The sequence below is a fragment of the Equus quagga genome, chromosome 4 (genome assembly GCF_021613505.1).
Source record: "Equus quagga isolate Etosha38 chromosome 4, UCLA_HA_Equagga_1.0, whole genome shotgun sequence".
NCBI lineage: Eukaryota > Metazoa > Chordata > Mammalia > Perissodactyla > Equidae > Equus > Equus quagga.
The window spans coordinates 102,140,224-102,284,402 of record NC_060270.1 but is presented as its reverse complement, the minus strand read 5'-3'; the positions used below and the strand labels follow the sequence as shown (position 1 = coordinate 102,284,402).

General features: G+C 36.7%; 2 protein-coding genes across 3 annotated transcripts; both read right to left on the bottom strand.

The window, feature by feature from the left end:
• Positions 1 to 20,254: 20,254 nt before the first annotated feature.
• Positions 20,255 to 28,015, bottom strand: TBR1 (T-box brain transcription factor 1). Its single transcript, XM_046657776.1, has 6 exons — positions 27,324 to 28,015; positions 26,573 to 26,727; positions 26,111 to 26,232; positions 25,363 to 25,521; positions 24,176 to 24,237; positions 20,255 to 21,113 (listed from the first exon to the last, which is right to left on the bottom strand). Exons 1-6 carry the CDS (start codon positions 28,013 to 28,015, stop codon positions 20,255 to 20,257), a joined length of 2,049 nt encoding a protein of 682 aa, XP_046513732.1.
• A 5,165-nt stretch (positions 28,016 to 33,180) lies between these two features.
• PSMD14 (proteasome 26S subunit, non-ATPase 14) lies at positions 33,181 to 126,734 on the bottom strand. 2 transcript variants are annotated; one of them, XM_046658977.1, is made up of 12 exons: positions 126,593 to 126,734; positions 120,001 to 120,128; positions 117,659 to 117,710; positions 76,508 to 76,579; positions 76,168 to 76,287; positions 72,835 to 72,905; positions 71,671 to 71,821; positions 56,680 to 56,787; positions 48,952 to 49,026; positions 45,602 to 45,727; positions 35,968 to 36,030; positions 33,181 to 33,596 (listed from the first exon to the last, which is right to left on the bottom strand). In XM_046658977.1, exons 3-12 carry the CDS (start codon positions 117,704 to 117,706, stop codon positions 33,498 to 33,500), a joined length of 933 nt encoding a protein of 310 aa, XP_046514933.1. In that variant the 5' UTR covers positions 117,707 to 117,710; positions 120,001 to 120,128; positions 126,593 to 126,734; the 3' UTR covers positions 33,181 to 33,497. The 2 variants fall into 2 exon arrangements, with proteins under 2 accessions (XP_046514933.1, XP_046514932.1); XM_046658976.1 differs by lacking the exons at positions 117,659 to 117,710; positions 120,001 to 120,128; positions 126,593 to 126,734 and adding an exon at positions 105,583 to 105,727.
• Between the last annotated feature and the right edge of the window lie 17,445 nt (positions 126,735 to 144,179).

Genomic DNA, 144,179 nt, shown 5'->3' with positions numbered 1-144,179 from the left:
CAACCACTGCTAGGATATTTGAGCAAATCTGAATAGATACAGAAGAAAGCAAGAGGATATGAGGTAACTGAGAAAGGAGAGAAGCAATATATAAAACAGAGACGCAGTTTGAGAAGGGAAGGGCAATCAAAAACCAAGAGTTACAATTTTGCCATTGTCCAACAACGTAAACCTAGGACTTGTTCAGAGGGACACTACTTGAGTGGGAAGAAAGGAAGCAATACTGGAAGAAAAAGCTGGAAAAAAATGCTTAAAGATCTAATTGCAGGGGCTGCCCTGTGGCTGAATGGTTAAGTTCTCGCCCCCCGTGGGTTTGGATCCTGGCATCAGACCTAGCACTGCTCATCAAGCCATGCTGAGGTGGCATCCCACATGCCACAACTAGAAGGACATACAAACTAGAATATACAAAAATAAGAAAAAGATTGGCAACAAATGTTATCTCAGGGCCAATCCTTAAAAAAAAAAAAAGAAATCTAACTGCAGATCATTTAGCCACCACGGACATGGAAATGAGTTTTGCAGAGTCTGTCTTCACAAACAAGCTCAATGAGTTTTTCTATAAGGTATGAACTAAACTATTAAAAATAATTACTAATGCGGAAGTATTCACCCCCTTTTATAGCCTTCTTATTTGAAAGTTTAGACGAAAAAGTAAAAGGCCGTTCATAAAAACACACAAACATTTTTAAAGTATGAGAAAAAAAGTTCTCAATTAGCACATAGATATATTTAATTGAAATTCAGAATAAGCCACATAAGCCAAAAAGAAATACTATCATTACTATTTTTCTTTTTTACATCTTATTTGTTTCCATTTTTGCAGAAATTCCTCCTTATTTTTAAAGAAAAAGACATGTAGATTTACATTTTGAAATTAATATAATATAAAGGATATGAGATAGAGGATGTCTAACTTTAGAACAAAAACTGTTACCAAAAAACCCCAACCTGATTTCTAGGCTTAACTACCTGATGATCAGGCCTACTAGGTGTTCTATATAAGCATTTTAATAGATCTTGTGTTTAAATAAAACACCAAAAACTATTAAAACTTTTCATTTTAGCAATCTCATTCAAAGGTTCTGACCATTATTATCGGCAAAGGAGGGACCAGATGATTCTGCTTCAATTTAACAAGCTCCTGATTAAGTCTACAAATACTGTCTTTTCTCTAAAAATATGCAATTTTATTGGTGAAATATTTTTTCTAATTGAAAATAATAACATTTTTTACCTGATATATTTTATTTCTGCTATACAAAAGTTGTATAACAAACATATCACTGAGACATGGACAATTTTGAACAAAAGCTGAATCCTTTTCAGTTCCTGATCCATAAAACAAGCTTACATAGCTTAAACTATTTTTAATTCTACTTATTAGGAATCATTCTACTTATTAGAAACTATAAAGAACCATGAGAGACCAATAAAGAGGAAATTTTTTGTCAGATTCACAAACAACATACCGTTCTATTATTCCACTTGGAAGAAATAATGAATATTGTATACCTGAAATAAAATCCTAATTCTTTTTGAAAACTGAAAAGCAAATTGTCCATTAGTTTTACTCATATTTACATCCTTAAATAAACTAAAGTTCTAAAAGATCCCTTGAAGATTCACTTTCTTTCTTGCATTCTTAACTCTTATCTGATCCAATTTTTTTCTCTTTTTCTCTTTTTTCTCTGCTGGGAAAGATTCACCCTGAGCTAACATCTGTTGCCAATCTTTCTCTCTTCTTTTTTTTTTCCCCTCCACAAAGCCCCAGTACATAGTTGTACATTCTAGTTGTAAGTCCTTCTGGTTCTAAGTCAGCCACCACCACAGCATGGCTACTGACAGACAAGCGGTGTGGTTCCACACCCAGGAGATAGGCAGGGCCGCCAAAGCCGAGTGTGCCAAACTTTAACCACTAGGCCATGGGACTGGGTCTCCAATTTTTTTCTCCATCCTGCCTTTTGTAGTAGTGGTGCTAAAAGAGAGCTCAGTTACCATCTCATTTATCTTAATACTATTGCTAATAATAGTCATTACTCTGAAACCAGATTGCCTGAGTTCAAATCCTGACTTTACTATTTACCATGTCCTTAGGAAAGATACTTCACCTCTCTATCCTTCATGTGAAAAATGGGAATAATAATAGTACTTATCTCACAGGATTGTTATGAGAATTAGATTAGTTAATACAGACAAAAAACATCTTAGGGGGCCAGCCCTGTGGCTGAGTGGTTAAGTTTGTGCACTCTGCTTTGGCGGCCCAGGATTTCACCAGTTTGAATCCTGGGCACGGACATGGCACCGCTCATCAGGCCACACTGAGGTGGCATCCCACATGCCTCAACTAGAAAGACCCACAACTAAAATATACAACTATGTGCTGAGGGAATTTGGGGAGAAAAAGCAGAAAAAAAAAAAAAGATTGGCAACAGTTGTTAGCTCAGGTGCCAATCTTTAAAAAAAGATCTTAGAACAATGTCATCAAGTAAGGGTTCAATAAGTGTTTGTTAATCTTATCATCACTATAATACTCTTTGTATTTCAAAATAAATCTGCTTTCTTCCAGAGTTGCCATGGTGTCTGAGATATTATTTTTGCTTGTTTTAAAAAATCTGAATATTAGGGGCTGGCCCCATGGCCGAGTGGTTAAGTTTGCACACTCTGCTTCAGCGGCCCAGGGTTTCACCAGTTCAGATCCTGGGTGTGGACACGCACTGCTCATCAAGCCATGCTGAGGCAGTGTCCCACATGCCACAACTAGAAGGACCCATGACTAAAATATACAACTATGAACTGGGGGGCTTTGGGGAGAAAAAGGAAAAACAAATAAATAAATAAAATCTTTAAAAGAAAATCTGAATATTAGTTGATTCTCAAATACTTTCTTAGAATTTCTAATCCATTTTATAACAAACTAAATCCAAGTGCATTGATTTGAGTTAAAGGTTGGAGGCATGATATTAACTGAACAGAGGCACATTTTGGACTATAAAATCAAAGTGCTGAACGGATCCTAAAGGGTCATCTCCATTTCTTCCCTCTCTACCCAGTCTTCACACCTACCATCTCACGCCTACATCAGGTACCTTCATCCTTATAACACTAAATGACTCTACGTTGGACTTTTAGACACTTCACTAAAAGTAGATTCCATTTCTTGCTGATTAAAAATTTGAGGCAATAATGTATTGAAGAGAGCAGGGCTTCAGGCAAGGAAAATCTGGGGTTAAATTCTTGCTCTAACATTTCCTAGTTATACACTCATGGGAAAGATAACAAACTTCCTGTGCCTCAATCTCTTTAGCTGTAAAATGAAGCCAATGCCCATCCTGTAAGACTGTTGTAGGAAGTAGATTATAAGCTTTCTCAAGAATCAGGAATAACGTGGCCCAATATCATAGCTGTATATAAAGTTGTACCCAGACAACATGTCTCAGGATTATGTTATATAATCCTAACAGTGAGATATGCATTCTATGAGGAAACAAATGATATGGACAACTAATTTGAAGAGTTTAACATGCCACTTAGAATAAATCATAAAGTAATTGGCAATATGATTCATTTACAAAAATATCTTTAAGATACACCTGTACTTTGATTTCTAATCTAGTAGACAAAAATGTGGTTTTGAGTTTAATTTTGACCTCAAATTAACGATTTTGTGATGAGGAATGTTATTTGTTAAAGCCAACATTTGCAATTCGCTTATCACACCTCTTCATTATAGATGGGCAGATGGTAATTAGTATGTAGAGGTGGTCCACGAAATTTTACAAAGGTTTTTAGATTATTACCAGCAAAGAAAGAGTGCATTAAAAGAAAACAAAATAGGGAACTATCTATTTGCTTATTTTGTGTTAAGGCCCTGAGATTTATTCCAGTGAGACCAATAAGCAGAGACAATGAAATAAAAAAGGCAGAAGGCCAAAGTGTCATAAATGCTGTTAAAGTATTCGATAAAAGCTATCCACTTGAGGCTTATTGCAACACACTGGAAAAAATGATCTTCCCATATTTAGACACAAGTGATAGCAAGCCAAACACTCTGAAAAAGATGTGATACTGTTATACAACACACAAAACCATATTTATTTTATCATTGCTGCCTATGTGGCCTATAGTCTTAGTAGGAAACCTGATTTGATGTCCATGATATAATATTTGGAAGCTGCTCTGATTATTCTACCTTAATTAGCAGAATGTCTGGTAAAAAGTCAGCAAACAATACAATCCCTCAGTTCAGTACTAAAAGCTAAGTCTTAAATCTCCAAAATATTTGTAAAACAAACAAACTAGGACATGAATGTGGTTTTCCCTCCAGATTCATCTTTCTCAAAAATTTCCAAAATCCTTCCAGTCAATACATAAAATAGGGTACATATTGTCAAGGATAAAGTTGTTAAAAGTGAATATGAAATGTGCTTCTCAAAATATCGTTTACACATTTACCAGATGGTAAAATAAACATGTAAATTGTTATCAAGTATACACTAAGTTTGTATTAAAATTTTACACACTGTAGAAAACGTGTAAAAATTATCACATATTGTATTACTTGTTCACTTAATAGTTTATTAGCATTTCATAAATATTGTCTTTAAGAAAAATGTTATTTAAATGATCAGAGGATTCATATGGTGCCGATCAGAACTAAAGAAGCTATGAACTTTACTAGAAAATGCAGAATAACTAGTTTTCTTTTATCCATTCATTAGTCGGTGAAAATAATATTAAAAACACACACAAACTCCAATTAAATTCATAAGTTAATACAGTTATCTTTGATACCTTTGGGAGAGGTATGGCATTAAGCAAGAAAGCTTACTTAATTGATGACATGTACAATTTTATACTGAGGATTATCTGGAACATTCCAGGTTATATAGAGTCCTCTACTCATCATTGTTAACTGCCACAGTAATTTAAAGTACTTACTAAAGAAAGTTGACAAAAAATCAAAAGAAAATCAAATCTCTTTAAAGTTTCTATCTTTCCAATTCAATCTGGGTTCATACCTTATGAACAAAGTTTCTGAATGTCAATAGAAGCCCTTTATGGCACCTCCAATCTCCTTTTGGATTCAATCATAAGTTTTAATGCACAGCACTTGGATTAGTGACGTTAGTCATCTGCCATATGTCATCATTCTCCTGCTATGTGGCCAGATCTATCGACGGCATGTTAATAAAGAAGTGCTATTATTATAACACAATATTTAAGACAGAATTTCGGGAGTAAATCTACCTTTAGAATGAATCAATAAGCCAATCATCAAAGCTTATTTAACATAAATCCAAAACACATGATTATTATAAAGGAGAATGTTATCATAAAATTAAATAGTTTTTTTTTTTAACTTTTCCACCAGAATACCTATTTTGGTTTAGGAGATCCTAAAAGTCAGGAGCAGAGCTCAAAGGATCTAGCCCAAGTATAAAGTTTCCCACGAGATTCATGTTTTAAAAGAAATGCATAGAGAATCAATGAATCACAACAAGAAAGTTCTGTGAGGCTCACAGAGGTAGCTTAATTTTTTATTATGCTTTCCCAGTTAATGGAAATCAATAAACAATATGAAAAAATGAAGTTCAAAGATGTGTCTGCTTCAGCCAAAAAACCTGGAACCTAAAATCTTGGGCTTTTAGAATGTTATCTATCAGATTCAGGACTTCTTGTCTTCCAAGAGCAAAGCAGAGTATAGAATAATTCTTTGAGTAATTTGGAGTTTTTACCTGGTGTCTCCTAGAAAATAGGGGCACCAAAATCACCTAGGAAAGTGTTGTTCCTGCACTGTGTTCCCAACAACCTAGACGTTGTGGGAGGCATCTCAGAGTCACCGGGGGAACTGAGGGAGAGAGGCCTGGTGACCAGAAATCCATGGGCTTCGCCTCCACATTTCCATGTTTTATATGCCGCATATCAGTGCCTTCTGAAAAAGAGTTCTGTTGCTAAACATTTTTTAAGTATGAAGACTACTGTCCTCCTTGGGAACCTTAGGAGAAGGAGAATGAAAAGTTACAATCTTTTGTTAGTGCTTCTTTCTATTGAATGTGTTATCTTAAATATGAATTAGCCTCTGTTCCCTTCAGTTCATCTACCAGTCAACAGAGTAGTGTAGATTATGTGTTGATTATAAAAACACTATTTGAGACCTGTAAGTTAAAAAAAGTGACTTTTTTTATTATAAGCAAAATGTATAAGAAACAAGTTAAAGTTATTTAAGGCAATGAAATAGTTTGCTTGCAACCTAAAAATAAAAAAGAAAGAGAAGTACGTGTTAACTAAATTCTACTTTATGACACTTTTTGATTTGTTTGTGTGACAATACTATCAGAATACTTGAATAAATAAACTATTTGACATTCCTTTTTCTTATATATTGATGGTTTCGTTGAGCAATGAAGAGAAACTGTATGTCTTGTAATAGGTTGTTGGCTAACATAGTAATAAAATTTGTATAGCACTTACCAATATGCAAGGTGCTATCACACACATTACTTAATAATGAAATACAATAAATGTTCATTTTTATTAATAAAAAAGAAATACTATAAATTCTACATTCTAGCTTCAAATTTTTCAGCTTGTTTTAAAATGAAAAGAACATGCTTTCCTCCCAAATCTTTAAGTAAAATTAACAATCTACAAAGTCATGTAACATTATTCCTATAAGCTTTCTCTTATACTGTCACACCATCCCATACCCCAGGATTACACATCCTCCAAAATTATATGTTCTCTAGTTAGTAGATACCTTCCTATTTTAGATGCCAATTTCTAACCTCATCAATATGATCAAATTTTTAATCATGTCAAGACTGACATAGTTGGCACTGATGAGAGAGTGAGGAAACAAATTCTCATATATTTACGGAGTAACTGTAAATTGATATAGCCTTTAGCCCAGAAATTCCCCTTCTAGGAACTTACCCAACAGATATCTAACACAAGTATACCGAGACAGATGTACAATGGAGTATTTTTTACAATAGCAAAACCTAGAAACAACTACATGTACATCAGTAAGGACTAGTTAAGTTAGGTGTAGTTTATCCATACAATGTTAATAGTAAAGATGTTAAAAAGAATGAGATCAATATATACTGAGTTAGAAAAATGGCCTAAATATATTGTCTAATGAAAAATATAAGTTGTACAGTAGTACACATGGTTTCTTCTAATGGAATTCATAATAAAAATCAGTTAAACTTAACAGATTGAATTATTCCCATTTAACCAGAAGCCCAGTTTGTCTTAACCTAACTCTCAAATTGTTCCATTATATGGCACCCAGCCTTTCTAAACTCACCTTCGTATTACCTCCTCTATACACACTATTTTCCAAGCATCAAAACTATTACCTATTTCCCAATAGGCCTCTGCTTCTCTACCTTCTAAACTGCTCATGACTTCTTTTTTCCTGTCCAGAATGCCTTTCCAACTCCTGGGCTTCTTTCAGTCCAGGCTCAACAAGTATCACATCCATGAAGCCTTCCATGATTCCCTCAGCTAGGTATAATCACACCCTCTCCTATGGTCCCCGAAGATTTTACCTGTGCTTCTCTTCTAGATCTGACTACTTTTCATCTTGTAATACGTTCTTTTCACAAATCACAGAGAAAATCCATATTTAATTCAATGTATAAAGCCCTTGGTGCCTTACATAAGCCTCAATTATACTCAGCAATCAACAAAGGCTTGCTAAATTAAAACAATCAGATCAACATAGAAAGTTCTTGTTATGTCAATCTTAGATAAAGGATCCCCAGTCTTTCTGTGAAGGGGAGCTACTTTTCATTTCTCAAAGTTGTAATTGCTACAGAGAGGTAGGGGAGAGAGGAAATTCACCTAAACTACTCAAAGAAGTCCAATTAATGGGAGATTAATATGGTTGAGGTTAAGTATGAAGATTTGCTGGAAATCTCATAACCCTAAGCAGAGACATGAAATGGGAGTGTACCACTGTCCATCATTACTCGTCTCTCACAGGTAAAAAGAGGAGTGGTCCAGCAACCAGTTTGGAGATCTACCAGGAATTCCGCCTTTCAAACTAATGGCAAAGAAATCTGGAGGTTTGGTTCAGGTATTCCTATCTTAAAGGGTTCACTTGGTAAGTACATATTCACTAGGATTTCTATGAAATGAACTATTACAATGTTGCTTTCAGTTTGCAATAAAAATAAACTAAAACCTTTCATTTAATTGTAGTTTAAGACTGCAAAAAGAGCAAAGATAAATTAAAACCATTAGTCTAAAGATTTCATTTTAAAAATATTTGTATCCTCCTTCTTGCCAAATTGCATTCACTGATAAACAGATTTCATTTTTACCATAAACTTCCCTTTTTTGTTATCTAGTAAAAATAAGGAGTAAAAGTAATCAAAAGATTGGCAGATGGAAGCAAGTGAGAAGCAATGTACACAGATAATTCAGAAATAGGAAGCGTCTGAATTTTTAAAAATTGACTATATTATTTCTAGAAAGTATGTTAATTGGACAAATAAAAGAAGAATAATTTATACAAATAAAACTTAGAGATCTCAAAAAATTCTAATACACTCTTACTTCACTCTCTTAAAAGGCTCAATACAGTATGATTAGGATAATGAACTCGAGTTTCAAAAAACATAAAAAATCTAAAACAAGGAGTAAACTAAAAACTGTGCATTTGTTCTCTATTCCCTTTACCATTTTTCAATCTGGGAACACTTCTAAATTTAGGAGTGAGCTATAATAAGCCATGGTCAGATGACTCCCTCGTTTCTTGAACATTAATAAATACTTAATTCCAGCACAGATAAAATATTGCATTTGGAGAGGTGGGTAGTAAGCAGTGTAAAAAATAAGTAGAATCAATAACTTTAAGTTTTCTTCTTCTTGTTTCTCTTTTATTTTTAAATCCTAGAACTTGCAGATTTCTAAAGATTCAACAAACTGAATTGTTTGTACATAACAAAAACTCTGACTTTTCTAATATTTTAAGCTTAGAAAATCCCAAAATATACTTAACCAGGTTTTTCCTTTTAACCTTTTGAGTTTTAACCATTTTGAGTCCTGAAACTGGTAAATTTTCATATTTCTCAGCAAATAAACAGATCCCAATTTATCCTATTCTCTGTTATGGTATAATGCTTCTACATATAAATATTACATAAAACACAAACACAGATCAATTCATACGATCTTATTATTCCTAGGGATAAAAATAATAAATAATAACCCTCCACGCTTCAGTGAATTCTGAATCCGAACAAAATAAAAATGCAAAGTTTCTATGATATTTCTGTTGCAACATACTGACTACAACAACTTCTCAAATATGTAAATTAATTTGTGACTCAGTTTGCTGGGTGATGTTCACATCATGACTCAAATGGATGCAACCACTTAAAAATGAATGACTTGGAAGGTTGCCATGGTCTATGAAGCAATCTGAGTAAGTAAGCTGCTTGTATCTGGCCTATATTAAGGGGAAGAAATTTTTCCATCTGACACATTTTGGAGGTAATCCCTCTATAACTGAACTGAAATATGATATACAGCTGGCATTGCTCTACTGACTTCCCACCCTAGAATTCTGTATTTGCTCCAGAGATTAGGACTATTCTGGATACTCTGGCATTTACTCTTTTGAGAATGACATCAGATGTCAAACATGCAACACTTCCAGATGACCTTCCAATTTCAGTCTATTCGGTAAAAGGCTACCTTGTGGATGACTGTAGAGTCAGAAACAGAAATAGCAGTAATCACCATGTTATAATCATGATAAGCTGGAGGAGGAGTACAAATGCTTCTTCTCTACAGAAAGGGAGAAGACAGTGTTCTTCAGGTTACTTTTCTCTTATAGTCCAGGGATAAACTGCCTGTTCTAAAACATGACCATACCGTCACAATATTTTTAAAAAAAGAAAATTATTTGAAAATAGCTATTTTTTAATCTATGTACTTATTTTTAAGAAAGTTACCATTACCATAGTACCTAAGCATGAAATTATAATGGACAGATAGTTTGCCATCATGGTTAATAGCTGCTAAGCTGAAAAAACAAAAAACCCTCTACCTTTTCTTTCATTACAAAAAGAAAAAAAAGCAAACAAACTCAACCTAGAGGAGTGGTTCCAAGATTTTGCTGCATATTGGAATCCCCTAGCAATCTCTAAAAAGCACTGATGCCTGGTTCTCACCACCAGACATTCAAATTCTGATTTATTTGGGATGGGGTGCGAATCTGGTCAGCAGAATTTTTATAAGTTCCCTCGGGGATTCTAATGTGAAGCCACTGACCTAAAGGATGTGAGAAGTTGCTGCTATCCTTTTCTCCATCCCCCTGTGCCTCAGTGTCAAGAAAGGTGAAGAGGCAGTTCATGCAAAGAACCACACCAGCAAGTATGGGCCTGCTTATCCCCAAGACTACAAATGACCCGGATTTCAATAAATCAATACTCTTGAAGTAAGTGTGTGTGTATTCACGAGAGAGAGAGAAATGTGAAATATCAAAAAAAAAATTAACGAGGTTACGTTTTAAATAAAATCTAGCAATCTCAAAGAGAGAGAACTTAAAAGATTAAAAAACATGCAGATCATAACAAAAAGAACATTGTAAAGGACAGTCTCTTGGTTTTTATACTCAAAAATCCTTTATGCCATATGTTCCAGTAGGTTATTAAATAAGAAGTGATTTGCCCTATCTTGCTAATACATATATTCTGCCATTCTAGAAAAGAAATACTAAAACGTAGACATATAAGAGGAAATGAGGACATTCTACACTAGTCAAGTGAACAGTATTGCGATGGCTATGTTTTTCAAACTCTGAGTCACTGTCCATCAGAGAATCGTGAAATAAATTTAGTAGGCCATAACCAGAACTTTCTTTCCAATGAAACTGAACATGAAAGAAAAAATATCAGAGTGTATCAAACATGGTAAAGGTAAACACTTGGTGAAACTTTTGTGTGTGTTTTGAGTATAAACTTATTTATTACTGGGAGTCTCAGTTAAAAACTTTGAAAGCCACAGCTCTGGAAGTTTTTCTACCCTCTAGCACAGAACATTTGAACTCAAACTGCATAAAAATTCAGAGGTCCACAAATATCAAATTTCTTTAAAGCTGGAAGATACTTGAGAGATTTGATTATAATTTCATTTTACAAATGAGGATGTTGAAAATCATAGAAATAAAGTGTCTTGTTTGCATCCATTATTTTCCACTATACCTTAGGAGTCAGGATCCTTTGAGACCCATATTTTCTAAACAAAATTAATGCAAGTGTCTCACATACTAAATTGCCATGGCACCAACTAGAAATTTTTAGTCATATTATGTGAACATTTCTTTGACATGATGGCATTTTCACCAACTTCTTACTCAAATGGAAATTATACTGTGTGTAAATTAAGTAATAAATTTAAAGGCTCTTGATTTTAGTGCTTGGAAGTAGAGATTATTTACATAGAAGAAACTCCTAAAAGGGTACTTTTTCAGGCTTCAAAAGGAGATCCTCAAAAAGCACACAATACACACACACGCAAACATATTTGTACTTTGAAAGATTACTATAGAGCAAAAAGAATTTAAAATGAAATTTAAAAATCTGTGTCACTTTAAACTCAGGAACAAAGAGTTTCCTAAACAAGTGGTGATGCAAGCAGAACTGTTTCTCATGAACTATAAGGCCTGAATCTCTTAGGTTTGGTACTTTATTTTTTTTGTAGCTACACAGAAAAAGGGCTGATGGTGATGTCATTAATAGTTATCATAAACACAATTGTATAGCCATAAAAAAAGCCTTTCTTTCTTAATGCTGTTGGCATGTATATTTCATATTGCAATCTCCTTAAGGGGTTAAATTAATATTAACTAAGAAAAATTAAATTTTTAAAAATTCATTTTAATCTTCATCATGTTAAACTTAAGAGCAAGGAGAACATAAGCTGGTATCAGATGGTTCAAGGAAGGACAAGTAGAAAAATTCAGCGTGTCAATTAAAATGTATCGAGCTACAAGAAATAAGAAAGCATCAAGTACATGAAGGCTGTTAGACAAGGGGTGGAAGGTATATACTAAGAAAAGTAGTACCAGGTCTTCTTTCTCCCACCACATTCTTCCATAACACACATCTAGCCAGTTTTCTTACGAGAAGTATATGACGACACACCCTGGAAAAACCAATCCTATAGAAACCTACAAACTGTATAAATAAATAAGCAACCTAGCAGAGAGACCCGTGAAAGGAAAGCTGGAAGAAGGAAGGGAAAGTGAAGGAGTCGCAGAACCTGTGATTGTGAATCACCCAAAGGGCTAATTATGATTTTAAACAGCTAAGAGAATCCAGATTAGTCTGTAATAAGGCCATTACATTTGGTTAAGAGCACACTGGTAAATGTCGTAAGAAAGATTTTAATGTCTGTGCAAATGAGGAAGCTGAATTGAAAAGGATCAAAGAAAGCATTGAAAGATGGGTCCTAAGTACAAAAGAGAGCAGGATAAATGGGGTGCCTCACGCAGCTAAGAATGTTAGGGGTAAAGAAGAAAACAGAAATACTAAGAAGAGACAAAAATATTAAGGTGTCCTTTCACAAATACAAAAAAAAAGATAGAATAAAGAGAATAGTGAGAGATGAAGTGATTATAGAAGCATATAGGAAAAAAGCACAAAATAAAAAACCCAATGGGGGAGAGGTTAAATAAAAAGACATGTGGCTGATGTTTGTCCTGAAACCTTTACAATTGCTTTTAGGGAAAGCATAAAAATTCTGACCTGAAATAAACAAACTGATGAATCAGGCATAGATTTTATAAAGATTCAGGTTCAGGGTGGTAGCGTGAGAAAAAAGAGTAAGTTAGAAAAAAGTTGCTGGCAAGAGAGTCAACAAGGGCAAAATGAGTGTCAGGGAGACAGCAGAGTTGGAGGAGGAAAGAACAAATTTGTTGAGGAGGAAGTCAGTATGTTTCTTTGACTTTCTCCACAGGAACAAAGCAGAATGCGAGCATAAATTGAGTGAATCCCAAAGGTGAGTGAGCTCCAAGGATTATTTAGAACGCAGTCAATTTAAAAAATATATAGCAAATTAGGACAGAGGTAGAAAAAAAAGGATTTTATTTGAACAAAATATATAGCATTCAATGGTAAATAAACTGTGGAAGGATAAGTCCTCCTTATAGTTTCTGTTTTTCAAAGGAAGGTGCTGAGTAGCAAACCTTGCTATTATTTGGTAAAATTATATCCAAAATTATACATTTTTAATTAAAAAACACATCAGGTTATAAAAGTACTAACCACCTTTGAAACGTTTTTGATTAGAAATAACGGTTTGGCCTTTAGTGAATTTCCAATTGAGTGAGCCTTTCAAAACAATAGAAATCTATATGATAACTGAAAAGTTCTCACAAAACATCATTGTTGATTGCAGATGGCCTTAACTGAATCTATATAACATGTATGTATATTTTATTCACTGAAGTTCAAGGAAGATTTAACTATGAAGAAAGTTATAATTCCACAAAGTAGCCTATCATTTGACTATACTACAAAGGGGGAGAGATGATTTTGCTAATTCATGTTTTAGATACAAAGAAAATATCTCCTAATGCAGAGGGAGAAAAAACACATCCTGGAGTCTAAAAAGAATAACCTTTTGTTGATAGAAGATGGCAAATGTTTGAGTGTTCACGGGTGCGCATATCACTATTCAAAGAAGATATTTAAAACACATACAATTCAAAACACGCATATCTGAAACGTAGTGCCTTCTATCAACTTTCAAAGGCAGCTTTACTTGTGCCCACAAATGGCAGCCCAGCAGGCAGTGACATCAGACCCAGAAACGCTGTGGCCTGTATAGTACGCAGTGAAGTGCAGTGCTCTACTTGTTTGCAATGGTTTTATTTTTCGACTAGTTTTTATCACACTTGGCATGAACAAGGGAACATGTGCTTTGCTAAATTTGAACTTTTAAGATGAAACTGAATTAACTGAGAACCAAAAAATTGCTTCTGAATTATCCTAAGATTGAAAAATGCCTTCCCTTTCATACTAGGAATGACAAAATAAAAGACAAATACATCTTGAAAGTTGAAATGTGAGCTAGGAAGATCTTGTGGTTTGAGAACAACATTGTTGACTTTTTTCTTTTCTTCGGAAACTGAAATAAGATTTTAATGAAAAGGCTTTTTTCCATACAGTACACTTTTGCTAACATGAAGAGATCTACTAAACCGAAACCTAAATAAACCTAACAGAAGCACTAATCCTAATATAAGCAAGATTTGTTTTGTTATATTTTTCAACCAGAAAGTTCAATTAATCTGTCATTTCTTAAAACTTAAAACTTACTATAACCATATACATAAATAAAACATATATGTAACATATATACTAAGCAAGTATATATGCCCCAAAACTTATATTTAATCTTAAATTCTTTTTTCCTACTAGTGTTAGAACAAAATAACTATATTGGCTAAAATGACCAGAAGAATATCCCTAGAGATGCTCTTCCCTTCTAAATTCCCTCTTTCTCCTCATAAAAGGTATGCCAACATACCCAAGAATAAATGTTTTGTACATAAAATGAGTGCCCTGTCATGCAGATATTTTTAAAGAGTTGAAACCCAAGATAATTTTAATACAAAATTCAAGTTATAAATCACAAGCTATGTTTATAAGGAATCTAATGATAAGTAACAGGTCAAACAACCTGAAAGAATCAGCTTGTGGTACAAGCTTCATTGCATTAATAATGTCACAGTTAGTATGTTTATTAAATTAAATATTACCAGCAAGGGTCTTCTAAATGCCATGTTCCTAATACTAGATTACATATTTATTTCAGAGTTAGCATAGTAAGAGGGGGAGCTACCACTAGAAGGTCTATTAAAGCCATGTGGGTTTTTTTCATGGCTTTAATGGAACTATTCAAATCAAATTTTTCACGCCATGCCTTGAACACCGCTGCAAACCATACTGTGGGTGTAAAATACATGCAAGGCGGATATAATCAGCTCAGATGAGACCAGCGACTTGTACACCATCAAGTTTACTTTATTGTGAAAGCAGTGGGGTTTTCTTTCAAGTGAATATATTTTTAAATATGTTGCAACCTAACTTACAGCTGAGGACAGGAACCAGGAAGACACACAAATCTCAAGGCAACTCAATGACACCGAGTATAATGCAGGACCTAAACTCTCGCCTAGTTTGCCTCTGTCTGCCCTGAGAAATTCTTATCTTCTTGTTCTGGCAAAAGAAAATCTGACTGTCCAAAAGTAAATCTTGCACTCCAACCGTAGCTTCAACAAATTATATAGATTCAACTCGCCTAAAAAGTCTTAGGTACCTTTGAAAAGACCGATTTTACTGATATTTGGCTAAAAATTTACTCTTTCAAATATTAGAATTAGCCACGCAATTGCCCACATACCAGAGTAAATTATTTTAAAAAATGAATGTTTACCGCTGGTCTTTCAAGTTGTTGACTTCTTCATAATTCAGTTTATCTAAAAATAATTGTTGCTGTTTCCTTTAGAGATCTACTTTGGTCTATTTGCACTCAGGATCCTAAGATCTACGTTTTTTTCCCATCCCCGTGGCTAAACTGCCTACGTGATAAAATAAATAATATACACACAAAGAAGTGCTGCACCTGAGGACAGGCCGGACATTTTACAAAATCCCTTAACACAAACACGTTGCCCAAATATCGCTATCACGCGTTTTAAATTATCCGGAAATATAATTGGCCTCTGTTCAACAAGGCTTTTGTTTCTAGCCTGCACCCTAAACAGAAAGTAGAACATCCTTGAAAGCTTCAATGCTAAAAGGATAAATACTTCACATCACAAAGCGGGGGGTGGAGGGGTCACGAAGAATTTTAGCATTAGGATTTGCAAGAAAACGACCCTGCAGGAGGTCAGAGGGTTCAAAAGTTCTCTACAGATCCTGAATTACTACGTTTTAAGAGCTCGGGTGTTGTCAGTCAGTCCTAAACCGACGGAAACAACCTGATTTGGGAAGCAAACCGTTCAGGAAGTTTCTGCTAGGCCTGAAACGCTTTTACGTTCTAAATCCTAGTCGGCTGCCCGGCCTGGCTCCCGAGGACGGCGGCGCCCCCCCACCCCCGGGCCCCCGGCCCCAGCCAAGGGCGCAGGCCCCGCTCGACCAGCCTCCGAGGGGCTGAGAAAACCGCCTGGATTCCCTGCCTGGACCCCTAACCTGGACTCCGGGCCTGGCCCCGCGGCCGGGCCAGCCAGGGCGCAGCCGCCCGGCCCACGGCGAAACTAGAGAGGCTCGGCCCAGGCTCGGCGCCGGCGCCAGGCCTCCGGGACGGCCCACTCCCGGCCGAGCTCCTGCAGATGCCCGTCGCCGCCGGCCCGGGCTCGAGGGCGCCCGGACAGCCCTAGGCCCGGGCCGAGCTGCGGCCTCGCCTGCGGAGCAGGACGGACCCGCGGCCGCAGCGCGCTCCGTTCCCGCCTCTCGTCTGCCCCGACCGGCGGCCGCCTCGGAGGTGAAGGACTGGGGGCGCAGCAGCTCTCGGCGCGAGCAACGCCTCCGGCTGCCGCGCTCAACCCCACGCGGGTGGTTGGAAGTGAGTTAAGATGGCGCGGACTCTGAGGAGCTGAAAGGCATGAGCCAGAATAAAGTGTTAGCCGCACGCTCGCCTTCTTTTTCCTTTCTTTCTCTTTTTGAAAACACACTTTTGAAAACTGAGGAGATGTGCCGTTGACGGGGAGGACTCGTCCTCCACTCCTCCTCACCCTGACTCCTGCCCTCACGGAGATAAAAAGGCAACTCGAAACTTAACCCGGGCCGCGAACTTTGGTTCCCACAGTCCCTCCCAAATGCAAACTGATTTCCTTGGAACAGCAGCAGCTTCTCAGGCACACGGACAGTGTCATTTTCCCTGATCCCCAAGACTTTTGGGAAAGGAGGAGATATGCTCATGCTGGAAAGGGACAGGAAAGCACGCTGCCTCCGAGAGGAGCGCGGAGCTGCAGATTTACCTCTCGCTGACTCAGTCCACACAGCAGATGGTGGCAGAGCTGCAAGGGAAACGACCTCCCAATTTTTTTAAGTACTTCCTAATAGCAGCTAAGTGCATCTTTCAGTACAAGGCACTACGTTCCTGTGAAATCTATCCTCGGCTGCTAAGAGCTGCGTTTCCGCACGTGACAGCGACTCCTTGGCTGGCGGGGACTCGGGCCCGAGGGCGCAGGGCTCCAGCGGCCCGGCCCCGGGGTGGAGAGCCGAGCGCAGCCCCGCAGCCCGCGCCCTCGGTCCTCGGCGTCCCGCGCCCTCCGGGGCGCACGTGCGCCGCCGCCTCCAGGCGCAGGGCGGCGAGGGCCAGGGGCGCAGTCCCCGTGGGTGATTACAAGAATACAATGCTCGACCTCCCTCGCTCCACAGTCACCGTGTTTGTACTTCTAGTCCTCTTGTTTAGTTCTTAGGTGTGGGAAGGGAGAAAGAAACACAAAGGAAAATCAGCCATCGCTTTTCTACGTGGCAGACAAAACTCCGCGGAACGCCGTCTAGTGGTGAAATTGTCCAGGGAAGGCAAATCGGTTTTGTCCCCCCACGAATTTTCATTTTAATTGGAACTTTGAAGCCTTTTTGCATCTGTCAAATTGCAAAGGGGACACAGGACAATCTCTAGATGGTGGTAAACTTAGTCCGGTAACCTGAGACTGGCCAAGACTAAGCAAGAAGGTTGGACTATTTTCCACCTCTTTCCTGGATCTCCTTTCTCTGGCGACAAAAGTACAAAAATCGCGTCTCCACGAGGTAAAGGCAGAGCTCTGCGCACTCCCTGACTAAGACGCAGCAACCCCTCGGCTGGAATGCCCACATTTCTGCATTTGTTTTCAAGGGATGGGGATCTGGCTTGGGCAGGACTGGCACAGGGATTCCACTGTAGTAGAGATGGAGTGGTACCCCATAGATACCTCCAAACAAAGTTTTAAGTTCAGTGGTTAAAAACCGACCTTTCACGAGTTGGCTCTCTGCGTCCTTGGCGCACTCCAACCCCACCCAATCTCGCCTCCCCGCCCCAAACCGTTCACTCAAGAAATGTAGGCCATTCTGTGTTTGCATTTACAGATTCGCCACGTGCCTCCAAGGCCTCTTCGACATCTGCCTAAATCTGCGGTCAACAGCCTAATTTGACATGCGTTTAAATTACATCCTACTCTTGCCCAAAGCCTCCTGCCTTAGTTTGTGAAATTTAAAGAAATCAAGTCCTTATTAAAGACCCTGCTTTTCCTGCTCGCATTATTTACAACTTCAGAGAGATCAGATAGATATGATGAGGAAGTGCATACATTTTCCTGGAAAAAAAAATGAGTGCAATAAAGTGAAACTTGACTCATAGGGAACTAAGTAACTGTAAATAAGAAGGAAAAAGTAATTACCGGTAGTGCTACAAAACAAATTTAAGAGGAAAATGGAGGTAGTTCCCATTACACAGACTGCCCCATACTGGAGTTGTAACCATAAGGGTCACATATGGAGAATAACTGTAAGGGTTATTCCTTAACCCTTAAGTAATCGCCTATAATAATTAAATTATTCTCAAACTGTAAACTGCTTTCAAACACCATAGCGTTTTACCAGATTTATTTTACTTGTTATACACAGACGATACAAACGAGCAAAAAACAAAACGTTTCTCAATGGAGTGTGTACTTGTATAAATTATTCAGTTCACAGACAAACGAAACAAATATAAAAATCACAACATTAGATTTACAGAAGAGCCAAAATATACACACGTTTAGACCCTGAATTCCTATTAGGAAAAATCCCCCCATGGACTGGAATCTAGACTGAATATTGTGTTTGATGCATATTTCACATTAATTTTAAAATACAAAAAAAAAAGTATAGGTTTGCTACACAACATTAGAAATCCTATTAATCTATTTCCAGGGGGATTAATGCTCCTTATCAAATATAACAAGACGTAGAGGGGGGAAAAATCAGTCTTACTTGCATTAATGCTAGTGTTTTCCCAAGGAAGTCAAATTTCAGCTGTTTCTAGGTGGCGGGGGGGAAATCATTTTCAGAACTAAAATGCAGTAAAATATACAACTCACACAATTCATCTTCACTAGACTACACTATAGTTACCAACAATTCAGTCATCTATATCATTAGTAGAATATTCATTACAAAGATTTACAGCATATAAAGGTAGAGGAGGGGACTGAAAAGATATTCAGAAACAGTTTTTCAGCATATTTGGCACCTGCACAGACCAGTAATGGATTTGGCACTTTGGGGAAAAACAAATAAGGCAAAATAATATTGCTGATGTCGAACTATTCTATTTAGAAGGAAAGGGGGAAAAACATACAACTCCAGTTAACTTTGCTTTGCAGGCTTCATGCCACTTAATCGACTTGCCTATGAACAGACACCTATCCTTTACAGGTGTTTGTTTGGTCGGCTTCTCCTTAGCTATTTGTGTGCATTAGGGAAAAGAGTAACTATTTCATGCAACGGATTGAAAAGTGAGAAACCCATCATTATCAAGTATTTCATGTTTCCAGAGCCTCTTAGACTATTGTTAATTATCTCACAAGAAAACTTTTTAAAGGGGAGGGAGAGTGGAGAAAAAGGAAAAGAAATGAACGAAAAGGTTCAGCATGAACTGGTTTTGTGCCTTGACGATGAGAATAAAAACTAGCCATTCGTTACAGTAAATTAACACTATATACAATCATTTCACAGGCTTTGTTCCACTAAAATTATTAACATCCCTACCATCCATCCATCCATCCATCCATCCACTCGGGGATAAGAAAGGACGCGCTGGGTGGGTCCAGGTTCTAGAGTCAACATCCTATGGTTAAGCGGGAGGCCGAGACTGGTCGGGTCGGAATCGCTGCAGCCTGACTGGACGGCCCAGGTCTCCTGAAGGTGAAGAGTTGCATTACAAGAAAGAGAAGGAGGGGGTGAGAAAAAGACGAGGGGGAGGAGGTTTGTGAAGAGTGGAACTTCACAGAGGAGAAGAAGTCGGAAAACCCAAAGGTTTACAGCAAAGTCGAAGGTCGGTGCGCTAATTGCAGAAACTGCTGTGCAAAAAAAGGTTAAAATCACACTCGGAGACCTGCACTTATTCGCTGCAGACGGTGGTCGAGGGTCAAAGGAAACGGGGGTGCGCGAGGTGGGGTGTGAGGAGGAGGAGGAGCTGGGGAGGCGCTAGGAGGGGCCGGCCGGGGGTCCGGGCCGCGGCGGGCAGGGCCGGCCTAGCTGTGCGAGTAGAAGCCGTAGTAGCCGCCTATGTCCTTGGCGCAGTTCTTCTCGCAGTCCCGCTGGGCCAGCACCTCGCTCTTGAGCGGAGACGAGCTCTCGGACACGGGCGTGTCGGCGGGCGAGATCCGCCTCCGCTTGGCCTGCTCGTAAATCCCCGAGTCGCTCGAGTCGATGGACTTGATGGAGGAGGGGGTCTCGATCCAGCTGGAGTCGGACAGGTCCTTGGGCTTGGCGTCCTCGGCGGCGCCGGGCGGCAGCGGCGAGCGCTCGGCGGCCAGGCCCTCGGCCTCCTCGCCCAGGTAGGGGTTGGCGCCAGCCATGCGCGCAGCGGCCGCGGCGCTGTTGGGCCAGCAGGGCAGCACCGAGCCCGACTTGGCGCCGCAGTACTGCGGGGGGCTGCGCGCGCCCCAGCCCGACGGGTCGGCGTAGTAGCCGAGCGGGCGGCCCGTGCAGCCGGCGGCCTGCAGCGGCAGCGCCTTCACGCCCGCCGCCGCGTACGAGAGCAGCGTGGCCGCGTTGCCCGCGAAGTCCGTGGCCGTGTCGTAGGCCGAGGCGGCGAAGTCCAGCCGGTTGTTGGCCGGCGTCACAAACCAGCGCTGCGGCGACGGCGCGCCCGGGTCCTCGGCCTGCTGCGGCGACAGCAGCCCGTTGGTGTGCGGCACGCTGCGGTCCGTGGCCGGCCCGGGGCCCGCGCCCGCGCCCGGGTGGAAACGGGCCTTGGCGTAGTTGCTCACGAACTGGTCCTGGAGGAACGAGCCGGCCATGGCGTAGCGGGCCCCGGGCACGATCTGCGAGCGCGGGGAGTCGTTGGGCGAGGGGGTCAGGCGGTCCATGTCGCAGCCGGTGTAGATCCTGCGAGGGAAGGAGAGAGAGAGAGAGAGAACCGAGGGGTGGCGCAGAGGTCCCTTGGCGGGGGGCGCGGGAGGCAGAAGGGAAGGCCACCGCTTTTCGCCCACCCCCGCACACTCTTCATCTGTAACTTGCCGTCCAGGGTGGAGACAGACAAAAGGTCACAGACCTGCATCCTCCCCAGAATCAATCGTGAAATTATAAAGGAGCCCATTTGTCTGTTCAGGGACCTAAGCAAGATCCAGATCAAGAGAAAAGCTTCCCTCTTCTCTTGCTCTCTCTCGCCAGGTGTACACAAGGGACTGAGGAACAGGGCAAGCGATTCTCATCCCGCTTGCTTCTCCAATATACGTATGCACGTTAAGGCATATTGACCCGGGGACTAAGGTGTTCTTTGTCCACTGGGCCTTTCCTCTGCGGTGAGAATTTCTGAGCGAAATTTCTACACAAGGTACCACTCCTCCACCCTTTTAAGACCGCTTTCTTCCAGGTGACATACACGCGGGCCGTCCAGGTAGTAATCCTCAAAGAGCGGCCTTCACCAGTCTTCTGTGGCCCGAGGAAGCCTCCACAGTACTTACTGTCTATTGTTTCCCCCCGTGAGAGCCTTTAACCCCCACCTCTACCGACACAAACAAGAACTACTACTTGGAGACAAAGTCATCAATCAATAGCATTCTTTTACAAAGAAAAAATGTTATTTACTTTGACCTTCTCTCCCCTGATTTTGATCCTTTACTGGTAAAAAAAAAAAACACAAAACTTTGGGGCAAACTCTTTCAGTACAGTTATCAACCTCCTCCAAGCAATTTCCCACTAATAGCAGCTAACCCTATACAGCTTGACTCTGTGCCAGGCCCTGTTGTCTAGGCTCTGTACAGACAGTAATATGGTTAACCATCACAATAGTCCTCTGAGTTAGGTACCATTATTTTCCCACTTTACAGATGACAAAACTGAGGCAAGGGAAGTTAAATAACTTGCCCAATCACTGACAGTAATTATGTTACTGAGAATTACCTTAGATAAAATAATCAAAGATTAACTTTAGGCCCTGGGCCTAGAAAATCCCATTCGAATTGAGAGGGAAGCAGAGAATGGATCTAGATTGGTAGAAGTGTTTTCTCATACACATACACACATGCCTCCCTTTTTGTTATATGCATAAATGTTTTAATCTTTAATCCACAGATTGTTTTGAAAGAGAGCCTCAGTCTTGTCAGGCCTGAATCCTTTGGGGAGGAGAGTCCCCGGTGAGTGGCCAAGCCACCTTCTAGTCCCCCTGAACTCTGATTGCTCTCACTATTTCTCCAAAAGTGAGCCATGCCCAAATAACCAACATAAAAAGGGAAAGGGAGAGTGTCATAAACCGCTCTGCTCTTCCCTGGCCCCTGAAATTCTAAGGTATCCATTTGTATACGTAAATAAGGTTTTTAAGAAAAATATATAGTGATTTAAGAATCAAAGGGAAGTGGCTTTTCCAACAGAAGTCAGCCAGAGCAGGGGCAGCTGAGGGTCACGCTGTGGCTGCTCAGGTCCATTCTGCTTACTGCACAAAATTTCCCTCCTGAAATTGAATTCCAGTTTCCAATAAGAGAAGTAGAGGGAGGCAGGGAGGGAACATAACCAACAAGGTGCAAATATCTTCTCTGTTTACCACCACAATATTTTAAAAAGAAAAAAGCAGTCTGCAAAAGATACAGTTTAGATGCCCATCCAGGTCCCAGCCCACTTGGGATTACTGAATTAATTTGTGCAAAATAAAATGCTTTGGAACAGATGTTCACAACAGAATTAAAAGCTCAGAATCTACAAGACCCCCTGGTACACAGACCAATATCTTTGGTCTCCTGGGCCACACACTTTCCGCTGTGCCGAGTCCACCTTTTTAGATTGTAAGGACTAGAGTAGCCAAGTTTTTATTCTGGGGAATCATATTGAAGAGGCTGGCTTTTTTTGAACGACTTTTGAGGGATGCACATGATGGTTACACGCAGGAATGTCAATGACTCTCTTTTCAATTTGTTATGAAAATTATCAGGAGGGAGGTTCTTATCTACCTGGAGATGGAATGGAGGCAGCCACTTGTCTCTCTGCAAATTCAAACTACAGTATTTCTCGTCAAAGACAGCTTCAACTTTGTAGCTCTATTCCAGGCATTTAATGCAAGCTGTGAAATTAAAATTTATCTACCATTCCTGTTTTATGGTCAGAAAAAAGTAGAGGGATCCCCACAATCCAGATTTAGACTGTGCTATATAACACTGTCTGAACTCTTAGGCACTATGCTTGGACTCCGAGCAAGAATGCTAGAAAAAGCCCAGAAAACATTCAGTTTACACCTACTGTTGCCCCCAGCGCACAGCATTTGGATAGACCAGAAATGGAGAAAGGTAAGAAGGTAAGGGAGGCCTGGAGAAAAGGGAACCGACACATTTAATTCAAACACAAAAGATAAGAGGAAATATTTTTCTTTTGAATATTATAAATAATACACAGCAACAGCAGCTGGGTCCTTCCCAAAGCCTGAAATGACTCTAACTGTGCCTCTGCTCATGAACTTGCCTGTGGTGGGTGCACATTTTTATTCAGTCCATAGTAAACTTGCACAGGAAAAGCTATTACACAAAACTTGGAAATGGGTAAATAAAAGTCACATATGCCAAGGAGACTGTAACAACTGCCAGAGCCACATGCACTTTCAGGCAGAATCGGGCGGTTTCAGACACAGACAATCTGAGCTGAGCATCTGCAGCGCCACATACAACTCCCGCACCCGGGAACCGGGGCAGCTTCCCCAGCCAGCCAGCCCCAGAGGCCCGCCAACAACTCCGAAAGTCATAAAGCTAAAAATAGGTGAAGGAAAGCTTTGACCAAAACCACAGAAGTACCAAGCCGGAAGGTCACCAGAGAGAAGGGGAGCCAACAAAAAGGAAAGGGAAAACCTTAAAAACAACCCTGTCTTCACACATTCTAGCTTCCAAAAGCATTGTACGTAACAATCCACCTTTGACCTACAGGCCAATTCCACAACTTTCTGAGAAGGAAGATGCAAAATGACTTACGTGTCGTAATTATCCCGAAATCCTTTAGCGAAGGGGTTGTGGTCTATTTTCAGTTGTGTAATCTGGGAAAGAGAAAAGAAGATGAATATGATCTCGCCTTCTATACAGGAGGATTGGGTGTTTGATAATATGTCATCTGCCACTTCTTACAGGGGCTTAAGGCCTGCAATTTCAATAAATAGCAAGCTTTCCCCAACTGAAAAATTTGATGGAATGGGAAAGAAAAAAGAGAAGATATCATGAAAGTTTGAGGAACATGTTTAAATTAATGATGCGTAAAACTAAAGGATTGCCTTCCATCGGCTCTCCCATGTCTTCTAAATTGGTTCAAATGCACATTTTTAAAACGTTACACACAATGCACTTAGACAAAAATCTTTGAGGGGCACTTGAATTCATCATGAAATTATGCCTATTTTAAATGTTTCATCATATTTTTAAAAGTTGGTCACTTCTGATTCACAACCTGAAGAACTCACAAGTTGATCTCAACATCAGTTTTGATTTAAAATAAATGCATGTTTTTCATTTCTGATATTTTCATTTAAGTTTAAAAAAAAAAAAACCACCATCAATCCTAGTAGTCAAATCAACAGCAGTAAAATAAGTTTTTGCAAACTTGCAAATACTGAAGAGGTTCAAGTGCTAGGAAACTCATTCCACAGCCCCCAGTAATTTGATTTATTGTAGTTTTAACATATATGGATGTGTGTATCCTTTTCATCACCCAAAAAGTGGTGTATGTTTATTTCAGCCATCAGTTCTGAGACTTTTAAAAAAAAAATTTGTTTAGATAAAGCCAAATCTTGCCAAGAATAAAATGCAGCAGGAAATCTGCTTGTTTTCTAAAGGGAAGAAGGACTTTAAAAAAAAAAAAAAAAGCAGATCTAAATCTGTTCTGGTTTGAGAACGAAATTAAAATTTCCAAGACAAGAGGCCCTAGAAATCCTGGACACCTCAAAGGTGGCCCGGGTGACCCGCGACGGAGACGAATAGGAGGCGTTTTCCCACCGGCTAGGTATTTAGGGGAGGTGCCCAGTAGGCCCCTAGCCCTATGCCAAAACGGCTCAGCAGAGTCAGCTGTTTTGGACGTTAGTGCCCGAGCCAGGACGGCCTGGGGGGATCCCGGCGGGTGTGGGGGGAAGCCGGGGCCGCCCGCCGCGCGCCCAGCCCCCGGGCCTCCTTACATCGGTGTTCTGGTAGGCGGTGACGGCGATGAACTGAGTCTCGGGGAAAGTGAATGTCTGCACGCGGCCTGGCTGGCTGGTGTCCTCCGTGCCGTCCTCGTTCACTTCCACCACATGCAGGCGGGGCTGGTACTTGTGCAAGGACTGTAAAACCACCATCTGTCCGGCGGAGAGAAAGGGGAGCGCCGGGCGGCGCGTTAACGCGGTCGGTGTGCGCGGGGCTGCGCTCCGCGGACGGCGCGGAGCCGGCAGGAGCCCGCCGCCCCGGCTCCCTGACCGCAGGACGCGCCTGGCTGGTGACCGGCTCGCTGGGCCATACCAGCCCTCGCTCCTCTGGGAGCAGGACTCGCGGAGCCCCGGAGGAAAACCGAACCCGACCGCCCGATCCACGGGGCCCTTCTCCTAGTCCTCCTTTAAGGAGGAACAAAGATTTTCACGGCGTACAGATCCTGTGGTGTTCTTCTCGAAATCAACCAAGTATTTGTACATGGGAAGGTCAGAAACTCGGGAATTGGGCGGGGGGCGAGGAGAACAACTTTATAGGTTATTTAGTATAATTTTGGAGAGTGGAAATAAAATTTTTTTAAAGTCCTTTTAATGAAGCAAAGAAGGATGTATGTAGTTTCTCATGCTGATTTAAACTGATGAACTGGATGTTAGGGAGGGACGAGTGTGTGTGTGTGTGTGTGGGTGGGTGGGTGGGTGGGTGAGAGAGAGAGAGAGAGGGATGAGCGCTTGAGCCACTGACCTGCCCATTGTTGTTTGAAGCTCCTTTGTTGTTTGTAAGTTTTAATTTTCCAAAAGAGATTTCTTGGCGCATCCAGTGAGCCCCCGTGTTGGGGGAATCCGGATGCATATAGACTCGATTTCCTAGAGAAAGAAATCAGTTGTTTACATCTGCCCCGGGCACTGCCCAGTCCCAACTCCTCACAACGTAGGACACACACACACCCCTTATTCCACCGTGAGGCCCATTAGCTGGGGCTTTTTTAGGCCGCGCTTTCTTCTTATTAACTGGGGATGATTAAAATAGCTTTTGCATAATCCTCCCCCTTCTCGCCGCTCAGTCTGTCCCCCTATCCCCCTCGTTTCCTTTTAGAAGTCATTGGCCGATCGCTTTAAAAGTCGCTCGAGCCAGTCCACAAAGGCTTTAATTAATCATTCTCACCTAAATAAGTGTCAGGAAAACGTGTTAATTGGAAGGACTTGCCTTGCACATTGGTGTCCGCTTTGCCGCAAGGAACCCATTTGCCTCCTTGAAACCTCCAGTGATTGGGATCCGCCAAAATCACATCCACAAAAATATTGTAATGAGCCGTGGGATCGAGACCAGAAATGTTAAAACTTAAAAAAGGAAACATGCGCCTATTTAAATTAAGGGGGGGTGGGAAACAAGGGGGAAAAAACATAAATGTTAAAGATTAAATGCAAGAAGCGCGGCGCCAGATAGCAAAGCAAAACTTGTTCTCGCAACGTCGATGAGCGAGTGTTCGCTGGGTTAGAAAAGGGGTGGGGGGGGGGGTAGGAAAATAAGTGGGGCTGAAGTCGGGGAGATCGGTGGGTGAACTGGAGTGGGGAGTCGGCAGGTATCACTGCCCAGGTGGAGAGCGAGGTTGGCGACCCGCATCTCCACTGTCCGTGCATCCGGGCGTGGATGCGTCCCTCCCATCTGCCGGCCACCGGCCGGGGCTCTCGCTCTCTTGCGTTTCTCCGGTCACTGACTGGCTCTCTGACCACCTTTCTAGAGCGGGATTCCCGCACCCCACCCTGCCCCAACATCGCCGCGGTGGTTATACCTTCCACTTTCCCCTTTTCCAAAACCTGCCAACTCTAGGGCGCACCAGAGCGCCTTCCACTCTGCTCCCGGCCCCAAATAGTCGCTGCCACGGCGGTCACAACCCGGGTGCACTTGCTCCCCCGGGCTGCGCCTGGAGCGGCGGCAGCCAAGATTGTAGCATTACCTTCCCTGTTTGGTGATGATCATCTCCGTTTGATGCCGGTGAAATTTCAGCCAAAGAGGCCTGTTGCACAGGTATACCTGCGCTTTCCCGGGCACCAGCCCGGGTTGTGTGGAGGAGAATTGGTAGAACGGGGCTCCTTGGTAGGAGTGGCCGTACTGCTGTGGGTAGGGGTAGCCGGCCGCGGGGTAGCCCTGCGGTGAGGAGTTGGACAGGAGGCTGTTGTAGGCTCCGTTGGTGATGACCGGGTGGTGGGCCATGTAGCGACTGGGGCTGCCGATGGAGAAGGCGGGGTGCGCCGGTCCGTGCTGGCCGGGGTACGGGAACATGGCACTGGGAGCAGTGGCCGCAGACTGTGGCTGGCTGGACTGAGAGAGGAGGTAGCGATCTGCAGCAGAGCCATCGAAACTGTGACGAAGCTCAGAGACCCCGTCCAAGACAGGAGAGAGTTTACTTCTCTGGACGTCCCCTGGTGAGTCCTTGGAGTCAGGAAAATTGTCTGTATCTGACTGATTCGTCATCCCCCTGGTAATTTTTTTCAAAGGTGAACTTCTCTCCAGGTTGTCAGTGGTCGAGATAATGGGATGATCGTGCAAGACAAGCTCAGATCCGCCTGAATGTGGGTAGCTGCTGCTCACATTGAGAAATTTCTTGGAGAGCATGATAGAAGGAGAAAGGCAGTGCTCCAGCTGCATAGCTCTAGAACCTGAACACTCGCCCTCCTGTCCCTGGTTTTTAAAGTCCTATTTATCATAAACTAGAAATCCACAGACCCCCTCACTAGACAGAAAGCACTTCAACCAGCAAATGCTTCTCAAAGGTTTGATTTACTTTTTTTTTCCCTGGGAGAAGAGATTGGCCAATTGACACTATGCAGCAATCAGAAAAGGCTCACTTTTGATCTTGCTGCTTGTGCAGCCGATGAAACGGCTCCTGCCATTGGTTAACTGCTGACAGTAATTTAATTAGATAGACATTAATTAGGATAATCACCTGGCTCCCGGTCGCGACGATCATGGCAAATTGAAGGGGATGATTTTATTGTTGGTTGGGGGTGGGGGGGTGGGGAATGTGTGTTGGTTTTACGTGAGCATTGTTATGTCACCTTTAAGCTTTGTGACCACTGCTTTTGGAAGATTCAAAGATGTGCAATTTACTAAACATTTTCCTACCTTCCCCCCCACCGCCCTCCTTTCGAGCTGAGGGGCGGAGGAGGGAATTCGACGATGCTAGGAGACTTTTCGGATCTGAATGAGCCAAATATTCAGTTGAATGTAACGATTTCAAGTGCAAAGTATACAAAGCGCGAGCCGGTGGCCTCTTCTCGCCCTGTAAAAGTTCCAGAGTCTGTCTTTTCCAGTTAATACAGAAGCACACAACACCTGAGCCAGTTCTTTGTGAGCAGGTCCTGCGTGTCCTCGGCGGACCCCCCCCCCCCCCCCACCACCACCATGCACACCTTTTAAACTGCATACATAAATAAATAAATCACTGCTGTTGAGAGCCACAGCGATGAAAGTGAGCGGGAGGGGGGAGAAGTGGGGGCGAAAAGCAGCAACTCACCCACCCATCCACCCACCTCGGGAAGGTTCGGTTTCTTGGTCGAGCACAGAAACAGTGACAATCTATGATCTCCTTTTTAAGTTTTGAAATAATCATAAGCTGTCGGGCTGAAGTGCCTTAATGTATTTGCAATGATGTTTACGAGGTCTTTACTAAATATTTTATCAGCGAGCTTGGTTGCAGATTATCTGAAGAGCATCTAACTGGGGGCAGGCGCCATGCATCCCTCGCGTCCCGCTGCACTTCCTTCTCTCTGAGGTACTGGCTTGGCGACAGGTTCAAAAGCCTCGCCAGGAAAAGAGAGGGCCGAGTCCTCGTGCAAATGGGTTCGCTAGAAGCACTGATCTGGGGAGACAGAGTGGAAGTGGTGTCAACGCAGTGATTGTTACTGAAGACTCGTGTGTGTGTGTGTGTGTGTGTGTGTGTGTTTAATGTTTATATAACCTGGAGGGGAGAAAAAGAATCCATGCCAGTAATTTTAAAATGAGGAAGAATCTGAGGAGAAATAGAGAAAAGAACCAATTTAAAAGGATGTTAGCACAAATAAATAGCACGAGGCCAAAGCGACCCCGAGGTGTAGGCAGAAATCTCCCGTTCCCAGTACTGGCTCTACAGAGGTGCCCAGCCTTCCTGGACCCGAGGGCCAACAGCAGCAGGGCTTTTATCGGCCAAAGCTGCTCCCCGCGGCCGGCACCGGCCAATCTGCCCTCCGGCGGCTTTCCCCAGACGCCGAGCGGCGCGCGATGCAAGAGGAGCGCAGCCCGGAGCTCAGCTCGCCCGGCGACCCGGCTCACAGGCGGGCCGGCTCCGCGCGGGGCACTGCTGGGGCTGGCGACTGGAGGCCACCCCGCAGCCCCGCGCCCGGCGCCCCGACCCACACCAGAGGCCCGGCTCTGGCTCATTGTCTAGGGTCCCCGAGCGACCGGAGCGTAGGCTCCCCAGTACCCTGGCGATGACGGGAGGGGGCCGCCGCCCGGGAGACTGCGGGAGCGCGGGGCGAGCCGCGTCTGGCGCAGGCCCCAGGGGCACACACCCTTCCCGTGCCGGGCCGGCCTGGGCACTTGCGCCCGGGGGAGCCTGTGCTTTGGAGAGGGCGCGTCTGCTCTCCCAGGGCCCCGGCCGCTCGGAGGGAGAGCGACGCTGGGGACATTAGGAGGGTCCCGGCATGGGCAGAGAGGGGTTAACCAGCCTCGACCTCCGCAGAGGCGGGCGCAGCTTTAGGCGCGGCCGCGGCGCGCTGAGCTGCCCGCGCAGAGCCCCGACTGCACCCCGGGGCGGCCTGGGCGCCTTGGCTGCAGAGGGCACCAGCTGTGTCCTCCAGCAGGGCGCCGCGAGCGAGGCCCGGCGCGAGCGGCGCTGGGCTGGACAGGTTGATGACCAGATGTCCCAGACTCAAGCCGAGACAGTTTTCTGGGAGAAAAATAACAGCCAGATCCATTTTTCTTTTCGGAAGCAAATCTCAGCTCCTGGCCAGGAAGCTTCACAAACAAGCAGGGCCTTAGCTGTTGAGGCATTAGGGTACCGGAAAGGGACAGCAGCTATGACACTATTTGACACTTGGGTTTTCTGCCCCTTACCTTCCACCGCCATTTCTCCTGAGAGGTTTTCACCCTATTTTGGCTACTGGTTTTCTCCTTTCTTCCATCATTAACTTCTTTGTCCCGGAGTGCGTCTCTCTCCACTGCTTCCAAGGTCACCTCCTCCTTCCTCAGTGAGACACAGAGCCTTAAGTGTGTAGCAAAAAGGGGAGACTCCACCTGGGCTTTTTTTGAGGGTTTTTCATCCCTGGCACCCTGAATTGGCTTTTTAAAAAATGAAGAATGTGGGGCTGGCTTGGTGGCACAGTGGTTAAGTTTGCACTTTTGCTTTGGTGGCCCCGGGTTCTCAGGTTCTGATACCGGGTGCAGACCTATGCTCCACTTGTCAAGCCATGCTGTGGCAGGCATCCCACATATAAAGTAGAGGAAGGTGGGCACCAACGTTAGATCAGGGCCATTCTTCCTCAGCAAAAAGAGGATTGGTGGCAGATGTTAGCTCAGGGCTAATCTTCCTCAGGAAAAAAAAATGCTAAAATGAAATGTTAAAGTATAGAAAACTGATAGAGTGCAGTTTCCTCAGAATTAAGGAATTGGATTAGGAGAAAAATGTGCACTCTTAGATTATCAGTACTAAATTCAGTGATTCCTCACATATAGGCTGTGCCTTGAACCTGTATATGCTCAAGAAGGAAACTAAGCCTCGCCTCAGGATCAGCACACCTACTCCTGAGAGCAGGGCTCCTCAAACTTTAAAGTGCATACAAACCATGTCAGGATTCTTGATTCTGTTTCATGTCTGGAGTGGGGCCTGGATGCTGTATATATAATGAGCTCCCCAGAAGATGCAGGTGCCCGTGGTCCAGGCAGATCACACTGAACAGTGACGCTGGAGTTTTCAATGCTCCCATACTAGTTTAAGTGGAAGGTAGGGACACCTGTGTACTAGGAGCAAGCAAGAGTTTTGGTTCTAGTGCTGCTTTAACGCTGCTGGGTAGATGGGTAAAGATGCTCACTTAAGCGCATACACACCCCTCAAGTGGCTTGTTGAGCTTGTGATTAAGTCAGTCGCTTCAATGCCTAACTGGGCCTGGGCCATCAGACTGTTGCTAAAATAGCTGTACATTCTGAGACAAAGGCGTTCACTGAGCCTCGTTAGGACATCCTGATTGACTCCAAATCTAAAGAAAATGTAGGTTTTTGCTAGGACGGATTTTGAAAAAGTTGTGAAATTGGCAACGTCTCCAACGTGAACTAAGTGGGAGAAAATGGTATGTGGCTGTAGGGAGTCCAGGAAGATGAGGTGATCACATGAGAAGAGCAAACTGCAGGCGTTGTGTAAGCCTCCTCAGTCACTGTACTCATTCTGGAGATATTTTCACAGGGGACTAAAGTGGAAAAAAAGAGTATTTTCATATGGAATGTTGAGAACAGGCTTCAAATTATTGAGGCCGTCTTCTGAGGGCATATTGTATGAAAAAATCTTAACTAGCTCTAACGAGTATTATCTGTGAAATAAGTCACAGAACCTTATTTATGTAAAGGGAAAAATCATGTATCCAAAAAAACAGTCTGCACATAAGTTTAAATTAGGCAAAAAGAAACTTCTACTAACTTCCACTTATATTTTAATTGTAAATGGTAAGCTGTCGTAATCCCAACAATTAATACTCATTACATGTCCTACATAAAACATGCTCACTATAGTTAAAAGAAGATACCACAGGACAAGCAAGAAATGCTCAGAATACCTCTTATTCTACCAAAAGAGGGACTGTGAAACATAGTGGGAATTTAAGCCATTTCCACTTTTAGTTTCTGCTAACTTTTCATTGGGCAACCAGTAAGAGATTAGAATTGTTCAAACAGGAGAGTACTTTAGTCTACCACATCATTCATACCACCTCTAGTAGACGTTAAGTCTAAATTCTAAGTCCTCAAGTAAAATCTTCCTTTAATGAAGCCTTAGAAACATTCTTACCATATTTTCACAAAGGACTAAATTAAAAGACAAGAATTAAATCTTTTTTTTGTCTCCATTTGTTTTGCCACACTCTTTGGTGTACCCAGTATGGTGCTGTACCATGAATGAATATTAACAGGTGATAAACTTATGCATATCAGGTTAAAAGCAGGTTGAAGGATGAGGTAATCTATGCAAACTGACACTAGTCAAATTTTTGTCATAAGCATAAAACTGGGTACTTCTAAGTTATTTGGGAAAGATGAGCGAAGACAGTAACAAAATTATTGCTTATGTGCTCATGTTAAACTCATATTATGGCTACTTTTCTCATTTTGCTTTGAAGATATTATATACCCTTCTATGGCCGTCTTAGCTCAAAGTCTAGCAGAGTTTGCAGCAGGCAACTCCTAGACAATCTCAACACTGTTGGTGGAATGTATACTCTTTTTAAAAAATGATAAAGTCTAAATTAAAATTGCCCCCTTTCTTCTTAAATGTACTCCTCTGAAACCCTGAATGTATAATATGTTAACAAGCTATTCAGTATACAATATTAACTTGTGACAAATACTTTCAATAAAATATGTCAACATTTTTCTGGGTTACTCACTAATGAGGTAGCCACTGATTAATGGCAATCATTTTACATTTGTGAAGTTTTGTTATCACATTGATGTTTTATGTGTCATAAGATCTCAGAATGCAAAGGGAAACATATCTTTGTGTGAGATTTCTAGAGCACTGTCAAATGTTATTCTGTCAATTCCACCCAGTAGCAAAAAGACCTCAGGAGACATAGATTGTAAATGTATTTTATTTTGTAAGCAACAATCAAAATATATTTGTGTTACTGATTTCTTCAAATATTAAATGGGATCTTAACAAAATTTGTCCACTTTGATGTATTCTTATACAACTTTGGAATCTGCAAAGACCCTGACTAAAGAAACAGAAGTAATTGTACAACTGAGACTGAAGGTGTTACAGTGCTGCAAATGATGCCAGATGTCTTACATTTAACCAAATACACCTTCAGAGGTCCCTTGATTTTGAGCATTAGGAACAATAGAGGAATATACACTGAAAGTATCACTAATAGCTTTTTGCATTGCTTTATTTAAATACGACAGTATCCAACATAGCTGCTAAACACTGGACAATATTTGAAGTCATAAGTACATCCACATGTTCCTCCAAATGACGTTTGGGGTCCTAAAAGAAAAAAATAAGGAAAGAAAAAGAAAAAAGAACTGTATTACTGGTAAACGAATTACTTAGATTTCTTCAGTAACTGATAAAACTGGTAAAGAAAGCCAAACCTAAATTTATATATATTTTACAATTTAACTTCTAAATCTGTTACAATGAAAAACTGATTTACACAATCAATGCTATGACTCTCTATCAGAGATTATAAAGAGTAACAAGGAATTCTACACAGCCTGCAATCATATGATTAAAAAAAAAAGTGTAAGCATTTATATGTGTGTATAAGCCCGAGTGCGTGTGTGTATTTTCTGCCTTTCACATATATTGAATGTCTAAGGGGATACTTTACTCAAAGCAGACATACAAACAGGTATGAGTTCAGTGTGAATTCTCATCACTTCCTCTATTATTTTAATTTAAATTTAATCCCTGTATAATTTTAATATTTCAGGAATAGTGCTTTAAATGATTCAGGAAATATTCTTGGATCAAAAGTCACTGTTGGTAGCTTAAAAATTTAAATACAATTTGCATCAATTCTAAAATGCTAAGAGTAAATATTTCAGGCAGCTATTTTGAAAAAATGTATCATAGCAAAATAATATATAGGTACAATCTTTTAACTTAGACCTGATCAAATCTGTATTTGAAATATCTGAATTAAAAATGAGGCTTAAAATTGCTTTGTAATAAAGGAAGTTAAATTAAAATGCTCAATTTATATTTATGTTTAAGGTTGAGCTGAATGAAGTATTTTAGTTAAATTTGAAAGCTTTCAAATAAAGGATATATATTGCACACAATAAAAAACTTCCAATAAAGCATTATTTTCTTATGAGTATTGCTAAAATACCCAAGACTCTTAACTTTAAACAAATGTTCATCACTGGAATTATTTCTTGGCTGTTCTTTTCTAAACTAAAATTTCAATACGCTTGATTTCTTTAAACAACCCAGAGATACAACATGCTAACATAATAATTTGAAATTTTCTTTATTTCAGAAATATGCCTTAGGGCATTTTAGGTGAAAGAGACTGAGAAAGACTGGCAGGAGAAAAAGATATTGGTCTGATTCCATTATAGACAGTTTTGCTTTTGCCATGCAGTAGGCCAAACCAGTGAAGTAGTGTATTTTTTAAAAACGATTCTGATTAATATTGAACTTTGCCAATTATATATTTTTCATTCACTTTTATTTTAGTTTAGTCCTTTTATTTGCTGCTAACTGTTAAATGAAATCTACATCAAGAAACTATAGCTTCAGTTACTTATTCAAAAAATAGTTACTGTATTCTATAAAAGTACAAGGCTCCAAGAGATGATCTAATATTATATATTAGACTAAAATAAGTAGTAGGAAAAGAAAACACGGGTAACTATATCACACCGGATGAAGAGAAGAAGATGAACTATATTTCACTTTGTTTTTGTAGAGTTCTTGTTTTTAAATTAAAATATTCAGAATGTAGTGAGATCTGATTTCACCAATTATGATATGTAAGCCAGACCTTTGCCCCTACTGCTCTGTTGGAGTAACTGGTTTTGTAGTGAATTGGTAATACACTTCGCTCAGTTATCTACATTACTTCTTGTGGCAGCTGGGTGATTCTTAGAGATTTCCCATCCAAGAATGGTCCTGGCCCAAACCTACAGAGCTTGTGAGATGTGATGGGATCAGAGCATATGGTAGGATGGCTGAAAGCAAAGACAGCTTAGTGTCTTGCATCTGAAATATCAAGATTCTGCCAACATCAGCAATATGATAACCATGTTCCATGAAATGAAAAAAATGTAATCAACATTCTTTAAAAAACAGTCTAATTAATCTGTAGATTCATTTAATTGGTTGGTATATTCCCCCCAACCCTCAGAAAATAGGAACTAAAATATATATTTCATCTTGGAAAAGTGAAAGAGCAAATACTTAAAACCCTTTCTCTTCACTCAGTATAGTCCAACAAAGCTCTAAGCTCTCTCAGGAACATTACTTACATATTGAAGCCTACATATTGATAAACTGTATCATTATGAAATAAATCTACCATTCTATTAATGATCTTCACTGATAATATTTCAAGTAAAAATAATACTTAAAAAATTAACTCAGGACACAAGTTCGTAATTTCTTTCTAGTAAATTATTTTCACTAAAGATAGTATCTCACAGGCATATTTATGATTTACTTCTCTACAGACGGCAAAGAATTTGACATCAAATAATTCAGTGACCTTTAAAATTATTATCACATTTACACGACAGAAGAAAAATATAGAGTGAACAGACAGAAAAAAAATCATATAGCCCTAAAACAGTTTTAACTCTACAAGAGCATATTATTATTCGACTGCATAACCTATTACAGTACACCTCACCTGCTTGCCAACATTCTTTATTGCCAGCTGTTCAGGTGTCATCTTATCTTCTTCTTCTACAGCCTGTGAATGAAACACAAAGGACAGAGTTTCAAATTCTAAATTTACTTTTCCCACTGCAGAATAATCAGCAAAGACAATAGTGATTATAATTTTCATTCATAGAACCTTTTATTCAAGTAAGTTACTGAAAAAAAGCAATTTTGCTCATCTTCAGAATAACCTTCAGGGTAATGAAATCTATTACCACCATTACTTTGAAAATAGACAAGAAATACGTAAAAGACATTGAAAATATCAAACTAGATCACCAAATGGTAGCATTAACCATTTGGAAACCGTTATGAATTCTTTGAGGGAAGGCTAAACCGAAGGGTAGAAGCACCCGGGGTAGTTCATTATGACATTGTAGTACTAACTAGTCCTATTCCGTCGTCTTTTCCTTTTCTTACTTTCACTCTAGCTCCCTCCCAAGTTCTCATTTGTCTCTTTTTTTCTTGTCAACTGAACCTGTGCATACCCAGTATCTATTTAATATCAGTAACACTTAAGACCAAAGGAGCTGCTGACTTTTGATCCACTTAATAAATCATATAGTTTTCTCTCTTAATCACTTCACATATTTAAACCTCTAAAAGTAATACATGTATTCAGGAAAAAACCCTCACTACTCCACGTGAGTGATCTTTAGTAATCATGAAGAAATAGAGAATAATCTGAAGTTTTCAACATCAAAAAGTTACTCGAATCAAAAGCCAAATCAAATAAAAATTAAAACAACCATAACAATAATATAAGCAAATCACCTTCTACTATTTTCAGAGTTAGCTACAAAATCTTATGTGTAGGATCATAAATTTTCTAGCAGAGTCATTCTGAAATAATTATGAAGATTCAGATTAGCTACCCACTGCCTTCCTCTCCCAATAATGGCACCACCACAAAGCATCTTTATTGAGAATTCGAAGTTTAAGGAACCTCCTTCTCAACAGTTTGGGTACGTTACTGCCTGAAGCTAGCACTCTGCATCAGGTGCACTCCTGGACCATGATTTATCCATAGCATCTGATAAATGGAAAACGAATGAAATTAAGGATCACCAACTCTAAGAAATACCACCCGGGCACTTACCAGAAAGATGGTAAAGGGGGTGAGATGGTGGTGGCAGAAAGCAGGAAACCAAAACCCCAGTGAGGGTTAGATTTGGATACTCTAAACTTAATAATCTTGCAGCTGCCAAATTTCTTCATGTGTGAACAATGAACATGTAGGAAATGCAATCATCAGACATTTCCCATAAACTGGGAAGTTTGGCTGCATTTCACACCTTCTTAATAGTTTTGTAAACAGAGAACTTGAAAATGAGCAAAGATGGCAAGTGTCTAATTTTATAAATGGACAAACTATCTAGAGAATTTTCCCCAGTAGAACCTGCCTAAAGAGAAAAGATGGTGTATAACTATTGTATCTACTGATTCTTAGAGGATACTTATTTACAACACATCACTAGGAAATACATTTATGACTCATAAAACAGAAAGAAAAATAAAAGTTAATAACACTCCAAATCTAGAATCCCCTAGACAGAGAATATGTTCATTTTCAGAGTCATATGTCACTCCTATTATTCTCAGCTAGTTAAAAAAAAAATTCCTAACTGGGAAACTGCTTCTCTCAGTATCTCAATGTTTTACATACAAAAATCCTGGCAACATACAAAAAGTTTGTCTTTCTAAATTACTTTTACAAATCATGACACTATACCTTACCAACATGAAAACATATTAGATGAATGGAACAATTCACATTAAGTTTGTACTCTATACTCATTCAGCGTTAGTTGTTCTATGCACATGCCAATGACAGTACTTCACAGTACTAGAAAGAGGTAAGAGTTGGAATTTGTCTCAAAATACCAATCCATGTACAAAATAGTTATTACAGAATATTTTGGAGTACTGCAAATATCAAAGATGGCAGATAGGCAAAGATGAAAGTCAAAAAGCATTTAAAGCATTGATCTTATTTGAAAGGTTAAATAGAGTCTAAAAAACTCTAACTCAATTTTTTAAATCTTTTACATCATTTAACCACTTTACCAATTAGTTTTTCCATTTCCAATAATTAAAAGAGAGAGTTCACAAACTCTTTGAGAAGTGCAGATGGTAAAAAGTACTCCCAGCCATAGATGCCATCTGGAAAATGAGGAGCAGCTGTAGATTTAGGCATACACTAAGGTTGCAAACCTCAATGACAAAAGAGTAAGCACATCTCTTACATTTTAAGATAGACCAGATCAGATCAGATCAGATCATCAAACCCCTAAATATTTTCTCCACCTACCTAAGATACCTATAACCTCATCTGCCATCTGGGCAAGACTAGTTTGTCTTCATTCATAGTTCTAATCTGGCTAGTCACCAGCAAAAATTAAGAAATGGTAGCAGCAGAAACAAATGAAATTCAGGCACAGGCAGTGTCCTCACTAGGCAAACTTCTGTGTTTATGGCAACTCTGTGATTTGGCATCAAATTTTGCTTTTGCATTCGTGCTCTTCGGTTTACTCAACCAACAAAAAAGCACTGAAAATGTTTGTGGCTATTCACACTAGAAACGTTTTTAACAGTTTATCAACAAAGACCCCCAGATGGCTATCCCATCATGCACGGTCTGCACAGTTCTAAGAAATTCCTGGAATTTGGTCTATATTATCATAATCCCCTCAGATGTACCCCCTATCTTAAAGAGGCTTTTACTAAACCCATTAACCTCATTCACTTTTTTCTGGTAATGGTCAAATTTCTCAAATGGAAAACTCTCTCAAATTCTACCATTTTATTTACCCTTTAAAAAACATGGATTGGATCCTTGGCACTTTATTAACACTATTTTAAGGATCTCCACCAGGTAACTTCCAATGGGCTCAGTTTTCTTGAACTTTCTGAACACCTTTAGAAGTCCTCCAATACCTGTTTTCCTTGGGCTTCTCTTTTTCCCTTTGACATGTTAATTTTGTTCACCCTTTAACATGCTATGCTGCCGTTTAAGCACATGCTTTCTAAAATCACCTATATGGTAAATTTTTTCACCGTTAAACAATCTCTGCATAGCTGCCAGTGAATGTCAGGATAATGTATTTTACTTTCTTCTTGGTTTTTATATCAAGTCAATGTACTGACTATCTAACTGAAAATCATAGTATGGGCTATGAGGGTAGAGAATAAGTTTAAAAAGTGGCTTTTATAAAACATACTTGGGAAAGCAAAATTAACAAACACGAAATAATTAGAGAACTGAGAAAGTAGAAGAGGCGTGAGTATGGAGAACAATAAAAGTGGTTTTTTCTACAACCATCAGTAATTAAACATTAACATACACATGCTTTTACAAATATTAATTTACTGAATCCTTGAAAACCCCAGTGAAGTAGTTAAACTACATTTTACATATGAAGTAATTAGGCACTATGTCCTTGGGGGAACTACAAGTTAATCCCAGCAATACTTCCACTTTAAAAAGATTTTTCTAACTCTCCTTTTGGAATAGCTTATAACACTCCAGTACATTCTATACATGTCCTCTACAGTAGAAATTTCATCGTTTTACATATTCAGTAATCACTGTGAAGTACTCACTATGAGTAAGACAGTTCCTGCTCTTCACTGAGCTCGCATTTGGGCTTTACTTGCCTGTAAATCTCAAATTATAATGCAGTATGAAACATACAAAAAAGGAGTGTGCACAAAGAATGATGGGGTCACTACAACCATATAGCCTATAAGCAATGAAACTGTGATTTAAACACAGTCCTATCTCTCTCCAAAGACCTGGAAGTAACATTCATAGCAATTTGGGAAATCATTACTTTTTAGTGACACATCCTGAATAATAAAGCCAAAGACATGATTTATTAAGTAGCCCTGAACAGCATAAATTCTTCCTAAAAATCTTATAGGGAATTCAATTTTAAAATTTAATTACATGAAATAGAGATATAAAATAAAGACCATATGTGTGCAGGCGTGAGTGTGTTTGCATACAAGTGTGTGTGTGTTTAATAGAAATTGTAGTTCAGTTTGTTGAAAAAAATTTCTACGGCAGAGTCTACTTGTTGCCTATCCACTATACATCTTCCTTTTCTTCTTTTGTAATATAATCCTGATTTTATTAAAGGCAACAATGCTCCTAGGTAAAAGACTACATTATATAGCCTTTCTCAAAGCAAGGTGTGTCCACCTGACTAAGTTCTGCCAATGAGTTATAATCAGAAGTGCTGGATGGGACTTAACAGAAAGGATCCTGTAAGGGAACTGATTTAGCTGGGAAGCATCCCCTTTTTGCCCTTCCTTTTTTTTTTCCTGTTGCCTGGAACTCAGATGAGATGGCTAAAGCTCTACTAATCACCCTGAATCATGAGGAGATCTAAAGGACAGAAGCCAATACAAAGAAAGTGGAGCAAAAGGTAGAAGAAATCTGGGTCTGCAATGACTTTAAAGTTTCAAACTGGCTTTGAATTCCAAGAGACATACATTTCTATCTTGTTTAAGCCACTGTTACTTTTAAGTTAACACAATCTTAGATATAAATAACACTTGCTTAGTGCAAAAACTGAAAATAATTCAGGATTTACATAAAGTATGTAATTCTCTACCTTTCAACCTTAGAGGTAACACTGTTAACAACACAGTATTTTGAAATACATGTGAGATGGAGAGGTATCTTTGAAAAAGGGAGGGAAGGTAACACAGTAGGGACTTTTCACGTTGTTATACAGTTTAATTTTTTACACATAACAGAAGGTTGTAAACATTTCTCTAAGTTGGTACTTGTAGAATCTTATTCTTCATAACAAACCTTAAACGAAAACAGTTTGGGGGCTAGCCCTGTAGCATACTGGTTAAGTTCACGTGCTCTGCTTTGGTGGCCTGGGTCAAGGGTTCGGATCCGGGGCACAGACCTGCACCACTCATCAGCCATGCTGTGGTGGCAACCGCATACAAAATTGAGGAGGACTGACACAGATGTTAGCTTAGGGCGAATCTTCCTCAAGCAAAAAGAGGAAGACTAGCAACAGATCTTACTTAGCTCAGGGTAAATCTACCTCAACAAAATAAATAAGAAAAAAGGTTGGTTTAAAGAGTTACATGCATTTAAAATTGAAAGATAAAATTGAAACATGGCCTCCGAAAATGTTATATCACTTTATTTTCCCACCAGCGGTGCATTTTCCCAAACCATTTTTTTAATTTGAAAAGAAAAAAAAATTTCTACTTATAACTTTTTTCTTTGACTACTTAATAAGGTTGAGCTTTTTTCCTGTTTATACCATTTGTCTTCAGTGTGCTTTATAGCTCTTTTGTCCAATTTATTATTGTTTTCAAAAACTATTTTATAGAAATCCTTTGGATATTATGCATTTTTTGGATACTAGTGCTTTCTGTATTATAGGTACAAATATTTTCTCCCAGTCTGACTCCTAAAAAGCATTCAATAAATGTTAGTTTTAATTTTTACTCCAGATAAAGTTTACTGTCAAGTTACCAAAATTTTAAAACTCCAATGATATTCTTACTAGAATGAAAGTAATCTTTGGAAAGCTCGACGGCAGCTTTACAATATTGAGTTCTCTCATTTGGAAACAAGGGAATTTATTCACAAACTTTTTTAGTATTATTCAACTAAGTCATATACATTTATATTTCTTATGGTAATTGTTCCTAAGTATTTTATAATTTTGGATGCTACTATGAAGTGATTTGCCTATTTTATTTTTTAACTGGTTTTAGCCCATGTAACTGCATGGTTACCACCTACATAATTCTTGATTATAACAGTTTTCTAGTTTAATCTCTTGGATTTCTATGATTGCAAACACATCCTATCATAGTTAAATGGTGATAATCTGGCCTGGTTTTCTCAATATTTATACCTTATTTTGTTTTTCTTATCTTATTGCACTATCGCAAAACAAGATTTTCCTATTTAATATAGCTACCACAATAAACCAAATGTAATCATACAATTACATATTTTATACGTAATCATATACAAGATATACCCAATCTTTCTTTCAGGTTACTAAGTAGACAATATTTCTACCTGAAAAGTAAATTGTAAGATCTCAGAATTTATAGGACTATGTGTTTAAAAACAAGGCAAAACTTTGTTTCCATGCTATTCTTAAAATGCTCTTTTGCAATTCATTTTTCACTTGCACATTCATTTACAAATATCCAATCAAATCTTATCAATATTTTAAAAAATAGATGCATCTTGGAATGAATAAATTAGGAGATCTGTAGTAACAGAGTTGTGGGTGTTGAAGTTCAGTAATTAGAGAAATCAAGGACTAATAATCAAGCAGAATCTTCGTATGGAATTCAAACTTGAAGTCCAAAAGTTGGGACAAAGGAATTTAATTATTTTCTAATCTTCTTTTACTTTAGGAGCTAACTGGCACTAACAGTAATTACCTTAGTTTAAAACATCAACCAATTAAAAAGAATACTATGAAGAACTGGTAGCATGGGCCTTTCTTTTTATATTTTAAGTGTTACTAAAAACTCCATCGCATTTTCTTTCAATCACAGAGGGAATTACATTCCCAAATTTGGACTCCTTCATATCACAGCTTACACATTGTTTTCATTTTATAACCAAATCTTACAAGTTTTTGAGTACTACAGAGATTTTTTAAAACTGTAAAATAGGAAAAACTTCTGTGGATGGGCAGCAGTAACCATAAATAGGTTATTTCCTGGCAGTGGTACCAATATGAATTTACTTAAACTTGTAATGTTACAGAGAAATGAAAGCCATTCCCTACAGTCTGCTGAATAACAACTTAAGTCATAACTTTTTAATTTATAAAAGGTTAACTCTTTTAAGTATGATAAACTAATTCTTTCTCTTTAATCTTCAAGCATGAAAACATTAAATACTAGAAAGAAATATTTTCCCTACAATCTAGAACCAATGGGGATTTCCAGCTGGAATACATATATATTAGGGCATGCTCTTCAAAGCCAAAACTAATTTTGCTGGAATTTAGTTTGTATGTTTTTTTCAAAGCTCAATTCTCTCAAGACTTGTAGCTGCACTTGGTAAATTTTATACACTGTCTCTTGGCAAATATCCATTTTGGTAAGATGTTTTTATAATTTAAAAAGAGAAATATTACTTTTTGGTGTCACAACCAATATTAAGTTTAACTCTCTCCAAAATCTTCAGCTCTAGCCCCTACCGTTAATTTTTAGTCCCACATTTCTAACTGCTTGTTTAAAACAGAATTCTATCTCCTTTCCTAATCCTTCTACTTCTACCTAAACTGAAAATGTTAACGGTACCAACATACTTCTAGTCACCTAGGCAGGAAACCTTGAATTTTTCTTTGATTCCTCCCTCTTCTTTCACTTCATCTATCCAACTGGTGCCATGTTTTATTTGTCTATCGATGCATTCCTTCCCACTGCCACTAGAGTAATCCAGACACTTAGTACCTTTTGTTTCGGTAATAGCAAGCTCTTCCTAAACAGAATCTCCATTTCAAATTTCCTCTTATAGCACATTCTATACTGTTGTCAAATTATGTTTCTAAAGTTAGGTTCTGGGTAGATCATGCCCCTGACCAAAAAATAACTCTATCTTCATATTCCAAACTCTGTTATTTCAATATTTTTAAAAAACCTTATTCCTCACTATTCATCCTCATGTATTATGTACTCTAGCCAGTTTCCTAAACATGTTTTTGACTTTTCTGTCTCCTAGTTTCTGCCCATGATGTTTATTTTGCCTAGAGTAACATTTCTCTGTATGTGCAAATCTTATTCATGCTTTAAGGTCAAGTTCAAATGTCGTTATACTCTAATATAGCATCCTATGTCTCTTGCAGCTGAAAGCAAGGGCCTCTGAACTTCTACAGGACTGCACGTGGACTTCTCCATGGCAGTGTTCTCTAACTTCTAACTTGAATGAGTACATAAATCTCCTAGAAATCTTCTTAAAATGTAGATTCTGATTCAGTAGGTCTGAGAGCCTGCATTTCTAACAAGATTCCAGGTGATACTAATGCAGCTGGTGTGTGGACAATTTGAATACTAAGTTGTCATGGAACTCACCAATTTTGCCTGTACTCTGATTATTTATGAACTTTTCTTACTGTCCCTGTTCTCCTATAAATGAAGGAAGGATCCCTGTTTTCCACTGAAACAGGAGATATTTGATAAATATTTGCAAACATAACATTGTATAAGGTGTATATATGTTTTACAAATTGCAGGTTTTCAACTCATTAATGGGTTGCAAGCTATATATATATGTGTGTATAATATGTATATAATTGAAACAATGAAATTGAGTCAAATGAGAAAGAAAGCAGAATATATCACATGTAATAAGAGTAAATATTGTTTCATAAAACTTGTTGCAATCATATATACACATAAATATACGTTTGCATGCACCGGGTCAAAATGTAAAATCTATTCTTTATGTCGGTTTTGGCCAAAAAACTCAGAAAATACATGCTATGGGTTGAATCACATCCCCCCAAAAAGATATGTTGAAATCCTAACCCTGGTTAGAGATTAGAGTTATGCTGCCACAAGCCAAAGAATGCTGGGACCAACGGAAGCTAGAAAAGGAAAAGAAAGACCCTCCACTAGAGGCTTTAGAAAGAGCAAGGCCCTGCCAATACCTTGATGTCAAACTCCTGGCCTCCAGAATTGTGAGAGACTAAAGTTGCTGTTTTAAGACACCTAGTTTATGGCAATTTGTTATGGCAGCCCTAGGAAACTAACACAACACAGAAGATACAATTTAGTCACAGCTCAAGTTTTTTCTTAATTTCAGAATTGTAAAAGAATATAAATCTATAAACAAAAACAGTACCATGGCCATATATATTTTAGCACACAATAAACATTTTCAGGAGATTCTGCTAAATATAACTTTTTTAACATCTTCATATAAAATGGTCTCTCCTGGTTACTCTTCTTTACATCATCCTTTTTATTTTCTTCATAGCACTAATCATAATGTATTATGTTGTGTTTATTTGTTTACTTTCTGTTTCCCTACCAAAAAATAAGTTCTGTGAGGACAGGTCTTGCTTCTTACCAAACACCCAGTGCCTGACACATAGTAGGTTTTCAACAAACACTTATTAAATGAAAAACAGAAAAGTTCATAAAATAAATGATACATAGCAAGTATTAAATGCTATTGTTGTTGTCTACATCCCCTTGTTCCCCTTCTCTTCTAATAAAAGCTCCTCTGAATAATGAAGAGGTTACAAACGTAACACTATTTTACATGGTCTACAACAGGGGTTGGCAAAGTATATCCCACAGGCAAATCTAGCCAGCTGCCTGTTTTAGTAAACAAAGTTTTACTAGAACACAGCTTCACTCATCTTCACTCATTCCTTTACATACCGTCTGTGGCTGCTTTTACACTACAATGGCAGAGTTGAGTAGTTTCAACAGACTGAATGGCCTGAAAAGCGTAAAATATTTATTCTCTGATCTAAAAAATAGTCATTCTCTTTTCAACTATTTATATTTATACAATGCTTGACATCTAATCATACATATTCCAATGATTATAAGAAATAAATTTTGGAAATAACTTTTACCTTATTGTAATTCTTGGCTAATTCCAACATCTCTTTTACCACTGATTCATTGTGTTTACAGTGTTCACTGTAGTCCTGAAGTGTCAGACCTTCCATCCAACTCTTCTTATGCAAATTTAGCAACATCTAAAAAAGATAAAGTAATTATTTTCCTGTATTAAGGATATTTCCTTCACTTGTCTTGAGAAACAACTTCACAAAAAACTTTTGGAATTAATGAATTTAAATTTAATTTTATTAACTTAAACTCTAATAAGAATTCTCTTAAATTTATATTAATATAACCTAAGGAGTACTCCAACCCCATGGCCTTTGCATTTGCTGTCCTTCTGCCTCCAAGGCTATTTTCCTTATCTTTGCATGGATACCATCCTCACTTCCTTAGAGATAGATGCCTTCCGTCACCACACTACATAGAAAAGCCACTCACACTATCTTAAACATACTTGTTTTATTTTTACAAAATAACCTGTTTTATTTTTATAACGCTATCAACACCTGAAACTTTTGTTTTCTTTGCATTTCTTTCTATTACAGAAATCAACAGGGCAAGGAGTTTGCCCAGTTTATTTCAAGATCACCAGGGTCTAGATTCTAGAACAATATCTAATCATAGCAGACACTCAATAAATATCTGTTGAATGAATGAATTAATGAAACTATCATGCTACACAGAATCTCTAATAGTTCATATAGCCCAGCTTTCAAATGCCAAGATAGGGAGGTAAATGCCCCATTTACTGAATGACTTTGTGTCAATCTTTCTAAGCCTCAGTTTACATATCTATGAATTGAGAGCTTATACTAGAGAATCTATGTTTCTTTCAAATTCTAATATTCCATTTATAATCCAAAAAATTAAAACTTTTTGACTGTCAGAATGAAAAGTCATGAAACTGGGAAGGAAATAACAGATTCATCCAGTTTGCAATCACATTGGCAAATTGGGATCAGACTCTATTAATGATCATGGAACTAAATACCTTAGTTCATTGTTTCTCAAATTGGACTCCTGGTTCTGAGTACGTATTCTTGGAAGTTCCTAAGTTTTCAAGTTTAGAGTATTGTATTAAGACGGTTTTCTTAAAGTCTTAGTCTACAAATGTTCTTCAGTTGAAGACTATCACTGAACAAGAAGAGCTTTTTAAATAAGTGATAAGATTATGCAATATGAAACAAATGGTGGCTACAGAATGACTGTTCTTTCACTCTTAGAACCAATATACTTTAAGTGAGATCCATGAGCCATGAGGATCTGAAGACATACTCGAAAGTATATGAGTTTAGCTTAAAAAAATTACTCTACTTGTTTAGAGGTTTGCAGCTATATGCAGTACAAAGTTTTTCTTATGCTGAGGAATAAGCTGCATGTCAAAATCACCTATGAGACTTTTCAAGACATAAAACTTTCAAATTTCCCCATTCCCCTTTTAGGGCCCATGGGGGCAAAAGTAGCTTGCAAAAAAACTGGAAAAATCCTGCACAAGTACCTCCAATTTCTCTGACTGCTTCCCATCTTCTCTATTCATAGTGTTCTAGAAAATATATCCTTGAGAAATTCTGGTGCAGCTACAACCACCTAGGCCATAAAGCTACCTATAATTAAGTGTTGAGAATTGGATTTTCCTACCACTTCAAAAGCAAAGAAAGAAAGTTTGTGCAGAGCAGCAGGCTATCCCTACCATGCCTGGACAAGGATTCCACTGGGACCCTCAGGTAAGGCTTGGGGTTAAGTATATAGATTGGCGGAAAAAGAATAAAGGCAGTGCTTTTGGTACCAAGAAAGCACCTGAACTGAGCTACTAAGAACATAAATATAACATTAATTAATTTATGTAAGTATTTATATTGTGTGTCTTTTATGCTAAGGATGGTGACCAAGTTCATGGGGTACCAAAAAAGGGAAAAAAATAAGGGAGGGAAAAAATAAGGGAGCTAATTACATCAACATGTAATTAGCTGGATATTTCCAAATAACTGAGTGTCAGATATCAGACTGATAAAATATTTATATATCTGCGTGAATTTTTCAGTTTGTATCTGAGTGGTGCCCTTTTTCGAAGCCTATACCTATTGTATGTAAAATTAAAATAAGTGTTGAAAATGTACTTCAAGCTATCAACTATATCTACCACGGCAGATATAAACTTTGTGACACAAGCAAGCAGCTAGAAGAGAGCTTTACGGCTCTGTGTCTCCCCTCAGGCCAAGGAAGAACTGATGCCCTGCAGCTCATCACCATGCTCAAGCACCTAGAACCTTTGGGTGAATTTATCGGTGGCTTTGACCTTTCAAAAACAGTGGCTTAGTAAACAAAAAAACCCCAGCCTTCTTCTTTCAAAGAAAATCTTATAAAGCATCCTCCCCCCACAATAGATAAATGAGATTAAAAATGGAGGTGATCTGGTTGAAAGAGGGGATAATATGGAAAGCCCCACTTACTCTACCTCCCACTCACCATACGCACTAGAATCCCCTTCTAAGGTATCATTGTGAGGAACTAGCAAGAAAAGTCTTATTTCCTACTGGTTACTTATCATGTTTGGACTTGAGAGTACACACAGGAACCAAAATTTACTGGCTGTCAGTGTTCTTAAAAATTTTTTTTAAGTCCTTCACAGAAAGAAATATAAGAAGCTAATTAGGAATGTGACTAATTATAATAGTAAAGAAAAAAAGCCAGTTCATATTGTAATTTAAAAAAGTAATAGGGAAACTTAAATATTTGGCATTGGTTAAGAGAAAAACTGTACTTGAAATAATCCTAAAACAAGAAAAACAAGAGAGTGCTAATCAACCAAGATGCTAGGTAATCTTAAAAGTAATCAAATTCAAAAACTTCCTGGTATAAAAAAGGATAGGAATCTAGCTCTAAATATCTGAAAACCCTAAACTGCATTTTCCTTTTGACTCACTTTTAGTTCACCCTAGGTAAACATGGTACATTTTTTTAAAGTACTACACAATTACAATCTAATTTATTTCTTTCAAATTCGGAAAGCTATTTATTTAGTAATTTAATTACAAAAGGTCCTTTTACTCGAAAAGATAAGTTAATCAGGAAAATCACAGAATTAGGAGAAAGATTTTTGTAATTTATCATAAAACCAAACTGGAATGTTCGTTTCCTATTTCCTCTCCTGCTTTAGCACCTACCTATAAGGCACAATGTCTTTCAATATGTCACATAAAATATTCCTTTATTTTATGCTGCAATTCATCAGGAATGAAAAAATATTTGAACACATCAATGAAACAGGTCAACAATTCAAATTCAAATATACCAGGTAACAGTTTAAATGGTTTAAAAGACTCTTTCCTAAGACTCTAAGATAAAAATTCAAACTTACCTTCTGTTCCAGTTCATTTTTCCGATAGTTAATAGTAATGGAGTAATAATGTCTGTTTAGTCCATGAATTAATGCCTATATAGATAAATTAGCAAAAGGTCAAATTAATATTTTTCATCTAATAAACTGTTTGAAACTACTGACATATCCTGTAGACAATATCTTTACCGTCTTCTAAAAAAAGCTTTTTATTCTAAATAAAGATTAAAATTTTTTTTCTCAGCTACAAATTTAGAAGTGGGCTTTAGAGGTATGGGTCACACATTCTTCAAAGCATGACACAGAGCAGCAAGCATTCAACAGTTTCAGTACCCTTGCTCAGAGTCAGAGACAGGGTTTGACCTCATCATAATCCAAATTATAAATTATTCATAATTTATAAATAATACATAATTTATTAAGTCTGATTTTTTTTTTTTGAGGAAGATTAGCCCTGAGCCAACATCTGCTGCAATCCTCCTCTTTTTTGCTGGGGAAGACTGGCCCTGAGCTAACATCCATGCCCATCTTCTTCTACTTATATGTGGGACGCCTCCCACAGCATGGCTTGCCAAGCAGTGTGTAGGTCCGCACCCAACATCTGAACTGATGAACCCCAGGCCGCCAAAGCAGAACGTGCAAACTTACAGGCTGCACCACCAGGCCGGCCCCTATTAAGTCTGATTTTATCATATCTAGGGGGTTCTTTGTTATTTCAAACGAAAAGCCTAAAAAGTCACAACAATACACTTATTTCCTCACCCACAACATTCATCTGGGGTTTCTCTTTTTCTTAATTCAGTTCTAACAGATTCAAATAATTGTGTCTGTGCATGTCTCCAAACTAAAAAGTGGAGTTTGTTCTTTACTCAGTTTATTTAGCTTACACTCTTATCCAGTGACAGGCAATCTCTCTAATCAGAATTTTTTCCACTGCACTTGATCTCCAAGACAAAGAGCCAAATCATAATAAAAATTTAAGCTAATGGCATGATTTATTAAGAAAGGATAACCCTGCATGTGCTGGAATCCATTCACAACTGCTCAGGGGCCAGCTCTGTGGCCGAGTGGTTAAGTTCGCGCACTCCACTGCGGGGCCCAGGGTTCGGATTCTGGGCGCGGACATGGCACTGCTCGTCAGGCCATGTTGAGGTGGCGTCCCACATCCCACAACTAGAAGGACCTGCAACTAAGATATACAACTCTGTACGGGGGGTTTGGGGGATATAAAGCAGAAAAAACAACAACAAAAAAGATTGGCAACAGTTGTTAGCCCAGGTGCCAACCCTTAAAAAAAAAAAAGGAAGATTGGCAACAGTTGTTAGCCCAGGTGCCAATCTTTAAAAAAAAAAAAACTGCTCAAATACCTAACTCTAACAACAGAGGTTCAAATGAGGTACAGAACAGTATTCTGGGGGAGCTTCTATCAGCCTAGTAAGACATGAAAGTACCGAAATAACCTTGGACATATCTTCAACAAGTATAAAAACAAAAAGGGCTTTGAGGTTAACTCTCAGGAATCTAAAGATAAAGCTAACCAAAACCACCACCATACTCTCTAATTATTGGATTTTACAGTGCAGGTCTTAGGGTGTTGAGGTAGAAGAAGGGGTGGAAAGGAAACATTTAATGAGCACCTAGCATCTGTTTACATATTAAGTCTTCTAATCTTCACAACAACTCAGTAAGGTAAGCTGGTTCCATCTGTATTTTGACAAATGAAGAAAATAAGACACAAATCTTACTTTGTCCCAGTTTACAGCTAGTAAGAGTCAAAGCTGGGAATTGAACCCAAGTTTTCTGACTCAAAAGCCCATGTTTTTTTCTATCATACAATGCTACATTGTATCTTAGGAAATTCTTGTATTAAGTTTTGTGCTTTAAGGATAAGGATGAAAACAAAGCATAGTCCTAAAGTTTGCTAGCAAAAATCACTCTACCAAGTACTAAAACATTTTAGAAATGTACTGCAACAATCCATTCTTATATTCTTAATATATGCTATGATAAAATGGTTGGTATGCAAAATTAAAGTACTAAGAGTACCTATTAAATTCTTATCCATTTCAATAATCAGCAGCAGCAGTGAATTCAATTTCAGTGCACAGAAGTGCTGTATCGTGTAGATCAAAAAGTGAAATTAATCAGGGTCTCTTTTAATCTATACTCACCTTATGCAAATTAGGAAGAGCATCCTCTGGGTGGAAAAATTAGAAAAAGGTGCCCAGTTCTCCAACCAGACACAGCCTGGCTGGAGAGCGGAGCTTAGGCTAGATTTCAGGTTTCAATTGCCCCTCATCCAAACACCTTTGTGCAATGCCCTAACTATATAATTCTACATAGTGGCCATAAAGCTACTGACAGCTATGGTCAATGAATACAGAAGTCAGCCAATGGGCCCACAGGTCCACATTTTGGAGATTAACGGTACTGCTCAAATATACAGTTTGGTATTTGAAGGCACTACCTATTTGATTTTCAATTACATTATTTAGATAAAAGTAGTAAAACTAATAACGCAAGCAGCATGAAAGATTAGCAAGTATAATGATACAATACATAATAGTTTAAATCAAATTATACCCTCAAGCAGTGTTCTAATTTCACTTACTCAACTGCTGTGTACCCCCAGTGCATTCATCCCAAATCATAAGTAAACTGCCCATGTGCAGTCTCCTGCCACATAAGCCCAAAAAGCACATACTCTTTTAACTCAGTGAATAATAAATTCTCTCAAATTAACCAATCTAGTTGACAGTGAATTACAAATTGTGGGAGTATACACCAAATATAAGATTAGTTTTATCAAGCAGAGACTTCATTCAAATTGCAAATTAAACATAATATGCAATTTGATGCATTAAACTTAACTTTTTAATTTACACTTAAACATATGATGGGTTTTGGAAAATTTAGGCAATTCTTCACTAAAACAAGCTATGTTCCTGATGCTCATTTGTTAACTGGCTATTTGAAACCTGCAACAATTTCTCATAGTAACATTGTCGTAAAGCATGGTTCCATTCTATAGTTTTATATACTGTGAGCTAAATAAGCTTTCCGGGGCTGACCTGGGAAGCTAGCCACGTTTTACAGCATTGTTTCTAGAACAATACATCTTGGATTTACTAACAGCACTTAAATTATTTGCTTCTTGGAAATCCTGACCCTTTTTTTCTTTGGTCAAAGCCTGCCAACCTTTCAAAGAAGGAAGTTCTGCCTACGTTGGTGCTCAGTGTCAATCTAAGATGCTATCTAATCCAAAGAATGGGTTAGAGGAGGAATTTAGACAAGGGGAGTCTGGAGATCCCAGTGATTAACTTCCAGGTTATTTCTATGCTCCTTTAGTTAATCTTTAGAGTAAATCTGTTGGTATGACAAATTCAAAAGAAGTACACAAATAATTATTACAGTGAAATAAATTTCAATCACCATTTGAATGATTTCTATTTTTGTATTCATTCATTCATGTGAACTATTAAACTTAGGTATTAGAAAAGTCTTTCAGAGAATAGGCACCTAATCCCAATGAATGTTCAAGATTGGCTAAACTAGAGCATAAATAATAGTGAGAAGGAAAAGTAATAAACTTAGAACTGCAGTGATGTATGAGTAAAGGTGGTAGTGATGTGGATTAAGGCTGCCCCAGCCAGAGAAGCCCAAGGTGACCTGGCCTACATGCCAAACTATACAACCCAGTGGACTTTTTTTATGGTATGAATTAGGACCGCCCCAGGGAGAGAAGCCCAGGGCATCCTCACCTACATGCCGATCTATATGGCCAGATTCGTATCTAAAGTTGTATGACCGCACAATAACCAGACCCCATCTGCACTGAAATCATTTAATGACTTTTTACATCATCTTTTCTTTTCTCCAGTAAAAATAAGTCACGTACCCATGCGTTATAAAATTAGCCCTAACCCTCAACTTGGGGCAGCAGCAGGAGCTCTGACCACCCGTGGGTCCTGTCCCCACGTACCAGCTCTGCCTGCCCATGGGTCCTGTCCCCATGCCAGCAGGGGCAGCAGCAGCTGCTCTGCCTGCCCATGGGCCCTGTCCCCATGCCAGCGGGGGCAGCAGAAGCGGCGCCAGCAGAAGCTCTGACTGCCCATGGGTCCTGTCCCCATGCTATTCCACACTATTCTCTAAATAAAAGAGCACTACTGCCAGATCTTGAGAGTCTAAGAAATCTTTCTTTTGACTCCTCGGCTCACCGACCCCGCATCTGTAGGAACTACGGAATAAAAATACAGACAGTTTATGAGAGGTGGTCAGCAACCAGGTTGGATGGAACTGTGTAGACCCGTATTTTATGTAGAGGGATTGCTGAGAACAGTTCCTAAAATAAGATCCTCTACTTAAATGGCTTCCTACAGAATGACCATGTCAGATAATTAAAAGCAACTAAAACCCACCCTAATCATACTTCATTGACATTGCCCAGACTACTGAGAAGAGGTTAGAAGTTAAACCTCCATACACTCACTGCTGTGGAAAAGCAAGTAAATTATAAAACACACAGCTTATGACCTAAATAATAACCTATTTATAGGTTCTCAGTAGGTTAAAAAAAGTAAAGCATGTTGGTTTAGATCTAAAGATAAATTTGTTTGCCTTAAATTATTTTACATTGATAAACTGAACATGTGGTGCTAAATAATATCCACTGAATCATATTTTAAAATGAAGCTTTCTTTATATAAATAAAATAACTCTGCAAAGAACCAAAACACACGTTTTGTCATTCCCTCTAGAGGGGAGAACTGGGTTACAGAAGGCAAAACGAGAAGAGAGAATTTTTGCTAAATATTTTTTTGTACCTTTTCAATTTTGAACTGTATACATATAATATCTATGCCAGAATTAATTAATTAATTAAACTTCCAAAGTATAGTATAAAAGAATGAGGAGCCCTGGTTATGAAGACCAGTTCCTACATTAACTCACTGGGTAGCCTGGGCAAATCACCAACTTTCTGGGCTTCAGTTTCCTCACCTACCAAATGAGCAAAATGGTTCCTTCCAGTGCAAGTGTTTTATAACTGTTTAAGAACTACTGAAAACAACGTTTTTCAAATAGCTTAACTCTGTTAGACAATGCAGTTATACTCAGGGCTACACTTAGAGGCTCACAGCCCTAGCACAATGCATCTATGCAGCATCAACATTTACTAAATTTCCATGTGATTGACGACCAATCTTGACATATACCGTGGCTCTTAAGGATCTGAAATGCTGAACAGTTTTTAGTGGAATAGTTTAAGAGTTTTAGTTACTAAAATAAATGCTTGTTAACTCTCAATTCTATACATTTGATGATAATGGTTAAATGTTTTAAGCACAAAATAATAGTCATATATTAATATAAAAGTCTATACGGTATAGGCATTATACTTTTCCTTCTCTACCAGGACTATGAACAGCTTCTCTTCTTTAAAACATGAAAGTTAATATAAACTTTGTTTATTAGCTTTGTCTTGTAATATATACTTCAACATTATTAGCGCTTTAAAAATAACATTTTCCAAAAGCAGTATGTTTCACTGTAGAAAGTTTAAGAAATATGGAGAAGCAAGAACAAGAAAAAAATTCCATAATCCTACTGCCCAAAAGTATTCAATACTAACATGTTGGTGTAAATATATAGGCACAGTTTATAAAACAGATATTTGCAAAGAGGAGAACTTGTATATCCTATTTTATAATTTTTCTTACTTAGCATATTAACTTTCCTCAAATTATTAAATAGTAGTCTACAATATAATCATAATTTTTCCCACTACTTTAAGTATAATAGTAAAAAAATCAGTGTTAGAAAAGCATTAGTGACCACCAGCATGAGTGCTGATGGTTGCTGTCAGGTTTCTATCCCTATCACTTTAAAGTTGGTTTAGAAGCAAGGCCCCTCTTAACGCGGACTAATTTCCCTTCAAAATAAAAGGCATGGCCTTTCTGAAAGGCTTCTGATCCCCAAGTTAAAGATTCTCCCAACATATACTAAAATTCCATTATGGATATTACCATTCATTTCAGGTTCTTCTGGGCTGCTTTCTTTCTAGCTTGTCTTAGAAAACTAAGAAACTGTTTTAAGGTGTGGCTTTGTTCTGTCACTTTTTGGCTTGATCTCATTTGAGCGTTTTAGTATTGAAATTGTCTTAAAACTGTAAAGCACCCAGATAGATGTCATTCTGATGGGCGCTATATAAACTGTGAAATAAATATATTTACAGATTTTAATTGGAAGGGAAAACAAATTAAAATGAAAGGAAAAACAACGATGCTGTAAGCTGTTACATACACAGGTTCTTATAACTTAGGTTTGGAACCTCCTGCATAAGGTCCATCTTAAATTACAGACTACAAGGTAAGAGTGATAAATACAAACTGGTATAGCGTAGAAAGAAAAAGATTTTAATATTGATTATACTCAATTTTTAAGGTTAAAAAGCAGTGTTTAAATTTAAAAGATGAAATCTGCAACAGGTGGCTGTTGACTTATAATTAGTAAAAACTTGTCAGAAATGTACCATGCAGTGATCAAAATGATCCTGGATTGTGAGATGCTACTTAACCTTTTGCAAAAAAATAATGAAGTGGTATGATGCTAAGGGGGTTTATAAGAAGGGTCATTATCACAGGCTAAACAGGTCCAATAATACATCCTCTTGGAACATGCAAGCATGGGCTTGTCTGTACCCAATCAAAAACACTGGTAGCTTATTTCATACTCATTATGCTTTGCAGTTTTCCCTGACTTGTAAAAAAATTTTTTTCAAAGGCAACACACCTCAGTCCTTTGAAACAAAACATTTCACTTTGATGAAGATTTCAGATGACTGACTACTACAAAAGTAAGCCCTAAAAGTATAAAGTTATCAAAGTGTAACCAAGGCTTAACCATAGTTAACTGTCAAAGCCACAACTCCCAAAAGACATTCATACGCCAGAGCACGTTTCAGAAAGGGAGCAGCAATCGTTACTACAATGTCTTCGTCCTATGTGTTCTATTTAGCTAAACATGGTATTTCTGTCCTTTTAATTAATCTTCAGAGAAGCAATTAACAATATAGACACAGGTTATGGTGCATTTAAAAACACATTTAAAATAATTTTTGCAGACAATAAAGATTTGTGTAAAAACAATGAGGCATGTGAATGATACAAAGAAAACATTAATCACTCAGGAGGATATTAAGCGTCTGACTAAATATAATAATGGTGGTTGACACCACTAGAAAGAACAAGATATAAACTCTAATCAAAAGTAACATATAGATGTATTTTGTAAGATTTGTTTTAAAAGTACAGATTAAACAAAAAAAGGTAGAAAATTTTAAGTACTTTTTAGGAATTGTTTCTGGGGACCCCCATTATTTACTGCTATGAGAAATGTCTACTAAGCCATCACTGATACTTAATGAAGTCCACCTGAAACACCTATCAGTCCTTTACTTCAATGTTAACCACACAAAGCTGTAAGGTACTCTCAAGACAAGGGCTCTCCTATGCTTTCATAAAGGGTGTCCTCAAACTATCTTAGGAAAGTTTAAAGACTCCACTAAAAACTGACTCATCTATGAGCAAATCTAACTTTCCAACAATATCTCCATAGTATTCTTTTAAAGCACAAGAAAAATTAATTGCAAACAAATTAAAAAGCTAAGTATTAAATCTTAAAATGGCCCTTTATAACAGGATTTTAAAATGTAAAACAGAGTTTTAACATATTATCAAATACAGGCATTACCTGGATAGATGGCTTGTTTAAGTGACCCAGATTTGAGGTTGTTTGTCTTGGTTCATGTCCTAAGACCATCATATTAGCATTGATCAATCTGAAGGCATCAATAACAACCTGTAAAAAGAAGGTGTCAGGTCAATTCTTTTTTAAAAAGCAAGTGATGATGCCAAGCAACAGTGGACAAGGCATGATCAACTTGCATCTGTTTCTGGCCTATTTCCAGAAAATCATTTAATTATAATATTAATAAAAAGAACCTCCTGCTGACTGTGCCATCAGCACACCACCCTCTATCTTGTAATGTAAGGTGACACCAATTATTCCAATTTTCATGAAGCAGTAAAGAAAAATATTAACTCTGCATCTTTATTATTGAAATACGTCATTACTAAACTTACGCGAAACAGCCTTCATTGGTGTGCATATGTTTGTCACCTAAATTTTACCTAATCAAAATGAATGACAAAGAGAAACTAAAACTGAAAGTGAGCACAAGCTATGGGACCACATCTAGAGCCCAGCCCTGTCACATCAATTATACTACCACAGTACTTGAAATGACAACAAAATTACAACCAGCAAGGCACTTGCTCCACGTATTCTCTTCTAGTCAGATACCTTTTACTTCTTGTGACTATAAAAGACTTTATACCTTGTCTGATGGCCTTAAATGGCCAAGCCACTGTCGAGTGTAGGAGGGACAACACAAGAAAACCAAGGTCATCTGTGCTTTAAGCCAAGAACATGGTATAGAATAATATGGCCCTAAGCTCATAGTAAAGAAATACCAATAGGCATCCTCTTTTTGCTGAGTGTATTCAGTATTTCTGTACAGAAAGACCTCAAATTCTTACATGATACAGTATCATCTGTTAGCTCTTATATATTGAGAGATTTAACAAGAATTACATACATTGTGAAGTTTTATGTAAAGCACAGGGACTTTGAGACAGATGTCTCTTTCAGGGAATTTATATCAATTACCTATAGAATAAACTCAATACATTCATTCCATAAAAAAATCTTAAAGCAGTATAATATAGTATTTCTAGATTTGCCTTTAAAAGTGCTAAACAGCTGAGATTTACCAATGTTTTTAAAGTTATTGTCAACTACACTGTCTCTTATTTGTATAATTATTGTTTGAGGATACTAACAGATTAAAAACTAAAATTTATTTTCAACTTAAGCCAACTGAAATCTAATCAAGTCTGAAAAATCTGTTTGGGGTAAAGTATTACTACATGCTGTATGCTAAAGAGGAAGATTTAAAGAAAGAAAAAGAAACAATCACCCTTTCTAAAAGGCTGCCAAGAAGGCTCAAGAGTACCAAAGAATGCAAACTTAGACCAAAGCATTATGACAAGTGAATCAGTCTAAGGGCTCTGTCCACTTTGGTAAGCCAAAAAAAAAATCAATGTGAATTTTGCTTTTATTTCTAACAGTATGAATTTTCCCAAAAGACTCCTCTTGCTTCAAAATAAAACCAAGTATCCCCAGAACATGCATGATTTAATAGTTTGTGAAAACTCTTTTTTCTTTTTATACAGTAACTGTAATCCAGATTTAACTTTCACATTTATGTATAAATAAATATGGCCTAGGGTTTTTACCTCTGGCTTAAATTTTTTTCTTATATTTTTTCATAAAGTGATGATAAAAATAGGTACTAATATGAGACATGATTTAATCAGATAATATAAATAATTTCAAACTATCATTTAAAAAAATAGAGAAGTAACTTTTCTAACATTTTCTACTAAAAAGCACATAAAATAAAATTAAAATACAGGTGAAAGAGGGGAAAAGTGACCATTCTGTTAGATAGATGTACAACTTAAATAAATATAGAATTAAGAATTGCCACCCTACCTATTAGTGGTAAATATTTAAGAGCAAAGCATCATTTTGGTCCAATTGTTCTAAAAATGCTTTCATTCCATTTTATAATTTCAGTAAAATCACTTGCAGAAAAAATCCACTTCTACAAAACTATGAGAATTCCATTATATACCAGAACAAAATGCCTATATACTTTTTCATACTCAACACTTTCAAACTAAAATGGCAGAAAGCTATTTTACATGCAAAAATCTCTGTAATATTTCTCTGGAATATTATAAGCAGGTGTGAAACATCATAAAAAGGAAATGAAAACACCAGCTAAGTAGATATCATGATCAGTTAGAAACAAATCTGAAATAAAAAATTTTAAATTCTATTAAAAAATTAAGAGAAAAATTCAAGAACTTAATATACTGTTCAACTAATAAATGATGGTCTGTGTAAAATGACATGCTTAGATTGACAATTCCTGAGTAGCAATATGATAGCCAATAGAAAATGAATATTTTAACTACACCAAGATTCAAGGAATTTGCTGCCATCACTATAGCAACTGTCTTAAGGAAACTAACATGTTCAACAACCTGCAGACCAAAATTAGATTTAGTACGCAATAAAAATATAAATATGGCAATATAGTCTACATTTTAATTTCTGAACAATTTTATAATTGCTTTTTTTGTGCTATGAGAATAAGTGGGTTTCTCCTTTAGAGCAACCTATCAAAATAGACTCATTAATGTCCAGTGCACTAATGAGCACTAGGTGAAGGAAGTGTTAATTATGCCACAGTGAGATTCAAGAAAAAGCCCTAGTGAGCACTTGGAGGTGTGTATAAGCTGAAGGCGTTTCTCTATGTTTGTGTATTTACAGCGTGATGCAACAGAACGACAGCAAAGTGGTCACTCCATGGTTAAGAATGGAAATCTCAGATACATACTGAACAAAGAACCCCCACGGATTAATTAAGGTGTTGGGGGGGGGGGGGACAGGGAAAATAATCCATTTTCTGGAGCTATATGAATTTTCTAAACAGTTTGTTTTAAAGTATATATACATTAAATTAGTTCAGTTAATGTCTTATAAATCCAAATAGTAATTCAGCTAAAAACTTTGCCCCAAACTACCTCCTTAATATGTAGTAACAAAAACTTCCAAGCTAAAGTATGAGGAATATTTTCAGCAATATGATGCTAGACTTTTATAATTCCTTTCCATGCTGAAGTCCTACATACACCACATTGAATCTCTATTCACCAGCCTGACCATTTAATTTTTTTCTGGTACAAGTGCCTTGAGACTTTTCAGAGGTCACTGCAACAGTAGACAGCTTATAACAAAACCATTAGCAGTTCAGCTAGCTTAGGGAAACCTCTTACTTTCCTTTTTTGTTTATTATCACTGCATGAATCTGCAGCATATGATAGTTTATAATTTCTCAGGCTTGTTAAATTCATGTTAAAGGTCTGTTTTCTTGTTGAATAAATTTTGTTCATATAATGCTGCCTATTTCATACACTCAGTCTTTAATAGCACCTTTGGTCTATGCGCAACTCACAGATCAAAACAGAGGACTAAAATAGGGGTTGATGATGCTATTTACATGTGTGATTCCTGCTGTCTTCTTGTTAGTAGCTTTAATATAATAGAAGACCTTGTCTGTTTTGTAATTAACACATCTTTACTGGAGAGATATTTGGAAGTGATTGCTGTGAATATACTGGTTAGTAAAATAAACACAATCACACACCACTTTCTGTTATCAGACAAATTTGTGAATTGTACACATTATACTCCAGATCAACAAACTGTGATATAACAGCCAAGTAGAAGACACATATTTATATAACCCTTTATTTTTCTGAAAATATGTATTCACTCTGACCTTGCAAATATAATTAGCTTGTGGGATGTGCAGATTTCAGTACCATGGTTGCTTTACTAATTGCAACTCTTGGAAATAGATACTAAATATTTGGAAGCTGCCAATACAAAATAAAAACTGCATCTTTTTTGTACATCTGTCTTAGCTTATAAAAGCAAAATAGGTTTAAAAACAATACTGTGTTCCATATTTATTCCAAGCACACCCAGGGGTCAAGCACCTATCATTTCATTTTAATAACGAACCTGGTTTAGGACTCAAAACTATAATTATTTTGAAATTCAGTTCAATTGATAATTTGTTGGCTTCTTTCACGAGTATAGTAGTTTATCCAATACACTATTTATTTTTAAATTCATGTTTTCATATCAACTGCTAGGTCACTGAAAGGCTAGACTAAATTTTTAAAGCATCAATCTATAGTTCCCAATTTTTACATTCAGAAGACGCTGGTTTTTTTAAGTAAGCTCTTAAAATTAGTTTAATATAAAGACATTTGAAAGAAAAACACATAAGCACTTCTGGCAGTAGTTACTGTAATTCATAAACTCTCTCTTTTTTAACAGTAGCTGCCTTTGGCATTTCCAATTGCGCTTACATTGAAGTCAATGACTATGGAAAGTGTTTAGATATAAAATGAACTGAAAAAAAAAAGCTTGAAAGAAAAATTTTAAGACTCAAAATCAATCTTAAACATCAAAATAGCAAGGAGAATTACAATTCAGTTATCAGTTAGGTTACATATTTAAAAACATATAAAGCCACCACCATATAAAATAAGTCTCTAAATGACTGTAGAAACACTAAGTGTGGAAAGAAAAGCAACACCCCACATCAAATACCCTTTATCACCTAGAAATGACCTGTTATCAACTGCTTAGGTTGTTTCTAGATTCTTTAAAAATTAAGAGTGCATGTGACCTGGGAAGTACTGCTGGGGTTTGTGACCATTTCGTTACTTCTGCTGCCATGCACTGCCAGACGTCTATAAGAGAAAAACATCTTATGTCTCTTGTAAGCCCACAGCATAAAAAATTCAAAGAAACCTTACTTTTTATGCCATTTCCAATGAAAAGCACTAAGAACTAAAACTGACTCATGCCAAATGCATATCACTGAATTGCTGTGATTTCTTAGTCTCAAGTTTGCAACACGGAAATTATTTATAAAATGTCAATTTTAGCTCTGGAAAAGAAATTCCTATGTGAGTGTACATTTTCTTTCTTCATCCTTGGAGAATTGCTTACTGTAGCTAGAGATCTGTAGCACAACTTCAATATATTGGGAGAAAGGGGGATGGGGTGTAACTAGCATAAACTACTTTTTTTGACAAGTGAAGACATACATCAAAATTCAAAGTTAAGCCACAAGTTTTGAACATATATGCCATAATGAAAACAAATTGATCTTTAGAAACTAGCACAGCAAAGGTAACTAGACATTTTTAGATTCATGAAACTTTGTAAAAAGAATATAGTCGAGTAATAAACTAAAGTTTAGCAGAACTTTACAGTGTGTACATGTAGTCAGTACGGTACAGGTGTTTAAATGCTTGAGATACTCTGGAGTCAGAATCCTGCCGAAGTTAGAATTCTGGCTTTATCACTTGCTAGGTAAGAGATCTAGGATAAGTTTTTTAACCTCTCAGTGTCTCCATTTGCTCATGAATGACACCTCACAGAGTTGGTGGTAAGATTAAATAAAATAATACGTGTGTACCTGTCACTATAGTTCTTAGTGTTATTAACTGTGGTGGTCATGGAGTTGCCCAGCTCAGATCTCCTTCCAACAGAACCTGCTGTGGAGAGCATAGCAGACTCACAACCTCCAGATGCTACACCTTTGGATCCTCTGGGGGTTCACCCCAGGTCCCGCTTCCCTTGGGCTGCTCTCAGTCAATGACTGAACACAGTTGCGGTACTAGAACCTAGCCTTCCAGCCAAGTAAGGGATTCTCCTAAAGGGCAACTTTGTCTCAAGGACTCCCCATCAGCCTAGCTGAAACTTTCTCAGAAATATGCTGCAGCCTGACGCTCCTCCTATCCAATCCTGCTTTCCCTTTCTCCTTCCACAGGGTCAGACCTGTACCGCTGTCTGAAGAGTCTCCCTTTTATCCATCATAGGTGTTTTCCTTAATAAATCTCTTGCACATCTAATCTCACTTTGGCATCTGCTCCTTGGAGCACCCAAACTGACTCAGTACACATAGCAGAGTACTGCTGCTGTAACACAGTGTAAAGTTAGAAAAAAGCTACCCCCAAAATCAAAATTTTAAATGTGGCAACCATAGACACTTGACATACGAAAACATTAATAGGAAATTAGGGAAGGACATTTAAAAACATATATTTCCTTAGAAAAATTCCTAATTAAAATAAAGAAAAAAGCATACAATTATACTGAATATTATTAGCTCTTTAAAGAAAACATGAAAAAAGAAAGAAAAAATGGCAATATTCCTAGAATCTTGATACTACTGCATGATAGTATTTCTAGACTTACTTGTGACAAACTGTGAACTTAACAACTGAACTCCTCAGGGGACTATTATATGAGCTACAAGAGACTACCATCTCTGGGTCACTGGTCTCATACCAACTCAGAGTACCAATTCCATCTGGTGGCTACACAGTCAGCCTACATAAAATGAGCAAGTGTCTTCAGATTTCTTTCTAGTAGACAAACTAAAGCAACATAATTGATATGCTTATTGACAGTTCTACACAAAGTAAAGGAATAAAAGGATCTAGAGACTAAAGGCTAGTGCTCAACCATATTAGCAACACAGTAGGGCAGTGAATAAGGGAAATTAAAACACACATACACTTCTTATGCTTTAACATAAACTTCAAAGCAAAATGCAAATATATCCTTCAAACTGCCATTTCTCAATAGGCAAGGTTATTTTTGTAGGAAAAATACATAACGGTCAATTACTTTGTGATGTATCACTTTCATGTACTTTTATTTGGCTTATTAATTACTGTAGAGAAATTATCTGGTCTAATCCTCTCAACATCCAAGAGGTAGGTATTAATATTCTCAATTTATGGATGACAAAACTGAGGCTCTGAGGACATGAATAAATTAAATGAGATGGCACAACCAGTGATACCACTATGATTTGTACACACACATCATTCCACAGTCAGTACTCTTCATCTCCAAGTTATTTAATGTAACAGTTATCCTAACACAAAACCCAGAAAGACTACTATTAGATTCAGTTATTTGATGGCAAGGTCTGTGTCTTAGTCACCACTCAATCTCCATTCCCCAGCACAGCACCTGGCACACATAAAACGGTGCAGAATAAATAGCTATTGAAATGAAAAGCTCCAAGAAGGCATCTTTAGTTACTTCTTCATATAAAGTTTTACCATTCATGCTTATTTTTCCTTCCAAAAAAAAAAAAAAGACATTCATTATATGTAAAAAATCTAATCACCAGCTTCCCATTTTCTTATCATTGCTTAGCTCTGAATTCATGAAACGCTCTTCCATGGCATGCTGAACTGAAAAACTCAAAGATCACATAGCACTCTTTACTTGTGAATAAAAACTGCACACAGTAAACCTATTTGGAATGTAAAAAGTGGCAGTGGGCATCTATTCATCAGCTTAGTAGGAGTCTAAGAATAACCATTGAAGAGTAAACATGACTTAGAAGAAAATTTACCACCATGATCAATTCTAGCCTCTGCATGAAATTACAATAATAACAACATATTAAACATGCCAAAACTAAGTCCCAGGTCCAGAAACATCCTCACAATTAACATAGGCTAACATCAAGTCATTTGACGATGACTTTAAACAAGTAATATATATGGGCTATGAAAAGGCCTCTTCTACAAAGCCATAGTTTCCATTTGCTGGTACAACACTGGCATTAAGGACAGGGAGTAGACTTTAATTCTTCTCTATGTCTCCAGTGTGTATGCCTGGCACACAGTAGTCATCAATCAGTGTCTGCTGAATGAACAACCAGGGATCATTAGATTGGGGAAATAAAAGCACTCAAGAAGCAAAAGAGTCAATAAATAACATTCTTAAAGATGAGACATTGTTTTAAAGGTTTTCCTGGGTGCCCCGTGGCCGAGTGGTTAAGTTCACATGCTCCACTTTGGCAGCCCAGGGTTTCACCGGTTCAGATCCTGGGCGCAGACCTAGCACTGTTCACCAAGCCATGCGGTGGCAGCGTCCCACAGAGCAGAGCCAGAAGGACCTACAATTAGAACATACAACTATGTACTGGGGGGCTTCAGGGAGAAGAAGGAAAAAAATAAAAAGGAAGATTGGCAACAGATGTTAGCTCAGGTGCCAATGCTTTTTTTTTTTTTTTAAAGGTTTTCCTGCATCTTTACTGAAACAGCTGGATTCAAACTAATTTGAAGCAGATTTATATTATTCAAAATGCACAGCAAGTACTAAACAATAAAGTAGCTCAGAGATTAGATTATTAATATAGAAGCTCTAAATTAAAAGAACTACACTAAGAACTGTGAGTTCTACATAAGATTTAAGCTTCTTAGAATTTTAAACATAAAATTGCTTTAACATTCTTAGCTGACAATTTCTGATTACATCAACTAAATAAATGTTATAAACTATCAAGTTTGTCTATCAGGAATAGTATAGGTACATCAGCACCTATAATATTTTCTTAGATATACTCACAGATTAAACCGGAGAGTGTTATAAAATTTAAAATGGATGATAAGAATGAAACATAGGAAGCAAACAAAATACAGTCACTAAACTCATTACAAGAGTTGGATGGGTATGCTCACAGAGCTACATTAGGAGTGGAAATAGAATTTTTATTATGTTCTATTTTCTATTTTTCTCTTTCAATCTGGAAAACTGGATGAAGAAAATGTAGGTATGTATGTACAATTTGAGACCAGCCCTAACTACTCTTATGGGATAGTGACCCAAAGAAAATCACATGAATAACAGCTATTCTAAATATCTTTCACTACCTTTAGAAGACAACTGATGTGTTAAACTTAAACTCTAGCTCTAATTAGGATCAAATTCATCAAGGCTAATGTCTATGTACAAACTGGCTAATTGACATTGTCAATCTCATGTTTCACTCACTTAATAGATGACTATGACTGCTAACATATACAACTGACTTACAAAACCTCACAAAATTAACTGCAGTTTTTTTATATGCTAAAAGCCAAAACTGGTAACAGCGGACCACTGACACATTCATTCCTTGATTTTATTTTATAAACATTTATAAAGACACTGCCAGACACTATATAAACTCTGAAATTTGAAAACATTTCTCCCCTAAAAGAGGACTGAATCTTGTGGGAGAGACAACACAGAAAGATGACTGACATACAAAAATGGTTTTAAATGCAATACATTAATCACTTCAAAGGCCAAGATTTGAACATAATGCATTTATTCTCCTCTTCATCAGCATGCCCCAGAGAAATACGGAAGAAAACAATAAGTGCTCAATAAAAATTAGCTGAATCAGAAGAGTATTCCTAAATTAGGACGTACAAAATACAAGAAGATAACGTTCTCATGTCTTTTGTAGTTATTACCTTCATCTTCCTAAAGTGAGCAAGTTAGTAATTATAGACTTGTTCTTAATAAAATTTTTAGAAATATTCTAATTCTATTTTTTAAAATATACTAGTTGTTAATCCTTTCAAGTGTCAATTATTTTAATCTTCCGAATGATAAAGTGCCATTTATTGCACACCTCCTACATGGCAAGTGCACACTAACCATTACATATATCACTTCATAATATCATAATACTATGAAATAGTTATTAAATCTCTGTTTTATAGATGAGAAAACTGAAGCTCAAGAAGATTAGGTAACTTGCTCAAGGTCACACTACAAAGATGAGATAAAAATGGGATTCTAATGGAGGCTTGATCCCAAAGCCTGTGCTCTTCAGGGCTCTACGCCCTGCCTTTACAATTTCTTTTTTTAAATAAAAGAAAAAGCTAAAACAAAACTATTATTTGAATAGTTTAAAATCTCCACCATCTTAAAACTCTCTAATACAAAATTTCTTACAAAAGTAAAATACTTCCCCACTTATGCTGAAAAATACAAAACCTTTCTAGATATCTGAAAAAAAAAAAAAGATAAGCTCCTATAACATTCATTCCCTAATTTTTTCCTCTTATATCTGTATTTTCTCTTCAGCATTCCATCATTTTTGTAAAACGCTGATTAAAAATACAACAATAGCAACAAAAACTACTCACTTTACATTCTAATATATCTATGAAAGAAGAATCAATAGAAGCAAGTACCACCTGGAATGGTATTGTTTCTACATCCTTCTTCACAAGGTACAAGCTCCTCTTTTCTGAGTGACGTCCTGCCCGCCCCTCAAAGCGCAGCTTCACCTACTTTGTGCAGTCTATACCAATTTCTCCCTTCTTCTAATTTAATTTGTATTTACTATGTTTGCTATACAAGTATGATTTTATTGCATATTGATATATACAAGGTTCTGAGTAATATTTGTTGAATTATTTCTGTCTCTAGCAACCACTTTAATACACAGTTTCAGAAACAAAGGACTATCAGTATAATTTGTATTGTATCAGTATGCAATGTAGGATTATCACTATATAATTGGCAGAATGTTATCTCACTAGTGATAGTGAATGTATATGACTTATTTTCTCAAAGAGACAGAGAACTTTTTCTTTTTTTTGGAGGAGGTGAGGAAGATTGGCCCTGAGCCAACATCTGTTGCCAGGCTTCCTCTTTTTGCTTGAGGAAGATTGTTGCTGCGCTAACATCTGTGCCAATCTTCTATTTTGTATGTGGGATGCCACCACAGCATGGCTTAATAAGTGGTGTGTAGGTCCATGCCAGGGATTCAAACCCACAAATCCCAGGCCACTGAAGCAGAGCATGAGAACTTAACTGCTATGCCACAGGGCTGGCCCCCAAGAACACTTTTCATTTGTTCTGTATCCCAGAACCACTAGCATATAGGCACATCAGATGTACTAAAGAAATATCTGCTGATGAGTTGATAAACATCCTATTTTTAAAAGTCCACTGAATATTTCTCATCAGATTAAATAAAAATTTTTCAAGAAAACCCAACCAGTGTGAAGATTTATTTGGATTAAACGGTTATTAGTGTGTTTTTTTGTGTTTTCAAAATAGAGAACAGACAAAAAGATGGTTAGGAGTTAGCAGGTGACAAGTGAACTTTTTTTTGGGGGGGGGGGGAAGATTAGCCTGGAGCTAACATCTACTGCCAATCCCTCTTTTTTTCTTTTTTTTTTTTTTTTTGGTGAGGAAGACTGGCCCTGAGCTAACATCCATGCCCATGTTCCTCTACTTTATATGTGAGATGCCTGCCACAGCATGCCTTGATAAGCAGTGCATACGTCCGAACCTGGGATCCGAACCAGCGAACCCTGGCCCACCTAAGCACAACAAGTGTGAATTCAACTACGGCGCCACTGGGTGAACCCTACATTTGAACATTTTACTGACAAGAATCCTGATAAGAAAATGAGTCCTCAAAAGTTGTAATAGTTGTTTGCTAGTTTTATGACTTTGCACAAAGTGATCATTGTTTTTGCCCTAAAGAAGAAGTATAGTTATATTACAAGTTGAATTAACTTGTAAATTTGCTGCTGGATCAAGTCCAGCTGTGGGCTAAATATATAACATAACAAAACATTAAGCAAGAGGCTGCCACTTTGCCACTTGAGAACTGAAGTTTAAAATATCTGAATATGTGTATTTTACAAATAAACTAAAACAGGATCTTAAAAACTATTTTGCTGATAAGTTTAGAGCAGAGCTCACTGGTCATTTCTATGGACTTACTCTACATTTAAATTATGAATGTTGGGGCAGGGCCTGTGGCCGAGTGGTTAAGTTCACGCGCTCTGCTTCAGCAGTCTGTGGTTTCACCAGTTCGGATCCTGAGTGCAGACATGGCACCACTCATCAAGCCACGCTGAGGTGGCATCCCAAATGCCACAACTAGAAGGACCCACAACTAAAAATACATAACTATGTACCGGGGGGCTTTGGGGAGAAAAAGGAAAAATAAAATCTTTAAATTATGAATGTTATTATCACTGATTTTCACCTATATCATTTTTAAACATTTACAGGATTATATAATATACAGAATGATATGGATTCTTTATCATATAGTGTACTTTATTATTTATGTTGGTCTCAATGTTTGGTCCTAGGGATACCACAAAAGTTGAGAGGGATGAGTCTGTCTAAATTGTTTTTTAAAATTAATATAACAAACACTACATGAGAAAAATCAATTAACATGTAATCTCCACTATAAATAGTACAGAGAACTATTGAGAACTTAGAGAACATGTGTAGTTCCTTCCCCTGACTTATGCGAACGGAGTGACACCTATCCATGTAAGTTAAGAAAAGGCCCTATGATGACTTCTGGTACTCATTTTCCATACCTGAGTTACTCTAATTATATCATTCATAATTGTCAAATATGAAAGAGCCAGTAAAACAGCTTGAGCTCTTAAATTTTATAGACCTAGATTTGTGTCCTTGCTCTGCTGCTTAATAATGGTATGATTTGGGACAGAGTAATCTTTCTGGCCCTAATTTTTTTACCCTTTCATTGATAAAATGGAATAATAGTGCCTATCTCCAGAATTACTGAAAAGAATAAATGAGACAAGTTGAAATGGTTATCACCACAATATCTGGCACACAGCAGTAATTCCATAAAGATACAGTCAAGTCACTACAAAAGAAAATCAAACATTACGAATTGAGATTACAAAGAAAGAATCCATGCTTATCTAATCACTCAAAAACAGAGAGATGATATTGGGATTTATTAAAATGGAAATATAAAAATATACAGAAAAGAGGTATTAAGTGAACAGAGACCCAACTTAAATCATTTGCATACAGATTGGCATTTTAACTCTTGATCTGAATATTTTGGCAGCTTTGATAAATTACATACAGGGAAGACGGAGAGTCCTATGTTATTCCTCATTTTTTATAAGTTTATATTCTTAAGTTTAATGATCTAACTAGAAATCTGACCACAGATTTACTACCATTTAATTTGGTTCATAGTTTTGAGAGGTCTTGACACTGAGAGAATCATAGATTATAACCAAACTCAGACACCTTACAGATGAAGTTACATTATTGACAAAGACCTGGATCCTTGTTTCAGGTGATATAACTGTATGAATCTATATGTTAGGTACAACAAGTGATATGACTCATCAATCGTCAATGATAGATATTTATACTAAATTTTTTCAAAAGTATTTTTTCATGATGTATAAAACCAGACAGTGATACATGTGATTTCATAAAGTAATTTTAGATATATAATTTTTTATAGATACTACATTTTACCACATGACAAAGTCATGTGACACAAGTGTATTTTTAATGCTGTGCACTCTTCTAAAACGAATTATGATTAATTAGAAATAAACAATGCAAATTCCAATGTCATATAATACTTAAACTAGGTTTGGAAACTAAAACTGCCACTTAAAATACTATAAACAAGATAACCAAAAATAAAATACATACTCATTTATTTACATTCTATTTTGAGAATGCTTTCTTTCATTGTATTTAAGTTCATATTTTCCTCTTCAAAGCGGCCACTATCACATGAGTCAAGTATCAAAAAAAGTCAGTCACACTAATACTACAAAATAGAACTCTGATTATGTTTAAAATCAAGCTTCGATTATTATTTGTAAATACTGGAGTTAGATAATTCCATTATATTTCTAAAATAATAGTTATTACTTAAATGAGTTACTTACGAGTTACTAAAAAGGTATCTTAATTATCAGAGAATTAAACTTAAGAAGTATTATATTATACTTTTAATTTGTAAAACTAACAACAGTGAAGGATTTTCAACTCTTTTTATCTATATCAATTAAGTAACAATACACTTAGCAAAAGGAAAGTAAATAAATTGAAATATAGGTACATAGCAAGCATCAGAAGTTATCCATTCTGAATTGCCTAGTAGATCAGTTTCTATTATTATTGTTTTTGTAGCTAGTTTCCGCCTCTGAAAAGTTAACTCACATGTAATAGGATGATGATTTAGAGAAGACCTCAATTTTTATTCATCATAATAATATGATGTCAGAAAGAGTACAACTTCAAATTCATGACAGATAAAAACTCCATGTTTTAACAGCCATATTTAGTTAGTAATCTGCAATACTATCAAACTCCAGGTCTGGTAGATAGCAAGCCAATATTTATTTTTAAGTGCTCTAAAAATTACTTGTAAAAGCTGCATAAAAAGGATTCCATAAATGTATTGTGATTTTATTTTAACAATTATTCTACACTACAATGGAAGTACATGCTCAAACAAGACACCTCAGCAGTATTTTAAAGCAGTAACCACCTAGCCAATTTCTGTATGTTCTGTAGTTTTTCTAATCCATTCTCCCTGTGGTTGAGCAAAATCGAATTGCCTCTCACATTTGCAGACAGCTCTGTGAAGGTGATAATAGAGCTGCTCCCTGCTGTCATGAGGCAGGAAATAGGAAAATGGCATATGGGGCTAGAAAGAAAGAAATAAAAAAAAGAAAAAGAGAAAGAAGGAATGAACGAAAAAAAAAAGAACTAAACAAGAACAAAAGATTTCAACAAAGAACAACTATAACCCGATATGCTTTGCAAGTTAATCTCCTTTCAGAATCATTTAGCATATTTAATTATTCATCTGTGTCCTCACTCCAAAAACACAAATGTCTGATACCAAGTCTTTGGGGCAAGTTTTCATTATCTAAAATATTTGGAACATACAACTCCAAAACATGTCCTGCACAATGCCTACAAAGCAGAGCTCTTTAACTAGGTTTTAAAAATGTTGTGTCAATCTCAAATTCACCATTTTAAAATAAAAGAAGATAGAACAATTTCATAAACATATTAATAAAACGTGTATAGCAAGCTTTTAGTAAGGTTTAACATCCCTAAATCTATGAAATAAAAAAATTAAAGATAAACATTTATGATTAGACAATAGGTGCAAGAGTAGAATCAAATCTCTAAATAGTTAAATTGCTAATACCACCAAGACACATTTATCAACTTGTACAGAGTTGTTTGTTTGTTTAAGTAAACAGACAGGGTTTTTTGTGTAATTAAGAATACTGCTTTAAATAAAATAGATTTTCACTTAATATATCTGTAAACAGAATGTGGCAGTAGATGCTAAAAAGACAGAATCTACTCTACCTTTCCTTTTACACTCTGAATGGGATCCACAACCACTGCCACAGCTCTCTCCGACAAGGCTTCAAAGCTCTGCTGAGTGTTGATATCCACACCAGAAAGCCAACAACCAAAGCCGGGGTGACTGTGATACCAACCAACAACCATCTCAGGCCTGAAACAAAGAGGGCATTCAGCCGTTCAGAACAGAACAAATAACACACTTATGATAGGAAAAGAAACAACACATTAACAGGGTATAAATTAAGAAGAGATGAAAAACACACAGGTGTGAAAAAGCACCATTAGAAACACTGAAATCATATACCATATTACCCAGAAAACATGGAAATGAATAAGTGTGACAAAGGAGTGCTATCATTAAGAGATGCACATTAGCAGTGGTGGATAAGGCTTTCAGTTTTTCACCTTGTTACCACACTTTCTCAGAGCCAGTTTTTACCCTTTCAGCATTCAAGTAAATATCTACTCTTTAACTCCTTAGCTCTGGGAGTTGGATTTTCCAGGCAGAGTACATTTTTAACAATGGACACCAGGATCCACTGTTGTGAAAGGATTAAATATCAATTAAACCAGCAGTAGAACTAGGAACTCAGTCAAAAACCAATTTGCACTGTTCTGCTCAGCTGCTGAGCCTTTTGCTAACATTAATTTTGAAGTTTTTTCCACAGTAGAAGAATTTGAGCAAGAGAATGACAACCATTGAGAAATTTAATCTGAAGGGGAAAAACTGAGTAATATTTGGATTCTACTTTCCCTGTCTTTAACACTCTTATGCCTACAAATATAATTAAATATTCAGAATCTTATTCAGTTGCAACTCTCAAATACATGGAACATACAAGCTCTTTCACTTACAAGTGACTAGAGAGTAATTCCATATGCTAAACAGAGGGAAGCTACAGCCCAAGCTTACTATGTGACAGTTGAGAATTTTAACACGAGGCAGTTTTCTGATTGGCAAGTTTCTTTGATTCTAGGGGGAAGAGATACCAGATAGGTGGTGTACGGCACTATACAAAAGTATAGTAATACTTTTATACTAACTCCGTGGCTTTTTTTTCTAGGAATATTTGTAAACTATTCAAATAATATTCAAAACCAAAATTATGAGAAACATTTCTGAAAATATTTCCTATTAACCCTTTATATGATCATTTAAAATACCTTCCTGTCTGCTTCAACATATCCAACATTTTGGCTTGGAACACTGGATCAACTGCCTCCACACTGACACCCTGGTTGACAAAGAAAGAAAAATGATTAGCTTTTATAACTATGAAAAAAACCCTTTGTATTTGCAACATAAATGACCAAAAACCTACCAAAAAACCCATATATATGTTATTTTGGGATACCAAAATAATTTTATAGGTTTTGATACTCATATCTGATACCCACTCATGTCATTCAATTATAAACCATATGTCAATAAATACTAGGCTTCTAAAATTGCCAAGTACTAAACCACTGTTAGCTAATGAGTCAAGACAATTTTCAGGATCCTTTAAGAGTTGGCCTTGGCTATGTATACACCAGAAATACCAAATAGCTGAACCAACTATTTTTTGCTTAGACTTATTTAGGCAAGCATACTTCCTAATGCCATCCTCTGATAACTGATAAGCACTGTGTATCTCTTCCATCTCATTTGAAGTTCTATAACTACACAGCTATTATAATAATCAACAGCCTCAAGTCTTTTCTAAGTAAGGTAAACAAAGTAAACACTTTGAAGAAGGAAAATAATTTATTAGTTTCCCAGAGTTGTTTTTGTTCCTTTTTTGGATGGGTGGCTTAGGAGGTGAAGTAGTTCAGTGCTTCAGTTAGCACTGCTTGGTAGACTTGGTTTTTGGAGGGAAATACACTTTTGAATATTAACTCAAATATAAAAGCATTCACAAAAAATTCCCCCTAGAGACAATCTATAACCCAGTCTTTTATGTGTTGCATTATTTTCCTAGTTCAACCAAGAGAAGATTTTAGAACATGGAAGAATTAAGCGCATTCCTATCATCTCTCTGGTGATAAATAACTGCCATTACATTCCCACAAGGCTCTCTTCTAACATCAGGAATTTAAGTCTAATCTACTTAAACAAACCAGTTAACATAAGCACTTCTTTCCTACCAAAACAAACAGTATTTTGAATTCTAATTGAGAATGCATCCTCAAGAACAGGGGTATGCAATCTGCTGCCTACAGGCTAAGAATGGTTTTTTACATTTTTAAAGGGTTGTTAAAAAAAAAAACCAAGAATATGAGACAGAGACATATGTCTTTACAGAAAAAGTTTGCTAACTCTTGGGCCAGAAGAAAAACTTTCTAATTCTACTACATGGAATGAACATGGGAATCAAAACCTTCTATTTTACATTGTCAAACAAGCATTTAAAAGGAAATAAAGATATTAAAGTTTAAGAACCCTTTATTATAGATGGATATCCACATAAGGACCACATGTAACAGAAATAAGTTAATTTTAATGTTTTATATATTCTGACATGAAAAGATAGATGCAAGTAAGAACAGTCTATGATTTAAATCTAAATCTTTAATTAATATGTAGCATATTTCTCTATGTCCAAACGGCCAAAATACATATCCAGGTGGGCAAAATCGGCAGATCCAAATTAGTTTACCTCAACAAACTGGTCTATTTAAAGAAAAATTTGTGTATTTTTCTATATTTTGCATTATTTACAAATACATTGCATTCTGTAGCAACTACTCAATTTAAAATGCTTACTACACACACACACACACATATTGCATTATTTAAAATTACAATTTGCTTTTCTCTAGTATCTACCTTATCAAAGTATATTTAAAGAGCCTCAAAGAGAACAGCTTTATGACAATTTCTTTAATCCAGATATCTTACAAGGCTTGATAAATGTTGCATATTAGAGAAAACATGTCCATCAGAAAAACATACATATCATATTTTTCTAGGCAAACAGATGAGGCTATGTGTGGGTCTTTTTGGTTTTTTTTTTTTAAAGATTTTATTTTTCCTTTTTCTCCCCAAAGACCCCCAGCACATATTTGTATAATTTTTTTTTAGTTGTGGGTCCTTCTAGTTGTGGCATGTGGGATGCCACCTCAGCATGGCTTGATGAGCAGTGCCATGTCCACGCCCAGGATCCGAACTAGCAAAACCCTGGGCTGCCGAAGGGGAGCATGCGAACTTAACCACTCGGCCACAGGGCCAGCCCCATATGTGTGTTATTTTATGTTTTGCTTTGTTTTGAGGAAGATTAGCCCAGAGCTAACATCTGCCGCCAATCCTCCTCTTTTTGCTTAGGAAGATTGGCCCTGAGCTAACATCTGTACCCATCTTCCTCTATTTTATATGTGGGATGCCCACCACAGCATGGCTTGATAAGCAGTGTGTAGGTCTGTGTCTGGGATCCGAACTAGCAAACCCCTGGCGGCCGAAGTAGAGTGTGCGAACTTAAGTGCTACACCACTGGGCCAGCCCTATGTGTGTTTTTTTTTGGAAGACAGATAGAATGGTTATTATTTTTGTGGCCATCTTCTTTAAATCTAAATGCATACTTATCTACACAAGTTCAATGCATTGAACAAAACAGCAAAACAAAAAAAAACTTCCAGAAAGAATAATGTATTCTAACCAGGTAGAGTAGATGACTTTCAAAATCTGTGTGGAGTATGCTTCTTCTATAAACAAACTATCATGCCTGGGCAAAAAGAACTAAAGTTCACCGTGTTCTTTTTGTTTTTTTAAACTCAACATTTGAATAGGAAAAGCCTACGAGTCATCTATCACTACATATAGAACATTTAAAAATGGTCAAATTTCAAAACAATGAGAACAAAACATGAGGACTAGATAACGTATGTGAATTAAAAGTCTAACTGAGAGAATCTCTGAAGTCTTTCGAACCAGGTGTTCAAACTAATACCCTACTATTTTAGGGTAACTAATTTATAAATCCAGCATACTAACCTAGTTAAAGCTGGAGGTATGAGTAACCGGATTTCATGGTCGCATCACTCAGTTTGTAGATCTATAGGGAATTCATGATGCATTTAAAAGATGAATGATTTGGGGCCAGCCCGGTGGCATAGCGGTTAAGTTCACGCACTCTGCCTTGGTGGCCCAGGGTTCACCTGTTCAGATCCCAAATGCAGAACTATGCACTGTTTATCAAGCCATGCTGTAGCAGGTGTCCCACATATAAAGTAGAGGAAGATGGGCATGGATGTTAGTTCAGACCCAATGTTCCTCAGCAAAAAGAGGAGAATTGGCAGCAGGATGTTAGCTCAGGGCTGATCTTTCTCAAAAAAAAAAAAAAAAAGGAAAGAAAGAAAAAAAAGATGACTTAATTCAATACAGTCTAGAAATTTCCATCATTAATCTTATGATGAATTTTTCCTATCAGGAAGAGACAATATAATATAGTGAAAGTTATTTTGCATAGGAAAAGAAAAAAGAAACATTTACTTGCAGCAGGCAACCATAAAAGTACTCACTGTTCCTGACTGTGGCATAGCAAACACATCAATCACTCTGACGGTGTAATCATCAACAAATTCTCCAAGCATCAGACCCATAACTTCCATTGGAACTCCAGCACGACCATGTTTTAACATCTGTAAAGAGGAAGATATGTGGACACAAAGCTTTGAGATCTTTGGTCTTTCTTTCTTTAATTAATAACCTAATTTTGTTTCAGTGGAAATAAAACACTCTTATGGATGCAGCTAAAACAAAAGCTTGTCTGAGAGCATTAAGGTGACAAATTTTCCAAAGTAAAAGATATAGTGAAAGCAACAGAGCTCTCAAAAGCAAGTAACTCCATTCAATACTTACTTTTAACAGCGCCAGGGAAGAGATATAGACTTGTTCTGCTGTGTCCACTGCAGGAGCATCTGTAGGTGGCCCCTAGAAACAAGTAAATCAATTATTATAAACATACAGAGTTTATGAGTTTAAAATTAAAATTATATGTTATATAAACAATTGTTTTAAAAGAGTTTTGGGAAAATATGTCAAGTATCCGTTTATTCAAGTACAACACAAATCAAAACAAGTTTGCAAATATCAAACTTATAGAAACCATAGTACTCAGGCAAGTGTCCAATGGACATAAATTGAAATCTCAGCAATGCTAATCTATCTCTGCTACAAAATAAATACAATGCACAATTAGCCATGTTTCTTACCACAAAGTTAATATAAAATGTTATATGAGGAACTGAAAGATCAACACAATCAGCCTGCCTTCCAGCTAAAGACAGCATGTAGATTAGGGCTATGGGATCTCTTTGCAGAGAGGTAGGTAACGCGGGGGGAGTGGGGCTGCAGACTTCTAATCCCTGGGTAAAAGAGCTGTGAACAACACACTCTGCACTTCACCTGATGAAGTTGTTCCCTCCTCCTTTACAACAACAGATTTAACACAATTGCCCCAGGTGAGAACAAACTGGTTGAGACTGGTATAGCTAACATAAAAATACTTCCAAATCCTGACCCCTACCTTCAAAACAAATATTACTATTAATCTTACAACAGCCTAGGGAAGATACTACATTTCTCCCAAAGGATTCTTATCTTCTTTATCAAAAGCAACAAAACTTTTTTGACTATAATATTCTGCTGCACAAAGTAATTTACATCAGTCCTTACCCTCAAGATGACTACAATCTTATAAATGTAATTCTGCCCCAATGAGTGCACATAGAAAACTTCTTCCTTTTTAATACTGAGAAGTCCGGGAAATTAAAATGAGATGTGATTTATAATTGCCAGGTCCTGTTTTGCGTAAAGTTTCCCTTCCTTGACAATATTCTATTATAAATTACCAAATGAATATGTTAGCTATCAAAATTGTAAGTCAATATTCTATCTCACTTTTATGGGTTTACTTACTAAAATTAAACAATTGCTTTACTCATTACATTTCACACTTATAGGTCTATGTGTACTTTGTGCTTCTTCTTGTCTATTTATACACTAAATTCTGTGATTTTTTTGTTTTAAAAGCTCGTAATATTTACTGAAAGCATTAAGTATGAAAGGTTCTAAAATAAGTTTTCTCTAAATATCACATACAAAAATTATGTTTCCTTACGTAAAAAATGGTGAGAAAAATTAAATCCCTCAAGTTTTATTTTTAATAATAATGCCAAGTAATAAATTTAAAAACCAACCAAATTCTTCATCTATTAACACCTGATGCAGCTTTACTGCTTGTCTTTCAAATAGATATGAATCTCTTTCAGGATGAAAATTCTAAGGTAAACTAAAGTGCTATCATGCCACAATATTTGAGGTCATCATATAAAACATCATATAAAACAATTTTGTTGATATGATAGTTTTATTCATCTAACTAAGAAAGTTTAAGAAAAAAGGCAAGGACAGCAGTAAGTTAGTTGTGACGAGAGGTTTTGGGGAAGCAATACTTTAAGGTCAGGAAAATGAACACTCTGTTCACAAAAATTATCTCCTGGATCCAGAGCAACTTAAAAAATACATATGGAGAAAGAATTTAAATTCTTAAGTATCTAGACTATAGTTATTAACACAGCCTCTCAACTTGCCAGAAAGTACTTTTTAAGAAAAAAAAGAATAGGAAAGTAAAACATCACACCATCACCAAAATGTATTGCTGACAAAGTCCAGAAATAACTTTTGCCATCAATGAAAGAAGCAGCACTCTGTTTTGTTCAACATTATATATAACCAGTACCTAGTAAAGTGCCTGGCACATGGTAAGAACTCAATAAGTACTTGTTGAAAATAATGAATGAATAAATTGAAGTACTGCAAGCCAATGGAACAGAAATCAAAACCATCCATCAGTTATCCTGTGAGAGAGAGCAAGCCATATGCAAGTAGATACAGAGATCCTTAGCAGCTCTCACTATTTTCTTCTGGTTCGGAAACATACTAACAGAAAATCACGTACGAAGAGAAAACCATGCAGTTGTTTCTCTATTGGGTGAGTGCTGTTTTTTGAGAGAGAAGCCAGTGATATTTCCTGTTGGCCCTTTCACTCCATCACTACTCTGTTTCTTGATCTAAGCAGAGACTAAATTTCCCAGAAAACAACTTGGCAAGAAGTAGAGAAGGGTTTGCAGCGGTGAACTGCACCCTAAATAAAAGAGTAACCCACATAAAACATTGTCTATGGGACAGATGTTAAGCAGTGAATGTCTGAGGTTATTATTTTTGTACATGCTCACGTGTTCAGAAGAGCACACAACCAGGCAATGATAGAGAAGAAAATCTCATTTAAGACCTTGGAAACAGAGCTATGAGAGACATCTAAGAACCCATACAGCTGTAGATCAAGAATGACCTGAGCTGAGCAAAATGTGGGGCTATGGACAATTTATATACATTGTCTTTTGGCAAACACGCCTGGGAACTACCATTCTGATCACTCAAAGAGAGGAAAGTCATCTAAAACTAGGAATCAGAAACAAAATTTTAGAAAACTTTTGGCATCAGTGAAATACAAGAAAGTTTCCTATCTTTAAAATAGTAAGTTAGAGGACAGATCAAGATGAAAAATAATTAAGAATTAAAATCACATTGGAGGAAACAAGGGTAAAAATAACATGACAAGTTTAATTCAGTGATACAGAATACAAACTTCAGAAGATGTCTCAGAATGTAGAGTAAAAAGTTAGAGATGAAAACTATTAGAAATATACTGATATCAGAGGACAGAAAGGAGCTGTAAGCTAAGAAACAGAACTGTTCCTAAGATAAAATAGGAAATGGAAAGAATCAATAAGTAAACACAAAGCTGAAGAAAACTTTCTTGAATTAAAAAAAAAATCAACTTTAGATCACTAAATGTCAGACAATAATCTATGAATAAAGTATTAAATCTTGAAAAATCTTATGTAAATCTTAATTACATAGATAAAGCCGTACAAGTAGGAAAACTAAATAATATGAAGAAAACAATGCAACTGCAGTTGACTTTGGATTTCTGTGCAACGTTAAATGCAACATTAAATAGCAGAAAACAATGAAACAAAGTTTTAGAGTTTTAAGACAGAAATCTTGTGAGTTAAAAATTTTATACTCAATTAAATAAAATGTCTGAAGGCCCCCCCAACATATTACTAAATATACAAGGGCTCAGAAAATATGACTCTATGCATCCTCCTTCAAAGAACTTCTTGAATAAATGATCCAGCTGAGCCCTCACAAATCAAAATTAGAACCTTAAAAATGGAAAAGCCATTATATAAAAAATTCTGTTAAGACCATTGAAAGCATTTAAAAATAGAGATAGAGCTAAATAACAAGGATCCAAAACCACAGATATTATCCAAGTAACTATATAGGGCAGTGAAGAGAAATGAAGTATACAAAATCCTTTATTTTACATACGGGGGGGAGAAAAAAAGATATCTGTTGAAGTGTTGACTTTGACTATCACAGAAATATACGTTAAAGAGTCTTTTTGAACAATTTTAAAATAACCACAATAAACATTACAACTGAATGTACACCTTACCAAATCACTGGAGAAGAAGAAACAAACACAACACTGACAATAAAGAAATAATAGGAACCAAGAAGGGAGTAAAACAAAAATAGCAAACAACACAAGGTAACATCAAAAATATTGATAATGAAAAATAAAAATGAATTAAAGTCCCTTATTAAAAGCCTCTCATAATGGCTTTTAAATTGCAATTCATGTATATGCTGCTTACAACTAACAATTAAAACAAAACAAAAAGATTGGCAAGATTTGTTAGTCAGTGACATATTTCTTTCTGCAAAAGAAGTCACAATGGCCAGTATGTTTCATTCGCCTTGCGTTTCTTCAGTGATGCATTACATTAATAGATTTCCCAGTATTAAATTACCTTTGCACTTCTGGGATAAATTGTTCAAGTTTGATTTACGTTTTTACTTTTATTTAGGGTTCTTGTTTCCCTGCTTGTAAGTGAGACTGGTCTGGCATTTTCGTTTTTCTGTTAAATTTATCAGGTTTTGCTATCTTTATGCTAGATTTATAAAATAAATTGGAAAGTTTTACAATTTCTCATTTTCTATGTTCTAGTAATATTTACATATAAACTAAATTATCCATACCTTAAAAATTTGGAAGAGTTCATTAGTAAAACATTTGGCTCAGAAACTGATTTTGGAGCTAACTGTTCTAACTTTTTCTTTTCTTTCTTTTTTTTTTTTAAAGATTTTATTTTTCCTTTTTCTCCCCAAAGCCCCCCGGTACATAGTTGTATATTTTTAGTTGTGGGTCCTTCTAGTTGTGGCATGTGGGATGCCACCTCAGTATGGTCTGATGAGCAGTGCCATGTCCGCACCCAGGATCCAAACTGGCTGCCGAAGGGGAGTGTGTGAACTTAACCACTTGGCCACAGGGCCGGCCCCTGTTATAACTTTTTCAATGCTATTAATAAATTCAGGTTACCTATATCTTGAGACTAGATGAACTACTATATTGTTCCAGAAAGTTTCATTTCATTTAGATTTCAAAGTTATCACCATAGAATTAAACATATTCTATTTTAATTTTTCATTTTAATTGGTTAATACTGAAACATTTAATTTTTTCTCCATATCACATTATATCACCACCCAGATAGATTAATGATTTACACTTAAAAAAATCAAATCATAACAAAAACTATGCTAAAAATATTGGTAAAGTAAACACTTCCTAATTCATTCTATGAGGCCAGTATTACCCTGATACCAAAGTCAGACAAAGACCCTACTAGATAAGAAAACTAGAGACCAACAGCTCTAATGAATTGGTGCAAAAATCCTCAACAAAATACTAGCAAACAGAACTCAGCATATTAAAAGGATTATACACATGACCAAATGGGATTTATGCCTGCAATGCAAGGATGGTTCAAGATGTGAAAACTGACGAACCAACTTATTACACCACATCAACAGAATGAAAGGAGTTAAAAAGAAAAGAAAAGCATGATCATCTCAACTGATGCAGAAAAAGCATTTGACAAAATTCAACACCCTTTCATGATAAAAACACTCAACAAACTGGCAATATAAGGAAATTATCTCAACATAATGAAAACCATATATGAAAAGTCCACAGTAAATATAACACTCCATGGTGAAAGACTGAAAATGTTTCCTCTAAGATAAGGAACAAGGGCAAGGATGCCTACTTTCACCACTTCTATTCAATATCATACTGAAAGTTCTAGCCAAAGCAATTAGGCAAAAAAGAAAGATATAAAAAGCATCCAAATTGGAAAGGAAGAAGTAACATTATCTCTGTCTGCAGATGATGATCTTACATGCAGAAAACTGAAGATTTCACATACAAAAAAACCTGTTAAGAGTAAATGAACCCAGCAAAATAGCAAGCTACAAAGTCAACACACAAAACTCAGTTGCATTTTTATACACAAACAACAAACAACCTGAAAAGGAAATTACAAAACCAATTTCATTTACATTAGCATCAAAAAGAATAAATTAGGAATTAACCAAGGAGACAAAAGACTTGCACAATGAAAACTACAACATATTGCTGCAAGAAATTAACAAAGACAGAAATAAATGGAAACACATCCCATGTTCATGGATTGGAAGACTTAATACTGTTAAACTGTCAAGACTACCCAAAGCATGCAGATCTAGAGATTCGATGCAATCTCTATCAAAATCCCAATGACAATTTTTGCAGTATTAGAAAATCCAGCCTAAAATTCATATAGAATCTCAAGGGACCCTGAATAACCAAAACAATCTTGAAGAAGAACAGAACTGAAAGATTCACACTTCTTGATTTCAAAACTTACTACAAAGCTACAGCAATCAAAACAGTACGATATTGGCATAAAGACAGACATATAGATCAATGGAAGAGAACAGAGAGTCCAGAAATAAACCCCTGCATATATGGTCAAATGATTTTTAATCAGGATATCAAAACAATTCAATGAGGGAAAAGACAGTCTTTCAACAAATGGTGCTGGGAAAACTGGATATCCACATGCAAAAGAATGAAGCTGGAACCTTACCTAACACCACACAAAAATTAACTCAAAATGGACCAAAGACCTAAATGTAAAACCTAAAACAAGAAAAAAAGGAAACATAGGACAAAAACTTCATAACACTGATTTGGCATGATTTCCTGGATATGACACCAAAGATACAAGTAACAAAAGAAAAAATAGACACACTAGACTTCATGAAAATTTAAAAAAAAAATTGTGCATCAAAAGACACTATCAACAGAGTAAAAAGGCAACCCACAGGGGCTAGCCCTATGGTGTAGAGGTTAAGTTTGGTGCACTCTGCTTCAGCAGCCTGGGTTCAGCTTCCCAGCATGGACTTACACCACTCGCCAGTGGCCATGCTGTGGGAGCAACCCACGTACAAAACAGAGGAAGACTGGCACAGATGTTAGCTCAGGGTGAATCTTCTCCAAGCAAAAAGAGAAGATTGGTGACAAATGTCAGCTCAGAGCGAACCTTCCCTGAAAAGCAAAAAAAAAAAAGGCAACCCATAGAGTGAGAGAAAATACTTGCAAATTATACATCTGACAAGGGATTAATATCCAGAAAATGTAGAAAACTCCTAAAACTCAACAACAACAACAAAAAACCTGATTCAAAAATGGGCAAAGGACGTGAAAAGACTTTTCTCCAAAGAAGATCTATGAATGGCCTTAAGCACATAAAAACATGCTCAACCTCACTAATCATTAGGTAAATGCAAATCACAACTACAATGCACTACTACCTTACACACATTAGGATGGCTACTATCAAAAAAACAGAAAACAACAAGGATGTGGAAAAACTGGAACCCTTGTGCACTGTTGGAGAGAATATAAAGTGTAAAACGACTGTGGAAAACAGTATGGCAAGTTCTCAAAAAATTAAAAATAGAATACCGTAAGATCCAGCAAGTCAACTTCTGCGTTTATACCCAAAAAGAACTGAAAGCTAGATCTTAGAGATATTTGTACACAAAGGTTCACAGCAACATTACTCATGATAGCTAAAATGTGGGAGCAACCCAAGAGTCCACTGATAGATGAACAGATAAGCCAAATGTGGTATATACATACAATGGAATATTATTCAGCTTTAAAAAGGAAGGCAATTCTGCAATACACTCCAACATGGATGAACCTTCAGGACATTATGCTAAATGAAATAGCCAATCACAAAAAGACAAAATATTGTATGATTCTATTTATAGGATGAGCTACTTAGAGCAGTTAAAACCATAGGACAGAAAGTGTAATGGTGGTTGCCAGGCGCTGGAGAGAGAGGAGTATGGAGAGTTATTGTTTAGTGATGAGAATAAAGTTTCACTTAAAAAAAATACACACATACATATGTATGAATGTCTATCTGATCTGGGCGAGGAAACACATTCTAGGTACAAAACCAACTGATCAAATAAAACAATATAAAACTGATAACACAACCTAAAATTTCTGAATACTAAAAAAATTAAAAAGGAAAAACCTCAAAAAATAGTTGCCCCATTTATGATAAAAAGTCAATACACAAATTAACAAAATACTAAAAGCTTAATGGAAACATGGGCAAAGAATATAAAGCTACTAATTACATAAGAAATACATGATGAAATAAGTAAGAAAAATGTTTAACCTCACTAGTTGACCTTCTTTAATTAAGAAATGCCAATTAACACTTTAAGACGTTGTTGTTGTTTTTCTATCAAAGAAGCTTTACAATGCCCAATTTTGGAGAGGGTATAATAAAAGAGACACTCTCAGCACTGCTGGTAGGAAAGTGAATTGGTATAATCTATCAGAAAAACAACTGAACAATGTATATCAAGAGCCTTACAACTGCACAAACTTTTTGACCTACTTTTGCACTCCAAGATATTATTAAGCAAATGAGCAGAGATGTTTGCATGAACCAGAACGTTCATGATAGTTCTTTTATTAATGCAAATAAACCTAGAAACAAAATATCTACTAATTAAAAAACATTGTTGAGGGGCCGGATAGTGCTTAAGTTCAGCGCACTACACTTCGGCAGCCAGGGTCTGCAGTTTGGATCCTGGGCGCGGACCTACACCACTCAGCAGCCATGCTGTGGCAGCAACCCAAATAGAAAGTGAAGAAACGCTGGCAGAGATGTCAGCTCAGGGCTAATTTTCCTCAAGCAAAAAAAAAAAGAGGAAGATTGGCAATAGATGTTAGCTCAGGGATAATCTTCCTCAGCAAAAAAAAAAAAAAAATATATATATATATATATTGTTGAAAGCCCCCTTCTCTGAGATCTCTGATGGCTCAAGTCATCTTAATCAGCAACATTGCCTTAAGCCAAAAGTACCCTAGCCTTCTGTTATACTCAATATTTTTAATTTACAATCTTGAAGGAATCCTCCCCTAATTTAAAAAGAAAGCTAAGAGAAAGAAGTATGTCTGCTAAGTACATTCACATAGAGGCAGATTTTTCTTTCTTGGAGGCTAGATAACAAAGGGAGGTAAATTAAGAACCCACAGGACAACCACATAGGCTTCAATGCTTACCAGCAGAAAATATTTTCAAGCACTTAAGGATGCAGCCTTTTTTTTGCCAGTTCTTGACTGTACGTAAGGGATTCCACTTTAGAAAGTTCTTTATTCTCAAAATCTGAGCTACCCGTATAGGAAAGAGACTTAGAATTATGATATATAGGAAATGTTCAAAGGAACTTGATGAAGCTTGGAAAAGATTCAAGGTACAACAGCTATCTTCAAATATATTTAAAAAGTTGTCACACAAAGTTCAGACTAATAGTTCTCAAAGTGCAGTCCTTGAACCAGACGTGCCAGCATCACCTGGGCATTTGTTAGAACTCACATTCTTACGGACTCAGAAAGTCTCCTGGCAGAACTCAGAAATCTGAGCTTTTTACAAAGCCCTCCAGGTGACTACAATGCTCGCTAAGAGAACCACTGAATTAAAATATATAGTTCGTAAACTATGGGCTAACAGGATGAAGCAATGGGGAGATTAAATTTGAGTTCAATATAAAATATATTGGTCCAAGGTATCTAAAGAAGAACTGAAGTTGAGTTCCCTGTAATTGGAGTTATTCAAACATAAGTGTTCAAATTGGTGAAAATGTTACAGAAGGGTTCAGACATTTGGTGACTGATTAAATCAGGTATTTTTAGGGTCCCTCCTAAATTACTAACAGTACCAATCATCATATTGTCCCCCAAGGGAGACATCTCTAATTCAAAGTCCTCAAAACTCAAACCATGTTTCTCTACAAACTAATCTTCCCAACTTATAACTCTAATTATCTTGAGTCTCAAACTAGAAACCTAGGCAAAATCTTTGTTGACTTTCCTTCGGGTCTTATATTCAATATATCACCAAGTTTTATCAATTCTTTATTATTCTGCAGTGTGACAGATTTTTAAAATATTCATTTTTGGGAAAGGAGTTTCAAGAAAATATCATCCACAGAGTTTACTCCTAGTCAAGTAAGTTTGGAATACGTTGCATATCCACCCTATCCCCCCCAGATTTATGTTGTATGTTAGAATATTAAAGCCTCTAAGAAAAATCCTGGAGTGGAAAAAATCTGTTTATCTTTGTTTAACCTAAAGTTTTCGGAATCATTGCATGGGCCACATGGTCCTCTGAGAGAAAATCTGGAGTTTCTTTTTCAGGCTCTGAAAAAATTGATCATTTTTTCAAATATGAGGTAGAGATCAATCCCAAGCTCCAAATAATATTTAAGTATTTACCATGTGCCTAGCACTTTAGCTGCATGGTTAAAACGAAGGCTTCAAAAGCTCATGATGTAGTTAGAAAGGCAGAAAAAACACACATTGGCATACATCCCCAGGACTAAAATGCAATTACTGACTTCTGGCAACACGCTCTTTCCACTACAGCATACCATCCCATTAACAGATGACCAAATCTACTTTTATTCTGGAAGCTTAGTTCCTTTCCATTGTTTACAACTTTAGAATCCTCTGCCACCTGGAGCCATTTCCTATTAAAGAAAATGGAAATAAGACTTGAGAGGTTCTTCTATCCAAAAGCAGTCAGTATGCCCGCTGAGAACAGGGAACACTTCAGAGCCTCCCTATATTTTCTGAAATCTAGATGGACACAGTGGGCCTATGCAAAGCAAAACGCCACCACTGGATTTACTTATACAGTACTACATACGCTACTATGAAAACAAAAATATGCCTTTTTATTAAAATACATTGTAGGATATTTAAGTCACAAAAAACATTTGGCGTTGTTTTGTTTTTTTTAATCACAGCATACAAATGATAGAAAATAACAGTTCTCAAACATATCACCTTGTTCAAACAATTAAATCATGGTTGTATATATGTAAGCATACAACATTATTTGAGTATTACTTTAATGTATTTTAAAGAACAGAGTAAATGTACGCAACAAAAATAGGACACTAATTCATAACAGAAGTAGAGGTCTCAAGTAAGAATTTTCAAGATAATTCAGGTGCTAGATGGCTATAGTAGGCAAATAAATACAGACATACAGCTCTACTTTAAATGTTAAATAACTCAAGAAAAAAAAATATGAGGCAGTGGATTCAAGGAGAGGAAATCTAGTATTCCAATGTATATATAAAACCATATCTTTACCCATTCATCCATTGATGGGCACTTAGGTTGTTTGCAAGTCTTAGCTATTGTGGATAATGCTGCAATGAACATAGGGATGCATACATCTTTTCAAATTAGTGTTTTTTCGTGTTCTTTGGATAAATACCCAGAAGAGGAATAGCTGCATCATATGGTAGTTCTGTTTTTAATTTTTTGAGGACTCTCCATACTGTTTTCCATAGTGGCTGCACCAGTTTACATTCCCACCAAGAGTGTACATGGGTTCCCTTTTCTCCATATCTTCTCCAACACTTGTTACTTCTTGTCTTTTTAATAATAGCCACATCTCATTGTAGTTTTGATTTGCATTTCCCTAATAATTAGTGATGCTGAACATCTTGTCATGTGCTTGTTGGCCATCTGTATATCTTCTTTGGAAAAATGTCTATTCAGACCCTTCTATGGTATATGAACTATATTTCAATAAAACTGTTCAAAAAAAAAAAAAAGAGGGGAAATGTATAGAGTAGGAGCAGTCAGGGTAATGAAGTGATAATGGGCACAGAGATGGAGTCCCAGGATTGGGAAGTGTTACCCAGCAAAACAAACATAATGATGGTTTTATCCCTCACCCACAGAAAGTTTCCAAGTCCCTTTAACTACCCCTGCCCTCAAGTCTCATATTTACAATCCTATGACTTTAATGAAAAACAAAAGATTTCACAGGTAGAAACTGATTCTGTTTTCTTAAATTAGACTTAAGTTAACTATTGTTAGGCTATGTTTACATTCAACTAAAATGGACACATGGTGATCCCATATAACAACAAATTATACATGTCCCATTCACAGGATGAAGAAAATCTCAATAAATGTACAGAATTTGAATTACTTCCGTCACCTTTCATATACTGAGAACTTATTATGTTTAAGAAACTAAGCTAAATGCTGGGTAAACTAAGGTAAGAACTGTATAATTATATAAATAAAATGAAAACTTGGGCACAAATATTTTTTGAATTTCTTAAATTGGCTTAGGCTGTTACTTTTATAAAAAATAAGTAATGGAGAAAATGTTTTCTTTCTGATGCTTAATAGCACAGCTCTAAATTTATCAGCTTACATAGTGTGTGAACTATTCAAGTTAACTCTGCTAACCTTATAACAACTATTTTAGCAGCATAATAGAGAAGTAAAGAAAGTCATTTTTTTCAAGACTGGACATATAACTTAAATTTCAAGGTCCTTTAATAACAACTATTAGCATAACTGAAGGCACTGATATAACTAAAGTGGTATTAAGCAAAAGAAAAAATAAAATAAAAAACTGAAGAAACCTGGTCTTATTTCACACATTGCCACTACAAAACAAAAACACATCACTGACAACAGGTAAGTAAAATAAGACACTTCTGAATGTTCTGCAACTTTAATGTCTACTGTTAAAACTTAAATGAGCGTTACAATTTGAAAATTGGAATATGATCTAGTTACATATTGCTGTAAAAATATGGAACTAAAATGCACACAATACCCCCATATAAACAAGATAAGTACTTTTGCTATACAAATCCTTAATACTCAATACCAATAGGCAACTTTGAAATTACTTAAATAAATCTGACACTTTAAAATAAGTTTGTTTTAAAAGAAGGAAAATCCATACCTTTAAACTTACTAAGAGTATAAGTCAACAATCTAACAGAACTATAGGCTAAGTAGGCGAGCATATGGACAAGCAGTATAACCAACCTTTATACATACATGAAAATCTATGATATAATATCTATTATATAAGTATATATAATATACCTATTATGATATAGCACCTATTATGGACTCCACAAAGGCATCAAACTTACCTCTCTCTACAATGAGTTTTGATCTGCCATGTTTAGTAAAATAGAAATTATCATCCAGGTCCACAAATTTTAAATGTGGTTAAATTAAATGAGACACGGATTGTTTTTTTCCATTTAGAAGGTTAAAATCTGATCCAGCATAAAAAACTGTGACTTTTACTTGGGCAGCCCTTGTTGACTAAGTGTTAAAAAAAAAAAAAGGCATTTGCCATTATAACAGGATAAAAACTAACGACTCAAAGTGTTACCTACTCAGGCCTTTTAACAAATTTGGTAACACTATTAGTTACATTACTCCACCTTTCTCTTAGTGTGAACTGGTATCAATTATTTAGCCAATTTTATTATGTTATTAAAATACCTGCTGATTAAACATGAACCAAAGTGTCACTTAAAAGAAATGTAAAATACATAGTATCACTGAACTGCAGTATTCCAAAAATATCTAAAAATATAAAGTTATCTTGGGAAATGACAAAAAACATTTCAAAATTTGTAAAACAGTTGTTCTGGGATTAAAATTACACAGGACTTATTTTTATAATGGTTGTTTAAAAGTATATATTTGGTCCTGAATTATAGAATTATTTTTAAAGGTCTCTTAAAATATGTATTTTTCAACAAAGAGAAAATATACTTTATTAACAAATGAAGGTAATTACATTTTTAAAAACAAAATAAAACCTACTCATATATAATATTGAATAGTTGACAGAAAATAATTCTTAATTTACGGTATCCAATATAACCCTGAACAGAATTTGTCAAAAAATTTAAAAATCTGATGAAACCACCACCTTCAGTTTTCTCAACTAAAACTCCCAAAAAAAAAAAAACAAAAAACACAAAATAAGCAAATTCAAACACAGACAAATAACTACCACTGTATTGTTTATCTCTTACCCAGCAAGATAAGAAACAACCTTTTAATACTAATTTTGTGAGTATTAAACAACTAGTGTGAAAAACAAGCTGCATGTAAACTATTTCTACTGCCTGAGCTTCAATGACTAGCTGAGGCAACCTGTTATAGGAGGTGTTAATTGGCAATAGGAGTACAAGTCAGAAGCATGTTCCCCATCGTCCTAACCCAGCAAGGCTAGGTCATTAAAGTGGAAATGAATTCTTTCATGTCGACTTAACCCTTTCAATGCATGATTTCAGCTGTTTTCTCTCAATTAATTTTAAAAACTTGTTACTTTTTAGAGTTAAAAAAAATGTTCCCCCAAAAAAGGTCCTTTGGCTGACAGTTCCAATGACTATATTATTCAGAAGGGAAGAACAGAGCAAGTTAATTACAATGTACTATTGCAACTCTCTCCTCTGAAAAAACATATAAACTAATTGTATTTGCTTATTTTAACACTGAAAAGAAGATATAGGATATAGTGTTTAAAAATAGGTCGGAACCATTTAGTCATATAGGGTTTACATTTGATTTACGTTTCTATTTATGGATCCAACGACTGTCCCATGATGATATAACTTAATCACCTTAACCTTGGGATAGAGTGGTATTAATTTTTTTATTCCCATAATGCCCATACAAGAATCCCCAAAATAAAAATATTTTCAAACATATATAAGTTAAACACCTTTCTAATTATGTTTCATTACTCTGATAAGGTGCACAGTCACAGCATATCCTGATGACTGGTTGCCAAAAGCCCAAAATTCCTTATATGGCATGATCTCAGAGGTTTCCAGATGGCACATTAATTCTTTAAAAAAAAAAAAAAAGACAAAAAGAAGGAAAGAAAAATAAGAATGGAAATGTCAAAATAATGATGCATTGCTTTTGAAATGCCATATTTATAAATACTAATATTCCTATAAATTTTTAAGCATCGTAGGCATTTAAAATAAAACTATACAAATATTCTAAATATTACGATTAAAAAATTAATATACATATGCTGCATCTTTCATCTGAGTAATCTTAAAAGTATTTCCTTTAATAAAAATAACAGAGTAAGAATTAAACATCAGAAAACCTTTAATACCCAACACTATGTCCCTTGTGATAAATAAGTAAAAAATTACCAACATGACAATGGGGACATAATTTCATCCACTGTTATAATATAGCTGGGCTCTTGAGTAACTATAACCAACAAAATATTTATTAGAAAGTTGATCAGCAAGGGCTTAGATAATAATGGGCAATACAACAGTTCAAGGAGGTCAAAAAATGGGAATTAAACTATATTCATATACTCTACACTATACTCCTTTCCCTAACTCACTCATCTCCTCCTTTCAAGTCTTCCAGTTCCTGCCTCTCTGAGAAGTGACTGTCTTTCCCTAGGCCTACTGAGCTCCTCCAATATAGCAAACCTAAGTGGCTGTTCTGGAGCCAATATTTTGAGAATATAAAAATTTCAGCGGGACACAGGTAGAGGAGTGAGGCAATGAATTAGTAGAGGAATGGGGGAGATGACACCATTACTGGTCATAAAGACACCTGATCAAAGTCACATAAGAAGCTGGTAGCCTAGTGCACAATGCCAACTGTGACATTTCTTTCTCTTTAAGACCACCCTTGATATTCACTTTGAAGCAATTTTCACCTACTTAAAAATGTGTGTATATGTGTGTGTGTGAAATATGCCATAAGCACTAATCACTTTAGACATCTATGAAATCCGTCTCACCAGAATAGGGGCCAACTGTCCCCCATTTTGGGTGACTTTCACTTTGTCCCATAGCAATGAGGAAGGAGGAAGCATGATGATTGACTACCTTTGTTATAAAGAAGCATCACCTTACAGAGAATCAGTTAAACTTCAGAAACCATAAGTCAACTACAAATGTTTAGGAGTGGCTAAAACGGCTATCTTTTTAAATTGGAAATAGCATCCCAGAATCAAGCAGAACCTGGAATGTCCTACAACAAACTGAACATTAAGGTATCAGAACTGTTCCACCACAGACTCTACAACTGGCTTTAGAGTTCTTATAGTCATAGGTGGCCTTTTTTTCTTTAACACTGTTCAACTACAGTACTATTTATTTATGTATTTAAATTACAAAACATGTAAATAAAGTCAGTCACAAATCAAATGGTTATTTTGGAAAGCATTCATAATTCATTAATTAGCCCATCTTCTAAATCATACCATGTAAAGCCATGTATAGAATGTTAGACATTTCATACACAAAGAATACATGTTTTTTTTTATTCACTCAACAACCACAGACTTGCCATGTACTGGCCATGTACTGGCTATACAAAGGTAGACAGGCTCTCCTCTTAAAAGACTTACAAACTAGAAGGCAGGCAAGAAAGAGAAAAATCATAAATACAACAGAGTAGATTAAGTGCAAAAACAGAAGCACGTACACGGGGCATAGAAGTCAGAGCAATCTATCTGATAAAAGCTTTCCTTATGCTAAGAATTGAAGAATAGGTAGAACTGTTACAAGCAAAAAAAGGGAGAGGGTAGTGGTGGGGAAAGGCATTCCAAGAAAAGAAAATGACACATTGAAAGGCACAGAGACATAAAACAGCAATCACCTTGCACATTACCATTCAAAGTTTTTTAAACAATAAAATGGGTTGACTAAAGCACGAATTCTTAAGAAGACAAACATGAGTTAACATTGCTTAAATTTCAATAGATATTTTCTGAAGATGTGACATCTTTAAAGAAATGCTTTTTTGTATCCACACTTTTGACTTTATGAAAAATATTCAGCAATTTAGAATATGAATCAAACAGTTTGGAGTTCTCTGACATGCTTAAAAGAAATATATAGTTACAAGACACTAAAGGAGAAGATGATGTTTTTTTCCATATAAAATCTTGTCTTATTAGTAATATGTAGTGTCTCTTTGGTTTATAGAATTTGTACAAATATTATATGACTCATAGTCTTGAGGCCAGGGGCTATTTCTCTTTAACATATAGTTCTCAGAACAAAATATTCTTTCAACAAATAATACTATAAAAAGCTGATTATCTGACATCCAAGCAATGGGTACCACTGGAAGAGAAGACAGAGTTCAAGGCAGGGATTAGCTGGATCACTGATCAAAGAAGCTGAAGGTTAAGTGGATGCGATTGTGATCAGCTGTCAGAGCCACTAAGCAGCCATAAAAGCCAGGCCCTAGAGGTGTTAATATAGAATACTAACAACTTTGCCTGTTTGGATGTATCTTACTTTATATTTTTCCAATACATTATACTTGCATCTTGCTTTGTATTTTTCAAGTATGATATTTATCTCACCTAATGAAAGTAGAGCGAGACCAAGGAACAATATATAAGAAGAAGAGAGCGCCATATAGAGGAGACAGAATGTAAAAAAAGGAAAAGAAAAAAAGGTGAATGTGGGGATGGCTAGGAGGAAAAAAGATAAAAGACTTGGGAAAGCTGGTGTGCCACACACTATGACATGCACTAGGTATATGATGAACCAATTAGATGTGGTGCTAGTCCTTAAAAATTAGTATGTAGGAGTCAGATAATATGCAAGTAAATATAAAAATGAATATATAATTGTAACTGGGGTTTGGCACCAAAATAGTAGTAATAGCCTTGGGGATATAATAAAGACAAGGTCTTATTTTCAAAGAATCTCCCTAGAAAGCAAATAAGCAATGAACACGTAAACCAGTGGTTCTTAACCTGTTCATTCCTCAGAATCACCTGGAAAACTTAAAAAATTCTGACACCTGGGCCCACCCTCTGATTTAAATTGCTCTGGGGTGAGGCTCAGGAATTTTTTTTAATTTTTAGCACCCCAAGTGATTCTAAAGTACAGCCAAGGTTGAGAACCACTGATGTAAACTTACAGAGCAAAGGACTCATTATTGTGAGGTTAATAAAACGACTGGAGTGAGTTTGCCCAGCTAGCCGGCTAGGAATTTCAGAGGTCTATAGCCAACTGCCAAGCATATCACATTCCCTATTACTATAGGGTTTTATTATAATTTCAATTCAACGAAATACAGAGGTTTTACAAAGTGTCATAGAAGTATGAAGTAAGGAGAGATTAATCAGCTTTGGAGATATCATATGTGATAATAACCTCTATCCATCAAGTATTTCTGGTCCTTCTCTCCAGCACATAATAGGACTGTACTTCCTAGACCTCTTAAAGTTAGACGTGAACATGTGACTTGCTTTAGCCAATGAAATGTAAGCAGAGGTGACCTGTCATTTCCAGTCAAAGCTTTTTAAGAACCAGTACTCAATGGTAGTGTTCTGTCAACTCGAGCCCCAGAGTAAGGATAACACCACAGAACTAGCACTCAGCTGACCAGTGAGAGACAGAAAGCATGAGTGAAGAAGAAAGCTTTGTAGTTTTAAGCCATTGAGATTTAGGGGTTAGTTCCTGAAGCATAAGCCAGCCTTCCTGACACACCATAAAACACTTTCAGGGGAAGCGGATTATTCAAGCAGTCTGGAAGGAAAGTAAGTAGTAATTCACTAGACAAACAATGGAGGCAGAGGGCATTCGTTTAGAGAGAATATCTTATACAAAGTCATGAATGAATGAGCAGAATGACATGGGACAAGAAGAATTACAAATAGGATAACACGGCAAGTTTAGAATATGACAAAGTTGGAGCAGGAGATGACGCTAGAAAAAGACAAATCATGAAGGACGAAAAATCTAGATAGGCAATCAACTCATAAAAAGGTGAAAGGGGTCATTCCACAAAGCAGTTCAAATACTAGTCCTTAATCTTCTTTCTGCCCTAGTATATCTAAGTGATAAGACCCACTCTCACCAGTAACAACGGCAGACTACAACACACACCATTTTAAAAAACTCCCAGTTGATTCTGATCACATCTTTTCAGGAGAGATGGCCTGCCTTTCCTATCCCCTCAAGAATCACTACACTTTGGCCTAAGGACTGTAATTTTTATCCTACAGCGAAGATGACTAAGGCCTTATGAAGGATGTTGGAACAAATGAATAAAATAATGGGTTCTGCATTTTAAAAAGCACTCTGGCATTTCTGGTGGTAGGAAGATTTACTAAAGGAGACTGGTGACAAGGAGGGTACAGACAAAGATTATGTAAAGGCCTGAATTAAGCAGAGGCAATAACAGAAGAGAAGAAATACATTCGAGAGAATTCTAGGAAGCAGACTACATAGTAAGTACTTGGGAACTAAGCATGAAGGAAACAGAGAACTACACTGTGGCTGCATGTTTTGCCTGGGGCAGCTGGGTAAATATCAATACCATTAACTAAGATAGGAAATATCATCAGGCCATACCCAAAATCTCCAGAATCTGAGTGCTTCTTACCACCTGCATTATACCACTCTAGTGATAACTATAAACATTACATAGACATGAAATCCATTTATATCTCATCTTAACTAATTTTGGTTTTACTCATATTAGAAATGATCTGAGATCTCCTTGCCTTCCTATTACCTTGATTCATCAAGACCTGGCACTACAAAGTTCTAATTTAAGCCAATGCAGCTGAAATAACACTATAGATAGTCTATCTGCAAATGGCAGGTTAGGCCCCGTCCGAAGATGAACAATTTAACACTATCAAAAACCATTAAAGCAATCATTTTTTCACTCGAAATTAAACATACTAACATCTAGTCTTAGTGGGACTAGCTTTCTTCCTTCTCAGTATAAATCACTTAAGTTCTTCATCCCCAAGTAGGATTGCCAGATAAAAATAAGTGATACTTGGTTAAACTTGAATTTCAGATAAATGAATATTTTTTAATACATACATCCCATGTAGTATTTGAGACATACTTACTTTTAAAAAATATCTGTTGTTTATCTGAAATTCAAATTTAACTGGGCATCCAGAATTTTTATTTGCTAATCTTACAATTCTATTCCCAAGTAACTACAAGTACTTTCTATTCTGTCTCTTTCCCATTTTATCTTTCTGCCTAGCTTAAGCCAGAGGCAACTTTATATTACTACACATACTAACAACTTCTTCGAAACCTATCACTACTTCTTTGTCTTTAAATAAATAATACTTTTAAGACTAAAGCACCCTTGCCAAATGGTGACTCAGTTCCCTCTTACAAAAAGAGCACAAACAAAATTTACATCTTAATGATATACACATTGTATTTTTATTCTTGTTGGAAATCAGCCTCTACTTCAAAATTACCTTCTCTTTCCAAATGCTAAAGTAATTATTCATTAACTGACAAATATGTCTTTTCCTTTAGGCAAGAAAACATTCATAGTTCTGAGCACACTGTGCATATGGCCCGGCTGGTCTCTCCAACCTCTGCCCCTAGACTAGCTGCCAGTGGACTCTCCTTGTTCTGAGCAGTGCTCTTTCAGCTGCACTAGATTTTCTCTGTACACACTTCTCCTCATCGTGTCATTAAGTCTCCATTAAGTAAAACACTCTGTAAGGGCTTGGTATTCCCTTGTTTGTAACTTCACACAGCATCTGCCAGTGCCCTGCATACTAGTATTGCTCTCTGATAGAATATCTTAATAGAAAAGCAAAAAGTTAAGAGAAGGCTACTGACATAACTGAAAGAATTCCACCCTAGAGAAAGATTATCCAACACACACACACACAAAAATGCCCAATAAATAACTCTTCAATCTCTTTATAAATAAATGCAGTTTTAGCTTTTAGTTTTTATCTCTATCTCACCCACAAACATGCCAAGAAGGCATTCTGATGCCTCTGTGAGCCAAGCAGACATGAAAAGGCCAAAGGCAATCATTTGCTTGTGCGGTCTCCATTAAGAACTTTAGATCCCTTCTCCCAGAAGGAAAAGTATTTCGAAAAGGCAGCATAAACGAGAGGCTAGAGAAAAGAAAACTGATATGCTTGAAGCATACTTCTAGAGAACAAGAGACTAGATAGTAAACAAATTAGGCAGCAGACTGGGCACAGGGGTTATTCATTCAGTGGGCTGATCTGTCTAGGCCTAAGAGTAGAAAGCTGCATTCCTGGGAGTGAGAGGCCGATGGGGCAGGTATGTGAGCAGCTGAGAGGAAGAGAGAGCCAACTGATAACTATGCAGAGAGTGAACAACTAATGTTTTTTCTAACTAACCACTGTTGGTTCGTTTCTTTTAAAACTTATTATAAAACATTTAAGAGATACAAAAAGATCTAATAAATAATACAACACACTCACTACCCAGCTTATGAAATAAAACATCACTGAAATAGTTGGGCTGAAGCTCCTGTGTCATCCTACCTGATTGACTGCTTCCTCTCCATACCCCCACGTGTAGCCACTATTCTAATTTTGGTGATTATCATGCATTTCTTTATACTTTCACTACATAAGTGAACATAGGTAATTTATAGTATTAGTGTATTTGCACATTTTTAAATTGTATATAAAAACTTCATATACAATGTGTTATTCCTCCACTTGCTTTTTTCCCTTCATTATGTTAGTATGGATTAATCATGTTGTGATACGTGGAGATCATGCATTCATTTTCACCACTTTAGAAAATTTCACTGTTAAGCAAAATTATGTACACATTCTCCTACTAATGGACAATTAGGCTGTTTTCAATTTTTTCATATTATAAACTAGAGATCAGCAAACTATGGCCTCTGGGTGAGCCAGCAGTTTCTGAAAATGAAGTTTTACTGGAACACAGCCAGGCCTATTCCTTTTTGTATTACATATGGCTGCTTTACCACTACAATGGCAGAGTGGAACTGAGCAGCTACAACAAAGGCCATTTGGTCTACAAGCCCAAAATATTTACTATCTGGCCCTTTAAGAAAAGAGTACTGACCCCTGTTATAAACAATGCTGTTATGAATGTCCTTGTATCCATGTGGGAGACTTTCTCTAGGGAACATAATTAGGAAAAGATCTGCTAGGTTGTAGAGTAGGCAAATCTTTATCATTACTAGATTTTACCAAAATGTTTCCAAGATTGTTGTACACTAACACTAGCTTATACATGTTTATAGACCATTTGCGTTTCTTCTATTTGTATCTTTTGCCCATTTAAAGATGGATGTCTTTCTCTTACTGATTTGTAGAAACTACATATATATATATATATATATAGATAAGTAGTGCTTTGTCCATTATATGTTAGATATATCTTTCCAATCTGTGGCTCACCGTGTTGCTTTTTACATTTCTTCATGCCTCAGTTGCATATGAAAAATGAGGATTACAACAATAACCCAACTTCACACAGTTATTGTAAAGATTACATGGGTTAACATATTTAAAGTACTTAGAACAGTGCCCGGCACATGTAAGTGTTCCACAAATGTTAACTACTTATCTTATAATGGTGTTTTTAAAGGAAGATGAATTTTAAATTTCAATGTAAACTAATTTATCAATTTATCCCTTTAGTATTTGTGCCTTCTTGTTTAGAAATCCTGCCCTAAATATTCAATTTTACATGTCCATAAAGCAACATAGGCCTCAACTTTTCTTGTTTATTTACTCTCTCTGAATGCTAAGAAAGAATAGCACTTTCTGCTAATTTGGTTTCAATTAATTATTCAATTTCAGCATATTTTCTTAAAATCCAAGTACAATTTCAATACTGATCTCTCTAAAGTTCAAGTAGAAAAGAGACCTCCATCTAGAATATCCAGTTCAACACAAATTTTTTACCATTAAAAAGCAAGAGACATCTGCTTATGTCCAAGAGAGAGCAAAAGAGACTAAATTTACTTTTCCACCTGAGACAAATAAAAACAGATAAAACTACATAGAACAACAGTTTGTAAGACTGTTGATCAAGTAACAAAGAAGAGTGATCTCTGAGAAGTGGGAGGCAAAGGAGGTGAGCCCTATGACTACCCCAGCTTATTGCCTTGAGACAGTTTCCAGGCTGTACATGGGGAGGGAAACCAGGCAGAATCTAGTGGACTCTCTGAACTGAGGTGACGGAGCCGAGATTACTGGGAGACCAAAGCAGCTAGAGTTATCAGAACAGAGTCCCAAACAGAAAATAGTTACACAGAGAGAAAACCCTGGAGATCTTCTGAGGGTCCTCCTTCAGCATTCAGCTGAGTACTGAACAGTGCACTTGTGAGGAAACTACCCGAGGCTGGGGAAAGAACCAACCAAAAGGCTGAGAGAGAAGAGTACCTACCTCTCACACAGCATTAAGACACCAAAAGGCTGAGAGAGAAGAGTACCTACCTCTCACACAGCACTAAGACACAACAATCCTTAACGTGTATACATCTGATAACAGAGCATTACACTAGATAAGGCAAAAATGGACAGAACTGCAAGGAAAAACAGATAAATCCACTGTTATAGTTGGAGACTTCAACATCCCTCTCTCACTGGAAAGAGTGCCTGTTCCCATCAGCCAAACTGAAAAAACTGAAAAACGCACAAGGCACTATTAGACAGAAGGGTCTTGCCTGAATAGTGGAGAATGATGAGCCCTAGACTAAGCACTGTTCCAGTCTCACCAACCAAAGGTGACAAGCAAAACCAGAAAGAATGAAGTAACTTAACGGCATCCCATAACAAATATCCAGAATATTTATAAGAATAAAAAATAGCCAGCATACAACAAGGTAAAATTCACAATGTCAGGCACTAGTAAAAAACTACCAGGCATGCAAAGAAATAAGAAAATATGACCTACAATGAGGAGGTAAATCAATCAACTGAAACCAATCCAGAACTGACACAGATGTTAAAATTAGCAGACAAGGACATTAAAATGTTATTATAATTGTCAAAAAATGGAGACATGGAAGACATAAAAACAACCCAAATCAAACTTCTTGAGATGAAAACTATAATACATCAATCACAACAGGATAAAGTAGGGGGAATTTAGAGAGGCTGGGTGGAACTTTATCTTGGGTGTCCAAAAGGTGAAAAAACACTGTGAGATGAAAAATAAATTGAATAGGATTAATAGAAGACTAAATCTTGCTCAAGAAAAAAATGTATGAACTTAATGACAAAGCAATAGAAAATGAAAAACAGAGACCAAAAAGATTGGAAAAAAATTAATAGAGCCATCAGTGAACAACAGGACAAATACACTAAGAAAAATATACATCTTTGGGATCCCTGAGAGGGTGGAAGAGTGATAGGAGAATAGAAGAAATATTTAAAGAAATAACATCAAAATTTGCTGAAACTTGATGAAAATAATAAACCTACAGATGTAGGAAGTTCAACAAACCAAAAGCACAAGAAACTTGAAGAAAACTACATCAATGCACATCGTAACTAAAAACTAGTGATAAAGAGAAAAAGCTTAAAAATACTACAGAATAAGGACAGACATAGAGATCAATGAAACAGAACTGAAAGTTCAGAAATAAATCCTAACATTTATGGTCAATATATCTTTGACAAAGGGGTCAAGACAATTCAATGCGGAAAGAGTCTACAACAAATGGTGCTGGGACAACTGGATAGCTACACACAAAAGTATGATGCCCACCATGCACAAAGTGGGATCACAGAACTAAATGTAAGAGCTAAAATCACAAAACTCTTAGAAGAAAACAGAGGACTAAATCTTTATGAACTTTGGTTAGACAATGATTTCTTAGTATGACATCAAAAGTGCAAGTCATAAAAGAGAAGACCGATGCACTGGACTTAAATAAAAAATTAAAAAATTTTGTGTTTCAAAGGTCACCATCAAGAAAGTGAAAAGATAGCCCACAGACTGAAAGAAAATATTTGTAAATCGTATTATGTAGGTCCACAATAATATATAAAGAACTTTTATAGCTCAATACAAAAAGAAAAATAGCCCAATTGTTTAAATGGGCAGCAGACCTACATTACAAAAATGTTATGTCCTTCAGGGAGAAGGAAAATGATACCAGATAGAAATAGAGATCTACATAAAGGAAAGAAGAACACAAGAAATGATAAGCACACAGGTAAATATATGATTTTTTTCTTATTATTTAAATATTTTTAATAGACAATAGACTGCTATGTAAAACAGTACAGGAGTTCTTTAAAAACTTAAAAATAGAATTACCATATGATCCAGCAATTTCACTTCTGGGTACAGACAGTCCTCAACTTATGATGGTTCGACTTATGATTTTTTGATGTTATGATGGTGTAAAAGTGATAAGCATTCAGTAAAAATGGTACTTCAGACTGAATTTTAATCTTTCCCCAGCCTAGCAACATGCAGTACAATACTCTCATGATGCTAGGCAGCAGCAGCCAGCCGCAGCTCCCAGTCAGCCATGCGATCACATGGATGAGCAACCAATACACTTACAACCATTCGGTAACCATACAACCATTCTGTTTTTGACTTTCAATAGAGTATTCTACAAATTACATGAGATATTCAACATTTTATTATAAAATAGGCTTTGTGTTAGATGACTTTGCCCAATGGTAGGCTAACGTAAATGTTCTAAGCATGTTTAAGGTAGGATAGGCTAAACTATGATGTCTAGTAGGGTTAGGGGTATTAAATGCACTTTTGACTTAGGATATTTTCAACTTACAGTAGGTTTATCAGGACATAACCCCATTGTAAGTCAAGGAAGTTCTGTATATAACCAAAAGAATTGAACACAGAGATTAGAACAGATATTTGTGCAGCAATGTGCACAGCAGCATTATTCCTAATAGCAAAAAGGCAGAAACAACCCAAATGTCTGCCAATAGATGAATAAACAAAATGTGGTATATACATACTATGGAATATTATTCAGTCTTAAAAAGGAAGGAAATTCTGACACATGGTAAAACATGGATAAACCTTGAAGACATTATGCTAAGTGAAATAAGCCAGTCACAAAGGCAGAAATACTGTATGACTCCATTTATAAGAGGTACTAGAGTAGTCAGACACAGAGAGAGAGAAAGTAGAATGGAGTTTCCAGGGGCTGGGGGCAGATGGGAATGAGGAATCAATGTTTAATGGGTATAGAGTTTCTGTTTGAGAAGATGAAAAAGTTCTGGAGGTGGATGGTGGTGATGGTTGAACCACAACGTGAATGTACCTAATACCATTTAAAAATGATTAAAATGGTAAATTTTATGTTATGTGTATTTTGCTACAACAAAAAAAATAGACCACTTAAACAAAAATAATAAAAATATAGTGTGGAATTTTAACTAAAATGCATGACAATAACACAAAGATCCAAAGGGAAGATACAAAGTATACTATTTTAACATTCATATACTATAAGTGAAGTAGTATAATATCACCTGAGAGTAAATTGATAACTCAAAGATATATACTCTAACCTTACAGCAAACAATAAACTAGACGGAAATTCAACAAAGGTGATATAATGGAATTATTAAAAAGTTCAATTATTCTAAAGGAGGCAGAAAAAAGCAACAAAAGAACAAACCAGAAAAATAGTAAGTAAACAGCAATATGACAGATTTGAACTTATTCACAGCAATAACTGTATTAAATGCAAATGACCTAAATATCTCAATTAAAAAGCCAAGATTATCACACTCAATTAAAAACAAACAAGACCTACCCGGTATGCTGCCTCCAAGGAAAGTACTTCAAATAGGTCAAATAAAGACTCAAATAGGTTAAGAGAAAAAGATATAGCAAATTAAAACTAATCAAAAGAAAGCTGGAATGCCTATATTAATATCAAACAATTTCGGAGCAAAGAATATTATAAGGGGTATATAATAGTAAAGGCTCGACACGATCATCTCAATAGATGCAGAAAAAGGATTTGACAAAATCTAACATCCATTCCTGATGAAAACTCTGAATAAAGTAGAAATACTAGGGACTTCTGTAATCTGATAAAGAACATCTATTAAAAAACATACAGCTAAGATGATGCTTGACAGTGAAAGAATGAATGCTTTCCCACTAAGATCAGGAACAAGACAGGAATGTCCACTTTTAACGTTTCTATTCAACATTTTACTGAAGGTTCCAGTCAGTTCGTTAAGGCAAGAATAAAAGGAGTCTAGATTGGAAAAGAAGAAGTAAAACTGTCTGTTTCACAGACACATAACCAACGAAATAAAAATATCGCTTATAATGGCATCAAAAATATTAAATACTTAGACATAAATATGACAGGAGATGAAAATTCTGTACACTGAAAACTACAGAAAACTGCTGAGAAAAATTAAACAAGACCTAAATAAATGGAGAGATATACTGTGTTCACGGGTTGGAAGATTCGATATTGTTAAAATGTCAATTCTCCCCAAATTGATGTGTAGATCTGGTACACTGTCAATCAAAACCCCAGGAGGTTTTTGTTCATAGAAATTGACATACTTGATTTTAAAATGTATATGAAGATGTAACGGACCTAGAATGGCCAAAACAATGCTGCTAAAAAGAACAATTGGAGGACTAACACAATCTGATTTCAACACTTATTACGGAGCTACAGTATTCAAGACAGTGTAAGTACTGGCTTAAAAAAGATACAAAAATAGATAAGGGAACAATAGAGATTCCAGAAATAAAGCCATACACATAGGTACAACTGATTTTCAACAAAGGTGCAAATGCAAAAGTAGAGAAATAAGACGGTATTATGTTAAGAGAAATAAGGCAGACTGAGAAAGACAAACACCATACAACTTCACTCACATGTGGAAGATAAACACAGGGACAAAGAGAACAGCTCAGTAGTTACCAGGGGAAGGGCGGCAGGGAGTGGGCACAGGGGGAGAAGGGGAGCACTTATATGGGGACAGACAAGAAATAATGTACAGCTAAAACTTCACAATGATGTAAACTATTATGAATGCAATAATTTAAAAAAAATGAATTAAAAAAGTAGAGAAAAAATCTTTTCAACAAGATGTGATGCAACAATTGGATAATCACATACAAAAAGTGTTTTAAAAACTGAGCGTGATCCATATCTTGCATCATATATAAAAATTAATTCAAAATGGATCACAGACCTAAATGTAAAACTTAAAACAATAAAACTTCTACAAGACATAAGAGTATCTTTGTGTCCTTGAGTTGGCATAGATTTCTTAGATATCATACCAAAGCATAATTTATAACAGAAAATTTTTGTAAATTAGACTTCAAAATTAAGAATTCTGCTCCTCAAGAAATACTAACACAGTAAAAAAAATCAGCCATAAAAGTTTACTACTTCAATATAATTCTAAGGGTTTTATTTCAAATAAGCAACATAATTGAAAATACTAAAGAAAAAAATGATATCCAAACTCATAATACATAATCCATATAATTTTAGGACCTATGGCTACTTCTAAACAGTATCAGCATTTTTATTTTCCTGTTTTCTATCAATATTGCAATATACCATAAAATACTGAAACACAAGCAATGTTGTATTAAGACTGTGACCATGCTGATATTCAACCACTGGCTGACAGGCAAGGCACCACATAAGAGCTTGATATGTACAATTTTGCCAGGTGATATATAAAAGTTCTAAATTAGCATACGAAAAGTTAATCTACAGATGGCTATGTACAATTCAGAGAAGTCAAGTGAATAAAAGGTGCAAACTGCCTGTACTCATAATCCTAAAATGAGCTAAGCAAAGCTTTCTGAATGTTCTGCCACAATTCAATATTAAACATAGGCCTGTGGGCTTGTTATGGTCTCATTATTAAAATAATAAATAACAGTAAGGCTATAATTATCTACTGCTCCTATTTTGAGCTCCTAGCACCATTCTAGAGGTCCATTACATACATTACTTTTAATCATCACAGAATCCTGCAAAGTGGAGGCTATTGTGTCCACTGTATAAATAAGTAGTTAACCAATGTGTCCAAGGTGATCAAGGTAAGTGGTAAAGCCTAAATTCAAAGCTCCCAGTGTTGTAGTAAATATCCTTTTGAAAACACTAAGATAAGAAACAACCTAAATGGGTAATGATAGAGGTACTGGTTAAATAAATCATGATTCATTCTTAAAATGGAATATCAATCATTTAAAGAAAATGAGGCACCTTTATATCTATGGATGGGACAATCTCTAGGATATACCACTAAGTATGTATACAGCACTGTCCACTACAGTGGTCACTGGCGACATGCAGCTATTTAAACAAATTACTCCTGACCACTACCCTAACTTCGTTAAGCATTCATACATCCACAATACTACTTGGGATACCATGCAAAAGATTACAGTTGCTATTTCTGAGGAATTAAAGAAACAGAGACAGAAAAAACATCAGAAGAAAAATGCTTACAAAACATGAAAGGGTAGCTGTGGTCAAAAAGCACAGGGGCCAGATCTATTCTTTTGGGAAGGAAGGTACTGGTCACACTGTCACATCTATTTCTCTTCTTATACTTTCGTTTCATGCTCTACAGAGGAGCACTTATTAAAAGCAATACAGTCTTTCAGTTCTGCTCTGAAGTCATTTTTTTTTCAAATGTCATACACTGAACAAGTTACTTAAAACGGCATAATTGCTATATGCCTCAATTTCCTCAAATGTAAAACCAAGACGTTGTTTAATCAATGTTATTTACTAACTACTGCATGTTTTTGACTAGGAGAGGGAACAACAGCCAAACCTTTGAGATGAAAAAGGCACAGTGGTCAGTACTCCAAAAAAACAAACAACAAAACATTTGAATCGATACTTTTCTCTCACTGGGAGACGGTCAACTCTGGGAGGGTGAAGGGCCTCGGGATGATGCTAATATATGAAAATCTACCCTGGAAGAAAAATGAATAGGAATTAAGATCCCAAACCGTCCACTTTCCTTCACACTGACACTGCATTCTCATTCTCTCTTCCTCTTCCATGGATCTCAGCCACCAATTAGATCTGGTCTAGCTCCAGAGCATGGCCTTTCATCATTGCCCAATACATAGTGAGTTTACACAGGTCAAAGATCTGTGCCAGTGCAGACAGAAGGCCAAGCTGGTGTCCACAAAGTGACATGGGCATGAATTTGTCCCCACACAGACTGGTGACCAGGAAGCCTGCCCAAATTTCAGGAATCTGGGTTTGTGGAAAAAGAAAAGCATGGTACAGTCCTATCAGATAGTAATGTCATTCAGAGACGCCAATATCTAACCATATCCACAATCATTCAAGAAAGTCAGCTTACTAAGGAAAACATCCTACAAAATATAAGACCAAGCAAAGAAGATGTGGCATAGCGAGGAAGGACACATAACAATTATTTCTAGAAATTTGTATTTCCAAGTTACTATTAAACAAATTTTTAAATGTAATAATTACCAATAACTAATTTAAATCCTTAAAAAATTTATAGGACAGATGTTAAATTTAATTCACACAATTTTCACATGTAGAAATCTCAACACCTATGTGACCTTAGACTACTACACACTCATTTAAGGGAGTGAGGCATTTGAAAATGAGTTTATATTAACGGGAAAGTGCAAAGAAACTTGCCAATGCATGCCAGCTCCATGGCCCACAGGCAACAAGCATCGCCTGCCTGTGCCAGTCAGATCACCAACCAACATTATTGTGAAGGCCATGAAAGAAACTGTTAACACTCTGGTTTAATCTCAGCACAGGCCAGAGCAGCAGATTAAGCAGAACTTTACATCAGTGGCAGGTCTCCCAAGTTCTCTTGATGCCACAGAATTCATAAGTGGGATCAGTATGTTCTAAAAAAACATGGTACTGCAAAAGGAAAAAAAGGTTCCACAGCATCAAACAGTGTAATACTTGAAACCTCACCATCAAAGTGACAGTTTTCAAGTGCCATTTATGATGCCCTAGTCTGGAAACATCCCAGCTAACCCATCTGATCAACAATTTCACAGATGGAAGCACTTGATGGCTAATTGGCAAGTCTATTATTCAAATAAAACAGCTCTCTGTACCTCTTCTTTCATTATTACAAGTCAAGGTACAACAAGACTGGTCATTCAAATTAGCTTAATAAGAGAAGCCTCTCTCCCAAAATTATTTCTTTTAACAAAACAACATATTTTGGCAATTAGCTTAGAGCACTAATCAGTTTCTAAATAGTAAGGAAAATGTTTTATAAACTAAAAGGAATTAAAAAATGTAAACCTTCTTTAAAATGTCTACTATTTGTATCCTCTACCTTTATCAATATATCAAGATATACATTATCATAGGGAATAAAACAAATGAAATATTCACTCATTCCTTAAATATTCTTAAAACATAGCCCAAGTATTATGTGTCATAATAAAGAAAAACCATCTCAGATATTTTAGGTCTCCTAAAAATTTAAAAAGCAAGTGTCTTACTCTTCACCTACATTTTGAAATAAAGATTTCCAGACTATTTAAGGTTCAATTTATGAAGCTTGTAGCCAGTGACAACAGTATAGATTATTATCCGAGGAAATGTTGATGTAGAATACGGTTTGGCATCAGAAAGACTTGTATTCCTATTTTAGCTCCACTTCTTAAGTTCCGTGACTTGACCCAATAATAAGGAGATAATGATCCCTACACATATAGGATTGTTGTGAGGATTAAAGGAGGAGATTAGATACATAGAACAACTCACATCAAAACATGAGAGGCACTCAGCATTAGTCCATTTGGCTCTCAGCCTTCTCCCACCCCACTTCTATAAATTCTACAGGGGAATCCTGATACAACTGTCAAAATATACGGGTTCTCACAGGCTGGCCCGGTGGCACAGCCATTAACTTCGCACGTTCTGCTTCAGTGGCCCGAGGTTCTCGGGTTCAGATCTGGGTGTGGACCTACGCATTGTTTGTCAAGCCATGCTGTGGCAGGCATCCCACATAAAATAGAGGAAGATGGGCATGGATGTTAGCTCAGGGCCAGTCTTCCTAGTAAAAAGAGGAGGATTGGCGACAGATGTTGGCTCAGAGCTAACCATCCTCAAAAAAAAAAAAAAGAGAAAAAATGTGGGTGCTTTTACAGATCCATACATCTGCTCTAGATCCCACTGATAATTACGTTCCCTATTCAGAGTATCTGGCTATCTCCTTATACTGCTATAATTTTCACAGTCCCAAAGGAAACCCCCAAGGAAAAGCCTTGTAGAAAGACTGAGCTATAAATATTCAAAGTCTCATTTAGTCTATAAAATAGAAATTATGAAATGTGTGTAGTAACCAGAAACTGCAAATAGGAAGGAAGTATCCAGAAACTGTGGAACCAGGTGCACCAACTACAGTGAAATCAAAATTGGATGATAACATCCCATACATTTGGAATATTAAGATTATATTGTAATATCTTAGTTTCCTACATTGGACAGAAGTATCTTGTTTCTCATCCCATATACCCTTTCTACCAAACACGGCATCAGATGTCATAGATCCATCATATCCTTGACTTCAAATCTAAAATCTTAACATTTCATTTTTCCTCATAATTCTGATTTTCTATTTCATCAGAATGTGATTAATTTTGGAAGACAATTTCACCGTAATTGAAAAGACATCATTTTATGTTCTTTGTTCTAAAAAACTCAAACAAAATCATTTGTGGTAATTTCATATCAAAATAGAAATGTAACATTCACAAGTGTCAAAGACCTTTCCCCTTGAAAGAACAGTCACAATTAGAATGTTCAAATAAAATGACACAAATTAACCATACTGCACCCACCAGGAATTTATTTCCCTTTTACTTATTTGAGAAATCTGAAGCGTAGATTTGAGAACTCTCAGAAGCACAACATTTTTCATGGGGTTTAACATCTATTCAGAAGAATCACACTACAATGACAACTAGAAAGAGTGTGCTCTAATTAGCATGCTTTTGACCTGACCTCTTTCCTAATTTTCTACAGTAGAAACATCAGCTCAAGTACATGAATAGAATAATTAGGAACTATACTTTTAAAAATAATAAAATTATTACATGACAAGAATAGCAAGTGAAAAAAAATTAAAGGCATCTTATAGTTTTGCTTTGTTTCTAAAGCAAAATCACTATTTCTAGTTAAGCAAAGAAATAAAACAATTAAAATTTCTTGACCCTTCCCTACTTCTTAATAGGAAGAAAAATGGCCAAATTAATCTACCAACGTTTATAAAGGCTCTTTGTAAATGTTCAGAGGATCACATCAGGACACGTTCAAAGAATAAAAGGGAGGAAAAAGGTAACCAGAAACATCCATCAGTATATAAAAATGGTCAATACACACAGGCTAAAGAGCTCAAGGAACAGAAACAGAACTCAAAAAGCCTTTTGTAAACATCTGCTCATTTTCATGCTACTGCACTAGTAGTAAATAAAGGTTTCATTTCAAATGTGACAGGTATGAAGATTAACTGTACATATTAATCTATGCTGGCTCAAGCCACACAAGAATTTCTCTAGCAGATACACAATAAAAATAAAACATCATAATCTGTCATTTATTTTAAAATAGTATTGTAGTAGCTTCTTGTCTCTGCTTTCATTCTTGCCTTATGTCTCAACTCCAGAGTTTCCAGGTTCTTCAAAAATATAAGTCTGATGAGCAAAACTCCTTTGCTCAAAAATCTCTGACTTCTCAACTCACTCAGAAGAGAATTTTCTACAAGACCCTACATGATCTAGTCTCTGACCACCTCACTAGTGTTATCCTCTTCAACTCCAAGACTGGGGGAGAATACGGAATGCTTAAGACATGAAAAAAAGTCTTGAGAAATAAATTAAAAACAAATTTCTGATTTTGTTTTACTTGGTGGCTTTTTTAAAAAGTACTAAAGAAAAATGTTATTTAATGTTATTCATTGACTTGTTCTTTTGCTTTAGTTTTTTTTCTTTATTGAAAAAAGAGAACATTAGGGGCCAGCCCACTGGTGCAGTGCTTAAGTTCGCACATTCCACTTTGGTGGATCGGGTTTGCCAGTTCGCATCCCAGGTGCACACCTACGCACTGCTTGTCAAGCCATGCTGTGGCAGGTGTCCCACATAAAACAGAGAAAGATGGGCACGATGTTAGCTCAGGGCCAGTCTTCGTCAGCAAAAAGAAGAGGCTTGGTGGCAGATGTTAGCTCAGGGTTAATCTTCCTCAAAAAAAAAAGAGAGAACATTATATATGAAGTGGAAGTTCCTTTTGCCTCCCTCCCTTCTCTGAATTTGGTGTGGATTATCTAACTCTGTGATGTACAATATGGTAGTCACTAGCTACATGTGACTATTTAAATTTAAATAAAATTAAAAATTTAGTTCTTCTGTCACACTAGGCGTAGCTCATGGATTCAAATAACTACACGAGGCTATTAAGTTTAAATTAATTAAAATTAAATAAAATTTAAAATTCAGCTCTTCAGTTGCTCCAGTAACATTTCAAAGTCTTCATTAGTAACCACATGTGGCTACTGGCTATGGTATTAGACAGTGCAGATACAGAATATTTCCATCCTTGCCTAAAGTTCTGTTGGACAGTGCTGCTGTAGAACTTGTAATACTTTTACTCAAAAGTTATACAGCCTTAAGAAAAAGCATTTTGTTTTTTAAATTAATGTTAATGCTTTCATATTGTATATACCTCTCTACAACTAGAATTTTTCTCTTAATATGTTTATAACATCATAATGCATATTGATATATAGAATCTAGTTCATTTTAACTGCTGCATAATATTCCATCATAACACATTTTGCCACAGATAGACATTTAAGTATTTTGCAGTTTCTCAATAATACAATGTCATAATGAATACCCTTAAACATTATCTCCTGATACACATGTGTAAGAGTTTCTCTGAAGTGAATAAACAGAATTTCTGAGTCACAGAAGTTACAGCATTTTCAACTTTACTAGATACTGTCAAACTGCTTTCCAAAGTGACTTTAACCATTTATACTCCATAGACAGCATGTTCATTCAACAGACATTTATAGTCTTCTAGTTGCCAGGCAGTGTTCTAAGCACTGAGATACAATCTTCAACCAGCTCCCACATCCACACCTGCCTTAAGAAAAAACCTTCTATGAGAATTTCTGCTTCCCAAAATCTTTATTAACACTTAATATAACAGTTTATTAAAAAAAACAACTAACATTTGTTTTAATTTACATTTCCCTGATATACAGTGAGGTTGAGTCTTTTCATATGCTTATTGGCAATTCTCGTTCTACAAATTACCATTTCATGTTCTTTTCTCTATGAGCTTTTTTTTTGTCTTCCTGATTTATAGTTCTGCCAAAAGTGTTGCAGATGAATGTTGCAAATATCTTCCCTCCCTTTACTGTTTGTCTTTTAAGTTTGTTTCTAATGTCTCCGTTTGGACAAGAGTTAGTAATGCATTGAGGTAGGAGAATTACCAATCTTTTCATTTGAGTAATGCTTTTCTATTTTGAGGTCATAAAGACAAAGTTTTCTTCCAAAAACATATTTTTTGGGGCTATCTATTGTGTGTCTAACATGTTCACATGTTAGTTTATGTAATCCTTATAAGAATCATCTAAAGTAAATATTATTAATCTCATTTTAAAGACAAGGTAATCGAATTTTTTATTGTGGTAAAATATACATAAGAAAATTTTCCATTTTTAACCATTTTTAAGTGTACAGTTCTGTGGCATTAATTACATTCACAGTCATGCAACCATCACCACTATCCATCTCCAGATCTTTTTCACCTTCCAAAACTGAAACTCTGTACCCATTAAACACTCAGTCCCCACTCCACTATACCACCCCAACCCCTGGCAACCACCATTTTTTTCCCTCTTTTTGTCTCTATGAATCTGACTACTCTAGTACCTCATGTAAGTGGAATCATACAATATTTGACCCTTTGTGACTGGCTTATTCCTCTTAGCATGATGTATTCAAGGTTTATCCATGTTGTACCATGTGTCAGAATTTCCTTCCTTTTTAAGGCTGAATAATATTCCATGGTATGTATATACGACGTATTGTTTATCCATTCATCCATCCATAGACACAAGTTGCTTCCACCTTTTGGCTATTGTGAATAATATCTATTCAAGTCCCTGCTTTCAATTCTTTGAGGTTTATAGCCAAATGGAATTGCTGGATCATATGGTAATTCCATGTTTAATTTTTTGAGGACCCCCCAAACTATTTTCCACAGAGGTCACACAATTTTACATTCCTACCCAGTAATGCACAAGGGTTCCAATTTCTTGACATCCTCACCAACAGTTGTTATTTTCCAGTTTTTCTGGATAACAGCCATCCTAATGGGTGTGTCTTCCAAAATTATAGTTTGATTTTCACAGTTAGGTCTTCAATCCATATGGTGTACATTTTTGTATATAGAATAAGGTAGGAATCTAATATTAGTTTTCTCCCCATGCAGAAAGCCACTTTCTTCAGCAGCATTTAATAGCAGGCTTCTCGTCCCACACTAATTTTTAACACCCTCTCTATCACAAATCAAGCTCCCAGACATGCATGAGTCTATTTCTGGGCTTTCTATTCGATTAAACTGATCTACCTGACTATCTCTATACCAATACAACACTAATTGAGTCACAGGGCATTAAAATATATTTTGATATTTGGTAGAACAAGTTCCTTTTTCCTTTCTAATAACTTTTTGGCTATTTCTGGATTGTTTTCTCCTATATGAATCTTAGAATCAGTTCCTAATCTCATGAAAATTCTAGTTCGTATTTTTATTGGAATTGCATTGAATTTATGATTAATCAGAGAACAGGCATGTGATATTAAGATCCCTCATGTATGAAAACAGTATTATTTCTTCATTTATTCCAATCATTTTTCCCAGTGCTATAAATTAATCCTTTCTATAAAATATTAGACCAAAAACCTAAAAGACAAATAATTGAAAGAACATTTCTACTCCAAGACCCATAATAGGAAACTAGAAAAATGGTTATTATTTATATATACAAAATCCATATACTGTGTGGATTTGAGAGGTATAACAAATAAAATAGATCATATCCAATTCATGAAGTTACTCTTTAAAATTTAGCCACCTGAAATAATCCTTCAAAATGCAGCTTACATCTCACCACTTTCAGAAAGCCTTCTCTGATCACTCACCTACACTATTTTCCCTTATTTTTGAATCTGGAAATTACTGAGCTCTGTATCAGAGAGACACAAAATGATTACTTATAAGTAACATAGGCCTGCATATGTCTATACCATGTTTCTTAAAACAAAAACTGGAGACAAAAGAAATTAGGGCATTTCACACAAAAATCATAAGATTTATGACTCGCAGGTTATATGGCATTCTCTCTCAGGGACCCAGCTAAGAGAGGTTCCATCTCCATGCTTCCTTGATTACCAGGGCAGGCAAATCACACACTCACTTTTAGAGTTTCCATCTAAAAGTAACCTGCTCCTGGGGCCGGCCCGGTGGCACAGCAGTTAAGTGAGCACGTTCCACTTTGGCAGCCCGGGGTTCGCTGATTCGGATCCCGGGTGTGGGCATGGCACTGCTTGGCACGCCATGCTGTGGTAGGCATCCCACATATAAAGTGGAGGAGGATGGGCACGGATGTTAGCTCAGAGCCAGTCTTCCTCAGAAAAAACAGGAGGATTGGCAGCAGTTAGCTCAGGACTAATGTTCCTCAAAAAAAAAGAAAAGAAAAGAAAGGAAAAATAGATAAATAAATAAAAGTAACCTGCTCATTTCCAACTCACATTCCACTCACTGGTCAAAGCAAAATCATGGTTGGGGTAACTTCAAAAATGATGGAAAAGTATAATCCTACTATGTGCCTGGAAGGTTAAAAGTCAAAAATATTTTACATAATTGATGACTTTGCCTTCAATCTCTTCCCTTCTGCCTATTCTCCAAACTACCACTAGAATTAATTTTCAAAAACGCAGACTGAATTATTTTACAATTCTGCTACAAAAAACTTCATGAAACTACAACACCTATGGGAAAAAAAGTAAAAATCACTAAGAACGACATTTAACACCTTTCATAAACTACTCCAAATTCCTTTACCAGCTTCTTTTCCCATTATTTCTCCTCACATTGCCTATTCTCCAGCCTTTCTGGATATGTCTTGGCATATATTCCAAAATTTATCTCAAACATTGTTTCCTCAATTCTTTTTGTGGAAAAAATCAAACCCTACATCCACTATACTTACAAATCATATTATTTATAATGAGCACTAGTATTTTACTCATTCACCAACTCAAAGTAGTTAATATGTGCCAGGCACTTAATATATAATTGCTGTGTGTCTACAAGAATGTAAAGCCTCTAGCTTAAATAACAATGTTCTTGTTTACCTTGATATTCCCTATAGCATAACACTCATGACAGAAACTTAAAATATCGGCCTAATTGGGGCCAACCCAGCAGCATAGTGGTTAAGTGCATGTGCTCTGTTTCAGCAGCCCAGGGTTCACAGGTTTGAATCTGGGTGCAAACCTACAAACCACTCATCAAGCCATGCTGTGGTGACGTCCCACCACATACAAAAAAATAGAGGAAGACTGGCACAGATGTTAGCTCAGCAACAATCTTCCTCAAGCAAAAAGAGGAAGATTGGCAACAGATGTTAGCTGAGGTCCAATCTTCTTGACCAAAAGAAAACAAAATACTGGCCTAACAAATTCAAATAGAAGACAACAAATGCTACTGACATTTTACATAAGTTTCATTTACTTTTAAGCTTACTGTGTTTCTAAAGCTAAAATAGACTCAGAGAATTAAACCGTAACTTTCAGAGACTGAAGACTATGCTTTGGCTATGCCCATCTCTTGGGTTTTGTCTTCACTTCTTTTGGAAATAGTTTAGTTGCAAAGACCTAAATTAGTATAGTTATAAAGACAAGCAAGTAGCCAAATTACAGCAGTAAATGCTTTTAATACAATCATCTCACATCTTTTAGTAATTTCAAGTTCATAAGCACTTTAGCAAGGTAAATAAAAAAACACATTTGAAATGAGGCTATTAGTTTAAAATTTTTAACAGTTCTAATAAAACATGTTTATTTCTGTTTCAAACTACTGACAAGTTATATTACAGTAGGGGATTGTGGACAGATTTAATGATTTTAACCCACCACTGTTCAAGTATTAACATTTAAAAATGTAATATTAAAAAAAAACCTTCAAGTTTTTTTGTAGTATAGACACGATAGTGAAGAACTAGGAAAAAGTACCATGATAAGGCTAATAGAAGAGTGTTTTAAGAAGGACATTGTGAAGTTTAGTTAAAAGAGAACTAAAAGTAGGCCAAGAGACTTGGTGATTTGAACAATTCCAGTACAGTAATGGAGGAGGAGGCCAGAATATACTCTCCTGGGAATCTATGGAGGTAAGGAAATAAAATATGTGAGTATAAGCTATTATTTCAGGAATTCTAGAAATAAATGGAAGAAAAGGTTCAATGGCAAGATGTAGTGAAGGTTTGTTGTTTCTTGGATACAGGAGACAAACATCTTTGTAGGCAGAGAAAGGGGCGAGTGGGATGAGCAAGGTTTCAAGAGAGGATGGGATCAGAGAACAAGTAGAAGGATTAGCCATGGAAAAGAGAAAGGTCACCTCTACTCAGAGAAAGTTGAGTCATTAGAACGGATGGAGAACGCTGTTCTGCTCCTATTCTCTTATTTTAAATAAGGGCGATTTGCAAACTTACCAGCAAGTACATTGCCCCTATTTAGGAGGAAATTCTGCCTTTTCCATTAAATAGTAACATTTAAGTAACATTTCCCACCGATTTTTGGAGGAACAAAGCAACTTCTGTTTCCTTTTCTACTTTTACTGGCTGCTATGCATTATCTAATGGAAAGAGTAGCTATTATCAATCCAAAGATCTTAGACGACTTCTTAAAAATAAAGCAATACACCTAACGCTTTATTCCTGTTTATTAAAAAAAAAAAATACCTAACATTTCATGTTACAGAAAGAACATAAGTATTTATCAAATTAGTCTAGATCAAGAGTAAAATAAAAATTTTAGGAAAAAAATTAATCATTGAACATCTAGTATTTGATAAAAGAAATATCACAGAAATAACAATCCCACAAATTATTCCCTTAAGAGTTTATCATCTAGTCAGCAAGATGAAACACACATATAAAATGACAGATTCTCAAGCAACATACTTTTAAGTTCAAATAAGAATACAAACTGAGGGCACAAGGGCTGACTAAATTATCAGACTCTGAGGAGAGGTTATTGAACCAACATTTAGTGTCCCACTTATTGCAAAGGTTTGTAATAGTCATTGAGACATGATGTAGCTCAATTTGTGGTCAGTAAAATCATTATTTCATGTCCACCAATTTCCCAGCACAGATCTCCAAGATGGATATATAATTTATTGCATCTAATATTTAAGGAAAGTTTATTGGTATTTAAATTTGATCCAACTTCCCTTAAGAATTCTACTAAGGCAACATCTTCACCTATAATTTGCAGGTATCTGTAGTACCTATATACCACCTCAGCTCACTTCTGATACTTTCATATGCCTCAATATTGTTATTGCTAATTTTAGAATCAGTTAGGGAAATTCTATAATGTTCACAAAAGCATGGAAGCAGCTTTGGAAGGGTCAAATTCAGAGAGGCTTAGGCCTCTTAAGAGAATGGATTACAAAGATTTTACAAAAATGAAGAAATAGGCTGACAATAAAGGAACATAAGAAATACTCAAAACCAACAAAAGTAAACGAAAAGTAACTTAAGTCTATGCAAGAATGCAACATAGAATCATAAAATGATTTCAACTTTCCAAAAGCAAAAGGTTTATTAGTCATAAACTATGATAGACCTAATCAAAGAATTCTTGTAAAAATGACTCCAAAACACTGAAAACTTCATGAAATCTCAAACAAAACTGTTTCTCATACAACATATAGACTGCTTTGAACGAAGGACAAAGCAATTGATAGTGATATGGAAATAAGGGAAAACTGGTAACTAAAAGGGTTCTAAAAGTGGTTATAAAAATATTCCACAAATTTGGTCACAAAACAATACATTACATAAAAGTCTAAAGAAAAGAATAGCACATAGTCATCTCTTTTGTAAACGGAGGACTGGAAAAATAATCAATGTAGAACTCAAAAGAGGCAGAAATTTCTTCTTTAGCTAAAAGCAGATAGAATATCCTGAGAGAAATCTAGAAATCTATCTAGAAATCTATCCATTTGCCTTTGGAACAAGAGAATTGATAATATTAAAACAACCGAAAGTTCACTTAATTTTAATAAGAATGTAAAAGAAACTATATATACCAAATTTAAAGAAAAAAGGAAGACATTACTTACTTATTAATTCATCCATGTATCATAATTACCAGAAGTAATTTATCAGTGTTAAGACTATACATACAAATATTCTATGGGTCAGTTTTCTGGATCTTGCCAAGAGTACGCCATGTTTACTTTTCATGTGTTACTTCTAAAGTCTACATTGTAAACCCAGAAATAAGCTATTTTGAATCCTTTTTTTTTCACTAAAAGCCAAGTTTGATAATCTCGCATAACCCAAAATTTTAAATCAAAGCAAATAGAGAAAATTCTTATTCCTAGGAGAAAATTAAATTAATAGAAAATGCTCTCCACATGATATTTCGTGTTGCAATACAGCAACCAGCAATAAGGTGAGCTTCTTACCATAAGATTATGTGTGAGGCAATTTTCTTGGGAGTGATTTCTTTTCTCTTTGGATAAGTAGAGAAAGGCTTGTAGTTTACACACAAAGAAATATTGAGAATCTATATACTAACCTGGCCCAGTCCAGGCATACCTCCTCCAAGTCTAAGAAGTCTGTCCATATTTCTAGAAAACAGAAACAAAGGAAAACGTTCCTAAGCACAAAAGTGTTTACTCAATTGCTATCTATATAATTCACCTTCAGTCACTCAGTATGTCAAAAATATTGGTGGTAATTACAACACAACATCAGACTTCCTGTTAATTAACACCACATATTAATTCAAGAAGCTGTCTTCCATGCTAATTAACAGACCTTATTTTACTGCTTTGGTTTTGGGTTATCCCCAGTTTTAAAGACAAGCAATCTTAGCATACTTTCAAAACTTTGCTATCATTAAGTTAATTATATTTTCTTATTGTTATCTAATAAAGTACCTGAATGAGGAAAAAGTGCCTGAAATGCTTATCATATGTATGATTGAATTTCCTTCAATTTGTCCAGAGTGTACAAATAAAAAACCTCACTTTTAAATTAAATTTTAACATCCTCATTAGTAAGTTCTGTGCTAATTAACTTACAGCTTGTCAGTTATCATCAAAACTACATGTGAAAGACATTGTGAGCAGATTATGGATCTCTGAATTAGCATCAAAGGCTTTTTAAAAGTGAACTCATTATACTAAAAGAAATATTATAAAGTAAACATTAAATGCATTAAGATAGTGTTCTAGAACCCATACAGATATTTTGTTTTATTTCAGATGTTGTGGAGACACACACCTTTTTCATCAAGCAAATTTTAGAGTTAATCAATACAAAGAGGATTAACTTTGAAATATCAATCTGATTTGTTTTTTACGTCTGTAATAACTACAGAAGACACTCTTATAAGCTTGAAAAACAGAAGAAATCAAAGAAAAGAAATAGCAAGGGCACTAATATGGCCTCAAATACACAAAAATGAGTAATCAAATTACAAAAAATTAGTATCAGCACAACTAAATACTTTAAACATGTCAAAGAAGCATATTTTTCAACTTGAAAATTGCTAATGCCTTAAAATTCCTCTCCTTCCTAAGTGCATGCTTTAGAAAATGGTATTAGTCCAAATTATATTCTAAATTAAATGCTAATATATTAGTTCAGTTATTTGTCCTTGTTGTCTTACTAGTTAGAACTATTACACAAACTAAAACTCAATATTGTACTCATGTCACTACATTACTATCTAATCATGTTTGTTGAATCCTTCTAACAATTTAACCCTGTGAACATTTAACAACATTAATATTGCAAACTTTGTTCAAGTCCACATATAGAAAAGTACACAAACGATACAGCCATGGAATCTTCACAAAGTGAACACACCCCCATAATCACCACCTAGATAAAGAAACAGAACCTTATCAGCACCCAAGAACACCTTTCAGGCCCCGTTCCTGGTCTCTGCTACCCTGCAAAGGTAGAATTCCAACTTCCAACAGCAGAGATTAGTTCTGCTGGATTTGAATTTTATATAAACAAAACCATATACTTTTTGCGTCTGCCTTGTTTCACTGAACAAGTTTGTGAGATTCACAATGCATAAACTCATTTTAAAAAATGAAAAGGCACATAAGAAAACTTGATGGTTCAGACAAAATTTCCGCTTTACAACCTTAACTCATCCTCCTAACAGCAACATTTACAAATAAAATCTCCATCAAATTCTCATTAAAATTCCTTAATTCAAATATGCCATTCAATACATAGCACTTTTTACAGGCTGTAGACAGAGGAGAAAAAAAATTGTATATTTTAAAATATTAAACACATTTCTCTAGAATACATTACTGAAGGAAAAAAATTTTCTCTTGGATCATTTCAAGCTCACAAACTTAAAAGAACAAACGGAAAAAAATCAAACAACATACAGTATACTTTAGACATTATATATATTCAAGGCCAAAGTCGATTCCCAGCTGTGTTCAGTTTATCTATTCCCCCCGTGTTGTTTCTGATGACTTTACACAGACTCCAGATGCTGTGAATATACACGAGCAATGTGGGGAGCAGAGGGAAAGAAAATCTGGCAGGTCAAATTTGTGTTTTTAGCAAAATCAGATGTCTCAGCAAACAGGAAAAAATATTTAACAAACTAAAACATTTAAGATAATCGGGTTTAATAAAAATAGTAACATTTGGAATGGAAGTATATTAATAAATGTTCTAAATCACACTTTTTTTTAAAGTTTATAGAAAGCAAACAAGAACAAAAATGTTAGTTATCTAAATGACCTTCATGAGTCCTTACATCTGGTTATCTATCACACATTTATAATTTGATGTCTGTTAAAAATGATACATTTTCAAATATCTTTATAACATATCCTGAAAGAATACGCAGAAGTAAAAGACATTCTTAATTCTCACCTGGTCAGTAACTACAACTCTTGTGGTGGTAAGCTTCAATTTGTTGAATTTGACAAATTTCTTCTGAAGGTAAGCTCTTGCTAATACTGGCAGGTATAATTTTTTGAAGTATTTTTTTTCTCTCTCTCCTAAAAAAATAAATAAATAAAATAAGATATAATTAATTTGAGAACTAAGGAGAAAAATATGCCAAGAGCTTTGAAAGATGCAAAATTCCTACAAGCAAACTAGAAATCAAAATGGAATGAAATACCATCCCAGGGAGCAATCCAGCATAGTGATTAACCCTGTATCCAAATTTTGTTTGTAAGTTTCTTTTTTGAGCAGTCCTAATTATAAGTAAGGACTGACAGTTCATGACTTTTAATCTTTCTAGGGTATTTCAAAGAACAAAGAGAAAATTTACTCATTTTTTAACAGAATATTGTGCATTTACCACATAAGTCCAATGTACATTATTACTAATCTACGAAATATTATGGAATCTTAGTGATGTCATTTTTCCTCTATCTTGAAAGTCTGTCATTTCATTATTCTAGGAATTATTTCATCATTTCTTAATCAATTATTCCCAACTATGCCAAAAAAGACTAAAAAAACAAGAAAATGAAGAATGATAAGAATAGTCCAAAATGATGCAATAGTGAAATACATTACAGCTATTGCATCATCCTTCAGTTTTTATTGTGCTGCCCAAAGCATTGCTTCATCTTTCAAAAAGATATAAAAAACTAGAGACATCATCTTTGTAGTCTTCCTAATAGCTTTCATTGAACATGGTTGAGAATTCAGATTTTTTCATATTCTACCCATAATGGCAAAGAGAGAACTGAGAGAAAAAAAGTTTCACAATTACTAGACAATCATAAGGTGAATGTAAAGAACCAAGTAACAGCACTCATCTCTAATAATGACAATAAAATTGATGATATAAGCGAGAGTTTCTTCAGCACTACTGATGTTCAGAATCAAACAACTTTTTTTTTGTTTTGAGGAAGGTTAGCCCTGAGCTAACATCTGCTGCCAACCCTCCTCTTTTTGCTGAGGAAGACTGGCCCTGAGCTAACATCCGTGCCCATCTTCCTCTACTTTATATGTGGGCCGCCTGCCACAGCATGGCTTGCCAAGCAGTGCCATGTCCACACCTGGGATCCGAACCGGCAAACCCTGGGCTGCCAAAGTGGAACGTGCGAACTTAACTGCTGCGCCACCAGGCCGGCCCAAACAATTTTTTGTTGTAGGAAGGTGTCCTGTGCATTACAGGATGTTTAGCAGCATACCTCTACCCACGAGATGCCAGCAGTACCAAACCAGCTGTGATGATCAACAATGTCTCCAGACACTGCCAAATGTCTCCTGGAAGGGCAAAATCTCTCCTAGTTGAGAACCACCAATATAAACAAAAACTCAGACTATGCATATTCAGGTGACAAAATCCTAGACTAATTTTCTTGAACTTAAGAATCAATGACAGCTCGAAGCAGTTTGGAAGCTCTTCAAAAAGTTCAACATCGAATTACCATATGACCCAGCAATTCCACTCCTAGGTATATATGCTTTTTTTGTGTGTGAGGAAGATTACCCCTGAGCTAACTGCTGCCAATCCTCCTCTTTTTGCCGAGGAAGACTGGCCCTGAGCTAACATCCGTGCCCATCATCCTCTACTTTATACATGGGATGCCTACCACAGCTTGGCTTGCCAAGCGGTGCCATGTCCGCATCCAGGATCCAAACCAGCAAACCCCAGGCCACCGAAGCGGAACATGTGCACTTAACAGCTGCGCCACCGGGCCAGCCCCAGGTATACATCCAAAAGAACTGAAAACAGATATTCAAAACAAGCACGTGTGCACGCATTTTTATAACATCACTATTCATAATAGCCAAATGATGGAAACAGCCCAAATATCCATCAAGGGATGAAAGGATAAACAAACTCTAGTATATACACACAATGGAATGTATGGTATATTATTCAGCTATAAAAAGGAATGAAGTACTGATACGTTACAACATGGATAAACCTCAAAACATTATACTATGTGAAAGAAGCTACGCACAAAAGGTCGCATAGTGTATGATTCCATTTATATGAAATATCAAAAATATATAAATCCATAGAGACAGAATGCAGACTGGTGACTGCCACGGGCTGGGGAGGGGGAACAAAAGAGAGAAACTGCCTAATGGATAAGAGATTTTACTCTAGAATGATGGAAATGTTTTGGAACTAGATAGAGGTGGTAGTTGCACAACACCATGAATGTGCTAAATGACACTAAACTGTTCAATTTAAAATGATTAATTTTATATTATGTGAATTTCACCTCAAAAAATTATTTTGTAAAAGGATCAATGAGTGGACAATATATTTCTGAGACCAAAGAGAAATACGACATTCTCACCCAGTTAGGCATTCAACAAGAAGTACTTTATCACACACTATTTTACAACAAGAACCTGTTTTGCTAAAGAGATGCGTGATTCATTCTCTTATCTTTTATGACGTTGATATAGTTCATATGTGGACAAATGCTGAAGTATATATACACAAAGGTGAGTAAAAGGAAACAGATAATGCAGAAATTTAAAAAAATCATTGAATTAACTCTAATCTAAAAATAGAAATGTTTTGCGAGCAAAGATGATGACCACCCTCTCTTCAGCAAAATTATGAGCTGTCAATATTTTCAAAAGTACTGGAATTGGGAAGATAAAAAAGTTCTGGAGATGGATGCTGGTGATGGCTGCACCACAATATGAATGTACTTAATGCCAATGAACTGTATACCTAATAATGGTTAAGTGGTAAATTTTATGATACATATATTTTAACACACATATAAAGTACTGTAAGTGTAAAAAGAAGTAGTAGAAGAAATCAGACGCTAGGGTCTATTAGAGACATATTTAAAATGTGGAGCTGATTTTTACAAGATGGTTATATTCCAGGTTCACGCCTGATGGATGATGAGCAGTTAATTACATTCAACGAGTTGTCCATTTCAGGTACATATACCTTCAAAACAAGGAAAATACAGAATAAAAATTTTATCTGTTACCTTTAAACTTTACTAACATTTCTAATATAGTTGTTTTTTACTATCCCTTTATTTTCACAACTGTAAATAATTTGTAAAATGACTTAAAGGTGTAAAAAATTCCAAAAGGTCTTGTGGACCCAGATGGCAATGGTGATGACTATTTTTCTCGGTATATGAGGGTAAAGAGCCACGACTCTACAGTCCAAGTGCCAGGATTCAAATCCTGGCTCTAACACTTATTAGTGTGTTGTTGGGTCAGTTACCTCTCTCAGCCTCAGTTTCCTCATCTGCAAAATGGAGATAATGATAGCATCCACCTCACAGAGTTGTTTAGAAGACTAAAGAAAACAACAGACACAAAAAACATTGAACACGATGCTTGGCATACAGTAAGTACACAATGAATGCTAGCTGCTGTCATCAGCACCACCATCCTATGAACACAGCTACAGTTCATCCAACATAGATCCTTCTTCCCACATAGTTTGCCACTTAATGAAGTTTCAAAACACCAGGCATATTTCACAGTACTAAATGAATCACACTGGAGAGGAGTGACTTGCATTTTGCAGAATTTAGCAAAGAGGTTCATAAAATCAAAGTGTTACACTGTAAGATAAAAGAGAATACTTCCAATTCTTAGAAATAAAAGCAATACAAAAGGTCTATGGATCTAAATTAAGTTCTTACACCCACCAAAAAGCAGAGGACTCAAGAGCTCATTCATGATATGACTAACTTTACTTAAAACATTATCAGATAATATGAATAAACTGTTTAACTATACCTAATACATCACACATACAGTATTGTTTAGACTCCTAATTGGTAAAAACAGTACAAAATAAGTATCAGTACTTTCAAAGGCTTGATGATTTTCCACTTTTTCATCTCCCAACTGAGTTAATATCTGATTAGAACCCGACAGCTGGATCATGTTCATGTGGGAATTAAATCAGTTCTCAAGCATTTATAGGAAATGTATGGTACTATCAACAACCCTAAAAAATAGATTCTTCAAAATTATCTTAACCTGGATTTGGAATGTGACTTCCCTCCCCTACTTTTCAACATTTTCACAAGGGACATTGGTATCCCAATAATTCATAAAATTCAAACAAAATTATGAAGCCTTTAGCTGTTTGTGTTTATCATTCTTTTTTTTAATTTTCATTTTTTACTCCCCAACCCACGCTGCAGCTAAATACTATTACTTCTCAGACTGATGCTAAATCTTTTTTAAACTACTCCATAATTGTGATCTCGCTGTATTCTAATTCCTCCACTCTCGGATTTGTGGAAAGTAATTAGGAACTTCTTTCTCTCACTTTCTTAAGGGCTTTCTTCAGTGCAAGAAATATAAAGAGTCAACATTAAACACTTAATTATATAAATAGGATTTTGAAAGCAAGATGTTCCCCAGTTTAGAACCGTGAGGATGGAATTATCCTAAATACCTTGTGGTGTTTCCTAATTACAACGTTCAAGTAAAATATTTATTAAATACTACCTTGTGTATAAGGTGACACAGAAATAGAGCCACGAAGGAATTTAGTGGCTTGCACTGAAAGAATTTACCATCTACCTGGGGAGGTATGCTATAAACCCATGAAAAGGACATGAAGTGAAAGGACAGCGGTGTAGAGCCGGAAAGGCTCTGGAGCCATCAGATCTAGATTTGAATCCTGGCCTTACCACCCACCCACCTACTCATTTCATGATCTGGAACAAGTTACCTTCTTCTAGACTCCAGACCTCATCTATAAAATGGGGATGACACCTACCCTGCAAGTTTGTTGTAAGAATACATACAAAGCACCTAATGTAGTGCCTGGAACATCCACAGGCACTCAACAACTGTTGCTGCTGCTGCTGTTACTCTTAACTTAGAGCTGGAAGAGCTTACTTAATCTAATTCTCATTTTACAGACGGGGACACCAAAACATCACAAAGCAGAATATGAATGTCAAATGAGTGCCACAAACAGGGTGTACAACAAGTTCATGAGTAAGAAATCACATGAGTATTCAGGTAAGGCTTTCACAGGTGGACACTGAACTACAAAAGGAACATTGCCATAAAACTGAAAACAAATAAAAGCACAACTGCTTCTTGTTACTGACTTTCCAACATGGGTTCTGAATTTAGATAGTAAACACAAGGTTTACATGACAAGTATAAAAATAAAATGAACCCATGTCAGAGAGGTTAAAATCCAGTTTTTCAATTAGAACAGCAATGTATTATTCACCAAGCACCTTTGGGGCAAAAGAATCTCCCAAGTTCAACAAGTAAGGCTTCACTGAAAGATAACTTGAAAACTTTCTTCTGTTGGCCAGGTGTAATTTTATTCTGGGACAAATTCAAGACAATATTCAGGTTTTTCACTAACTATCACTTCACTAAACAACACATCTTAACTGTAATTAGTTCTGAGCCACTTAATTTCATCTAACACACAATTAGTCTATCTTAATTTCGTCAAATGTACAATAACCCATACAATTTGTTTAAAACATATACAACTTACACCTCAAAAGTTGGTAGCCTTAGATCTCCACTTAAATCTCCACTAAAATTGTACTCCGTTCTTTTTTGTTATTTCAACATTATCGGTGACTATCTTGTTGCTTTATTCATAAACATTAAGTCAGCAGCACTAAAAACATACTTTTGTGAGCAGTGAAAAAAATCACTTTCACCTTAAAACTTTATTTCTATGCTAAATTTTTAAAGCTTCTTCCCCGTCTTTCCCATGAAATCTTTATCAACTTCTGGTTAGCATTTTAATTTCAACAATTTTTCATTCAGTCACTACATTTACATTCAGAGTCTTTAGAACAGTTTACATTTTTCTTTTGACAGACACAAAGTTACGTCCCCAGGAAAATTAAGTTCCCAGAAGTAACACACAGGAGCCGATTTCTACTTTACTCAAAACAAGAAATGTAATCAATCCACCAACTACTACTCAATTAAGACAAATTAAAAGTACTGAGTTAAAAGGCACAGCAGGAATAACCACACTGTTTTGAAGATTTTCAAGGTTAAAAAACCAGGCTATCTCCGGGGTTTTTGTTTGCTTGTTCAAGGGAACTGAAAACCTAACACTAAGAGGAAAGGGGTCAAGGCTTATCGGAAGGGCAAGTGAGAAAGCAAACATGCATTCAAAGGGAAAGTTAATTTTTTTTCCCTCTTCTTCGTTTCCTCTGTCTGCTCTGAAGTTTTCCAACACAGGAGTAAGTCTCAACAGAGCACACACAGAGGCCACAAACAAGGACTCTCCCGTGCAGGCAGGAGAGGTCCCCAAGATGTGGAGAATTCAGCGGAGCAGGAACGCCTGGGGGAAGGAGACCACATCCACACCTAACTCGGCCAGAGACCCGGGCAGCCGGCGGGGAGGACGAAGGAGCCCGGGCTCCTCCCTCAGGGCCCGGGCCTCCAGCGGCAACTCGGCTGGGCAACGTGACTCAGGAAAGCACGGGGCTGGCAGCGGCCTAGCGCGGCTGCCTCCGCGGCCCGCCGGGGCCTGCCTTCCCGGTCTTACCTGAAGGCGGGCGAGGACGGGAGGCCGCGGTTTGGGCGCTTGTCTTCCAGCTGCGGTGACGCGGCGGCAGCGGCTCCGGCTCAGAGTCGACCGGGCTCTGGCTGTGCGAACCGGCGATGAATCAGCCCGATTCCATTCAAAAGAGTCGCCCGGGCCTCCGCCGCGAAGCACTTCCGGGTTCACGGCTCTACTTCGGCTTCCGTTCCCCGACGGCCAATTGGAGACGACTCGGGAGTCGGGCCGGCGTCCCAGGAGGAGCGCACGGGACCGACGGCGCGGGCCAGGCCGCTTCTCCGTCGCGGCTGGGAGGGCGGGGTGGAAGTTGGCGCACGGGCCGCTCCCGCGCCTCCCGCAGCCGCCTGTCTCTGCCCCCACCTTTCTCTTCCCACCTCCGGGCGCCCGGGCTGCAGCCCAGATCCGAGACGCCGGGCTGCCGGGCCCGGGAGGTGACTGGCTAGGAAGTGGAACTGCAGGCTAGCAGAGACCGGAACCCCTTTCGTTTTGGTGTTCGCCGCGGCCTTACTCAAAAACTAAAATGTTCACTTGAACTAAACTTAACGTGGCCAACTGAGAAGCAAAAGAGAAAAGGAAGGGTGTAAAGAGGGGGAACCTGTCAGACGCTCTTTTCCATAGGGCATCTACTTACCTTCTTGTCGTTACCGTTTTGCAAGGATTAGATTACAAGGAAAAATCAACGTTTACCAAATATTAAAATCCACTATTTTAAGCTCTATTGAATTTGTAGGGCTTAAGGAATCATTTACTCAATGTTTCCCCACGTAATTAGCATCAACAGCAACGTTTTACCCATTATCTGCTCTGCACGAGGTTTTCAGAGAGCGAAACCGCCCAAGAAGTGCCTATTGACAAGTTTATATCACACTTAGTACAGGCTCTGCTCAGGGCAGCATGTTTACCAAGTCCCTCTCACTTTGTCAAACATGTTCCAAATAACAAGCATCTTTAAAGCATTCCTACATCTAGAATGGTGATAAATCTGCCGGGTGGAGGGGAAGGAGGAATTACAGTATCTGAATCCAAAGCTATTTGAGTGATACAGTATTTCCCTCAAAAATAGTCCATCTCTATCTAAGAAATACATAGATTAGTTTGATCATAGGTAATGCTAATTCTACTTGGATCCACGTCTTTATATTTCCCCCCAAATCTGTTCCTCCTCTATTTACTTTTTTTGGTGAATGACCTCATCCTCCTACTTGTTTCCCAAATTAGAGCTGAGAGTAGACACTTCCCTCTTGTTCACCTGTTCTCACTGCCTTCCAATTAATCACCCTAGAAATCAAGTGTCTCATCTGTGAAATAGTTTTTCCAATTCACCACTCTCCTTTTTCCATTCTCTCTACTTTAAGCTTAACTCAAGCCTTTATCATTTTTCTCCTAGAATGCTGCAGTAATCTTCTTGATCTCCCTGCCTCCAGTATGTCCTCCCTCAATCCATTCTCCACTTCACTGGCAAGGATTTTTTTCTGCCATACAAATACAGTCATGTCCCTTCTTTGCTTAAAATTTCACCAGTGGCTCTCCATAACATTCAATACAACAGTAAAAAATCTCTCAGCTTTCTTTGGAGCACCCTTCCTCTAGCCATACTGAAATATTTAGCTGGGGAATGAGATGTCCATAGGGACTTTGAAAAACTCTGACATATTCCTGGGAATCTAGAAAGCAATGTGCATGCTTAGGGTTGTGTGGATGCTTGGGGCTGTGTGAATGCTCAGCAAAGACCTAAGAAGGCCTTAAGCTCTCACCTCTGGCTGACCTTGAGGCTCTACTCAAGCAAGAAATGGACTAAGGTAGAGTTTTAAACTCTTTGGCTGAGTATTAAAGGCATGCCCCAACATGCATACTAAGCCCCTCAGCAAAGACTGGGAGACTTATTGTGTTTAAGGAAATCTCTGTCCAGTCATCAGATGACCACTAAGCTAACTGAGCAAAGACTTAACTAGTCACACATAACAAAGAATAAAGACTTTAAGGAATGAATTCATAAAAGTCAATAAACCAACAACTACTATAAAAAGTGGAAACAACAAGGGGCCAGCCTGGTGGTGCAGCGGTTAAGTTCGCACATTCCACTTTGGTGGCCCTGGGTGTGCCGCTTCAGATCCCAGGTGCAGACATGGCACCACTCATCAAGCCATGCTATGGCAGGTGTCCCACATACAAAAAGTAGAGGAAGGTGGGCACGGATGTTAGCTCAGTGCCTGTCTTCCTCAGCAAAAAGAAGAGGACTGGCAGCAGATGTTAGCTCAGGGCTGATCTTCCTCAAAAAAAAAAAAAATGGAGACAACAAAAATCCAGGGGAGGGGGTAAAATCTGATTTTCAGAATTTTCACATTATATTATTAAAAATATCCAGTTTTCAAATTAAAAAACGTATGATACAAGCAAAGAAACAAGAACATATGGCCCATACATAGGAGAAAAAGCAATCCACAGAGTGATCCCTGAGGAAGCCCATATGTTAGACTTACTAGAGAAAGACTTTTAAATAAGATACTTTATGTTCACAAAGCTAAACTAAACCATGTCTAAAGAACTAGAGGAAAGTACGAAAAAAATGTTTCAATAAATGGATAATATCAATAAAGAGACAAATTATTTTTTTAAAAAGACAAAAATTCTTCAGTTGAAAAGTATAATAACTGAAGTGAAAAATTCATGAGAGGGCCTCAACAACAGACTTGAGCAGGTGGAAGTAAGAACCGGCAAATTTGAATACAGGTCAGTTGAGATTATCCTGTCTGGAGAACAAATAGAAAAAGAGGATAAAGAACCATGAACAGAGCCTTAGAGGCCTGTGGGACATAATCAAATATACCAATATAGGTAGAATGGGAGTCCTAGAAGGAGAGGAGAAAGACAAGAGGGCAGAAATAAGGTTTAAAGAACTAATGGTCAAAAACTACCCAAATTTGATGAAAAACATTAATCTACACATCCAAGAAGCTTAATAAACTCCAAGTAAAATAAACTTAAAGAAATCCACACCTGGACACACTATCATCAAGCTGTTGAAAGCCAAAAGCAAGGAGAGAAAGAGTCAAGAGAGAAGCTGCTCATCACATAATCTTCAATAAGATTTACAGCCAAAGCTATGGCAGTAGAAAGCAGTGGCATGACATATTCAAAATGCTGAAAGAAAAAGACTGTCAACCAGGAATTCTATATCCAGGAAAACTATCCTTCAAAAATGAAGGAGCAATTAATACAGTCCCAAAATGTATGTATAAACAAAAATAGAGAGAATCCATCGCTAGGAAACTTGGCCTACAAGAAATACTAAATGGGGTCCTTCAGGATGAAATGAAAGGATGATAGATAATAACTGAAATCTACATGAAGGAATAAAAGACCTTGTAAAGGTAACTACATAAGGAAATACAAAAGACAGTATATTTTTTGTTTGCAATTCATTTTTTCTCCTATTTGATTTAAAAGACAACTGCATAAAGCAATAATTATAAATCTGTGGTGATGGGCATATTATGTATAAAGATATAATTTGTATCACAACAGCAACACAAAGGAGGGGGGAGGGAATGAATCTGTATAGCAGCAAAGTTTTTGTATACTATTGAAATTAAGTTGGTATTAATCTGAACTATATTGTTATAACTTGATAAGTGCAATGCCCAGATGAACCACTAAGAAAATACTCAAAAAATATGTAATAAAAGAAATGACAAGGGAATTAAAATGGTACATTAGAAAATATGTACTACTAATATATGCAACAACATGGATGACTTTCAAAAACATCATGCTGAGGAAAAGAAATGAGACACAAAAATGTGCATACTGTATAATGCCATTTTAATGAAACTCTAAACACATGAAACCAAATATTTAGTGACAAAAAGCAGATCAGTGGTTATCCTGAGGATTCAAAGTGGAGTTAGGTGGGAGGATTGACTGCGTGGACTGTGAAAGAACCTTCTGGGTTGCTGGGAATGTTCTCTATCATTATAATGGTGGTGGTTTGTGAAAACTCAAAACTGTACACTTAAAATGGGTACATTTATTGTATATAATATATACCACCATAAAGTTGGTATAAAAGAAGAAAAACACCCCTCAAATTTGTTAATCTTTTTCCATAGTCATATCAAAGTATTTGTATTTAAATCATGTTGTTTTATGCCTCAGAATCTTCAAACCTATTGTTTCTCCTGTCTGAAATGTGCTTCCTCCCATCTCCTACCCCACACTCCACCCTTATCTTTTCAGACAGTGGTCAGTTAATACCAGTCATGTATCTTATCCTACAATCCTACTCTAAATCCTTGTTTTACTTGTCTGTGTCCCATCTAAGCTTTAAGCTTCTTGAGAGGAGAGAGCACGCCCTGGCCATAGTAGGCACCAGAAATTGTTGTTGAATATTGGAGTAATACTTGTCGAAGTACTTGGCTTGCTAAGAATACTCAAAAGGATCAGCAACGTTTTAACTCCAGATATACCCCTCTAGAAATAATCAGTTCTTTAGAAATAAACAAGCAACCAAATTTGTGGAATTTAAATAGCCATGTATCCAATATGAATATTACATGCTAATGTTTAATGCTTAAAGCATTCATTGTTTGGGTTAGTCTTAGTGTGGCTTTGGAGAACACTGTAGTGCACAGAATCATGCAGTGTTCGATATGTTTCCTAAAACCATAAATTGCCAAAAGTTCACGTTATTAAATACATAATGTAAATTGTATCAGAGAGAAACATTCCTCTTCATTTGGTATCTTCTGAACCTGACAAGTTTGTTAAATGAATGAATAACTCTGGCTAGTAGCATTACTAAATACTTCTTCGAAATGCATCAACCTTATGATAAAAATTTCTTCCTATTTGTAAAGAGCATTGCGTGCATATATATACATATTTATAACTCCTTTCATATACAAAGTCTGATTGTGTATTTAATAAGTTATAACAGTAAATTTTTAGATAGCCCAGGTTTACTGTTGCCATTTGCGTTTTTAAGAAATATTTGGAGAGAACTGAAGAACCACATTGTTTTCTCTTCAAAATTCAAAATCAGCTTTAATTGTTATACCTAAATATAGTTTTTGAATTATGCAGTTTTGAGTATTATAAATAAATATAGATCTAGCACAAGAAAATGGAAAAATAGGAAAATATTTACTTTTTAAAGTACAGTGAATTAATTTAACGTATAAGGCCAATAGAATAATTGTTACTTGTGCCAGATGGTATTTTACATTTTGATAAAAAGATATATTCTTAATCATATATGTCAAGGAAAAGCGACCATATGTTGTTAAACACTTCCAATTTGTCATTTAATTTAAAAGGCACTACTGATGTTGCCATAAATTTTTATGGTGATGTGGCCTAAGTATCCTTGGTGTCAATAAAATTTAATCTTCTCAAGTAATTTCCTTATTTCTCTTTAACTGTTTGAGGAAATAATTCAACAAACAATTTTCTTAACATCTACAAAGAAAGGACGCTATAAAAAGGATAAATCAGAATCCAGAATCTATATTCAAATTACTACTAGATAAAAAGCTTAACCTCTGTTTTCAAGAAGCCTCTAAAATTTAATTCACTGTATTTTAACAAAGTAAATAAAATATACAGAGTAACTCAAATGATTCCAAATTGATGTGTCTTAAGTTTAGAAAGCTAGTATATTCTTAAGATTAAAAAAGAAGATGATTATTTATATTACAAAACAATTTCCCACATTAAAAAGGGGTTTCTAATGAAACACTAATGAAAGAAACCTTACAGAAGACAGAAAATAGCATTCAATCTATAACGGAAAAAGGAAATTGATATTAGATAATTATTGAAACAAAAGTTGTATGTGTCTTTGTTTCCCCTGCCTTATTGAAAAGGGAATTTCTTGGTCCCTATTTCTCTGCCATTCTCCATCCATTTCTCTTTTCACTCTACAGGCCTCTATGTATGATTTTATTCAGGCTCGAAGTTTGAATTACCATGCACATTCTGAAGACTTGCAAATTTATGTTGTCTGTGCATATCTCTTCTCCAGGTTTTTCATTCTTGTATGACTGTGTCACTATTTATCCATTCTCCAGTTGATGGACATTTGAATTGTTTCCAATTTTTTGCCATTATGAACAATGCTGCTATAAATATTCTATGTGTTCCCTGGTCTATCTGACCAAGAGAGTCTCAAGAATATATACACCTAGAAGTAAAACTGATGGGTTCAAAGGCAAGTATGTCGTCGATTTTACTAGATAATACCTAATTGTATTTCAATATAATGTTCAAACTTTCTCATTGCTTTACATCATCACTAACATTTAATTTTGTTAGACTTCTTAGTTTTTGCCAGTCGAATGGGAATAAAATGATATATTATTTTGCTTTAATTCACATGTTCCTAATTATTAATAAGGTTGAACATCTTTCATATTTTTGTTGCCATTGTATTTTCTCTTTTCTGAAATGCCAATTTGTGACTTTGGCACATTCTTTACTGTGAAATTATCTGTCCTTTTTTACATACTTTCAAGCTCTTCATTTTGCACTTCAATAAAATGAAACCCAGAGAGGATACATCTCACAAGAAAGGTCGTGTAGCTAGGTGGTAGCAGAGTCAAAATTCGTAGCAACCTATGCTTTTTTTTGGTGGAAAAGCAACCTATGGGCCATTAATGTCATTTCCTTCTATGTTATAATTTTATTTTTCTAAAGTGGAAACAAGTATAATATTAGATTTCTATGACACTTAAGATTGCATTCTACACTTTAGATTGCATATGATCACTTCCTTTCCGAACCAGGCTGATATATGGCCTAAGCAGTCCGCTGAGATTGGAATGCTGCTCCAGGGAGGCTACGTGCAATAGTGAACTTTGGAAAGCCGTAGGTCTGTTCATTATATTTGCAGATAAGAGAGGAAATTTGTTAACAACTATCCTGGAAACTCAAATTTTCAGGATGGAGTGAGGGAAGTGTGTAGTGCAATAAAGACCCCACAAATGAGTCTGATATGTCTACTCACTGTGATCTATCTACTCATTGCCTAAAGTGATTGAGAAGCAAAATCAAAATACAGTGCATTTCTCATTGTTTATCATGAGTACCACAGGTGGTACACAAGATGATTTTAGATAGTCCATGGACATTTTTTACATTAATAGATATATACTTATTTTGATGTATACTAGAAAGATACATAGAACATATCAGACCTGTGATTTAATGGCTATTATCGCTTAAAACAACACTCAATTTCTTTTAAAAGTATCTATTTAAAGAAAAATATTAAGTAAACAATAACACAAATTCTATGTGGCTGGGAAAAATTGTGAAAATGGTGTAAAAATGACCCCAATTTAGGAAACACTGAACAATGATTTTGATCATAGGTAAATCTGGGTTAATAAATTGACTACCTCACTTCCTATTTGTGTGAACTTGGGAGGTTAATTACTTTCCTTGATTGTATTTGTTAGTATATTAGTTGCTTTAGCAAACACCAAAATAGTAATGGTTTAAACAAGTTGTTACATTTCTTTCTATCTAACATGAAAGTTCAAGGTGGTGAGGGAGTCAGGGTGGCACTGCTCCATGATGTCCAGAAGTCTGGGGTCCTTCTACCTAGCTGCTCCATTATCCTCTCACACTACAGCGTGTGGGAAGAGGAAAGGAGGAAGCATGGGGCAAGCAGTTTTCTATTAAGAGCATGAACTATGGACCAGCCTGGTGGCACAACGGTGAAGTTCATACGTTCTGCTTCAGCAGCCAAGGGTTCACTGGTTCAGATCTCAGGTGCAGACCTATGCACCACTTGTCAAGCCATGCTGTGGTAGGCATCCCACATATAATGTAGAGGAAGATGGGCATGGATGTTAGTCCAGGGCCAGTCTTCCTCAACAAAAAGAGGAGGATTGGTGGCAGATGTTAGCTCAGGGCTAATCTTCCTCAAAAATAAAAAGCTGCTCCTTTCCATATTATATTCTGCTTTTGGCCATTTACGTGGGCCTATTTGGTGCTTAGAATGTATTTCCCTCCTCTTACACCTACGAAGTTACGAAGCTCACTAAAATCTCCATATTTTTCATTTGAATACTTCCTAAAAACCCCCCTTTTTGTTCTAATAGGCATGTGCAAGGAAGTCATCTCTTCCTGTTTTTGACATTGACTAGGCCCCTTTTAAAATCCTATATCTAACTTTAATCACCACATTTTAAGAAAAAGAAAAAGCAACAATAATAATTGTTTTAATAATAGAAAACATGAATAAAGATGAGAATAATTTGGGTTTTTTAACCTAGAAAATAAAACTAAGGGATGAATTCGAATGAACACTAAGCTATTTCAAGAAAAATGCTGAATGTCCTCTATTCCATATAAGACAGAGAATGACAATTTTGAAGAGCTTTATTAACTATAAAGAAAGAAGACTTCTTCAACTATAAGGATAGTATTAAGTATTTCAGTTCTTAAAAGCTTTAAAATAAGATGTGGGCTTAACCATTCATGGCCAAGTGGTTAAGTTCCCACACTCTGCTTCCATGGCCCCGGGTTTCACCCTTTCGGATCCTGGGGGTGGACCTAGCACCGCTTGTCAAGCCATGCAGAGGCGGCATCCCACATAGGAGAACCAGAAGGACCTACAACTAGAATGTATAACTATGTACTAGTGGGCTTTGGGGAGAAGAAGAGGAAGAAGAAAAGAAGATTGGCAACAGATGTTACCTCAGGTACTAATCTTTAAAAAAGATAAAAATAAAATAAGATGCACAGGGAGGTACCCAATTTTTTGAGTGATAATGACCTATCTTCCATTTACTACTTGCATAGTTTGTAGATGAAAGAAGCTAAAGTACCTCCCCTAAAATGTCAGAGTGCAGAGAAGCCAAAAGAAAGAAGAGTGAAGAACTAATGGCTCAATATCTCAAGACTAAGACCTTTTCTGAACTAGCTTAAGTGATCATTTAGAGGCACTATTTGTGTGTATTCTTCTTAAGGCAATTAGCTGTATCAGATCACTACTAAAGATTCTTTTTTTTTTTGAGGAAGATTAGCCCTGAGCTAACTGCTGCCAATCCTCTTCTTTTTGCTGAGGAAGACTGGCCCTGAGCTAACATCCATACCCATCTTCCTCTACTTTATATGTGGGACACCTACCACAGCATGGCTTGCCAAGCGGTGCCATGTCTGCACCCGGGATCTGAGCTGGCGAACCCTGGGCCTCCAAAGCAGAACATGTGCAGTTAGCTGCTGTGCCACCCAGCCAGCCCCGAAGATTCTTTTTCTTCAGTTATTTTATTGAGGTCATAATGGTTTATACCATTGTATAATTTCAGGTGTACATTATTATTTATCAGTTTCTGTATAGACTGCATCATGCTTCACCACCAATAGTCTAATTTTCATCCATCACCATGTATATGTGCCCCTTTACCCCTGTCATCCCCCCTTCTCAACACTTCCCCTCTGATAACCACTAATCTGTTCTCTTTATCCATGCATTTCTTTATCTTCCACATATGAGTGAAATCATACGATGTTTGTCTTTCTTGCCTGGCTTATTTCACTTAGCATAATACCCTCGAGCTCCATCCATGTTGTCGCAAATGGCACGATTTTGTGTTTTTTATGGTCAAATAGTATTCCATTGTACACCACATCTTCCTTATCCATTCATCTGTTGATGGGCAATTGAGTTGCTTCCAAGTCTTGGCTATTGTGAATAACGCTGCGATGAACAGAGGGATGCACAAATCTCTTTGAATTGTAGATTCCAAGTTCTTTGGATAAATACCCAGTAGTGGGATAGCTGGATCGTGTGGTATTTCTATTTTTAATTTTTTGAGAAGTCTCCATACTGTTTTCCGTAGTGGCTGCACCCGTTTACATTCCCACGAGCAGTGTATGATGGTGCCCTTTTCTCCACATCCTCTCCAACATTTGTTAGTTTTTGTTTTGGTAATTACAGCCATTCTGACTGGTCTAAGGTGATACCTCATTGTAGTTTTGATTTGCACTTCCCTAATAATTGGTGATGTTGAACATCTTTTCATGTGCCTGTTGGCCTGTATATCTTCTTTGGAAAAATGTCTGTTCATATCCTCTGCCCAGTTTTTGATTGGGTTGTTTGTTTTTTTGTTGCTGAGTTCTATGAGTTCTTTATATATTTAGGAAATTAACCCCTTGTCAGATATATGATTTGCAAATATTTTCTCCCATTGGTGGGTTGTCTTTTCATTTTGTTCATGGTTTCCTTTGCCTTGCAGAAGCTCTTTAGTCTGATGTAGTCTCATTTGTTTATTTTTTCTTTTGCTTCCCAAGCCTAAGGAGATACGGTATTCAAAAAGATGCTGCTAAGACCGATGTCAAAGAGTGTACTGCTTATATTTTCTTCTAGGAGATTTATGGTTTCAGGTCTTACATTCAAGTCTTTAATCCATTTTTAGTTAATTTTTTTTTTAAAGATTGGCACCTGAACTAACAACTGTTGCCAGTCTTCTTTTCTTCTTCTTCTTCTTCTTCTCCCCAAAGCCCCACAGTACATAGTTGTATATTTTAGTTGTGAGTGCCTCTGGTTGTGCTTTTTGGGACTCCACCTCACCATGGCCTGATGAATGGTGCCATGAATGTGCCTAGGATCCGAAGTGGCAAAACCCTGGGCCACAGAAGTAGAGTGTGTGAACTTAACCACTTGGCCATGGGGCCGGCCCTGGTTTTGAGTTAATTTTTGTATATGATGTAAGATAATGGTCTACTTTCATTCTTTTATACATGGCTGTCCAGTTTTCCCAACACTATTTATTGAAGAGACTGTCCTTTCTGCATTGTATGCTCCTGGCTCATTTTTCAAAGATTAGTTGTCCATAGATGTGTAGTTTTATTTCTGGGCTTTCAGTTCTGTTCCATGGATATGTGTGTCTGTTTTTGTGCCAGTACTATGCTATTTTGATTACTATAGCTTTGTAGTATATTTTGAAGTTAGAGATTGTGATGCCTCCAGTTTTGTTCTTTTTTTCTCAGGATTGCTTTAGCTATTCAGGGTCTTTTGTTGTTCCATATAAATTTGAGGATTCTTTGTTCTATTTCTGTGAAGAATGTCATTTGGATTCTGATAGGGATTGCATTGAATTTGTAGATTGCTTTAGGTAACATGGACATTTTAATTGTGTTTTTTCTTCCAATCCATGAGTATGGAATATCTTTCCATTTATTTATGTCCTCTTTGATTTCTTTCAATAATCTCTTATAGGTTTCAATGTCTAGGTCTTTCACTTCCTTAGTTAAATTTATTCCTAGATATTTTATTCTTTTTGCTGAGATTGTAAATGGGATTATATTCTTGAGTTCTCTTTATGCTAATTCATTATTAGTGAATACTAATGCAACTGATTTTTGCATGTTAATTTTGTACCCTGCAACTTTGCTGTAGTTGTTGATTGTTTCTAATTGTTTTCTGGTGGATTCTTTAGGGTGTTCTATATATAGGATCATGTCATCCACAAACAATGAGAGTTTTGTTAATGTGGTGTATCACATTGATTATTTGTGGATGTTCAACCATCCCTGTGTCCCTGGTAAAAATCCCACTTGAGCATGGTGTATGATCCTTTTAATGTACTGCTGTATTTGGTTTGTCAATATTTTGTTGAGGATTTTTGCACCTATTTTCCTCAGTGATATTGGCCTGTAATTTTCTTTCTTTGTTTGTCCTTGTCTGGTTTTGGTATCAGGGTGATGTTGGCCTCATAGAATGAGTTAGTAAACATTCCGTCTTCTTCAATTTTGTAGAATAGTTTAAGAAGGATAGGTATTAAATCTTCTTTGAATGTTTGGTAGAATTCTCCAGAGAAGCCATCTGGTCCTGGACATTTGTTTTTTGGAAGGTTTATGATTACTGTTTCAATCTCTTTACTTGTGAATGCTCTATTAAGATTCTCTATTTCTTCTTGATTCAGTTTTGGGAGGTTGTATGCGTCTAAGAATTTATCCATTTTTTCTAGGTTATTCGATTTGTTGGCATACAGTTTTTCATAGTATTCTCCTATAATACTTTGTATTTCTGTGGTATCTGTTGTAATTTCTCCTCTTTCATTTCTAACTTTACCTATTTGAGCCTTCTCTCTTTTTTCTTAGTGACTCCAGCTAAGGTTTTGTCAATTTTGTTTATCTTCTCAAAGAACCAGCTCTTTGTTTCATTGATCCTTTCTACTGTTTTTTTGGTCTCTATTTCATTTACTTCTGCTCTAATTTTTATTATTTCCCTCCTTCTTCTGACTTTGGGCTTTGCTTGTTCTTCTTTTTCTAGTTATTTTAGGTGTAGTTCAACAGCTACTTATTTGAGATTTTTCTTGTTTTGTGAGGTGGGCCTATATTGCCATGAATTTCCCTTTTAGGACTGCTTTTGCTGCATCTCATAAGATGTATGATGGTATGATGTATTTACATTTTCTTTTGTCTCCAGGTATTTTTTGATTTCTCCATTGACCCAATGGTTGTTCAGTAGCATATTGTTTAGTCTCCACATATTTGTGGCTTTCCCAGCTTTTTCCTGTAGTTGATTTCTAGTTTCACAGCATTATGGTTGGAAAAGACGCTTGATATTATTTCAGTCTTAAATTTATTGAGGTTTGCCTTGTTTCCCAACATGTGGTCTATCTTTGAGAATGTTCCATGTGAACTTGAAAAGCATGTGTATTCTGCTGTTTGGGGATGGAATGTTCTCTATATATCTTTTAAGTCCATCTGGTCTAGTTTTTCATTTAAATCCACTATTTCCTTGACTTTCGGTCTGGATGATCTATCCATTGATGTAAGTGGGGTGTTGAGGTCCCCTACTACTATTGTGTTGCTGTTAATTTCTCCCTTTAGGTCTGTTAACAATTGCTGTATTACTTTGGTGCTCCTGTGTTATGTGCATACATATTCATAAGTGTTATGTCTTCTTGGTGGAATGTCCCTTTTATCGTTATATACTGTCCTTCTTTGTTTCTCATTGCCTCTTTTATCTTGAAGTCTGCTTTGTCTGATATAAGTATGGCAACACTTGCTTTCCTTTGCTTGCCATTTACTTGGAGTATCATCTTCCATCCCTTCACTCTGAGCTTTGTTTGCATTTAGAGCTGAGATGTGTTGCCTGGAGGCAGCATATTGTTGCATCTTATTTTTTAATCCATCCAGCCACTCTGTGTCTTTTGATTGGAGAATTCACTCCATTTACATTTAGAGTGATTATTGATATATGAGGGCTAATACTGCCATTTTATCTCTTGTTTTCCAGTTGTTCTACATTTCCCTTGTATTTCTGACTGCCATTTTGGTTTGGTGGTTTTCTGTGATGGTTTTCTTGGTTTTCTCTTTATTTATGATTTGTGTCTTTGCTCTGATTTTTTGTTTAGTGGTTACCTTGAGCTTTGTATAAAAGATCTTGTAGATGAGTGTTGCAGGAGATCATAGCAACATTCTTGCTAGGATTTAAGCTTAGGAAAACTAAGTTACAAATGGGTGGCTGAGAAATATGTGATCTGCTGATTCTCATAAATTACTATACCAGATTGTTTGTGCTTTGGAATCAAGGGCCAGAAGGGAGTATCTTATCAAGCATGAAGGCAAAGGGCTTAGGAACACCGGGCCCTTGCAGGAACGGAACGCCTTATGCATAACTTGCTGATTGTTCCTAGGATACTCCCTAAGGGAATGGCCTTGGATAGGGCCGGGGTATGTCAGAGGGAGGAAGACTAGAACTGCTGAGCTTTGCCTTGCATACCCCTGCTGGCATGAGTTCCTGCTATGCTTGTATTTCTTTGCCTGCAAATAAATACGTGGCAATCAGAGGGACCTCACCTCGGTCCTTGAAACTTATGGTCCCCTGTCCCATTGAATAATATAGATTGTGTCTATTATACAGACTGTGTTCTGTCTATTAATTCCATCCGCCCCTTCAGCTGGCTACCTAGCTGGTCTCGGCAGCAGATGAGATAGTCCATTTTCTGATAGCATCTTATCTCCATTAGCCTAAGCATGTTCTATCCCTATCCTCTTCCCCTTCTAAGTTATTGTTGTCACAAATTATTTTGTGTGTGTGTTGTGATTAAAATGAAGTGTTTATAGTCACTTTTGATGCTTTCCTTCATCTTTTCTGTTATAATTAAATGTTTGCTAACCTGTTCTGATAGCTGCAGTTTTCTGATTTTGTCTATTTATCTCCTTCCTTGAGGCTTTGTAAACCCTTGCCTTTTTGCTTCACGTATGAGGGCATCCTTGATCATTTCTTGTAAGAGAGCTCTAGTGGCAATGAACTCCCTCAGCTTTTGTTTATCTGGGAAAGCTTTTATTTCTCCATTGTATCTGAAGGACAGTTTCACTGGATAGAGTATTCTTAGCTGAAAGTTTTTATCTTTCGGTATTTTGAATATATCATTCCATTTTCTCCTAGCCTGTAAAGTTTCTGCTGAGAAATTTTCAGAAAGTCTGATAGGGGTTCCTTTGTAGATTATTCTCTTCTGCCTTGCTGCCCTTAATATTTTTTCTTTGTCGTTGACTTTTGCCAGTTTTACTATTATATACCTCAGAGGTCTTTTTACATTGATATAATTAGGAATTATATTGATTAAATATACTTGTAAGTCCAGTTCTTTCCCCAGGTTTGAGAAGTTTTCAGCTATTATTTCTTTGAACAAGTTCTCTGTTCCTTTCTCCCCTTCCCCCTCTCAAATGCTTATAATCCTTACATCGCATTTCCTAATTGAGTTGGATATTTCTCGAAGAATTTCTTCAGTTTTAAAGTCTTAGTTCTCTCTCCTCCTACACCTGAAACAGTTCTATATTTATGTCCTCTAAATTACTAATTCTGTCCTCCATAAAATCAGATCTGTTTTTTAAGGTTTCTAGATTGTTTTTTTGCCTCATTGTGTTCTCGATCTCCAGAATTTCTGTTTGGTTTTTTATTTTTAGAGTTTCAGTCTCTTTGGTGAAGTATTCCTTCTGTTCATTAATTTTATTCCTGCATTCATTGAATTGTCTTTCTGATTTCTCTTGTGACTTGTTGAGTTTCTTTATGACAACTATTTTGAATTCTCTGTTATTTAGATTGTAAATTTCTGTGACTTCAGGATTGATTTCTGGAGACTAGTCACTTTCCTTCTTCTCTGAAGTGTTAATGTAGTTCTTCATGGTATTTGATGAAGTGATCCTTTGCCGGTGCACAGTGGTAGTATCAAGTCGCAGATTCCACCTGCCACCTCTGTAGGAGGGCAGGAGCTGTATTTTCTGAACCCACCATATTGACTGGAAGTTGTGCCAATAGAGCTCATTTGTGTTTTCCCACTGGCCAGAACCACTTGGCAGGTCACACATGCATGTGCAGGGCCTGTGGTGTGGAACTACTGCCTTGGCCAGGGACCGGTTGAGCTGGGGCGCTAGGGGTGCTTTCTTTCATGTGCATGGGCCTGCTCTGCACTCACAGGCAGTTTGCCTGGACTGCTGTGCTTGGGGGGGACACCCATGTGGTGGCTGAGCCACACCACTTGGTGTGGAGTGTTCTCAGGGGTCAGCCTGCAATTCTGAAAGTGAAAGTGCTAGTGTGAAGGCCTGCCTGCCCCCCTGCCTCCTCTTACAGTCACACCCCAGCTGCTGCATGAGGACCTGCAACGTAGATTACTGCCACTGGGAAGGGGGTGGGTATCTGCTCACCTTCCACTGCTTCCCGAGATCCAGTACCCCCAGCCTCAGATGTATGACTGTGGGGATGTCTCAGACATCCTACTGTGCTTTATAGGGAATCCTCTGTTGGTTAATGGATGCCCTTTTGGTTGTAACTTAGAGGGGAGAGACTAAGGGAACAGCTCACTCCACTATGATACTGACATCACTCATTAAAGATTCTTTTTTTTTTTTTTCAAAGCTTGGCACCAAGGCTAACAACTGTTGCCAATCTTCCTTTTTTTTTTTTTTTTTAAGGATTGGCACCTGGGCTAACAACTGTTGCCAATCTTTTTTTTTTTTTTCTGCTTTATCTCTCCAAACCTCCCCTGTACACAGTTGTATACCTTAGTTGCATGTCCTTCTAGTTGTGGGATGTGGGACACCACCTCAACATGGCCTGACGAGCAGTGCCATGTCTGCACCCAGGATCCGATCCCTGGGCCGCTGCAGCAGAGCGTGTGGACTTAACCACTCGGCCATGGAGCCAGCCCCTCACTAAAGATTCTTAATGAACTATTTTTTTGTTCCAGGACTCAAAGAAGTATAGTATTTTCATTTGTTATTTGTTTCAATATACAGAATACTGTTTGTATAAAATTTGACTCTCTTCTTAGGAATAAGAGTAAAATATTTTTCTTAATTTCATAAAATCCTCACACTGATACTTAGCTCCTATTTTAAGAATAAAAATATTAGTGACTCATTGGTTAGGAGTTATATAAAGCTCTGAACATTTTGCAAAATAAATTTGATCCACTTACAAATATGAGAATTAAATCAAAATGTGTGAAGTATCAGAAAATCTTGCTCCAGTTAAACTTCAAAAGCTTTCTTAGCTTCTAATGAGGTATTTTAAACAAGATCATCATTTTTTTTTTGAGTTGCAACATTAATTTTATTTTATTTTATTTTTTTATATATTTTTTAATTGAGTTAATGATAGGTTACAATCTTGTGAAATTTCAGTTGTACATTAATGTTTGTCAGTCATGTTATAGGTGCACCACTTCACCCTTTGTGCCCACCCCCCACCCCACCTTTCCCCTGGTATCCACTAAACTGTTCTTAGTCCATAATTTTAAATTCCTCAGATGAGTGGAGTCATACACAGATTATCCTTCTCTCGCTGGCTTATTTCACTTAACATAATTCCCTCAAGGTCCATCCATGTTATTGCAAATGGAATGATTTTGTTCTGTTTTACAGCTGAGTAGTATTCCATTGTATATATGTACCACATCTTCTTTATGCATTCATCTGTTGCTGGGCACTTAGGTTGCTTCTGTGTCTTGGCTATTGTAAAAAATGCTGCAATAAACATTGGGGTGCATAGGACTTTTGGAATTGCTGACTTCAAGCTCTTTGGATAAATACCCAGTAGTGGGATGGCTGGATCGTATGGTAGTTCTATTTTTAATTTTTTGAGGAATCTCCATACTGTTTTCCATAGTGGCTGCACCAGTTTGCATTCCCACCAGCAGTGTATGAGGGTTCCTTTTTCTCCGCAACCTCTCCAACATTTGTTACTATTAGTTTTAGATATTTTTGTCATTCTAACGGGTGTAAGGTGATATCTTAGTATAGTTTTGATTTGCATTTCCCTGATGATCAGCGATGATGAGCATATTTTCATGTGCCTATTGGCCATCAGTATACCTTCTTTGGAGAAATGTCTGTTCATGTCTTCAGCCCATTTTTTGATTGGGTTGTTTGAGGTTTTGTTGTTGAGTTGCGAGAGTTCTTTATATATTATGGATATTAAGCCTTTGTCAGATATGTGACTTAAACAAGATCATCTTTGTTGGATGATATTAATTGGGTCTATAAAGAGTCCTATTATTAGAGTATAACTATTTTTATAATGAACTTATTTGATTTGTAGATTAGTTCACTA

Excerpts from the sequence above, each read along its gene's own strand:
- TBR1 (XM_046657776.1), bottom strand. The coding sequence starts at position 28,015 with ATGCAGCTGGAGCACTGCCTTTCTCCTTCTATCATGCTCTCCAAGAAA. Across the intron at positions 26,233-26,572 it reads AGCGGACACCAATGTGCAAG|GAAATCGAGTCTATATGCAT; the intron begins GCAAGTCCTTCC and ends TTCTTTCTCTAG. Across the intron at positions 21,114-24,175 it reads TTTCGGGATAATTACGACAC|GATCTACACCGGCTGCGACA; the intron begins GTAAGTCATTTT and ends CTTCCCTCGCAG.
- PSMD14 (XM_046658976.1), bottom strand. The coding sequence starts at position 105,639 with ATGTTTTGTTGTTTGTTTTTTTGGAGTACTGACCACTGTGCCTTTTTC. Across the intron at positions 76,580-105,582 it reads GTGCCTTTTTCATCTCAAAG|GGGCCACCTACAGATGCTCC; the intron begins GTTTGGCTGTTG and ends ACTTGTTTCTAG. Across the intron at positions 49,027-56,679 it reads TAAACAAGCCATCTATCCAG|GCATTAATTCATGGACTAAA; the intron begins GTAATGCCTGTA and ends TTATCTATATAG.